At 39.5% G+C, this 144,179-nt stretch overlaps 3 protein-coding genes across 11 annotated transcripts in view; all 3 read right to left on the reverse strand.

Moving 5' to 3' along the window:
• Positions 1 to 26,205: 26,205 nt before the first annotated feature.
• On the reverse strand, positions 26,206 to 84,081 carry TRMT11 (tRNA methyltransferase 11 homolog). 3 transcript variants are annotated; one of them, XM_043439345.1, is made up of 13 exons: positions 83,931 to 84,081; positions 75,301 to 75,366; positions 73,673 to 73,746; positions 68,852 to 68,933; positions 68,656 to 68,748; positions 68,227 to 68,361; positions 67,348 to 67,504; positions 58,667 to 58,747; positions 55,874 to 56,038; positions 53,943 to 54,015; positions 53,673 to 53,804; positions 46,462 to 46,582; positions 26,206 to 26,489 (listed from the first exon to the last, which is right to left on the reverse strand). In XM_043439345.1, exons 1-13 carry the CDS (start codon positions 84,000 to 84,002, stop codon positions 26,358 to 26,360), a joined length of 1,383 nt encoding a protein of 460 aa, XP_043295280.1. In that variant the 5' UTR covers positions 84,003 to 84,081; the 3' UTR covers positions 26,206 to 26,357. The 3 variants fall into 3 exon arrangements, with proteins under 3 accessions (XP_043295280.1, XP_043295282.1, XP_043295281.1); XM_043439347.1 differs by having other exon boundaries at positions 83,977 to 84,031; XM_043439346.1 differs by lacking the exon at positions 73,673 to 73,746 and having other exon boundaries at positions 83,931 to 83,984.
• Positions 84,082 to 91,971: 7,890 nt separating this feature from the next.
• On the reverse strand, positions 91,972 to 106,569 carry HINT3 (histidine triad nucleotide binding protein 3). Its single transcript, XM_043439545.1, has 5 exons — positions 106,060 to 106,569; positions 101,588 to 101,705; positions 98,109 to 98,178; positions 97,178 to 97,304; positions 91,972 to 94,290 (listed from the first exon to the last, which is right to left on the reverse strand). Exons 1-5 carry the CDS (start codon positions 106,258 to 106,260, stop codon positions 94,258 to 94,260), a joined length of 549 nt encoding a protein of 182 aa, XP_043295480.1. The 5' UTR covers positions 106,261 to 106,569; the 3' UTR covers positions 91,972 to 94,257.
• A 17,129-nt stretch (positions 106,570 to 123,698) lies between these two features.
• NCOA7 (nuclear receptor coactivator 7) overlaps positions 123,699 to 144,179 on the reverse strand; it is a 158,545-nt gene continuing 138,064 nt past the window's right edge. For 6 of the 7 annotated variants that reach the window (XM_043439015.1, XM_043439019.1, XM_043439018.1 and 3 more), the window contains 6 exons: positions 140,340 to 140,487; positions 132,607 to 132,732; positions 130,948 to 131,100; positions 126,686 to 126,781; positions 126,198 to 126,271; positions 123,699 to 125,838 (listed from right to left, as the gene is read on the reverse strand). In XM_043439015.1, the coding sequence (XP_043294950.1) occupies positions 125,703 to 125,838; positions 126,198 to 126,271; positions 126,686 to 126,781; positions 130,948 to 131,100; positions 132,607 to 132,732; positions 140,340 to 140,487 (733 nt within the window). In that variant the 3' untranslated portion in view covers positions 123,699 to 125,702. Of the gene's footprint in view, positions 125,839 to 126,197; positions 126,272 to 126,685; positions 126,782 to 130,947; positions 131,101 to 132,606; positions 132,733 to 134,045; positions 136,921 to 140,339; positions 140,488 to 144,179 lie in introns of those variants that run through there. The other variant, XM_043439021.1, reaches the window with a different exon arrangement.

Below are 144,179 nucleotides of genomic sequence, written 5' to 3' on the forward strand. Positions count from 1 at the left end.
TCAAAGATATTTAATATCCCACCAACATATGGGAAAATAAACCACTGACGATGTGTCAATGCTTTCTTTTGCTTTGCTTTTCCGTGATTGAGTTACTTAAGACAATGCAATTACTTTTGCAATCCTGAGCTCTGTGGACTTACAGAGGATCTACTAAAAATGTCATAAATTCAAAGCAATTTGGTAAAGGAAAACAAGAAAGCTATCACACGAATGGCAATGGCTCAACTGGCTTATGATTAAAACACAACATCTACTTTTCATGATTTTTACAGCTAATTAGAAAGATTTTTCAGTATCTACGAGAAGCCCCCAAAGAAACAGAGCTGCATGCAGTGATTAATGATAACCAGTTTTTCCTTCAAGGGCAAACTACTACACTCCAAACGCTCACGACTGGCAATGAGAATGACAATTGATTCTGAAGGGAAAGAACTGATCAGAACTGATGGCATAATAAGGCCATAAACGACATTCACTTCCCCCACATATTCTTCACTAACTCAAGCCCCATCAACTCCACAAAGATTGACTCACTGGCCAGTAAGGCACAGTGTAGGCTTCCCTCGTGGCTCAGCAGTAAAGAATTCGCCTGCAGTGCAGGAGACCTGGGTTCAATCTCTGGGTCAGGAAGATCCCCTGGAGAAGGAAATGGCAACCCACTCCAGTATTCTTGCCTGGGAGATCCCATGGACAGATGGGCCTGGCGGGCTGTAGTCCATGGGGTTGCAAAAAGCACTGGATATGACTTAGCTTCTTAAGAAGTTAGATTCTTTTAAGAAAAAGAAACTATGCGGGAATCGGAGAAACCCAAATGATGTTTGCTTCAGGGATGTTTTCAGAATTCTCCCACAAATGGTAAAGGCGCAGTCACTAACAATTTGGCATTTTAGTGGTTGCTCACACTTTGTCTCTTTGACATCACAGACAACACATCTGCTCAAAGGAATCCCCTATCTCTGACACAATCTACCAAACCACGGGTTTACTGATGCTTTAGCTTGCTGCCTAACACTTGTAGCCTAGCTGCCTAGTCCTGCCATGTGTTCATTCAAGCACAAGCTCACAGGTAGTTGGGTCAAAGGAAGAGAACAGAGGAACAGTAACTCATTTACCAAACATCATCTGTGACCTGGCATTGTTTTATGCTCATGGATCACTCTTTCAATTATCAAGGAATCAGAATGATTGGATTTCACCAGCTTTCAAGCCCATACCTTCGTACCTTAACTTACAGGGACTCCACGCTCTCCCTCTCCAAACCGGCAAACTATTCCTTTCCTGTGATTCCCTGCTCAGGTGTCCAAGAATCCCCAGGTAGGTTGACTCATCTCCTAAGTGAGTCCTGTCTCTTTCCATTGGTCAGGAACTCCAGTGGCTCTCGATTCTGGATAACTCCAAAGCTTCTAGTCTGGAAGTTGGTTCCTACAGAAATCAGTGCTAGACCACAGTCTCGACCAACATATTAACAGCTGTAGTGCCTGGAATATTGTCACTCACAAAGTGAGAGGAAACAATTTTTAGGGGATACACTTTCTAAAAATGGGGGGAAAAGGAGAATGAAGAAAGTCTTCCAGTCAAAATTCTAATACACACCTTTGTGGGATGTGACAAGATGATTTTTAAACTGATAAGAAAATACAAAAAAAACCTAGATGCCCATCAGCAAACGAATGGATAAAGAAGCTGTGGTACATATACACCATGGAATATTACTCAGCCGTTAAAAAGAATTCATTTGAACCAGTTCTAATGAGATGGATGAAACTGGAGCCCATTATACAGAGTGAAGTAAGCCAGAAAGATAAAGAACATTACAGCATACTAACACATATATATGGAATTTAGAAAGATGGTAACGACAACCCTATATGCAAAACAGAAAAAGAGACACAGAAGTACAGAACAGACTTTTGAACTCTGTGGGAGAAGGTGAGGGTGGGATGTTGCGAAAGAACAGCATGTATATTATCTATGGTGAAACAGGTCACCAGCCCAGGTGGGATGCATGAGACAAGTGCTCGAACCTGGTGCACTGGGAAGACCCAGAGGAATCGGGTGGAGAGGGAGGTGGGAGGGGGGATCGGGATGGGGAATACGTGTAAATCTATTGCTGATTCATGTCAATGTATGACAAAACCCACTAAAAAAAATGAATAAATAAATTAAAAAAACAAAAAAAAAAAGAAAAGAAAATACAAAAAGGCGAAAGTCACCACAATACTGTAAAGTAACTAGCCTCCAATTAAAATAAATATATTAATTTACCAAAAAAAAAAAAAAGAAATAGTCAAAATGCTCCTTTGAATAAAAGTAAAAAAGGAAAGAGATGATGATTTGGCTATTCTAGATATCAAACATCAAATCATATTCTAAAGTTACAGAGATTAAGACAAAGCGGTATAGGCCCAAACATGTACAACCCTATCAATGGAGTATTTAATAGAAAAAACCCTAAACAGATCTGTGCATAAATGGATACTTGATTTATGTCAAATGTTGCTCTACAGAGCAGTGGGGAATGGATGATGCTTTGAATAAACAGTGCTAGAAAACTGGTATTTTAACAGAATAAAAATAAAATTTTCTCCTTAACTCACATCATACACTAAAGTTATATGTGAGTGAATCAAAGATCTAAAGGTGAAAGGCAAAACAACAGGTTTTCTAGAAGATAATATAGAAGACTAACTATGACTTAGGAAATTCAGTATTTCTTAAACAGAACACATAAAGTCGTTGCCATAAACAAAAAAGTTGTTGGATTTATATGCAACAAAATTGAAATTATCTGTGTATGAGATAACAATATTAAACAAGTAAAAAGCCACAAACAGAAGAAGGGTTTAGACACAGAATATTTTAAGAACTCCAGTGGAACAATTGAAAAAAAAGGATGGGCAATCCCCTCAAATGAGGCAGAGACCTAGACCCATCACAGCTGAAATCCAAATGACCTATAAACATGTGAAGAAGTGCTCATCTACAGTACTAGAAATCAGGAAAATAAAAATTACAAACAAGTGATGTTTACACAATTCTGTGAATAGTCTAAAAAACCACTGGATTGTTCATTCAAGAAACGAGTAAATTATGTGCCATGTGAATTCTATCTCAGGAAAACCATTATGAAAAGTAATATATAGCACAATTAGTACATACTTACCAAAATGACTAAAATTAAAAGGATTGTACTGGTGAGAATGCAGAACAATTGAGCCGTCAATCACTTCTAGTGGGAAAGTGAATTGATATAACCACTTGGGAAAATAATCTGACATAATCTGTTAAAGTTGAAAACATGCATACAGTGTAACTAGCACATTAACTCCAAGGTACATGTGCATTCTAAGTCACTTCAGTCATGTCTGATTCTATGCGACCATATGGACTAGAGCCTGCCAGGCATCTCTGTCCATGGAATTCTCCAGGCAAGAATACTGGTGTGAGTTGCTACGCCCTCCTCCAGGGGATCCTCCCAACCCAGGGATCAAACCCATGCTTCTTATATCTCCTGCATTTGCAGGAGGATTGGGAAGCCCAAGCTCCAAGGTATCAGTTCAGTTCAATCACTCAGTCGTGCTCGACTTTTTGTGACCCCATGAACTGCAGCACGCCAGGCCTCCCTGTCCATCACGAACTCCTGCAGTTTACTCAAACTCATGTCCATTGAGTCAGTGATGCCATCCAACCATCTCATCCTCTGTTGTCCCCCTCTCCTCTCACCTTCAATCTTTCCCAGCATCAGGGTCTTTTGAAGACTCAGTTCTTCACATCAGGTGGCCAAAGTATTGGAGTTTCAGCTTCAGCATCAGTCCTTCCAATGAATATTCAGGACTGATTTCGTTTAAGATGGACTGGTTGGATCTCCTTGCAGTCCAAGGGACTCTAAAGAGCCTTCTGCAACACCACATTTCAAAAGCATCAATTCTTTGGCACTCAGTTTTCTTTACAGTCCAACTCTCAAATCCATACTTGACTACTGGAAAAACCATAGCTTTGACTAGATGGACCTTTGTTGGCAAAGTAATGTCTCTGCTTTTTAATATGCTGTCTAGGTTGGTCATAACTTTTCCTCCAAGGAGTAAGCATCTTTTAATTTCATGGCTGCAGTTACCATCTGCAGTGATTTTAGAGCCCCCCAAAATTAAGTCTCTGTTTCCCCGTCTATTTGACATGAAGTGATGAGGCCAGATGCCATGATCTTAGTTTCCTGAATGTTGAGCTTTAAGCCAACTTTTTCCACTCTCCTCCTTCACTTTCATCATCAAGAGGCTCTTCAGTTCTTTGCTTTCTGCCATAAGGGTGGTGTTATCTGCGTCTATCTGAGGTTATTGATATTTCCCCCCGATATCTTGATTCCACCTTATGCTTCCTCCAGCCCAGCATTTCTCATGATGTACTCTGCATATAAGTTAAATGAGAAGGGTGACAATATACAGCCTTGACGTACTCCTGTCCCAAATTGGAACCAGTCTGTTGTTCCATGTCCCGTTCTAACTGTTGCTTCTTGTCCTGCATACAGATTTCTCAAGAGGCAGGTCTGGTGGTCTGGTATTCCCATCTCTTTCAGAATTTTCCAGAGTTTGTTGTGGTCCACACAGTCAAAGGCTTTGGCATAGTCCATAAAACAGAAGTAGATGTTTTTCTGGAACTCTCTTGCTTTTTTGATGATCCAGTGGATGTTGGCAACTTGTTGTCTTGTTTCTCTGCCTTTTGTAAACCCAGCTTGAACATTTAGAATGTCATGGTTCACGTACTATTGAAACCTGGCTAGGAGAATTTTCAGCATTACTTTACTAGCGTGTGAGATGAGTGCAAGTGTGCAGTAGTTTGAGCACTCTTTGGTATTGCCTTTCTTAGGGATTGGAATGAAAACTGACTTTTTCCAGTCCTGTGACCACTGCTGAGTTTTCCAGATTTGCTGGCATATTGACTGCAGCACTTTCACAGCATCATCTTTAAGGATTTGAAATAGCTCAACTGGAATCCCATCACCTCCACTAGCTTTGTTCATAGTGATGCTTCCTAAGGCCCACTTGACTTCGCATTCCAGGATATCTGGCTCTAGGTTGGTGATCATACCATTGTGATTATCTAGGTCGTGAAGATCTTTTTTGTATAGTTCTTCTGTGTATTCTTGCCACCTCTTCTTAATATCTTCTGCTTCTGTTAGGTCCATACCATTTCAACCAAATGCATGTATGTGTTTACCAGGAGACACATAAGTGTGTCTCCTGGTACACACACCATATTTTGGTACCAGCATTATCCATGAATGCCAAAATCTGTAAATAACCCAAATGTCCACTATTGCTAGAACTGATAAATACTGTAAACTATAATATATTCACACAGCAAAGAACAAACTTTGAACAAACTTCATGAACATGAACAAACTTCAGCTAGATATAACAATATATATTTTAGATGAATCTCACAAAAGTGTTGAGCAAAAAAAGCTACTAAACTATGATGTCTGAAGATGAACTCTTATGTGGTAAAACTCTAAGGTAAGCAATAAAGTGCTTATCTGAAAGTCAGGATTCCGTTTAGCAGACACCAGAGTGGCTGTGTTGGGAAAGTAACACACAGCTGCCTTCCTGTTTGGGTAATATTCTCTTTCTTGATTTAAGTGATGGTTACATGAGTCACAAGTGTTAGTGATAATTTGTTGAGCAATATATTTATGTCTTACGTATCTTACTGTATTTGATATATTTTACAAAACAGCGTTTATTTTAAAAATTAAGTTTTTCTCCTGTTTCTCCTGTTTTAACCTTTTTGGCCACACCCCGTGGCATATGGGATCTTAGTTCCCCAACCAGGGATTGAACTCACACCCCCTGAATGAGAAGGCGGGGTCTTAACTACTGGACTGCCAAGAAAGTCTAAAAAATAAAACTTTGAATGGAGTTGCTCAGGCCTCTCAACATTCTGCATCACCTCATCCTTCACTCCTACTCCTAGACCTCTGATCTCAGTTCCACTATGATGAAACCTTCCAGTCCCAGACCCAGAAGGCTCAAATCCTCCCAGCCTCCTGCTCTGGACTGCAAAAGCTTTTGCTCAGCGACTGTTTATTTTTCCTTGGCTTGGAGTGATTTCCAACATCATTAAGAATAACAACTTTGGGGAATTCCCTGGTGGTCCAGTGGTTAGGATCCCACACTTACATTGCCCAGGCACAGGTTCAATCCCTGGTCAGGGAACTAAGACCCCACAAGCTGGATGGTGGGGCCAAAAAAAAAAAAAAGAATGGCCTTTGGTCTAGAGAGTCTTGCCACTTGAAGCACAGCCCACGCACAGACTGCCAACACTGGACTCCACCTGGACGCAAGATGGAAAATACAGAATCTCTGGCCTTACCACAGGCCATCTGCATTTTCACAAGATCCCCAGGGGATTCACATTAGCATTTGAGACGCTGTGGTCTAGAAAATAGAAATGTCTGTTCTAACACAAATTTATCCCCTTTTTTTTATCCTCAATAGCAGGATGTTTTTGCAAAATCTGAACAGTTGCAGAAATATTTTAAGCTCTACTGAATTTAGTTAACTAAAAATAAAAACTAAAGTAAGATTTTCCCCACATTCTCAGGGAAATTTAGTATTTTTATATAATTCCAATATAGTTGAAGGTTTAGTCTAGATATCTAATCCTTGTCATATTTCCCTATATTAATTTACACACAAAGTCCACTGAGTCTCTAATTTATTTTTAACTAAAAATAACCTTTCCAATGTTCATGCTATAAAAGCAAAACATGTTTGTATAAAAAATCTGAAAAAAAAAAAGAAAGAAAAATCTGAAAATACACCTAATTGAAGAAACATAAATCAATAAAATAATAAAACTACTCAGAGATAACCACTGTAAAACACTCTTATGACAAATAATAGATTATATAAAATGCAATCACAAAGTATATACCCTCTTATTATTTCTCTATTATGAACACAAGTCCAATAAATATTAATCTAAAATATTTATCAATGGCTGAAGAGTATAGATGATTTATTAAGGACATTAAATTAACAAACGATTCACCAGGATCTGTTTCCATTTTTTTCTAAAGGCATTCAAAAAATAAGTAACTGCATGTTAGTTATCCTCTAGACTTGAGTCAATTGATTTTTTATAAACTAGTTTCATTTATTCAATTGATTCACCTATATCACCTTCAGTTCTTTGTATTCACTAATAAAATTTAGAAATATATTTGTACCCCCCCTTGCAATGTTCATTGCAGCACTATTTACAATAGCCAAGACATGGAAGCTGTTTAAATGTACACTGACAGAGGAGTGCATAAATAAAATACGGTGTATATATACAATGAAATAATACTCTACAATTAAAAAGAATGAAATAGTGCCATTTGCAGCAACATGGATTGACCTAGAGATTGTCATACTGAGTGAAGTCAGTCAGACAGAGAAAGAAATACCATATGATATCACTTACATACAGTATCTACAAAGAAATTGTATAAATGAAATTGCTTACAAAATAGAAACATTCACAGTCTTAGAAAACAAACATGGTTACTGGGGAGGGGGGCGGGAGGGATAATTAGGGAGTTTGGGAATGACAGGTACACACTGCTATATTTAAAATGGATACCAAACAAGGACCTACTGTACAGCACAGGGAACTTTGCTCAATATTATCAAGTTCAGTTCAGTTTAGTCACTCAGTCGTGTTCAACTCCTCATGACCCCATGGAATGCAGCACGCCAGGCTTCCCTGTCCATCACCAGCTCCCAGAGTCTACTCAAACTTATGCCCATTGAGTCAGTGATGCCATCCAACCATCTCATCCTCTGTCGTCCCGTTCTCCTCTCGCCTTCAATCTTTCCCAGCATCAGGGTCTTTTCAAATGAGTCAGTTCGCCTCAGGTGGCCAAAGTATTGGAGTTTCAGCTTCAGCATCAGTCCTTCCAATGAATATTCAGGACTGATTTCGTTTAAGATGGACTGGTTGGATCTCCTTGCAGTCCAAGGGACTCTAAAGAGCCTTCTGCAACACCACATTTCAAAAGCATCAATTCTTTGGCACTCAGTTTTCTTTACAGTCCAACTCTCATATCCATATAGGACTACTGGAAAAGCCATAGCTTTGACTAGATGGACCTTTGTTGGCAAAGTAATGTCTCTGCTTTTTAATATGCTGTCTAGGTTGGTCATAACTTTTCTTCCAAAGAGTAAGCGTCTTTTAATTTCATGGCTGCAGTCACCATTTGCAGTGATTTTGAGCCCCCTTAAATAAAGTCTGCCACTGTTTCCACTGTTTCCCCATCTATGTGACATGAAGTGATGAGGCCAGAGACTATGATCTTAGTTTTCTGAATGCTGAGCTTTAAGCCAACTTTTTCCACTCTCCTCTTTCACTTTTATCAAAAGGCTCTTCAGTTCTCCTTCACTTTCTGCCATAAGGGTGGTGTCATCTGCGTATCAGAGGTTATTGATATTTCCCCCCGATATCTTGATTCCACCTTATGCTTCCTCCAGCCCAGCATTTCTCATGATGTACTCTGCATATAAGTTAAATGAGAAGGGTGACAATATACAGCCTTGACGTACTCCTGTCCCAAATTGGAACCAGTCTGTTGTTCCATGTCCCGTTCTAACTGTTGCTTCTTGTCCTGCATACAGATTTCTCAAGAGGCAGGTCTGGTGGTCTGGTATTCCCATCTCTTTCAGAATTTTCCAGAGTTTGTTGTGGTCCACACAGTCAAAGGCTTTGGCATAGTCCATAAAACAGAAGTAGATGTTTTTCTGGAACTCTCTTGCTTTTTTGATGATCCAGTGGATGTTGGCAACTTGTTGTCTTGTTTCTCTGCCTTTTGTAAACCCAGCTTGAACATTTAGAATGTCATGGTTCACGTACTATTGAAACCTGGCTAGGAGAATTTTCAGCATTACTTTACTAGCGTGTGAGATGAGTGCAAGTGTGCAGTAGTTTGAGCACTCTTTGGTATTGCCTTTCTTAGGGATTGGAATGAAAACTGACTTTTTCCAGTCCTGTGACCACTGCTGAGTTTTCCAGATTTGCTGGCATATTGACTGCAGCACTTTCACAGCATCATCTTTAAGGATTTGAAATAGCTCAACTGGAATCCCATCACCTCCACTAGCTTTGTTCATAGTGGTGCTTCCTAAGGCCCACTTGACTTCACATTCCAGGATGTCTGGCTCTCAATATTATCTAACAATTCAAATGGGAAAGAATTTGAAGAACAGATGCATGTATATGTATAGCTGAATCCCTTTACTGTATACCTGGAACTATCACAACATTGTTAGTCAATTTTATTCCTTTTTAAAAAAGGAATACATTTGTGGGGAAAATGTGTGAATTTTTATGCAGCTCTATGAATAGATAAAACCGAAATGTGTCCACTAATTTACATCCTTTGAATGGTCGTTAAGTGGATGGGTCTATACTAATATTATTTTCTATACAATAGATTAATAAGTTAAACATGTGTTCTTTCTTTTCCTGGGGTTATTTTTAACTCACTTAGGATGTACTAAGAGCACCTGAAGACCAAAGATATAAGAGCTGGGAGAAAGGTTCAAAAGGGAGGGGATATATGTATACCTATGGCTGATTCATGTTGAGGTTTGACAGAAAACAACAAAATTCTGTAAAGCAATTATCCTTCAATAAAAAATAAATTCTTAAAAAAGTTTGAAAACTAAAAACCACATTGCACTTAAGGTTGAAGTCACCACGAATGTATCAAGTAGCTGTATCCTAGTGGTTATTTATCAGTATTAGACTTTGCAAAGACATACTAATATATAATAAATACAACACAGTACAGGATAAAAGTTATAAATAACATTTTAACAACCTTAAAATCTTTTACATCTGGCTAGAGAACACAATCCAGTCAATGAAACAAAGTGGAAAGTTGTGATTCATAAGAGCCTTCCCTCCTTATTAAAAATGAAATTAAGTTTTTCACAATGTGAACCATATTTAGACTCCTTTGCTCAGCCAGTGTTATTTGACTTGAATCAACAGAAAGGAACTCTGGCTATCTTGGGCAAATAAAAATGGACTGTATTGTAAGAGCATGAAATAACAACAGAATAGAAAGTCAAACAGCCAGTCTCAGACAGGATGGTAATTCTGAAGTCCCAGAATGTAGACAGTAATGGTCCTTTCAGCTGTTAGAATAAATAAGCTTCAGCCTCACAATCAGAGGGTGTCTGATTGGTTCCTTCAGTCAGCTGCCAACCCACTGGGCCGCTGGGGAGAGGGGAGGGGACCTTGTTTGACAGACCCACCCACCTAGAGGCCTCTGATGAGAAGATGCTATTATGAAATTAAGGGAAAATGGGCACCTGGGCAGGCAAGACCAATAGCTGTCCATACTGTTGTTCACTGTAATCTTCTCACAGTGTGATGGCTATACACTGGCTATTGGTGGCAAAGAAGGACACCAACAAATTCAAACATCACACTGAACTGGTTATAAGCATCAGTGACTGAAAGAACTGACTGACCCTTGGTTCATTGTGAGGACTGTGAAGCATGTGGGTGAAAAAAAAAGAAGGCTGTGATTTACTGGTGCACAATGAATGGTTTTGGAAAGAGTCAACCATTTTAGTTTAAAGAAACAAACAATTAACCTTCATAACAAAAGTTTAAGAACTATGTGAATGACTTTAGTCATTTTTCTTCTCTGCTTTTAGATGACAGTTGTAACTTATGTGATATTACTGGAACTTGTTTTGAGTTCAGAAAGTACTTATCCAACTTTACTGTCCATATAAATCACTTGGAGATATTGTTAAGATGCAGATTCTGGTTCGGCAAGTCTGACTTGGGGCCTGACTTTCTAACAAGCTCTGGTAGGATAACTGCAAAGTACCAGAGAGCTGAGCCTCTCCTGCGGCCATGATTCTCCTCTCACATCCCATAGTCCCTCATGCAGGGGCTGCACGATTCACCAGCACTTTCAGATCACAAGAGACTTACCTTCTGGCAACTTTTAAAAAGATATGGTGGGGAAGGAGATTGAAACTACCCATGAACATAAGACTTATGGATTTTATTTACACAAGTGCAATGGGCTGAATGTCTGTGTCCCTCCCAAATTCATTCATTGAAATCCTAGCCCCCAAAGAGATAGTATTAGGAGGTGGGGCCTTTGGGAGGTGCTTAGGTCATGAGGATGGAGCCTCACAAATGGAATTAGCGCCCTTACAAAAGAGAGACCCCAGGGAGTTCCCTTGCCCCTTCCACCATGTGAGTTCACAGTGAGAATATCACAACTCAAGAACCAAGAAGCAGGCTCTCACCAGACACCGAATCTGCCAGAACTTTGATCTTGGACTCCCCACCCTCCTGAACTGTGAGAAATCAATTTCTGTTGTTTATAAGCTCCCCAGTTGATGGTATTCTGTTACAGGAACCCAAACAGACTAAGACACCAAATAACCCTCTTTCTACGAGCACAGAAACTGCACAGGGCTTTTGTCCTCTGACCCAAAAGCAGATCACAAGTGGTTTATGTTGCATTCTCACAATGCTGCTCGACCCAGAAATCTAATATGCTGACTTACCACCAGCCCCTAAAATGGGGGCATTGTCTGTCAACAGAGTTGGGGGATTCATTTCTCCATCAAAAGACAAAAAGGGCAACTTTGAAATGAATCTCTTGTGTGCCTGCTGGACAGAGCCCAGGCCCTGTCCTCACCTCTGGCAGTGACTGGCCACATCCTGTGAGCAGGGCCAGCCCAGACCCTCTGGATGCAGTGAGGGGCTTTTATCTGCACCTTGTCACAGACCCACTGAGTGACAGAACAAGGACTGAATAGCCCATTCTCTCTGTCGAGACAGAGTCAACAGTGTTCTTGTAGCACACTTGGCCTTCCTTGCCTGAAGGAGACTGAGGGCCCCGAACACACCCCCTCTGGCAGCTCACTTCCCTCGGTGGACAGCCTGAGCTGGAGAGCCGGAGATAAGATAAAAGTAGAACAGAAAGAGCAGATGTCAGGTTCAGAGGCGAGGCATTATTTTTAGAGCTTGTAGGTAACAGAGTGGAGACAATTCCTAAATTTTTAAATTTGTGTTCTTGGCCTAAGGTTCTGAATTTAAGAAATATAATAATTAAAAAAAAAAAATCATGCAACCCAGTCTAGGTTGGTTCTAAAGCATGAAGACAGGAAATTAAAAACAGAACCTGCTCACAAAGAGTAAAAGTGACAATACACTTGAAATAAATCCACAGAGTTTATATAATCTTTCTCTGGGTCTTGATGGTCTTTGTCCATTCATTTTCACTAGAATGCTGGTGAGCAAAGGGCTTGTGAAAACATCATGGCCAACAGGAGCAGTTCTCACCCACATCTCCACTGACCATGACTTTTTTCCTTCCTTTCCTCCAGATGGATTTTCTGAATATCTTTCCAGAGCCGTCTTTGGACATGGCAATGTGCAGTTTTGTCAATGAAGGCCTTAACGCTTCCTTGAGAAAAAGATACAATTCTGTATAACCACACTAGGATTAGGATTTCTGAATAGAAATCCAAGAGAAATGGGCCAGAGGCCTTATCCTGGAGAAATCTACAGTCTAGAGGAGACAAGCCATTGGTAGACTGCAATGGTCAAAAGTACAGACCTCATCAGTCAGATGCAGGTTCAAATCCCACCTCTAACATCATTCACCATTAAACCACTCACTTCATTTAGTCTCTGTGAATTTCAGTTTCCTCATCCATAAAATAGATATAATTCCAATGGCATAGAATGACCATGAAGATGAAATATTCCATAAAAAGCACTTATCACAATGTCCACCTATTTAATATTTGGTATATACTTGTAATTAATCATCTGAGCTGCAGCTCACTGAATTTCCTCATGCCAATCCTCTGCCTTCCACGCATTGTTTTTCCTACTACTCATGTTTTGGGTCTGTTTACAAGACCTCGTTTTAGCCACATGATCTTTAGTCCAAAATACATTGAGAGAATAGGGAGGAACATCCTGAATGGTGTGATATACAATTAGCTTGGATTAATACCACCTCTGGGATCGTTCTGGGTCCAGAATCTTAGAAGTGAAGAGAAACTTAGAAATCCAGTAACTAACCCAACTTATAGAGGAGCTTTTACCTGCCACGTCTTTGGCCATCAATAGTGAGATAGAGTGGGGCTGATAGAGACCAGAGATACAAGGACCCAGTACCTCCAGAGGTACATAACGGAATAATCTCAAGACCCAACATAGGCTTCTATATCCATCTGAGGTGCCAATGACAAAAATCTATCCAGCTCCATCATCTGCATTGACTTTATCCTTTTGAAATACTATTGGGGAGATGGAGCTGCGCTGCTAAGCCTCTCAGTCACCACCTGCCTTTTAGCAAAGATGCTCTAGTAGAGACTTTGAAGACAACCAGAGCCACAAGGGGGTAATCTCTTAGGCCACTAGGGCTTGACCTATGTGTCTTGAGTTCCACTGCTGTCAAAAAGCTAAAACTATCTCAGATACAGATGGTGGGCTTGACTGACTGAAGACAATGGGGTAAATGAAACATTGTCTGTGGTTTTCCTAAAGACCAAATGCTGCCTGGATAGAAGCATTTTAACTATTCTAATTATTATCAAACCCATTACAAAGCTCCTTTAAGCAACTTGTTAACCAAGCCTATTTGTTTCTATGGTGGCTATGACTTCTCCTAGAATTACAATGTTCAGAGTTCTGATTCAACACTGACCACCAAACCCTTCCAGTCAGCAGGGACTCTAAACTTTTCCAGGGATCCCCTAATAGAGTAGGAATAGAAAGTGTCTCCAGCCAGACATATAATTTACAGCAACTTCAAAGAAAACTTAATGTTTAAGACTTCAACTCCCAGCATCAGAAAATCAAGACACAGGCCATTGAGACCAGCAGACAGTTGCCTGTGGAGTATCATTTATTTCCCGCCACAGAGGAATGGAGAGGAGGAAGAAGGAGCGAGGAGGCAGTAAAGGCTTGCAACCTCAGACATTCTCCCAGGCAACCTGGGCTTTGTTTAGGCTGCTTCCTAATGGAAAATGAATGTTCAAAACGAGTTTATCATCTATTGAGTCTGTAATAGTCTCTTAAAAGAAGAAGAAGTCTAGGAAGGGCATAAGATGAGGGCTCTTGTGATAATATTGCGCCAGAGTTCACTGACCAGAGGACATGGGTCTTGTGTGCTTAACCGAGGGCTCTTTGTCACCACACAAGACTCAGTGGACCGCCGACCAGAGCTGCTATCTGCCCTAGACACGGCCTTTCTGGGGTCTGGTGCAGGCATACACATGTCAAAGCTTACTTTATCTCCCTCCCTGTTTCCTATCTCCTGTCGATAAACAAGGGCTCCAGCCCTCAGCTATCAGGCCAGGTCCTCTTCACACATGCATATTCAACTGCACAGAGAGTCCTCATTCCTTCCCAAAGTACAACTTCCTCCCCAGTGCAGTACATGGCATGCTTTGCCTCAGGGAGGATGGTGATGTCCATCCTGAAGACACAGCCCTCCAGCAGTCTGTCTTGTTTCCCAGACTCACATGGTTTTCCAGGTAACCTTGACTAGATCTTTTCTTTATTGGAAACCACATGACCAGTCAGAAAGTAATCAAGCAGCTCAGGAAATAAGCCTCAGCTGACCCCAAAGGCGGCCAATCAGGCAGCTAACAAATTCATGTTGATGTATGACAGAAATCAAACCAATATTGTAATGCAATCACCAATCAATTAAAAATAAATAAGTATAACTGTAAAAAAAAAAAAAAAAAGGAGTTGCATTCTTTGCTTAGTCACGCACCCATGAGAGGACACTGCCTCCGCTAGGTCACAGGAGGACTCAAGAAAGGATCTAAAAATGGACAGGAAGTAAATCCATCCTTTACCTTCCCCTACTGAGCCCAAAAACCCCTCTAAGCTCTTCATTGCAAGTTTTGAAATCACGTGAAAACTTTCTTGGACGACAGCCTGGAGGATTCGACCCTTTCTTGTGACAAACACGCCTGATGGGTTTAGCGTTAGGCTCTGGGTTTTCTCTTCCTTAGGGAACAACCTTTCAAAATGCATTCATACATATCATCTCAATATACCTTCATTCCAAGGGAGGTAGAGAAGAAAACATTATTATTTTTAGGTTAACAGTGAGAGAAACAGACACAGATGAAGTCAGAGCTGTCCTGACGGGGCTGGGACAGACCAGATAACTTCGGGTCCTTTTGTTACCAGCAAAGCCCAGTAAACATAGAATCCGGGTAATAAAGCCTAACCTTTCGTTTTTCCTTTTCCTTTGTGCTTCGTCTAGTTTCACTTACTCGCAAGATGCTGCAGGCAGAGGCCTTGCCCTGGTGTTCCTGGTGAAAATCTGCTGGGCCAACACGCCAGCTCTGAAGGAGGGCAGAATTCAAGATGGTGGTGGACTGGTGGAATTCAAGATGGCGGCGGGCTGCGTGCAGAGACCACGCCCACCCCACGCCCCGCTCGGATCTGGCGCCCCGGCAACCTGGCTGCACCTGCTCACGTGCCCACCCGTGAGAGCTTTGCTCCAGCTCTGCCCTGTGAAGACCCTAGAAAGCAGCTGGGAGCATAATCTGTCAGGGAGGGCATGGACCCACAGAGTGTGAACTCTCACCTCTCCATTCTCCGATCAAAGACTAAAACTGTCCTCGGTTTTAGGAAATCGGTCTCATTCTATAGGCCCAAACAACACCCAGCTGGTAGAGCCTTCCTGGAGCCTGACCAGAAAGCGTCAGTCACACTTGGCTCTCGCCATTCATTGTTCCACCTGTGTGATGCAATGATGGCCTCACATTTAGACTCTCCTAGCTTGTCTGATGTTCTTGCCTGGAGAATCCCAGGGACAGGGGAGCCTGGTGGGCTACAGTCTACGGGGTCGCAAAGAGTCGGACACGACTGAGCGACTTCACTTCACTAGCTTGTTTGACAGGGACTTCCCAGGTGGCGCTGGTGGTAAAGAACCCGGCTGCCAATGCAGGATACATAAGAGACATGGGTTCCAACCCTTGGTTGGGAGGATCCCCTCGAAAAGGGTACGGAACCCACCCCAGTATTCTTCTTGTCTGAGGAATTCCAGGGACAGAGGAGCCTGGCAGGTAATATTTTTGCTTGTTTTTTTAAGTACCAGACTTTGAAACTCAGAATATGATTTTTAATAGTTTAACAAAAATCACCTGAACCAAAGACTATGGGTATACTTCTTAGCCTGAGAAACACACTTTTTATCATCTTACCCCAAGGTGGTTGGTATACATTGTGTATGCAGTAAATGCTGAAGGACAAGCAAGAAGGGAATGATGGAGGGAACTGGAGAGGAAAGAAGGATGATAAACAAGGGCTATGAGGATTTCATCCTGCCTTCCTTCTCATCCTCATTATTTATGGGCTTTTAAAGAGTCATCAGAATATGATCACACACACACACACACACACACACACACAAAAGAAAGAAGAAAACTGGATGTTCTTGGTAGCCTACTTCAAGAAAAAGTGCTCAGGGTTCTGAGATGTAAGAACAATGAATCCCAAGGCAAATCTCTGAAACAAGCAACAGTATTTGAATCACAAACTGTTTTTTATTTATGACAGCTTTCTTGAGGTTGATCAGTAAAATATCCTTTTGAAATCTATTTGCTAGGATTTCAAAATCATGACACTTCAACAGCTCATTTGTCTTGGAGTAGAGATGCAGCTCCTGGAGACAGGGTTTGTGTTTGTCCTTGGAAATAAGGACAAACGAGCTGGCAACTCAGTCTTTATTTTCGTCAGCTTGCTCTTCTGCAAGCTTACACCGTCAGCACTGTGTGAAGAGTGAAACCAATAAAAATCATCTCCCTCAATGCAGGAGGCCAACTCAAGACTGTTTCTTGGCTCTGGAGCAAGTATCTGTCAGTCAAGGTCAGGGAGGTTTCTGCTGCATTCAGCCAGAAAATCTCTCACACGGTGTAACTGGGAGCCTGAGAAAGGAGCCTAAATGGAAGAAACGGAGGCTCCCAGGTGATAACGCGTTGCTTCAGTGAGGCTCGCCCTGCTCAGAGGTCATTAACTGAGATCCAGAACCAAGAACAGAACAGACCCTAGAGCAGTGGCAAAGTCACCAAACTCCATCACATGGGACGTTTGTCAAGAAGTCAAGAATCTCAGCCACAGGGAGCCATTTAGCAAGAAGCTACAACTTCCTAAAGAGCCTTGATAATGGCATTAAGGGAACGATCTTCATGGGGAGGGAGCATCTCCCAGTTCAAGCCTCAAGCTTAGACTTTGTAGCAAGGCTTGGAAGTCCTTCATGATCTGGCCTTCGTTTCCTCTCCAGCTTCATTTCTTCTATTCATCCAACACTTGTAGTGGCTCCAAGTATCCAAGCTACTTGAACTGCTGTCCAAGTGTGCTTTTCCAGATGCTTGGAATCCCCCGCCTGCCCTCACACAACCTGACGTCAGCTGGCAAGTTCCACAGCTGCTTCTTCAGGAGTCTACTTAGATGTCAGTCTCTCTAAAAAGTCCTCCTGGACCCAAACCTCTCCCACTGTTTGTGTCTGAAAATGTAGATTTCCTGATTATTCAGGTTTGCTGAGACCAACAGGTCAGAATACCATTGCCAATGAAAAGATTGTTCCTCAAAGTTCCCAAAAGAGGGGGTAGGCCTTCCCAAGCCATTGCACACAGATTAGTCAAGAAGCAAGAGGGGAGGTAGGGGGAAATGTGGGTAAGCACCTTTATGGGGGTTCCCACAGGAACAGAGAAGCAGGGTGGAGGCTTGGGATTGGCTAGTCTGAAGTTTCTGTGGGCTCTGGCGTGTCAGGTCTGTCCCTATTGTCTGTGCCTGGCCTTTAAGTGATCATGACGTGGGAACAGGGGCCCAGAGTATGAGAGCCTGAGAGAGGAGGTAGGGGTTTACAGGCTCTGAGCTGCTCCGTGTACATATGAGAGGCGAGTCCTTTACTCCCTCTCAGAATTGGCTGGCCCTGCAAGGAGCAGACTCTCCAAGGTGAGCAAGACCTCGCATGTCATGTCAAAGGATCAGAAATACATGATTAAGACTATACACTGTTCAAAGTGGTTAACTGCTCCTCTTATACTCACCATGGACTTACCTTCTGGAAAAACTGACTCCTTAGCTCTTTATTTGCTACCCCTTGTGGCCCCCTGGACTTGAAGCTCTTTGAGGATGGGGGCTGTATCTTTTTCAATGCCAAGAATGACAACAAAGTATACAGAGATCAACTTGATTGGCTTCGAGGTCTAACCCTTGGTCTGGTGCACTAGGTGACCAATGCAGAATCGAGTCTCATGGAGGGTTGATCCCCTGCTGCAGGATCGAATCTCATGGACCATTCACAGCTCATGGAAACATGTCTTCCACAGCACTATGTTGCCCTTTTTTCCTTAGGAACCCAGTTAGCATCATGCGACCTCTCTTTGGGTTCAGAAAGCCAAACTGAAGGCAAAAACAAAGTTCTGTTGTTTCCAGATTCTTGATCTGTTTTTCCAAAATGAAGAAAACAAGCTAACAAAGGCAAAAATCAAAAAATAAAATTTTACTCATCTATTTTGCTCCAAAAGATAAGACTGTTTGTAGAATTAAATGTCAAGGGATCTTATGACATTTCTTGGCAGAATTTCTGTGTGAAGCTTTCAAATCAGTCAGTTTAATCCAAATTAGTAGGAGCTTCAGAAAAGGCCTTTGGCCCATCCCTAACTGGGAAGAGGTTTTGTCATGGACTCTGCCAAAGGCATAAGTATATATATAAAAAAAGAGATAGAGGGGAAATTGGGATTTTGGCCCAATATTTTTTAATAATGAGCAAACAAAACCCTCAACTTAATTAAAAATTTCCCCACATTCTGGCCTACCCTGTGATTTTTTTTATGTTGCTACCCAAAAGCTATTAATCAGTTACTTAAAAAAGAGAAAGGGGAAGTATTTAAATAATAAAGAGAAGAGGAAAAAATTCAAGGTTTCCTTTTTCTACATCCAGAGTGCAAACCATGGTGGCCTGTTTCTTTAGCAGGTTTGTCTTCGAGGCAACTAACAACAGCTTGTCAGTTTTTAAAGTGATATGATGAGGCTCATGAACATATACAATAAATGGGGTGCATGCATTCATCCAGTTTGGACAGGGGCTCATCACCCCAAAGCCAGGCATATTGCTCTCTGCAGCTTCTAACAGTGCAATGCAGCAATTTCATCTCACTAGATGAATTTCATCTTACTATATCTAACTATATTTGTAATTAAAATATAAATTTCTCATGATAATTTTGGAATTACCTCATTCAGTCTGACAGGTGTTGGGTGGTGCCAGTTCTCTTTGCTAAATATACACATCATGCAAGGGGACAATGCAACAGAATGAATCGGTATGGGGTATCTTCACTCAGTGGCTGTTTGTCTCAGGCAAGGATCTTCTGCTCCTCAAATTTGCAACCACCATCCAGATTTGCTCTTGAATACTCAACAGTCTGTTGTGCAGTTTTCTGTGCCTATTCCATAGGCTTCTCACATTCAGGATGTCTGCCCATCCAAACCTTAACACACAGTCTTTTCTATTTTCTATTCCATTGGTGTCATGCCGTCCACCCAGTCGCCCAACTGGAACTCTGGACATCATCCATTACTCATCTCTGTGTGCAATCAATCAGCAGGACCTGCTCATTTCATCTTCTAAATATTCTCCATTTAATCTTTACTATCACTGCTCTCTAGTTGAGATCCTCACATCTCTCAGCTGGATGGATGACTGCAGCAGCCTTCTGACTAGCATTCCAGCTTCTAATCTATCTCCCTTCATTCCAAACCACTACCACCGGAGTGATGGTGATAGACCAAGCCTGACAATATCACCCACGAAAATCCCAAGGTAGCTTCCCTTCCGCCCCCAGGAGGTGAGGTAGAAAGCCCTCCTGCCATAATTTCTAGCCTTATTCTGTTGCTCCCTTCAGTGATTCCAAACTACATGCAGCTCCCCTACACACCTTGGTCTTTCTATGCCTTTTGTCAACCAATCAGCAGCAAGCAAGCAAGCCTTAGAACATGTATAACAGGAAAAGCAGGGAGCTTCCCTGGTGGTCTGATGGTTAAGAATCCACCTTGCAATGCGAGGGATACCGGTTTGATCCCTGGTCCAGAAAGATCCCACATTCTGCAGAGAAACTAAGCCTGTTCTCCGCAACAAGAGAAGCCACCGCAAAGCCCAGCCCACGTACCACAAAGAAGAGAAGCCCCACTCTCTGCAACTAGAGAAAGCCTGTATGCAGCAATGATGATCCACCCCAGCCAACAAATAAAATTAGTCCTTAAAATAAAAGGAAAAAGTAAAGTAACACACATAACTGGTACATGGCAAAGCAGTTATCATTAAAATAGAAAAGAATGTTTTTATGTATTTTGGGCTCTAGAGGAAAACATAAAGAGAACAAAATTAAAGATAATAAATCAGCTGAAATATTGATTTTCCAGCTTCAACATCAATAATAAAGCATACCACATAGAGGGCTCCTTTTGGACCAGATTGTCACAGCTCCCTCTCTGGGTCTCGTTCTGGAAACCTTCTCAGTCTGAGGCTCAAGCTGTTAATCAACAATTGTCTCTGAGCTGAAACCCAACAATTAAAAGACTTAGGTGTCTGACAAAGAACGAAACACTGTACTATTCAGAGCTAACTCTAGAGCAATGTATTACTAAGCCTTTCTGAGAAGGCTTGGTAAATGACTGCCAGAGAAAACATAGAACAATGCAGAGAAAATTTCCAAAGCTCAAAAATTGCAGATGCCTGTGGATGGTAGGGGGCATGGAAAGTCTATCAAATACCTTGACTATCAGCCCATGGTTGAGTGGCTTTTGCAATGAAAGGTATAATACCATTGTCATACCAATGGTTCAGAAAGCCAAACACGTGACACCACTTAGTTTCAAAGGCCAAAGTGATGTGGCTGGAGTCAACTGATCACACTGGAACAGCAACGCTGTAACCGAAGAAAGTGCCAACAGCAGTGACACAGAACCAACAGCTCTGAGCGTGGGGGCAAAGATCCGAAACAATCAATCTGCCAGGAGCAGGCTGGACAACACTCCATGCAATGTGGCCTCCTTCACCACAAGGCAATCAGGTCTGCTTTTGGCAGGAGTCATAAGTCTGGCACCAAACAGTAGCTCTGCGTCAGAAACACAGTCCATTACTTGGTGTCCTGTCTACATATTGGCGGGTGTGCAGTCACATGTGGGACAACGATGGATCCAGGCCACAGTGATGGCAATCTGGGCGGTGTCGGCCCAACCAACAGCTTTCTTTTAGCTGGCTTCATCAGAGAATGACCCAGACAGCTCTGCCAGCAGCCAGTCTGTTTCCACTGTTGGTAGCCCCCAAGGAAGGGTATCTTTAGTCAACCAATCTATAGTTTTCCAAGCGATGGAACAAACCATAGGTCATCAGCAACAGCCTAAAAGTCAGTAAAAATATAACAAGTCTCAGCAAAGAGGGTACTGGCTGGAGCTATAACAGCTTTGAGATTTGCCCATGGACCAGGTCAGCCACATCCATTTTCGGGTCTGAGTACCTGGCACTGAAAGGGAGCGGCCATGGCAGCCCATTGAACTCCTGGGTTTCAGTCTGGCCAACCCATCAGTGAAAGAGGCAGAAGGCATTTAGAGGAATCTCCTAACTGTAACGTTAAAGTATTTTTAACCCCCCATAAATGTAACCTTTAAGAATCGAGGAGACCATTGAGCCACTCCCTTTGTTTCAGGCAATGTGGAATGGGGGATAAAATTTTCCCCAAACGGATAGCTGCTACCTTTTCATCTAAATCCAAGATGCAACTAGGGCTATGCCAGCTGCATTCTTGAGTATAGCAATTCCATGTGACAAATGAGGTTTGCTGGGCCCTTCTCATCTCGTTGAGTTTGTTTGATTCACTCCACATTGGAAGTATCAGGTTGGCTGGCTCAGATATTCAGTTTTGACAAGAGCCCAGTAGTTTGCTGTTTTTTAGAAGGGGGAGCAGGCAGGAGGAGACACTACATCTCTCTCTTTCAAGGGTGCTCATATATCTACCAAAAGAGTCTAGAATGTAGGGAGTCATTGCCTCCTTAGTAAGATATATAGAAACGCAAGACATCTATGAAGAATTGTCTCCCAACAGGTAAAAACTGTAGAAAAATGCAAAAAAAAAATAATAATAAATAGTTTTGCTGTTAGTGCTGGAAGCACTCAGACTTGTGAGATACTCTAGTCCATGATTTATAAACAAACCAATATCAAAGTAGACTTCACTTACTCTATGGATACAATCCTTCTAAGAGAAAAAGATTCTTACAAGTGTTTAAAGAGGTTTTACAGATTTTTAAAGGTTCACCAATACCAGCTCTGACCATCCTGATTCACTTCACAAATGCACAACATATTAGATACAATACTTAGGCAGACCATCGAAGCCCAACCCAAGTACCATTCCACTTCCAATTTTAATTTTCTCCTCAGCCATTTCTAAAATTTGACTAACTTCACACATAAGCCCAGCTAATCTCCACTGCTGGATGTTAGACAAAATAGAGTTCTTCTGATAAGCCCTCAGGAGAGAGATGGGAAGGCTTGATTAAAGGAGAGATTTTAAAGTCATAGAGGTCAAAGCAGATTCCTTTTTGGGTGATTCAGTTTGGCATCACTGTGATATAATTATCTTAGAAAGAACATTCAAATGCTACAACAAAAATATACTAAGAACATCCTAATATTCCAAGAAATAGGGCTAGCAGTTACATAAAGTGAAGTGGGCTTAACATTCATCTCTTAAGCCTATTTTGTTCTGTGACCCAGGCTTCTTAGGAAACTGCCATGAGAATTTAGCCTCCATCCCCCTAAAAGCCTGTCTACAATAGCTTATGTAGGAAGGGATAGGAGCCAAATTCCAGGTTGGGCTTGGTTATGCCTAAATGTCAACTTGCTTATCCCACATAGTGAAACATATGAACATCCTGAGGCAGACCTCTATTGAGGGAAGAGGGTCAGGTTCCCTAGTGAGCTTTGCTAGGAATGTGCTGTCTCTATGATTCTATGGCTAGATAGAATCACAGATATGTTTATCATTCCATTACAATTCTTTACACTCTAGACCTTATGTTCTCAAACCACTCTGTTTTACAGACGCTCTCAATGTTTTAGTAAAGTACAAACATCATCAGTCTAGTATTATTGTGTCCATGTGTATGTTCTGGATTAAGGCACTTTTTTTGTTTGTTTGGATTATAAACCACATTACTTGATAAATATCTGAGAAAAATGGGATTGAGCGAGTTGGAAATAAAAGTAGGTTTTGCTTATTCTATGAATACAATTCTTCTAAGAAAAAAATATCCTTACACGTGTTTAGTTTTCTAAATAACTTCATAATGGAGAAAAACCATGCTCTTGTAAGAGGTTGTCAAAGTCCTTATTCTGGTATAATTTACTCCCTTTGGTCAAACAGAAAATTCAACAATAAGATCATCAAGGTTCTTAGCCACAATTACCTCCCATTTCTATCCCTATGCTCCATATTAATTAATTAATTTATGCCCTGCTTTATCTACAATGGATTTCCCCCCCATTAGAACTATTAACATCACCTTAGTTCCATGGTGCTTTTACAAGGGAGATTAGAATGGGGTAGAAAGATCATCTTCCCCAAAACATGTCACCTTCACTCTTTAAAACATAAACATTATACCTTATTACATATCTCCTGGGATTAGCAATACCTGATAATACTTCCAGCATGGGTTATTTCTTTTTATCCAAAATGACTAAGGCCTCTGATTCAAGAGTTAGATTTGCTTATACTGGTATCTAAATAACCACCTTAACATCTAATTTCCCGATGTTAAAAAAAGTCATCCCTGATTATAAGAGTATAATAAAACATATTACCTAAACAGTTGTTTCTGTCCCAAACTTTTAAAGCACCTCTTTCATTCGATAACATAAACACATTCACTATAATCCGTCCGTTTTAACTCATACTCTACCTTTCCCTACCAAACTTGAAATAAATTTCTTTAGTTGTAATCATCATTCTCCTTAAATGTGTAAGCAATATCAAATTTTAAGTGAATTTTCACCATAAGGAAATAGTTGTAACACTGACTTACCTTCCAGAGTTTAAACAGCTTGAAAATGTGTTATTGCTCAATCTCTGTATTTAAAGAATTAGTCATAAGGAAGTTAGCAGTGAACAGGCCTAAACCTGGGTTACCCTGGGCAGGAGGCGGCTAGAAATTTATAGGAGATTTGAAACTTTTTTTTTTAATCTGCTGGCCACTTTGTCTAAATACCCCAAAGACCACCCACTCCACTATTCCCTCCCAGCTATCACAGAAAAAAAGAAAAAAAAATCCACCAGAATGGATGGGAAGGAGGTTACTTATGATGAAACACCACCAAGGTAACCATCTGGCTTTTATAGATGTTTTAATATATGCCAGAAGCAAAATTATAGAGTCTGTTATATTATGAACATTAACTAGGCCAGTCCACAGACCACCTAAGGTTCACTCACAGATTATACTGTAAATTCATACTACAGGACTACCTAAAACCTAACATGCAGGCATTATGCTAGGTGATATTCTTGCTAGTAAAGTGCATGAGGAATATACATGAAACTCAAGCAATCCTGGAAATGATCTTCTCCAACTTATACAGGAAGTAGTAAGATCCTGATGCCAGAAAATAAAGTTGTTCTTTCTAGAATAAGAGGGCTTGTGACCTCTAAAATCGAAATCGGTTGAGAGTGATCAGCTTTCTTTTTCACTTTTGGGTACCAACCTTACAATCTCACAACAATGAATAATTAAAGAGTAGAAGACCTCCACCAGAGGCAATAAGAAATAATTTGAAGTTTTTTTAAATGTAGAGTCATTTTTTTTTTTAGAACAAAGTGATTAAAATTAACATTGCAACTTTTCCAGATCTAATTTGGACCTAATTTGGACTAATTTTTGTGAAAACCAAAAAAACGGGGCAAGGCTAAAATTTCATATTCCAAATTTAGTCAGCTACAAACTTTCAAACTCACTCCCCATACAACCTCAAAAAAATTTAAATAAGATGGTTTACAACAGAAATACTGAAAATAAATCATCCTTGAATACTTTTAGATTTTCCCCAGTGTACCACAAATCACATCCAGAAACCCAAACAAAGTAATCACTGAACTGTTTGAGATCTGCTGAAATTCAGAGCTGCAGAACAAGAAAAAGAGGGAGAATGTAGCAGACGGCCTGCTCCCTTTCTGCTTGGGCAGCACCGGTCTTCTGGAGGTCTTACGCTATGCACATTCAAATTGTGAGTCCATAAAAGCCAGCAGTAACACTAAAATAATAATAACAGCATAAATAAAAATAGGCTCTGGTTAGAGAGAAAGGATTCATTTACTGCCGCCCTGCTGAGGTACTTTGGCCACCGAAAGCAGGAAAGCTATTAGCATCCTGAATTAATGGGTATAGTGGTTTCCAAACAAGATATTTTCATGATGGACACAATGTGGACTCAGCAAAGTTTCTCCTTCAAGAAAAATATAGCTTCTATTTCAAAGGGCTCTGATTAGACTTAATACCATTAGGGAACCATCAAGGATTTGTGTTGTTGTTACTGCTTTAACTATCAGTTACTTTCTAAACCAAAAATTGTGGGTAGTTAACTTGACCGACAGTCAAGGTTTAGGAATGCAGGAGCAAATCCAAGGTACAGACGAACTTCAGATGGGAACAGGGCTCAAGGAGTTTGGAATCTTTTTAGGTTGTCAGGTCCTAGCCTTCCTCATTATCACCATGATCACTGTTACTACTTATTTGTCTGGGATTTATAAACAAAAATTCATTTCCATCATCACACCCCCCTCTCTATACTACATGATTTTAGAAATCCTCAGTAAGCTTTATTAGTGACAGTGACAATGTAAAACAATTACAATCAAAAACAAAATAAACAAGTCTACCTAATGAATAAATTCTCAACCACTATTAATTGCCTATAACATATCCAGCAGATTATCTGTTTAAAAAGTCAACATGATTAGTTCCCTTTATATATTAATTACCAAAAATATAACTGTTTTCAATTTCCATAATACTTGAAAGTACAAATATAAATTAAAGTTCAAAAGACCACATACAACAAAATAGTCTATAAAACAAAGCTAAAGTTAAAAGAATTGTACTGACTTTGTACCATTTTATTATATAAAGCTATTTAAAACAGTACATTTTCTGTATTATACATGAAATTTCATATCCAGATGTCTTTTCTATCAAATCCTTATTCTTTCTCCGTTGTCAAAAATCTTAAATTTTCATTCCTGGCCAGATTTTTCTTCCTTGGCAATTCTTTTTGTTACCCCACTGAAATATTTCTCACGGAAGGAATTATGACCTTGGTACAGCAGAAAGTGATCACTCAGCAGATGTGAATACTGGTCCCGGTTCTGGTTGGTTAGAAGATACAAAAAATAAAGATGTTTGAGTTACTTCTTTTGTTAGCCTGCAAGCAAAGCAGTTAAACAAAATCTCACTTTCGGGTACCCAGTTGTTTTCCTTTATTACATCTGAATTGGAAATATACCACCATTTTATATCTGGGTCATGCGTGTGTATCCAAAGTACTTTCACCTACTTCACCTCACCCAATCCACACAACGGTCCTCTGCACAAAGAGGACAAATACTCTTACTGGGGAAGAGGGAAAGCAGGGAGAACCATCTCCTGCAACTCTAGTCTGGACGGCCACCAGCGTCTTCCAATTCCTCGCTCAGCACAAACTGAAGCCGTCTTTAGTTTTTGGTTTTTTTTTTCATTTATTTTTATTAGTTGGAGGCTAATTACTTTACAATATTGTAGTGGGTTTTGTCATACACTGACATGAATCAGCCATGGTTTTACATGTATTCCCCATCCTGATCCCCCCTCGCACCTCCCTCTCTACCCGCTCCCTCTGGGTCTTCCCAGTGCACCAGGCCCAAGCACTTGTCTCATGCATCCAACCTGGGCTGGTGATCTGTTTCACCCTAGATAATATATATGTTTCGATGCTGTTCGTCTTTGACTGTAAGAATTAAAGAGCGAAGAAGCTTCTATTCCAACCAATTACTTCATCTGCATGATGTCATACAGGTCAGTAAAACTGTCTGGGGATATGTCCACATTCGGTTAATGACATCAACTACTCCTGGCAACTTTAACCTCAGTAGATGAAGATACAGGCTAAACATGTGGTCTTCATACTCTGAGACTTCAAAGACAGGTGAGGACTAGTGCTCAGAGAGATCTTTAGGAAACTAGAAATACGAAACTGGGATAGACTGTCATGCTTCAGTTTAGAAAACCAAGGGATAAGACTGACAGAAAACATTGAAACATCAGCTTTTGGTCAATTCCACTAGTCACCTCAAAATGGGAAAAAAAACTGAATTAGAAATAAAACCTCATATCCCATGCCCTTTTGCAAGTTCATATTCAACTGCACAAGGATTAATGTGATTTGGAGAACAGACATGGAGACACAATTAGAAAATATGAAGCCTAATTTATTACCCTGGTTTCAGTATCAAAACAATATCTACAAATATATCTAGAATATAACAATCCTCAAAATATTCTTGTATTTTTCCTCATTCCTGTATGAGATGAATATCTTCATTCTTTCCCTCATCTCTAATATTAATAATAGCCCAGGTTTAGCCAAAATAAAGTTATTTTGGCTGATTTGTTTATTCAAAACTATTTTGCCCCAGAATGTTTTAAAAATCACACACAAAAAAACAAATTATTAAACATGCTGAGATTTCCTGATTCATTTTATTTAAAAAAAAAAAAAAAGTGGCTACTTAAATTCTATGGCACTAGGAATACTATACTTCCAAATTCTTGCAAGCACATGAAAACATGATGGTGGTTACTAACTTCAGGCTATATAAATGTCAAAAGTTTAAAAATAAATTTTACCTATCTACAGGTAAAAAATTAAAGAATACCAAATGAAAGATAGTATTTATGTAGTATTTATTATGGGCCAAAAAGACAACCCACTCCAGTATTCTTGCCTGGGAAATCCCATGGACAGAGGAGCCTGGTGGGCTGCAGACCAAGGAGTCGCAGAGTCAGACACACATACACACACACACCACCCTAAATGCTTCATAGAAGTGGAAATGTTTGTTGCTTAGTCACGTCCAACTCTTTGCAACCCCATGGACTGTAGCCTGCCAGGCTCCTCTGTCCACTGGATTCTCCAGGCAAGAATACTGGAGTAGGTTGCCATGCCCTCCTCCAGGGGATCTTCTCAACTCAGGGATGGAACCTGGGTGCCTTGCATTGCAGGTAGATTCTTTACCATTTGAGCCACCACGGAAGCTCAAATGCTTCATAAGCACTATCTAATATAAACTCATCAGCTCTAAGAGATAAGTACATTACTATCATATCTAGAGATGAATTACTTAAGAGTACAGGCCCAAGATAATACAGCTAGTAAGTGACACAGGATTTGAACACAGGTCTATCAGACCCAGGGACTACACTCTTTAAATGTAACATAATAAGGCTTTTTTTTTTTTGGTCCCCTAAAGAGCTAACTTTTTCCTCAACTCGAGAAGCAGGAGTATCTCCGAGAACAAAGCATGTGATGAACAAAGGCGTCCCAGAAAGGAAGAGAACTGGATCAGAAATGCTATTAACTTAGTTCTAATACCTAAAAGAATTACTTCAATGACACAAAATTTTCCTACTAGGAGATGTAAGGAGCCACAGATGCCCTAACCCCGGGAGGACAGTTGACTTGAAGGGAGGACTCCAGGTGCACATCTCAGAACTGGACAGGGGAGAGCACAGTACAGAACAATGGTCCAGCACTGGGCCTCTGCGCATGCCAACTCTGATCAAACGTCTGCCTGAGGAGTCACAGGAAAGGACGGGACATGCCTTCATCTAGTCCTCCAGGTGTTCTGCATTCTGTCCACACATCAAATAGGATCATTAGGAAACTTGTCTACTTGCTGAACCACATGTGCTTAATCCTGGTAGAAACACCTTTACTTGGTTACAAATAGAGCTATGTCCACAAGTGACATCTCTCCTGCTATTACTTCTCACAACTCTTTGCGTCCTTCTCCACCCAGTCATCAAAATCAGAAACCTGGGTCAAACTGCTCTCTCTTTCTTTCTCACGTTAAGTCAGTCCTACAACCTCAGGTTCTGCATCCTAAATATTTCGCATCCACTCCTCCTCTTTATAACTCCAGTACTACAGTTTAAGCCTTCCTCATCCCTCCTTGCTTTTTTCCTGAAAAGCCAGTTGCCCTGGCTTTGTGGTCCCTCTCTAGTCTATTTTCCACAGTGGGATTAAATACAACTTACTAAAATGCAAATCTACTACACCAGCATTCTGGTTGAATCCAAAGAAGTCCCAACTCTCCCCAATGCTGAGGCTTTTCCTTTAACGTTTGGGAGTGACATTCAATTTCACATCAGTTTGCTGAATGTCCTCTCACTTTCCCCTTCTGCACAAGAGGGATCAGAACACTGTCAGGCAGTGAGATCCTTCAGGTCTGCCTTCTGTCCATTATTCTCCCTGTGACTCTTCTAAGCCATGCAAGATCACCTCTACACCAAAATGCGCTGCAGACTAGTTCAGCAAATGTTCTAGGGCTGCAGGGTATACAGGTCAGAAATGTGTGATCCGAGTGTGCAAGCTTAAAAGGCAGAGGTGTGGTAAGACAGCTGAAGACCAGGATGGGCCAGGAACTAACTGAGGCTCAGCTGCTCATGCGTCTAACCTACCTAAACTGCCAACTATGCAGCTCACAAGGGGAAGCAGGAGAGAAAGTCAGAGCACAATGGAAGATAGGTGTCCTCAGAAGACAAACTGAGAGCTTAACAAGATAGCTTGCCTTTGATTTCAAGGATATACACAGGGCAAACTGATGATAATAAAGAAAAGACTATAAAAATCAGAGGCAGACACTAGGAATACACAGCAGAAGCCTGGAAAACTCCAAGTGGTGATTACAACCTATACCAATGAATGATGACCAAGAAAACATGTACTAGCTATGGCATTCTTTATCTTACTAGTTTAGACCTCAAGATTTACTCAAAATACAGTAAAAGCAAACTAAGCCTCTTAACAGATCGTACGCTCAGTGATATAGCGACCCGGTAACAGAGGAATACATGGTGTTAGAAAAGTGGGGAAAGACTACTATTAGAAATGCAACCTCTTCAGGGGGGGTGGGGGGGCGCACAGCAGTGAAGTGAGTCACTCAGTCGTGTCCAATTCTTTGCGACCCCATGGAATAGTCCATGGAATTCTCCAGGCCAGAATACTGGAGTGGGTAGCCGTTCCCTTCTCCAGGGGATCTTCCCAACCCAGGGATCGAACCCAGGTCTTCCACATTGCAGGCGGATTATTTACCAGCTGAGCCACCAGGGAAGCCTTGGGTGGAGAGGGGTCCTATTCATCTCCCAGGGAGTAGAGAAGAATTTATGTGAGTCCTATACTGGAACACCTCCTTCTACAAGGACTGATTGCCCCCTGATTGCAAATTCAGACATTCATAACAAAAACTCCTGGAGAACCCAAAAGCTCCAAATCCCTTGTTCAGTCAGGGACCTGGCAAGCGCTGTTCTATTACTAGCAGCTTAAGTCTGCTTCAGGGAAAGCCAGATACTCCAGGACTTTTGACTACCATTTTCATCTAAGTGGAAAAGACATGGTTCACAAAATGTTTCACATAAAAGATTCAGTACGTTTATGGTCCACATATATATGTAAATATCACACCTATGAATAGTACACTCTGGTCCTTATGAAAAATACCATTTGCAGCATTCAGAACTTATGTTACCTTGATGCTGAATAAAATAGCAAAGTCTATGTTTTTCTTCTCATTTCTCTCTCTCTTTCAACCTATCTTTAGTTCAGTTAACCAGGGATCACACTTGAGATGATGATATTCAACTCCACATATTTTTCATCACCTTTTGATAACTCTTCTCTATTCACATTCCCTGCCCATCTCAACCAAGAATATCTGCAGATTTTTTTTTTCAACTCAGTATCTCAAAGGCCAAGAGTTTACTTAAAAGGGAGAAGAGTATCCTCAAGCAACACAACCCTTGAAGTCCTTCACTAACTCCAGCTTGCCCCAGTGTTTGATTTCTGGTTTCTCTGACACTTCCAAATCTGTCTATCACTATCAGTCATGATATCATCCACGTATCATAAAACCTGAGTTCTGCCATTTTTAGTAAGCAAGATATACTTCATGGAAAATAAACATACACAAAGAATCAGGAAATGCCAAGAAAAAAAACTATGGCAATGAAAGATTACAGACCACCTTTCCCAAATATCATGACTACTGGTTAAATTTTGGCACATGTAAGATTGTTGATTATACTATCTACTGTTTATCATTTTTATAACCAGAAATCAAGAATTTCTGTAGGAAAATTCTGGCTACATAATGGGAATACACAGCTTTCAGATCTATCACTTAACTTTGTAAGACAAACAGCAATTATGACAAGAAACATACAAATTCTGATTTAAGAAAGCAACTGATATACATTTATAGCTATGTGTTAGACAGAAGTGAATTATTTAATTTCCTGCATCTTTTCACAGCAGATTATTACCTAAATTTCCCACATACGGAGACTTCAAGAGTTTAAATAATCTGCACAAGTCACACAGCTAGCATGTAATGCCAGAATTGTAGACTAGATCAGGCTTTAAAACTCATACTTTTTCTGTCACACAGTTTTTTTTCAGTAGACATTACATCAAAACAAAGGTTAAAGAGTTAACTTCCTGCATGGTAGATTAGTGGGTTGTTCAAAATGGAGTGTGACATTTAGAGGCCGGTTTTCACCAAACAGCAACATCATGGTAGCACATGTTTCGGCTCTAAACTTCTAGACAGAACCCCTTTAACCACTGTCCCACCCAGCCAACTTCTGGTCCTATCACTACTACTAATTCTACATAAACTCCTCGAGGAATTTTAACACAATTGTCAATGGGAAAAAAAAATCAAAGGAAGCTTTACAATTGGCCGTGTACTTTTATGTGTACAGTGCCCCCTGCTGGCTGGAGCAGATAAATTCTTCTTTATAGTATTTCCTGATGTGGGTAAAGAGCATCTGAAGCCCAGCTGACCACGATGCATTGGACAGTCAGGAGCACTCCACTTCCCTCACTGTCTGAGTCCTGATTGCTGTAAACATATAGAGGCACAGAGCAGCAACAGGACAGTCGTTTTCCTTCAGAGAGCACTGGCATTTATTCACATCATTTCATTTTTAGAAGAATGATGTGGAAATATACCAATACGTATTTACCTTAGTGATTCTAAAGTGTCTTATCACTGTCATTTATGTCCAATCTAGAATTGAAAATTATTCTCTAGAAAAATAAATAAAAAGTACACAAACCAGGCCTTATTCAAGTTAACCTTTATTTTTACAACTAACTCTACATCAGCCCTGGGTGTTCATTGGAAGGACTGATGCTGAAGCTGAAACTCCAGTACTTTGGCCACCTCATGTGAAGAGCTGACTCATTGGAAAAAGCCCTGATGCTGGGAGGGATTGGGGGCAGGAGGAGAAGGGGACGACAGAGGATGAGATGGCTGGATGGCATCACCAACTCGATGGGCATGGGTTTAAGTAAACTCCGGGAGTTGGTGATGGACAGGGAGGCCTGGCATGCTGCGATTCATGGGGTCTCAGAGTCGGACACAACTGAGCGACTGAACTGAACTACATTAAAAGTTGCTTAGTTGTTCAGTTGTGTCCAACTCCTTTGCAACCCCATGGACTTCAGCCTGCCAGGCTCCTCTGTCCACAAGATTTCTCAGGCAAGAATACTGGAGTGGGTTGCCATTTCCTCCTCCAGGGGATCTTCCCTACCCAGGGACTGAACCTGCGTCTTCTGCATTGGCAGGCAGATTCTTTACCACTGAGCCATCTGGGAAAAAAGTAGAGCATCAAAAAGAACAAGAGACTTTAAAAGGGAAGTACTTTGGCTACTTATAATTTAATAAATGTTAATTTTTTAAAGGGGAACAAATTCTCAAGAAAAAAAAAACAAACTATGTTTTATAGTAACATCTGAAGCTGCCACTTTAAGTGGAACTAATGACACTCTGGATTAATCTGGGAGAATAGATATATGCAAGAGTGTCCTCAAACTGAACGTCATAAAACTGCTCACTTTAAAGAAAATAAAGCTGAGAACTGCACTTACGTAAAACTATCCTTCTAACCACTGTCTTCTCCCGGAGATCTGCCATTCTCTGTCATTTCCACCTTAATTAGAAGGAAGGTGTTCTGATTTCCACAGTATAGAGATCCACCTGTTCTTTGTTTCCTTCTCATAAGAATAAGGCCTAGGTATCATAGGATTAAACTAATTCTAAATCACTGACTTTTCAGGAGTGACATCAGGGTAATGACAAAATTCAGTGTATTTTCAAACAGAAAATAGCTCTAACTAGCTGTTCTTACTCTTCCTTCAAATGAATGATTTAAATACTGTTGAATTTTATTGCTTTTATTCTAGAGGGGCCCCAAACAATCACCGAACGGTTACTATTTATTTCATAAATATTTACTGAGTAGTGAGCAGAACAGTCAAACTCCATTAATTCACAGAGTTACAGACATTAAACAATATACACCCTAACATATACTTACAAACTGTGATGAAATACTGGGAAGAAAAGGGTACCATAAAAATATAAGGAGATACCTAGTTAGATGGGAGAGAAGAAAATGAACAAGAAAGGCTTCCCAAAGGAAGTGACATTTACCTGAGACCCAAAAGGTGAATCAAATTTACTCATAAAAAGAGACAGGAAGAAAGCATTCTAGGAGCACAGTGAGGGAGGAAACACAGTGTGAAAAGATTCAGACTAGAAGGAGCTAAGCACATCCTGGGACTGAGCGCAGGCCAGTGTGGCTCAGGCTTGAAGAACGAAAGGAAAGGTGGCTGAAAAGCAAAGGGGAGAGAAGGATTCTGAACTTTAGTCTAAATTTCCGAGCAAGTTACTGATGAACTTTAAGCAGGGGAGTTTCATTATCTGCTTCCATTCTGAAAGATACTCTGGCTACTGTACACGCTATGTGATGGGAGGAGAAGCTTCAGAAGCAGGAAAGCCAGCAGGAAGACTGCCGCAGTAGCCCGGGGGAGCAGTACTGCAACCTGGCCTTTGGGACGGAGGGGCAAGGATAACAATACCTGCACCTACTCAGTCACCCCAAGCCAGATCTCTAAGTTAGCCTTCAACTTGTCTCCCTCCCCCAATTATTCAGTCAGTCTTCAGGTCCCGCCACATCTACCTACCCAGAAACTCTCAATATCCCTGTCTCTCCCACAATCTCTATGTTCTATCTTTCTTAGCTGACAGCCTCATTGTCTTCACAAGATCATGCCAGAAGCCTCCAGGCTGGTGTCACAGACATCTTTCCACAACAAAAACTTGCCTGCATATTGAAGTCTGGGTGACCTTCCTAAAGAAGAACTTCTGTTAGTCTCCTAACTCACATCCCTCAGGATTCACCATCACCAATAGGATAAACTTGAAACTCTTCGGTAGGTAACGACCTTCAACACTTGGCAGGCCCCTGGTTTTCCACTTTATCTCCAACCACCTCTCCCCAAATACTTAGTATCTCAGTCATGCTTCAATGTCGAGAATCTCCTGAATGCACCCGCTCATGTCTCTGTACCTTTGCTGAGAATGTGGGCCTCCTGACTCTAGCACCATCTCCTCGGGTGGGCGCCCGCCGGTATTCACATAGCAACGTGCACAGATCACTACAGAACCAAAGCTTCTCTCACATCAAGTTCTCTAAGGATAAGGACTATGCTTCATTAGTCTGTTGTATCTCAGCATATGACAGAAGTGGTTCTATAAACACAAGCTGAGTGAAGAAAGCCATGGCTTTCCCCTCAGGGAGCACACAATCAAGTCAGAAAAGAAAACACAACAAAAATACCTGAATGTAAAGATCAGTAAAAGACAGTTTTCTTTCTCATTTCGCACAGTACTTTTTCCATTCGCTCTCAACAAAAACTTATATCCATCTTTACAGAGAAAAAAGAGGAGTCAGCAGGTTTGAACTTCCTCAACTTCCTTGCCTGCAGCCCACCCTCTACTACAAATTGGATCCCCTTGCTTAATTCTACAGTCTCATCTCTCACACCACTCCCTACCCACATTCTAACTGAAGCCAAAATTCTCTCACAGCAACCCCTTACTGCCAAAAGTGACTTTTAAAGAATCCCCCAATAATATATCTAAGGATAATCATCAATTTATAATTAATTTACTGTTTAAAAACAAGAGCTTTCCCCTAGAAAGGTATCACTTTGGGGATGAAGTTGAAAACCATTTATAAGAAAACCAAATGCCTTTTATTTTAATTATAGGTCAGGTTTAAGTTGTCCTTTTACTTACTTAACTGAGAATTCCTGATAATGAGATAACGATTTTTTCTACCTCACTAGTATTAACCTAAAGTCATTTATATTCTCAAAGTGGCAGCAGTTTATATAACATAGCAGTTTCACTGCAAACACTTGAATACAAATGGCTTATGAAACTTATTCTGTGATAAGTGGAAACCAATGATGCTGTCATGGTAATAAAAGCCAAACTGGTGATGCTCACCTAATTTTGTCAAGACCAACTTCTGGATTCAGGCAACAGATTAAAGGTATAATAATACATTCTTTAATAAGGTGAGAGGAAGAAGGCAAAGAGATGGAAGAGGAAAAGAGTCAGTAGATTTTCCTTCTTATAATTAGCAGAGAGTGAAATGAAAAGTAAATGATAGTGCTGGATATAATGGAACTCAGTTCAGCTTCAGGGTAATTACCCATGTCCGGCTTTTGTTTAAAAATCCTTGCTCCCCTTATCAAAGCTTCCCACTGTTCTACATCTGGTACTGGACAGTAGCTATAGAAACCACTTGTGCTAAAGTTACACAACTATAAACAGCACTAGGCCATTTCCAAACCAAGGACAAGCAGGTCAAAAGTCTGGCATCCAATACTATTAAGGGAAACTTTTAGCATTACTCTTAATGGGAACAAGGTAAGGGTTGGAAATCTTCCTCCCTAAATTAGGTATTCACATACAATCTATACTTGTAAAAAAAATTACTCTGTAAGGCATTAAGTTACCTAAAATCTAGTAAAATATTTTAATATATTAAAAAATCTTTATAGCTAGTGTTCTGAAAATGAGTGACATTCAGTGACTGAACTTTGACATCTGGCACTCAACACATAATGTCTAACTGTAAAAAACAAACAAACAAAAAAACCAAAAAAACCCATCATGGATATCTGTGCTATCATGATATATTCCACATGCTCACCACTAAAATCTATAACTTCATAAAATTCAAAACTTAACCCTAAACATTAAAATACAGGCCAACGCACAGGATAAAAATGTAATGACAACTTATTAGTTACTCTATCTAATAGTTAATTACAGTTAAGAAGAATCTTACTTACCCTAAGCAGCAAAGGATGAGTCATAGACCAAAGCATGCACAGACAAGCACATACAAACTCTCCTGTTTTAATGTGGAGACACTTCGTCTCCTAGGTGACTTTTTAAAATCATCACAACCCATTAAAAGGAAAATTAATAAAAATACACATGCATTTATATATATAAAGATCAAAAACAAAGAATTATTTTGCTTAGCAATGAACTGGCTAGCGATAATATTACAAAGGAAAGCAAGCAAGTGAAAGGAAGTGATTTCCACAAGAGTCAGATTAGTGCTTATACCTGCAGGAGGAGGTGTTTATAATCAAAAAGAGCCACAAAAGTGGGGTGCTCCAATACTCCATAATTTTGACCTTGGTGGTCACTGCAGAAATGTTTACTTTGTAATTATTCATTAAACTGTACCCTTAGGATTTGGGCAAAAAAATACATATTAAATTTCAGGGTTGGGTTCTTGGTGGGTCATACGGTGAGAAGACAGGTTTGTATTTCAATTTGAAAAATACTAAAAAGACAATTCTAAATTAAATAACCATATGATAAACAAAAATACAAAAAATAGAAAATGTGTCATTTGAGAGTTATTAAAAAAAAAAGCTCCAGAGGATTATGCTGACTCTGAACTTCTCATTTCCCTAAATCATTCATGCCTTGGACTCCCAGATCACACTTTATATTTTGCAAATGACCTCTGCCTAAGACTCTGTAAGAGCAATACATTAACGACTGTTTTACTGTCATGGTTTGAAAATATGAACATTAGAGCTGGAACATTAAGACGAATGCTCCCTCTGCCATCAGAGAACTGCTTTTTCCTGCAAATAAGAGAGTTATATCCAAGTAGCATCATAAGTAGAAAGACCCAGGTATCTTAAATGATTCCTTCTTGGAGCTAGTAGGGGACAGAGTTTTTTTTTACCTGGTTTACCAGGAACAGTAGCTTCAAAATATTGTGATAGCATTAATTTAACAAAAAATCCAGTCTGGCGAAGTCATTTAGTTGCAGAAATATGAAAGAAAAAGTCAAATGATGACTCTCTAAAATTTAAATTCATGGGAAAGTACCATTAATAGCAAAAGTAATTCACTTGGTAAGTAGATGGCATGATCCTTAAACTTGAATTAATACAATACGATATATAACATCATCAGGCTTCTATCTGTGGTTATAAGCCTTTTATAAACACCTCAAGTTGAAATATAATTGAAAAATAATGCAAATAGCTTCCTTTTGATTTCTAATGCAAAATAATTTAGAAGATTCTCTCTCCATCTCTGTTCCTCGACCTCTCTCTCACACACACACACATATTTTGATGTTAATGAATACTGTACTAAGACACAGACTGAGCTCATATCCAACTATCACGTTCTTAGTGTCATTTTGTCTTATTTTTGTCACTGATAAACTAGCATCTATTTCCCACTAGGCTTAAGATCGAAATACTTCATACCTAATTTTTAATCTTTCCTCTCTGATTGAAAGGAAAATACCCATTCACTCTGGCAAGGGATAGGCGAAAAACAAAGTATTTCAGAAAGAAAGGTCAACAGGAAGAGACAACCTTTAATTCAAATGGCTGCCAAAGGAAAAACAGCTAACAACGCCGATCCTAGGAGAGGGTAATGCATAATGGAAACAGGCACAGCATGAAGTCAGCAGAACACCAGGGTTTATGATCAGCAACACTGCTATCATTCTCATATGTCAACTACTCAGACGAAGTCAAATTTCTTCCACTTCAAGCCATCCATAAGACATTTTCTCAAACAAGTGACCTCAGTTTCTCTTCTCTCTCTTCCTCATTTGAAACACTGTTGTTGCTAGTGGTATGTTAATGGCTCTTTTCTCCCTCCACAGCTTTAAAATCTTTCAGTCCTTTAGTCAAGTCTTTCAGTTTTGGCCACCTTCCATTATGATTAATGAAGCATTCATAGGCTTCATGTTACGGGACTCTTTCATTTGGTCCAAAATAAAAAATTACATTAACTTTCATCACCTGCCACTATGACCTCCCAATATTCTGTTTTAAGTCATGTGAACTATACTGCCTAGCTACTAAAAAAAAAAATAATGACAAATGACTCATACTATAACTTTAGTCTAAATTAATGTCCTTGATATCTAAAATTAATTTACCCATACTTCGGTACTTCTCAAATCACCAGCAGAGTAACTAGGCAGAAGTCAAGTAAATAAGCCACAAAGAAATAGGGCACATGATGGCCTATTTAGTGCAATGGCAATTTAAGATAATTTTCTTATATTTAACGAAGTACTTTTATAGCATATAAAAGTTGTATGAATGTTTAAAAAAAAATTTCAAGGAGATCTTGAAAATGGCTGCCTTGGGTATACATTCGTCTGTCCAAGTATACTGGTAGAGAACACAGAGGATTATTTTGGGTAATTTTCACTGAAGACAAACTACTGCACTTGTATTCTTCTCCATAACTCTAGAGATCAGCATTTTTCTCCTATGAATTTTATATGAGAAAAATGTTTTATATGAGTAACCACTGTGACCACAACTATATATGGCAGCATTGACTACACATTGTATCAGCAGGAAAAATAAGTTCTAGTACAACAAATCCCATTCTACCATGGCTTCATGAGGCATGAGAAAAGACCATCTTAAAAAGAAACTTGTAACATGCCACTCAAGAATGTCTGCCTTTTAATCTCGGCATATTCTAAAGGATTTTGTTTTGGTAAAGAGGCAACACGATGTTGAAAAAAGGATATAGAATTTCAGGTACAAAGAGGAGTTTTGGTCTCAAACTGGCCACTTCCTAGTTAAGCAGACTGGGCTAGCCCTTGGGCACTTCCTCATCTCTAACCATATGCACAATAATGTCAAATCGATGTGAAACTTCTGCAAAAAATAAAGCCTTATAAAGGGCTATTTGTCATTCATTTAGCTTTCAGATTATATCAACAGGGAATATTGACAAAAAACTGGCTTTTCTTAGCGTGCATTTTCACATTTTAACACAGTCAGCAAAAATTTTCTTCCTTACTACAAATGTTCAGTAAGTCTAAAAACCATAGCCAATAAAGATACAAAATTTTATGAACTATCCACACGCTTTAGATATTTTTTTACATTTATAACTTATGTTTACGTTTTAAAAGGGGGGAGAGGGAGAACACTTTATAACAACGTATCAGCTGGGCCAAAAGTTATACTGAAGTTAATCCTAACAAATGACAAATCAAAAATGAAGAGACAGAGTATACAAAAGTGTAAAAATCTAAAATTAATAGTCTTCCACTGCCAACGTCAACAACACTGAACAAGGTCAAGAATAATTTGTTAGATGTACATGAGAACTGTTTGACAATTTTATGTCATCACTTTCATTATAAAGGACTGGGATCTTGCTGCAATTATATACACTCCTCTCCATACAAACAGAAGGTAGAAATGAAGCAATTAATTAAAAGCCAAACATGACTAATTCAACATGACAAAGTATTTTCAGTTATAATAAACTCCATGCAAATTAAAACTCAGAGTAAATTTGATCTTATAAAGGGAAGGCCGTTTCAAAAACTTACTCGAGCAACAGATTTCCTTACTTTGTAAGTTAATTTGAAAGGACAAAAGTATAAGCATATCTTAGAAGAGAGTGCCTTTATTATTAGATAGCAAAAATATTCTTGGAAGCATCCTTAGATCATCTTCTATTTCCTCTTCTGTGTATTAAATTTGCTTGGGAAAATATAAATCTATCAAAAAAATACCAGACTTTCTTAAACAAATCAAACTCGGAGGAGAGCAAACATTAAATGGTCCACAATGGGTCTTAATTCTGTCATTAAAACAGAAATGACTGGTTAATCATGGGGCTCCAGTAATTATTAAAGCCTTTTCTCTAGACTGTTATCCTTCCAATTCTTTAGAATAGTGCTTCAAGCCTTCATAAACACCATATGGTGCACTTTTTATGGAGGCCACAGAGTAACGACTGCTGATGTCATTCACTGTAGTTTCTAATATCAAGACTTAAAACTGAAAAATCTGTTGGTAATATTAATTTTTCAAATGTATTAAAATAAGCATTAAATAAACAACCTAACTTTATACCTCAACAAACCAGAAAAAGAGCAACAAAGTCCAGAGTAGAAGGAAATATCGGTCAGAGCAGAAATAAATGAAATAGAGACGAAAATGATAATAGAAAAGATAAATGACACTACGAGCTGGTTCCTTGAAAAGACAAACTGGTAAGCCTTCAGCCAGACTCATTAAGTATAAAAAAGGCTCAAATAAGTAAAATCAGAATTGAAAGAAGAGACTTTGACACTACAGGGGAAAAAGGACAAGAGACCACTGTTAACATTTACATGCCAACAAATTATACAATCTAGAAGAAATGGGATAAATTCCTAGAAAGACTGCTAAAGAATTCTAATAAATTCCTAGAAATTCCTTCTAAGACCGAGTCATGAGGACACAAAAAAATCTGAACAGACCAATTACTAACAGAGCCTGAAAAAGTGACAGTGACGTGTTAGTCGCTCAGTCCTGTCTGACTCTGCAACCCCATAAACTGTAGACACCAGGCTCCTCCGTCTATGGAATTCTCCAGGCAAGAATACTGGACTGGGGAGCCATTCCCTGGGCTTCGCTGGTGGCTCAGACAGTAAAGAATCCACCTGCAATGTGGGAGACCTACGTTCGATCACTGGGTTGCGATGTTCCCCTGGAGGAGGGCATGGCAACCCACTCCAATATTCTTGCCTGGAGAATCCCCATGGACAGAGGAGCCTGGCGGGCTATAGTCCATGGGGTTGCAAAGAGTCAGACACAACTGAGCGACTAACCATAGCACAGCATAGCCATCCCCTCTCCAGGGGATCTTCCTTACCCAGGGATCAAACCCCGGTCTTCTGTACTGCAGGGGGATTCTTTACCATCTGAGCCAGCAGGGAAATCAGTAGAGTGCATTAGTAATCAGAAGCTTCTAAACATACAAAAGCAAGGGACCAGAGAGCTTCATTCAGTGATTTCTACCAAGCATTCGAAGAAGAATTAATACCAACTTTTTCAAACTATTCAAAATATAGAAGATGAGGGAACAATTCCAAACTCATTCTATAAGCCCAGCTGTACCCAAAACCAGACAAGGATACCACAACAAAAGAAATTACAGGCTAATATCCTTGATGAATACAGATATACAACTCCTAAACAAACTATTACTGAACCAAACTCAACAATACATTAAAAGAATTATAAACCATGATCAAGTGGGATTGATGCAACAGTTCCAGGGATGCAACAGTTTAATACTCACAGATCAATCAACATGATACATCACATCAACAAAAGGAAGAATAAAAATCATATGATCATCTCAATAGATACAGAAAAAGCACCTGACAAAATTCAACATCCATTTATGATTAAAAAAAAAAAAAAAAACCTGTCAACAAAGCAGGTATATAAGGAATGTACCTCAACATAATAAAGGCCACGTATGATAAGTCTACAGATAACATACTCAAGAGTGAAAAAGCTTAAAGCTTTTCTTCTAAGATCAAGACAAGGATGCCCACTCTTGACAATTTTATTCAATACAGTATTGAAAGTGCTAACCAAAGCAATTCGGCAAGAACAAGAAATGAAAGGCATCCAAAATGGAAAGGAAAAGGTAAAACTGTCACTATTTGCAGATGATGTGATAATATATATATATAGAAAACCCTAAAGACTCCACTAAAAACTGTTAGAAATAATAAACTGTGAAGTTTCAGATGCAGTAAAGCTGCAGAATACAAAAATCAATATACAGAAATAAGTTGTATTTCTATAAACTAACAAATTATCAGAAACAGAAATTAAGAAAACAATCCCATTTATAATTACATCAAAAAGAAGAAAACACCTAGGAATAAATTTAACCAAGGAGGTAAAAGATCTGAAAACTATGACACTGATGAAAGAAACTAAAGACAACACAAATAAATAGAAAGGTATTTCATACTCAGGGACTGTAAAATTTAATATTGTTATAATGTCCATACTACAGGTTCGGTGCAATCCCTACAAAAATTCCAATGGTATTTTTCAAAGAAATGGAACAATTCTAAAATTTGTATGGAATTGCCAAAAAACAAAAACAAAAACCCAAACAGCTGAAAGACACATAGATAATGCATACCTGAAAAGATGCGCAACGTGACTAATCAGGGAAATGCAAACCAAAGCCACAATCAGTTAACACCTCACACCTGTTAGAACAGCCATTCTCCAAAGGAAATAACAAGTGTTGGTGAGGATACAAACGGAAGGGAACCTGTGTGCTTTGTTGGAAGGAAGGTAAATCTGTGCAGCCACAATGGAAAACAGTATGCTGTTGCTGCTGCTAAGTCGCTTCAGTCGTGTCCGACTCTGTGCGACCCCACAGACGGCAGCCCACCAGGCTCCTCCGTCCCTGGGATTCTCCAGGCAAGAATATTGGAGAAGGTTGCCAGTTCCTTCTCCAACGCATGCATGCATGCAAAGTCGCTTCAGTCGTGTCTGACTCTGTGCAACCCCACGGACAGCAGCCCACTAGGCTCCTCTGTCCACTGGATTCTCTAGGCAAGAGTTCTGGAGTGGGTTGCCATTTCCTTCTCCAATGGAAAACAGTATGAAGATCCTGCAAATTAAAAACAGAACCACCATGTGAACCAGCAATTCCACTTCTGGGAATTACTCTTAAGAAAATGAAAACACTAATCTGAAATGCTATACACAACTCCACATTCAAGGCAGTATTATTTACATAGCCAACATATAGAAGTAACCTATCACTGATGGATGAATAGATAAAGATGTAATAAATACATGCAAAGATGGGGTCAATAAAGCACAGAAATGGCACAGACCTAACAGAAACAGAAGATACTAAGAAGAGGTGGCAAGAATTCACAGAACTATACAAAAAAAGATCTTCATGAAACAGATAATCACATTGGTGTGATCACTAACCTAGAGCCAGACATCCTGGAATGTGAAGTCAAATGGGCCTTGGGAAGAATCACTACGAACAAAGCTAGTGGAGGTGATGGAATTCCAGTTGAGCTATTTCAAATCCTAAAAGATGACTGTGAAAGTGCTGCACTCAATATGTCAGCAAATTTGGAAAACTCAGCAGTGACCATACGACTGGAAAAGGTCAGTTTTCATTTCAATCCCAAAGAAAGGCAATGCCAAAGAATGCTCAAACTACCACACAATTGCACTCATCTCACACGCTAGTAAAGTAATGCTTAAAATTCTCCAAGTCAGGCTTCAGCAATATGTGAACTGTGAACTTCCAGATGTTCAAGCTGGATTTAGAAAAGGCAGAGGAACCAGAGATCAAATTTGCCAACATCCGCTGGATCATCAAAAAAGCAAGAGGGTTCCAGAAAAACATCTACTTCTGCATAATTGACTAAGCCAAAGCCTTTGACTGTGTGGACCACAACAAACTCTGGAAAATTCTGAAAGAGATGGGAATACCAGACCACCTGACCTGCCTCTTGAGAAACCTGTATGCAGGTCAGGAAGCAACAGTTAGAACTGGACATGGAACAGACTGCTTCCAAATCGGGAAAGGAGTTAAGTCAAGGCTGTATATTGTCACCCTTATTTAACTTGTATGCAGAGTACATCATGAGAAACACTGGGCTGGATGAAGCACAAACTGGAATCAAGACTGCTGGGAGCAATACCAATAACCTCAGAAATGCAGATGACACCATCCTTATGACAGAAAGCAAAGAAGAACTGAAGAACTTGATGAAAGTGAAAGAGGACAGCGAAAAAGTTGGCTTAAAGCTCAACATTCTGAAAACTAAGATCATGGCATCTGGTGCCATCACTTCATGGCAAATTGATGGGGAAACAGTGGAAACAGTGACAGACTTTATTTCTGGGGGCTCTAAAGTCACTGCAGATGGTGACTGCAGCCGTGAAATAAAAAGACGCTTGTTCCTTGGAAGAAAAGTTATGACCAACCTAGACAGCATATTAAAAAGCAGAGACATTACTTTGCCAACAAAGGTCCGTCTAGTCAAAGCTATGGTTTTTCCAGTGGTCATGTATGGATGTGAGAGTTGGACTATAAGGAAAGTTGAGCGCCGAAGAACTGATGCTTTTGAACTGTGGTGTTGGAGAAGACTCTTGAGAGTCCCTTGGACGTCAAGGAGATCCAACCAGTCCATCCTAAAGGAAATCAATCCTGAATATTCATTGGAAGGACTGATGCTGAAGCTGACACTCCAATCCTTTGGCCACCTGATGCGAAGAGCTGACTCGTTTGAAAAGACCCTGATTCTGGGAAAGATTGAAGGCGGGAGGAGAAGGGGACAACAGAGGATGAGATAGTTGGATGGCATACTGACTCAGTGGACATGAGTTTGAGTAAACTGTGGGAGTTGGTGATGGACAGGGAGGCCTGGCATGCTGCAGTCCATGGGGTCACAAGGAGTTGGACACGATTGAGCAAGTGAACTGAACTGATACACATATATATATGTGTGTATATACACACATCTTAGCTTTCAGAAATGCCCTGCTACTAAAGCCCAATTATTGAGAAAAATGTCATACTGAAGATTCTGAACCTTACTCTGTAATAAAAATGAGTCACTAAAATTCTTGCATAAAGAAGTGACCTAACCAACGCAGTGTTTTAGGAAGATTTATTTAACATATAGGGCTTCACAGGTGGCACTAGTGGTAAAGAAGCTGCCTATCAATGCAGGAGATTTAAGAGACGCAGGTTCAATACCTAGGTTGGGAAGACTCCCCTGGAGGAAGGCATGGCAACCAACTCCAGTATTCTTGCCTGGAGAATCTCATGGACAGAAGAGGCCTGGCAGGCTACAGTCCATAGGTTCACAAAAAGTTGGACACAACTGAAGAGTCTTAGCACGCATGCACATTTAACATATAAGAACTAGAGGTGTGAAAAGTAGGAGGAGAGGTAATTTAGGAGCTTATCAGCATAAACCAGGTATATGGTAACAAGGGCCTGTATTAGCGATAGATAGGAAATAGAAATTAAAAGCAAAAAAACAAGAACTATGTAGAATAACAAACATTAGTCTTTATTATTGTGAAAGAATCCATAAGCTGTGAAGCACATGAAAAGAATGAAATGCAGATTTAAGGACGAGTAAGACAAAATCCTCAGGCAGTAACATTCTATTCTTTTCTGCTTGCCCTCCAGATCCAAAGCACTCATGGGGCTTACCCAAGTTCTAGTGAATATGGAAGGGCTTCCATTGTTAATCAAGGATCTGTACAGACCAAGATGAATTCTGCAGATTTAATTAAGCTCTATGAGGAGGCATTATTCATATCAATTCTGATCTTGGTATGAAATAACAGATGTTTTGTTCTTTCTTTTCAACCTGAAATGAATTGTGTGTGGGAGAGAAAGAACAAAAGAAGGGTAACACATGTTGGACCCCAACAGATGGGTCCTTCTCCCTTAAATAAAGTGACATTTTCTCTTCAGTAGAGTCTGCAGTCAAGCAGGTTCTGCTTTTGAAGAAAAAGGGTAACTAGTACATTGCTAATTACACCTTGGTTGTTTAATTAACAGTGCTCTATTCTACAACTAAGTTAGCCCAAGGATAACAAACATAGCCCAAAAAATAAAGGTCAACCATTCTTTCTATTCTTCAGTTTCTATATTCTATTGTACCCCACCAAATGCCACAAACCTGTTCAACTTTTGCCTCCTCCTGAATTCATTAAAAACTTAAAAAAAAATCTAGGACTAACATTAACCAAACTTCATGAGAGGAAATTAGAAAAATCTATGTCTAATTCTTCCGGAATTTATCTGGAAAAAAAAACAAACTTGGATAATTTACCTCAAATTCCTTCACCTTTTCCATTGTTATCAAGCGCCTTGATGTGTGACTGGAAAGCTTCTGCTCACAGTTGCTGATGAGTTTCAAGCAGGGGTGCCAGGGTACCATCTCCTCGGTGTATCTGAAGAAAGAAGAGCTGACTGTTATGAACCCTCACAGGTGTATCCCGCATAGGACCATCAAGGGGGTTGATCCAGCGTGGAATGGGACCTCCTCCCCCTACAGGCTGCACCATTTCATTTCACATATGTTAACTGTCCACATAATCCATAAACCATCTGCATTTTTAAAAAGCAGCAGTTTAATTTTTTACCTGTATAATATGAGAGAATACCGATACGTTTTATTGAAGAATGCCAAGCATTTAAACCACAAAAATACAAGATGACAATCTGACCCTAAAGGATCCCGCAAGAGCACAAGAAGACAAATACAGTACACAACAACTCTCTGACATTCCTGACAGACTGATTCAGCTAGGGATTTTTATAAATTCCCCAAATATAAAGTCCACTACACCATATGTTTTCCCCTTTAAAATGAAATGTCCATGCAAAATTTTAATGACATCTTGAGACCTCTAATAACTTTGTTATGTAAAGATAATTGAGACAAACTACCGCTAGAACATGACAGAGGACATCAATCCTCTGCCATGAAACAGAACCAGTCACGATAGAGAGCGGCTGTGCCGCACATGTACTGTACTTGGCGAATGAAGAGGACACCAAAAAGCACAGCAGTCCAGCTGCAGTTCACAGCCTGACATCTGATAGGCTTTTGGCATCAATCCTGGTAGAAGCAGCAGGTAACAAATGTGGGGGAAACAGTTATGGAGCAGAATTCAGAAGAACAGTAGGAAAGAGGGCTCCCTAGGTATGTGCACCTTTAAGAACACCGGGATTGCCAGTTTTTGTTTTCTTTTTTTAAATCTTCATACATTTCTAGATACACAGTTTCTGCAAACATTTCTTATATGGGAAATCTTAAAGCTCTGATCCCCCTTATCCCCCTCTGATCCCTTAAAGACTGTCTCCCCCACCCCTCTAACTGATTTATCTAGGTCCCCGTGACCTTCAACAAGCTCTCCCTCACTACCTTGACCACTTGCTCAGAACCTTCACCACCCACTTACCAAACGACATTCATAATGCACCTCACTTCATTATCAGTGGAAGGAATTCTCTTGAAGTCATTCTCTGCCTCCTTCCCCAGGGCTTTCCAACAAGTAATGACCATTTTGGATTTCATCTCACCCCACAATCCTCTAATGCTAACTGCACAATCAGAAATGTGCTCTTATAACATCAGCTGATGTCAAATTTGGAGACTTCATACAAGGCATTTATGATATGAAAGAATACATTCTATATCACAATTGACAGACTAAAATAATGATAAGAGAAAGAAAATATAGTTCTGACCTTAGGCTTGCAAGCAGCAGGGCTTCTAGATGTCTGAAACTGTCAAATTTAGTAATGTACCCTTTTTTAAAGAAAAGAATCTTATTTTCTGGCAAAGTGACAAGGTATTATTGTTAAAATGCCATTTAAATGTATACAAATATAAATTCCTCATGCTTATATAATCTGTATAATTATAAAACCCAAGATAAATCTATAAATCAAAGGACAAAACCCATACATTTATGACATGAATAAAATATGCTGGGAGGGATTGGGGGCAGGTGGAGAAGGGGGCGACAGAGGATGAGATGGCTGGATGGCATCACCAACTCAATGGACATGAGTTTGAGCAAACTCCGGGAGTTGGTGATGGACAGGAAGGCCTGGCGTGCTGCGATTCATGGGGTCGCAAAGAGTCAGACACGACTGAGCAACTGAACTGAACTGAACTGAACTGAATATTAAACTGGTAAAACTAAGTCACTGGCATTTGGCTTAACAGCAGAAAAACATATTTACATATTCTAGATTATTTTTTTTATTTGATCTTTGAGTTTGAGCATGAAAGGACATCATTTAGGTTATCATTATCATTAACAAACTTGTTTTTAACTTACTAGTCTTGAATGAGCCAATAAATTTAATCACGTACTTCCAAAATGTACTAAAAAATTAAAAAACAGCATTTAAAATCATCTACTATATATTTATTAATATACTTCATACCAATGGATTGTCTGCAATCTGTTAAGTAGGAGCTATAAATCTGTACTATGCCCAGATTATGATGATGGAATGGTACCTTATCTTAATTCTGTTTTTACTACTATCCCCCTATGATATAAGCAACTATTTAAAAATCCACATAGTTAATAGTCAGCTAGAATAGGTAAATCCACAGAGACAGATAAATGGTTGGAAAGGAAAACAGCAGGAGAGATTGTTTGTGTGAATGGGGTTTCTTTAGGGGATGATAAAAACATTGTGGCATTAGACAGCAACTATGGTTAAATAACCTTCTGGCTATGCTAAAAATCACTTAAAACCTGTGATTTTTCTGGACTTCCTTGGCAGTCCAGTGGATAAGACTTTGCTTCCCAATGTTAGGGGTGTGGGTTCGATCCCTGGTTGGGGGAGCTATGATTCCACATGCCTCGTGGCCAAAAAAACCAAAATATGAAACAGAAACAATATTATAACAAATTCAATCTTATTTTAAAATAAAATAAAATTGTGATTTTCATGGTACACAAATTAAATTTCAACTTTTTTTAAAAAAGGGAAAAAAAAAAACCCTATATTTATACATAGGTTTTCCATCAATCAGTTCTGACAGTCATTTATCTTCCTGTGAATCTTCACGCCTCAGACTATTTCCAAATGTCATTAGAGTTGCACTTCCCATTTGAGACACAGATTTTGTGATTGGAGCACTTACTGAAAACAATTTAAAGAATCATTTTTTTCTGTTTCCCAGATGAAAAATGAAAAATATGTTCTGTTCACTGCTCTGAGCCACCACAAAAATTCATTTCTATCACAATTAAAATTTACCCCCAAATCCTACTCTGGAGTCCTTTATCAGACTTCTTCACTTTGTCATCATTTTTATCACAAGCTTAGCAGTTGGATTTCTATGAAAGGACATCTTTCACAAAGAAACACAGTTCCTAATCGTTTCGTGTGGTTATGTGGAACCTGGACAAGAAGCTACAGTCACTCAACAGCTGAGCAACTCCTATTAACATCAAACACACAAGTTGAATGTATGCCCTGACCAAATGAATGTTACACAGATCTTCAGGGTCATTTGCAAACAGTTGAAATTGTGAATAAACTCACAAATACCAAGAGTCAACAGTAACTTTATGTGATAAGTTTCTACGAGTAATAGGAGTAAACTACTAGAAGAACACAGATGCTAGACTGATGTATTCTGCTGGGAAGGGTTGGGAAAGTGTCAGAGGTCATAACAATTAAGCCTGTCTTAAAAGATTACCAGAATTTTACAGCTGAGGAAAGAAGAAAGAGTATATCAAGCAAAAGGGACAAAATAAAAAAGGTAAAAGGATATAAAGAGTACAGAGTGTCTTGATGCAGGCCCCAAATCCAATATACTAGAGCAGGAAGAATCTGGTCTAGACGAAGCAGAATTTGTTGAGCAGCAGTTTCTTCACCACAATTTAAATTGTCAAACAGTGAAAAAATCCTTTTTCAATCATCAGTTTTGACAATTCTTCACAAATAACTAAGCTGCGATGTTTTTATTATGCCTTACAACTTTCAAAATGTCCCGGGTTTAAAAAACATAAAAATGTTCTGGGTTTAATGAATAATACCTTAACTTGATTATAATGTGCAATTCTTATTTTTAAACTTCAATCATATTAACAGGATTTGGTTGAGTAAATGAATTCAACAGTAGGACTAAAAGCCAACATCACTATACCAAAAATACAAAAGTTTTCCAATTAAGCTGTGCCAAGGCACAGTTTTAAAATGAATTCTTTATTCCCAGTCTAATAAAAAACTATATCTGCAATACAACATAACCAAACTAATTCTAGGTTGTTTAATTCACAAGCAAGAACAATATTTCAAACTTTCACAGATGACTTTAGTTTTAAGTACATCTAATCGAAACAGTAAAGATTTGGGGTCATGTTTGCTGCAAAGGTGAAAACAGTTCATTCACTAATATAAACTCATGACAAATTAAGTTCATTAATAAGATCACTTCGGGTTAAGACACAATGGAAGGAGGAGGAGAAGGCACAATGGAAGTCTAGTAATGAACATCAGAAGATCTGGAAATAACTCTCTCAGACAAGTTAAGTCAGGGAAGAAAATGCCACAGAAGTCTTCCTATTTGTCTCCTAGCCTGGATGAAATTTGCCCTTTGATAAAACATCTAAAGCTTAAAAAAGAAAAAAGAAGTGATAAAAAACCTGCCTCCTTTTTACTTCTAAAAAAATCCCTTTGGTTTTATGAACTTGGAAATTTCCGCTTGTCAAAAACTAGTAAAAGAGAAGTCCCTGAAGAAATACCCTAGCCATTTTTTAAGATCTTCACAAATAGTCAAATAGTTAAGTGCCTCCAATTTGACTTTTCATAACAACAACATAAAAAGAATTATAAAACATACTCATAACCACATTTAATTTCAATTATAATTAAATAATAAACTACAAAATAGTGGAAAGTCAAAAAATGCCAGAAAATAAGAAACACGAAAACTAATGAGGATATTTCAAAAGGACAGAGCAGCCACCTCAAAGGGACTCCCATAGTTTCAAATCTAGGACGATTTGAGTAACAAAATCATGATAGAATTAAATTATAACCCAATGAATAATACTGGAATCTCTGAATCCATACCAATATAAATCAACAAATTAATGGGAAGGAAGGGGAAATTAATCCTTATAGAATGCCAATTTACAAATGCAGAAGGAATGATGGAATAGCAAACTCATCATTATGGTGGCTGTCAACAATAAAACAAGATATTGGTGCATCCTGGGTTACCATCCCCTGGAACATACTAGTTGAAAAGAAAATGGTAAATCACTTTCTTTATCAGAGTTCTGATATTTCTTTATCAGAAATGATAGTTTCTCCACTTGACGGAACAACATGACCAGATGATTAAGATCTCCAGGAGGGGCCGCTTCTATGTGACCCATAATGCAATGCACTACACGGTATCATCTCTGTGGTATTCCTCCCAAGAGCATTACCAGAGTCTGGTCACGGAAGGAACATTGGATGGACCTGGTTAAGGGTCAACCTTCAGAATATAAGCCATGTACTGTACAACTCTTAAGGACACAGAAGATAAGGAAAAGACTGAGGAAGTATTCCAGACTGGAGGAGAATGACATGATGGATCAACGCAGTACATTTTCCTGGAGAGGCTATAATCAGTAAAATCTGAAGGGGTCCAAGATCGGACAGAAGCACTATCAGTGCTGTTTCCAGACTTTGGGGCTTGATGGTGATTTGACAAGAATGCTCTTGCTACTGAGAAATGCAATGAAATATGTAGGGGTGATGGGAAATCATATCTGCAACTTCTCAAACAGTTCCGAAAAAGATTAATGACTGTGGGCATTAATGTAACATGTGAGAAAAACAAGGGTAGAGGAGGTTATGTGAACAGTTGGAAAATGTAGATGAGGGGAGGAATTAGAGCTTTTTGTACTGTATTTGAAACTTTTCTATAAATTTTAAGTTTACTTCAAAATAAATTATTAAAAACTTCAGTCCTGAAACTTGAATTAAAACAAAAAGACAAGGAAGCTTGCTGCTGGAATTTAGCTTGTCTAAGGCAGAAGACCCTGATGCTGGGAGGGATTGGGGGCAGGAGGAGAAGGGGACGACAGAGGATGAGATGGCTGGATGGCATCACCGACTCAATGGACATGAATTTGAGTAAACTCCGGGAGTTGGTGATAGACAGGGAGGCCTGGCGTGCTGCGATTCATGGGGTGGCACAGAGTTGGACACGACTGAGTGACTGAACTGAACTGAAGGCAAAACCACTTTTGCATAGAAATAAGCAAACATGCTCTTTTCTGAAAATATTAATAAAACCTCATCTATCATTTCACATACCAGGTACCCGAGATCTTGGCAGGATGCTGAATTAAGTGAACACAGCACAAGGAATGAAATCAATGAACTAGTCAGCTTTTAACTTTAAACAAGTCATTTCACTCCTGAGAATTAACTTCTCACATTTCTAAAATTAAGAAACGATTAATTTCTTAACAGAACATAAGCTCAGTGTTAAGGGGTTCAGATACAAATGTGCACAGTCTTATTGCCAATAAACAAAATGCAAGACTAAAGTTAGCGCATGTAGCTCCCAATGTGACATTTATAAAAAAACAAGAAAGCATAGCTTCCAACTGCTGAAAGACCATCCACCATTACAAAAACACAAACAAGATAAAACTGTTCTAAAATTCTCTTTGTATAATTATGTATAGGAAATATAAACATTAAAATAATTTTTAAGAAAGATTTCTATAGCAGATTGAATAGCCAAATCTTGAGCTTGATACTGCTTTTCAACTCTAAAGATTCTATTTTGTTCAACACATCTTGTCTTTCATTGTTGGTGTACATAGCTCTGTTTGAAATTAATAATTACTGAATAATAAAACCCAAACCACTAATGTTGAACATAATCAGGGCTTTAAATATATGCAAAGCTCTTATTTTGGTTTTAGTTTTTTAAGATGATCACAAGAGCCAACATATATTAAAGCTAACAGGCAGTAAATAGATTAATTACTCAGCTAAGTTGTTAAAAATTACCTAGGTTTGTGGCCTGGCAAAAGAGCTAATGAACAGCTGACACATAGGCCCTGAACTAAGAGTGATAAACAACAAGGGCAAACTTTTGCACTTACAGGTCAGACAGTAAATATTTTAGCCTGATGGACCACGTGTGCTTCTGACACACATTCTTTTTCATTGCCTTTTTCCCCTCTAACAGCCCTTGAAAAAGGTAAAAACCAGTCTTAACTGCCTTACAAAAACAGGCTAAAGATCATATCATGCTCACAGGCTGTAATTTGCCAACCCCTGATGTAAAATAAAAAGTTCAAAGCAATTCAATCAATAAGAGGAAGGGGCCTGTCTTATACAACGTGTTGGTAAATAAAGGCTATTGTACCCATTAAACACAAAGATATTCACTCTGAATATGATTAGAGACAGGGGAAAAAAGCATGTTAGATACACAAACACCAAAATAAAAACGAAATTAAAAGTAAAATTATTATTATTACATACTCTGGTGTGTATACTGGTAACCAATAGACCAGTCTTCCACCTAATACGAGGGCCTCTGCTGAGAAGTTTAACAGGTCAAAAAACATATCACTCAGATGATAACTCAAGGAAACAGGAACGTGGCTTTCTGGACTAGACAAAACAAAATTTCAGAATCAGTGAAAAACTTAAAAACCAGTGAAAAACTAACACTATTAAACTCAGTTAATTAAAAAGAAGCAATACGCTTCTTCCCAAGGTGGTAATATATCATATTTAATATTCACTTACCATTTTTCTATTCCCTTTGGTATTTCCTTCTGGGAACCTGTTCTTCTTGTAGATTCTCTAATACCATACGGAGCTAGAGAGAAAGCGCAGGGAACACGGACAGTCAAAGGTCACCCCATCACCACTGCCAAGCAGGTGGACACCACGTGCCTCCAGATGTGACATCCAGGAAGAACACAGCCCCTGTGCACCATTCCAGCGGAGAAGGCAACGAGAGGGACACTCTCGCTGACACTGGCAGGCAGGCAGGCAGGCGGCTGTGTTCTTCAAAATGTCAGCGTCACGCAAGACAGAGGAAGGCTGTGGAAATGCTACAGATTAAAGGAGGCCCTAAAGATATGACTACTAAAAGCAATGCCTGACATTAGACTGGATACTGTACTTCAGGGGAAAACATGCTATAAAGGAGTATTACTGGGTCAACTGACAAAACGGGATGAGAAACTACAGGTTAAAGCACTGCACTGACTCAATGAAATTGATAACTACTCTGGCTATCTAGGGCTCCCCAGGCTCAGTCGCAAAGAATCCGCCTGCCAATGCAGGAGCACAGGTTCGATCTGTGGGTTGAGACGGTCCCCTAGAGGAGGAAATGGTGACCTGCGCCAGTTATTCTCGCTAGGATAATCCCATGGACAGAGAAGCATGGCAGCCTGCAGTCCATGGGATTGCAAAGAGTTGGACAGGACTGAGCATGCATGCTCTCTGGCTATCTGAGAGCCTACCCTATTCTTGGGAAATACACACTGGAGTGTAGGAAGGTAAAGGGCCAGGATGGACACAACTTACTCTCAACTGATCAGGAACAAAACTACATATTTTTATAAATACATATAGAGTGACAGCAAGTAATACCGTAGGTTATAAATAAAAAGCCACCCAATTTCCATGAGTATATTCATAGTGACTTTACAACGTGTCCAATTCTTTGAGAACTCATGGACTGTATGTAGTCCATGGAATTTTCCAGGTCAGAATACTGGAGGGGATAGATTGTCCCTTCTCCAGGGGATCTTCCCAACCCAGGGATCAAACCCAGGTCTCCTGCATTGTGGGCAGATTCTTTACCAGCTGAGCCACAAGGGAAGCCCAAGAATACTGGAGTGGGTAGCCTATCCCTTCTCCAGTGGATCTTCCCAACCCCAGAAATCAAACCAGGGTATCCTGCATTGCAGGCGGATTCTTTACCAACTGAGCTATCATTGTAATGCCTTGGTAATTTTCCTTTTGGTAGATCTGAAACCACCTAAGTTACCAAAGAACTGAAGAGGTCTGAGATGGAAGGGGTGAGATACAGCTTGCCACTATGTACGGATTTACAGTCAGAGACTACAGAAAGGGCAGATCTATTCTTAGACGGGATGCCTGAAAAGCCCAAGAACTCAGAAGGCAAGAGAAACAAGTTCCTATGCACATTCCTGAAGCTCAGTGGGTTCACAATCCCAGTGGTTCACACAACTCCAGATTTCTCATAACTCGAGGAAGAAGATGCCAGTTACAATGGGCGTAACAACAACAACAAACACAAAAAGTCAGACACAGAAAATCTGAGATACCTGAAACTTTCTTCTCCAAAATCTGATCCCATAATTGCAAATGATATTTTGGCTCTAGTTGGTATAGTAACAACCAACTACAGTTAAACATAAAACAAATATAAAAACAAATTTATGTCTTGAAAATAAGCTGAAGAGAAAAAAGGGGTGACAAGTTAATATACATAGTTTAGAAAAACAAAACCATGTAGTTAAATTGGTGTCCTGCCCTACATTTATCATTTTTTCCCTTCTCATGATGTGAAGAAGTCAGGAGTGGGGGGAATGCTAGTACAAGTTGGCTCTTTTCTGTTGTACTTACACACTTTGTACATTAAATGTAAAAGACCTTAGGAACCCAATGCTACTCTTACTTTGGTATAAAAACATACTTACGATCAGTGATGATTGCATCAAAATATGTGCCCTTCCTCCACGAAGGTTTAGATGCATCTGAAACCAGGACATCAAGGTAATACTTCTCTAAACCATACTGACGAAGATTTGCCCTAATGTTTTCATCAGGTCCTCTCCATTTCTGGTTTTTCCTACTAGCCTTTCCTAAAGGGAAAGAAAAAGGAAAACAGAACTAACAAACAACATTCTTAACTCTTGTCACTTAGCTAAAAGCAATGCTTAGCTCATCCAAACCTACATTAACTCAAATAGAACCTGCTTTTGTTTAAAATTTTAACTTTATTTATAAAAATGAACAATTATTTTTATTTTAACTTATTATAAAAAATATTCTGAACAGTAAATTGTAGTGTTGTCTAATTATCCTTTCATGTAAAACGGTCTTAAAACACTCACTCAATAATTAATGCATTCAAAGCACACTAATAAAGATACAGGGCTGGTTTGGCAGAAACCAACACAATACTGTAACGCAACTATCCTTCAATTAAAAATAAATAAATGAAAAAAATAGATATAGGGCTGAATAGAACATGGTCCTTTTCCTCTAGCAATGAAGAAATACTGATGAACCAGGTAAATGGAGCAGAAATGAAGAGAGCTAACTTCGGAAATGCAGTAGCAGTGACCATGGAGAGAGGAAGTAAAAGGGAGACACGAGATATGAAAGGTTAAAGTGGGGGCTCAAGGGAAGTTCAAAAGTTTTAGTTCGGAGACATGAGGAGATGATGATATCATCAATTAAGATCTGAGAAAGCAAGAAGAAAAACAAGCCTAGGAAAAAAGATGAAATTCATTTGAGATACATCAATCTCGATATACCTGAGGTCCTATAGAAGATTCAGAAAGAGATATTCAGCAGGGAGTTAGAGGCCAGAATATATATACACTGGGAGGTATCAGTAAATAAACTTAAGCTAAATGTATAAGAATGAATGATATTTTTTATTAATGTAAGTGGCAGTTATATGTTTGTTCTATAATTTCTCTATTTTTATAAGCTCCTCTGTATTACGATCTACTTCACAATAAAAACGAAACCTAAAAATTAAAAGAAGATGAATGACATGACTCTGCACAGTATGTAACGCGATAGAAGGGGCCAACAAAGATGCCTAGAGAAAAGCAACATGTAAATAGACACTGAAGAAAACAGCAGGGCCTTCAGGAAACTGAGAAAGAAACAGACAAAGAAATCAAAGTACCATCCAGTGAAGTCACTGAAGGAAACCAAGGGAGGCATTGTGAAGGTCAACACTGCCAAATACTGCAGACCTGAGTTTTCAGTAAGCATGGAAGCTGGAGAAGAACAGGCAGAAGACAGTTAGGAGATGAAAAAGAGGAAATAACAAGTAAATACTAGTCTTTTTAAGAAGCACTTTGGCAAAAAGAAGAGGAAAACAAAGTAGTAGCTAGGAGGAGGGCCTCTATAGGGCTGACAGAAAAAGTTTTGCATTTTTAAAATAGAAGAAATTTGGAAGTATTTGAGAGTATAGTAAGAGATGAGAAGCACAGGAAACAGGGCAAATCTAACAGCACCTTGGATAAGCTCTGAGGAAATTCTACCTCAATCAGAATTCTACCCAAGCAGACTGAGAGGTTATCACATAACTTTTAAACATAACTCATTAGAGTTATAAAGAGAAAATTTAAAATGAAGCACATAGGACAATATCCTTAAAGCAAACATACTGTTTGTACTAAAAGCAAACAGGAATAATTCTTGGCATTCTGTCTATGCTAAAATACTACAAACAGAGACTATCTTTTTCTAGTTAGCCCATTTAGGTGAACTTTATAAAATGTTATTCATTCTCATTATAGTACTAAATTCCTTACAGTCAAGGTAGGAAAAAAGGCAGTTCATCAAATACAATATATTAAATTATCTCAAGAAAAGGAAGTCTAATAAATTCTCACCTATAGAGCAATTTACACTGGGTGAGAAAAATAAAAAGCATGTTTTACAGGCTGATTCTAGCTACAACGATGAAACAATAACATAAATACAATTTCAAAATCAAAGAAACTTTACATTTTTGTTAGGTATCAAGAAATATTTTTAGATTGATTCAATTTCATGCAATCACACTTCATTAGCGTAGCTTCCAGATTTTAAAAGTGTTTTCCAAAACTGCCTCAAAAGCAAGCCAATGTTTATTTCACACTGCTCTCAGTCTAATGCAGAATCTTTAAAGTTACTGTCACCTTAACTGCTTTGAAGATGTTTTGGTCAATTATGAAATCAAAAACATATACGGTACTCAAGGACTAGAATACTTCATCAAGTATACACGTAACAAATGACTGCTAAACCAAAGAATGGTGCTAATTTTTAAATAGAAACTATGTTTTACTAAGGTGAATACACTAATTACAAAAGGCTTAGTTAGTCCCTCTCCTACTTTTTTCCCAGCCCTGAAGTTTTACAACCTTATTGATTGCCTACTTTTTAAAAATCTAAGACCAAAAATAGCTCTGAAAGAAGGGCTTTTTGTTATTCATCTTTAGTTCCCCTGGGAGGTCATTTTGCTCACTGGATAACTTCATGAAAAGCAGATACCCAATGAAACGTCTTACTGTTGTAAAAGTAACTAAAACTATATTATATCGCAACTCTATATTTTCTATATTTTAACATTAAAAACAGATGTATAACGCCATACATAATTATTTAAGTATTTTAAAGGCACATTTGGTACAAGAGCAAAGACTCATTTGCTCATTTGTTATAGAGGAAAGACTATAACACTGTCTAGAACCACTACTCACCCAAGCCATGAACAGTATTGTAGTCTATATCTGTCCCATATACGTATGCACCAAAATGAGCAGAAGCTATCAGAAGGCCACCTGAAAAAAATCACACAATTGTGATCTGTTAACCAGAAAGTCCCAGACTCTTATTTCTTCCTCTATTTAATCTGATCCAGATTCTTACAAACTAGCTGTAGGCAGAGTACCCTGGAATGACCTTGGTTCTGGCCATATTTAACAGGCTTCAGGATGAAAAAAACTCCTAACCTGGGCTCATCACCCTGGTTAGAAAGTAAGAAATTAATATATGTCCTGGCATTACTACTTGAAAATTCCCAGCATTACTTTGGGAAAATTATTCATTTTTTTGGTGAAAATAAGGTGTTTAGACAGTTTCCTTTTATTTTTGAGAAGTCTATGTAAAAGCATCTTGCTCCCTTCTTACAAATAAACATATAAGGCTGCTACACAAAGAGCTGGCAATAAGTAAGTTCTGACAATTGAGCTTAATTCTCACTGAAGTCAGAGTTTCAGATAAAACTTAGAGGGCATAATTAATATATAAGAGATTCATTGTTACAAAAATTAAAATATGAGGACAAGTAACAGTTACTCCTATAATCAGTGAGGTAATTATCTCATTTTAAACTGTAAATACAAATTTCTGAATAACTATTATCAGACATAAACAAAAATAGTTAATACAACAGATCTTTTTACCTAGTGCTATAAACAAAGAAAAAACAAATGTCCTAATCCAATCTGAGGGGACTAAGTAACTTGGTAGGTACGACCAGTTTATATGGAAAAAAATCCTAATAGAAATTAAAAATTAATGAAACCCTTAATGAAAAACGAAAGGTAATAATATTTTTAAATTGTTTAAGAACAAGAATTCACAAAGTTAATACCTGTTCTTTTCAGTGAACTTCACCTTTTAAATTACCCAAACTAAAAATGTTCTTAGTGGTTGGGTAAATCCTAATAGCTTTACTGCAGAAAGATCTGCCAGTCAATATGAAATCAGAAATATACAGAAACATATACTTAAGACAATGGACGAACTTGGATACGAGGAAATAACTAGGGCTCTTTCCATTCTATCCTTTTGAAATGCAATCTCTAAAATTAAGATGGGTAGTGCCTCCAGAGGGTCAAGATCTATAAATCTTGTTTTAGGATTTATAGATAGATATAGATCTATGTATCTATAGAGATATAGATCTATAAATCTATAAATCGTGTTCCTTCCATAGTCATTTAAAACATAGTTTAGTAACATGTACTTAAAACTACTTTGCTCGGTGAAAAATAACTGACTACTTCCTAGTGGAGCCATGAGTAAGAGAGATGGAAGCCTAACAGCACAGCAGAAATCAAAACTAGGTTCCCCCATACGAACTACAAAAAGCATTTGTTTGAGGAGGTAAAGTAAGACCTCCTAATTCTTAGCCTATAAATGGAACAGTCAAAATTTAGGAAAGACACTGTATGTAATGACTTGAAATACTCATTAAAAAAAAAAAATCACTTCATCCAAATTATGAGGCATTACTACAATTCTGCCAGTTAAGGCAGATACTCACCTAGAAGAACTAGTTGTCAAGGGGACCAGAAAAGCTTTCCTGCGCTTCCTTAAACAGAGCCTTATCCATCTGGCTAGAGTGAGCTTTGAGAAGACCCAATTTATAGCACACTGCTGAAAGGAGATGAATACTGTTAGACTGCATCTGTTAGTCAACGCTGTACTCTTTAAATTTTTTCAAGTTTTAAATAAAATCACTGTAAGTTAGCTTCTCTGGTCACTGGGTAATCATTGTTAATCATCTCATTTTATTTCAATTAAATTGAAGCATTTTTGCATTTAGTTATACCTCAGATGGAGTTTCCTTGGAAGCTTTTTGGTGGAAGAAGGGGTAATAAAAAAAGGAGGGGTGAAGTGTTGAGGGGGCAGATAATGCAATTCACCCAATTTCTTATTATGGTATCAAGTGTAAAAATACCACAGTGTGATCTAGACCAGTAAACCAGTGTTTTAATTTCTTATTACTTAAACAGTAACCAGTTTAAGGTTTGGGCAGTATCTTATAGGCAAACGGACACATAACTGAACTTTATAATGGAGAAACTAATTTATGATTTTCACCTGTAAAGATTTAAGTGGAAAGCTATATAAAATGTGAAAATCAGAACTGGGCTTTGGTTTTGCTGAAAGAAAAGGAGGAAAAATTGTGATACTACTTCACCTATGTTACCCTAAAAGAAGAAAACAAAATACAAAGAACTCTAATAAACTGGCAGCTTATGCAAAAGGATACTGCCAGAAAACAGAAATTCTACCAAAAATGGGACTACAGAGTGGTGAATCAAATGGGAAGCAGAAACTATTGAAAGACCCACAGAGATCCATTGTCTCTCTCCTAACTTCCTCTTCTTTTCACAGTCTCTTCCCAGAGCTAGGACAGTGGGTATCTCAACACCTTAATCTCACATCTATCATTCTGCAAAGATAAAATTTTAAAATTTTACTCTTTTCCTTACACCTATGGGCCATCTGAAGGTAGAAGAAGCCAAGGAATACACAACCAGTCTCCTGGGTATATTCTCCACTAAAGGAGTTGATTCATTTGAGAAAGGAGAAAGGGAAAGGAATCTGAGCTATGGCTGCAGAGCTATGTCACTGCACCTGCAGACACTGGCAGACACTTATGCCAATTATTTTCATTATAAACAGGGAAACAGAAGTTTACAATTTTAACCCTCAATTACTTTTTTTGCTGCCATAATTTGCAAATAGTTGCAAATTATGAATATCTTGGAAATCAGTCAAAGAAAGAACTAGGAAATGAACTCATAGCCAAATTGTTCATTGTAACAATTCAATATTGGCTATATCTAACATCTTTCACCAAAAAGGATCTCAGTGCTTAACAAAATAACTAAAAAATGATAAACAGTACAGTTCACTGTCTACCATGCATCACACAATTTCCTAAGAAGTTCATATACATATCTTACCTCATCTACCCTCACAATGTATTACTTACTACAATTTTACAAATGATGAAATTGAGGCCCAGACCAGTTAAGGATTTTACTCAAAGTCACAAAGTAACTGATAAGAGTAAGGACTTAAAACTCACTCTCTCTGCTGTTATGGTGGCCTATAAGCAGGCAACCTCCTCTAGATCAGCAGCAACTGAAGTAAATGTTTATCAGGCTGCTACTTAGATACACAAAAGTAAAACTCTGTTATTTAACAAATTAGATTAAGTAAGGCTACACACTCAGTTAAGAGTTGTATGCCATTCACAAGTCTTATATCACCTCACAGGTCAGCCTGTGGTAGGTATTCAACTGATGCATCCTCATCACTCCTTTAGTGATGTTCATATTAGAATAGCAGTACTTTCTAATTACTGAGAGCTGATCCAGGATATGTATCTTCTCCCTTGGAAAAATGGAGATGCAAAACTTTAAAAAAAAACAACAACAAAAAACCCTTACTACAATGAGAATCAATGTATTTGCTGAAACAGAAATGAACAGTGTGCTTCTGCAGCTTATAATGTCATGCTAGACAAGACAGCAGACTGTCTAAAAGAAAAAGGAAAAGGTATTTAGGTAGGAAAAGATTACATCTCTCCTTTCAACTTCCCAGAAGTTCTCTAACCTACTCTATAAGCTTGAAAATATCCCAGGTCATAAGTAGTCTGTGGGGAAAGCATTTAGGAAACTAATAAATATCAATTTTATATCTTTAAAACAGAAAAGGGATTGCACACTTAAATTTAAAAACAAACAAAGACTAAAAAGGAAAAAGGACAAAAATAGCCAATAGTGTGTGAAAAACTATGACCATGGAGGAAAGCACTGGGCTGCTTATTTCTCCAATCCTTCAGAAGGTACTACCCATCAAAGAGGGAAAAGGCCCAGGAAAGAGGACAAACTGCTTAAAAAACTCTTGCCTGTTTACAATTACTGGCCATTATCAGTTTTAAAGGTGGAGCCAGTGGTAAAAAAAAATCCACTTGCTAATGCAGGAGATGTGAATTTGACCCCTGGGTGAGGAATATTCCCTGGAGAAGGAAATGGCAACCCACTCCAGTATTCTTGCCTGGAAAATTCCATGGACAGAGGAGCCTGGTGGGCTACAGTCCATGGGGTTGCAAACAGTAAGACTAACTGAGCACCAGTTTTAAAACAAAAGCACTAAAAGCTAAAGTCTTAAAGCTACACTTAAACAACAAACACAAATTATGAAATGTATTTTAGCAACGTCTTTGGAAAGATCCTCCTGCAATTTTTCATTAACTGTCCTGCATAGTGCAATTAATTCTCCATTAATTGTCCTTATGTTGTCATTGTTCAGTTGCCAAATCATGTTCGACTCTTCGAGACCCTATAGACTGCAGCACACCAGGCTTCCCTGTCCCCTGTCCCTCACCATTTCCCAGAGTTTGGGCAAGTTCATGTCCATTGAATCGGTGATGCCATCCAAGCATCTTATCCTCTAACTGTCCTATACAAATACTCAAATGACCAAGATATACCCCTCACTCTAAAGAGCTGCCCTAAAGCAAATTAGGGACAGATCTCTCACGCCTTACTACACTAAAGGTAGTCAACATCTTGACTGCTATGGAAGTTAGCATTTCATAATATGCCCAGCCTCATCCATGTCAAGGAAAGAAAATTTTACCCATACTAGTAACTATTTTTATACTTGTTGATAGTGCCTATGTGTGTGTGTGCACATGCATATTAAACATGTACATGTATGTATCTCATAAAAAAAAAAAAATCACTCCCCAGAAAAAGGTTTTAGAAATCCAAGAACAAGATAATTAACAGAGGGTCAGCATTTGGAAAAAGACAAATTAGATTTATTCCTCACAGCAAACAAGAAAATAAACTCCAAATGCATCAGAAATCTAAAAGGAAAAAAATCAAAACTACTGAAGAAACCATAGCTGAATTCCCCTATAACTTGGATGTAGGGAAAGCTATTGCCTGGTTTAAAAAAAAAATTTTTTTTAAAAGACAGTTATATGCAAAGTCAAAAGAAAAATGGCAAACTGAGATAAAATATTTTATGTATTTATATACATTAAAACAGGAAAAAAAAGAGGGACTAAAATACAAAGTATTTTTAAAAATAAGGGGGGAAACCACAATATCTACAGAACAATAGGGAAATGACTTTAAGAAAATTCAAAAAAAGTTTCATAGCTAGTCCTTAAAATAGAAAGTTATTAGACTTCACTCATAATAAGAAAAATATAAATTAAGATTACACTGAGATAACATTTTCACCCAATGGACTGGCAAATTTCAAAAGCCTAATACACTCTGCTGGTGAGGCTGTGGGGGAACAGGGACTCCTATACATTGCTGGCAAGCAAGCAAAATGCCATAATGGAGAGTAACGTCGCCACATTTAACAAAATTACACACACATATACACTTCAACCTGATTTCCTAATTCTAGGAATTTACCCTAGAGCTATATTTCCAACACTATAAAAGTATATATATAAAGATTATTCATTGTAAGCATTATTTATAACTGTGAATGTGGGAAACTACCTACATCCAAGCTTAGGAGATTGTCTGAATAAATTACAATATGTAAGAATCTGCCTGAAACGCAGAAGACTGAGTTCAATCCCTACGTTGGGAAGATCCCCTGGAGAAGGGAACAGCTGGCTACCCAGTTTTCTGGCCTGGAGAATTCCATAGACTGTATAGTCCATGGGGTCACAAAGAGTTATTAGGCACAACTAAGCGACTTTCATTTCATTTCAAACCCATGGAGTACGCTATAAGATACATGAAAACAATCTCTATGAACTAAAGGAAGTGATTTCTAGGAAATATTGTTAAGTGAAAAAAGAAACCTATAAGGATAGAGTAGAATTTGTAGTATATGTGAGAACTCACAAGTTCTAAACTATGCATATATGTTTAGTTATGTATACATACAGTATGTATGCATGAATATGTGTATTTGCATATGCATTTATATACATATTATATATATACATATGTATATATATACACACATGCATTTCCAAGTTGTCTGCTGAAAGGGTATAGAAGCAAAAATACTTAGTACCTAGATCTTGGTTTCTAATATTAATACCATTCCCCACTAAAAGAAATAAGAATTTCTAAGAGAAATGACTGATTCCAGGGTCTGGGGAGGTAGGAAATGAGCCAGAAAGAAGGAGGTGCTTTAAAAACAAAAAAAGACTACAGGAACATATCACAAAGACAGATCCAATATGAAAGGGCTCGCACATGGCAAATCTGGGACAATTTGAGCAATAAAATAGTTAAGAAAAAAATGGATTAAAGGCCACTTGGGAAAAGGAAGGGAAATCCATTAATTCTTATTATCAATAGATAAATGAATACAAAGAAAAAGAAAGAGATTTTGCTTATAATAAGACAGGTGTCCACTGGAGGGAGTGCTGAAGACAGAAAATCATCCCTTTGTAGCTGAAGTCAAGACTGGTGTGGGCGAGAACTGTCAATCAGCGCTAAACCTGACAACCAGAGGGGTGGGGGTGATTCAGATGTGTAGAATAGAACCTTTACAAGACCCTGGTGTGTCTCCGTACAGACTGCCTATTAACTGCAAGGAAAAAAAATAGTAACCAGTGCAGGGGGGTGGGGGGGGTGGAATCAAACACCATCTTAACCAGTTGATCAAAATTAACATTACCAATGGGTAGAGATGGGTACTATGTGGATGCCCTGAGAAGGACACAAAATTACGAATGCAGTGGTCGAGCCAGGAAAGTATGACCCCTTAATCTAACCATAAGGAAACATCAAATTACCCAAAATAAGGAATATTCTGGATAAAAAATAAAGAGAGGAGGGATGATATCCCAAGTTTCATAAAAGAAAAAGACTTCAGATATATTCCATATCAAGGGATCAAAGAAATGCTGACAACAAAATATAGTACCTGATGCTAGAATGAAAAAGAAAAAAAGATGGTCTAAAGGACATTCATAAGTCAACCAACAAAAATGGAACACTAAATACCAACACTAAAGTGCTATATGAAAAGTATGTTTACTAACAGTGAAAACTATACTGTGATTATGTAAGAGAATATACTTATCATCAAGAAACATATGTTAAAATGTTTGAGAAGTAAAGGAGTATAATGGATGCAACTTACTTTCAAATGGTACAGAAAGAAAAATACTGTGTATATAAAACATAATGAGAAAGTAAGTGATAAAGCAAATAATGCCAAATTTTAACAGCAGTCCACTCTGGGTCAAAAATATGTAGGTTTTCTTTCTCTTATTTTTATTCTTGTTAACATTTCCATAAGTTTGGTATTATTTCCTGTCAAGTTCAAAGAGTTGGGGAGGCACTTAGGATGATCAGGATAGGAATGAAAGGAATGGGTAATGTGTTGGGGGTAGGATATAGACAGACAACGGAGGAGTGGAGCAGAGACGCACCAAGACTGATCTAACAACTCAGGAAATTATTCCATCACTCAGAAACCTCTTGACCGTGATTCTATTTGCTCCTCATGTGCTGTATTCCTCACGTTAGTTTATGGTACAGTAGCTGGCTGGCAGACCCTAATGCTGAGAGAGGCAGTGCTATGACAGAAAGGGCACTGAGCTCTGGGGTCAGTCTGCTTGAGTTTGAAACCCATGAGATTTATACAACGCACAACTTTGGGCAAGTCATTTACTCTCTCTCTGTGCCATAATCTCAGGAAGGTTTTGTAGAGTATCTCAATTTCAGCAGCTTTAAAGAGTTAAACTAGATAGTAACCTTAGAGTTCTCAGCTAGTACCTGACATGCTTCCTATTCAACAAATGGGAGCTCCTGCATCATCACTGCTTACAGTTTCTGATGAGTTTCTGACAGGGAAAGACCGCTACAGTGAGAAAGTCCAATCACACACAATTTATTCCTACACAATCTGAATATAGTGAATTTAGTAAGGTGAACCTAATTGCGAGTACTCCATAAACATAGGCAAGATGGAAGAAAAATGGGTTAAAGCAGGAAAATGTCCTCAGACTGAGCTGAAACATCCTTGGACTTCCACACAAAGTTAACTACAAGGACACCCAATCAAGTGCGGACAAAATCCAGGTCATGGCCTCAGCAGTCACGCTCTAGGCCACTGATACTCAGTCACTTTTCTTATTTTCAAACTCCACATGTGAACCTCCACAAGCCAAAGATAAGGCACATTAACCACTTTTTATGTAAGTATATGATTGCCAATTTTAAAAGATGAATATTTTTTAAAATCATGTCACTCAAGTCTTTCTTCCTCAAGTTTTCCTGATTTTTTAATCAAGTACAACAAGAAATTTCCTATATAAAGAAACTGTAAAGCTTTACAACATTTCTATAATGAATGGTATGCTCCCCTTAGTGGTCTACTTAGGGGGAAAAACCCCACAAAATTCTAAGAAATTTAATAAAAATAAAAACAGAGCCCATAGAATTCTTTCAGCATTATCTTTAGAAGTAGCAAAAATGTCAAATACTAGCTATTATACAAATATGTGGTTGTCTCTTATTTAGTGATAAATAAAAAATTATTATATTTAATCTTTTAGCAAAAATAATACTATGCCCTTGACTAATATAAACAAGTAACATCACTACATTAGTTAAAAACAATTAAATAAAAATACCTGTTCCAACAAATGGATCAAATACAACATCATTTTTTTTCACTTTTCCATGGTTGGCCATGATGAATGATAAACCAGCATCCATGCTTGTATTTCCAATAAAGTGTCTCTTTTTGACACTGTATGACTCAATAAGCTCTCTCTGCCCATCTGCAATCTAGATCAGAGATATTTTTCAATAAGTATAAATCTACAAAATAGATTTAAAATAATTATTCAAATTAAACCCACAGTATCTTGATGACAATAACTTCTTTCCACTTAATCACTGCTTCATGTAAAAATGTGACTGAGGCAGTTACGGACATACACTTTTTATTTCTTAGTGTGTTCCCATTTACTTCTGCTTTTCAAAGTAAATTTGAATTGAATTTGAATGCAATTATTCCAGGAGCTGGTAGGGAGCTCTAGCCACCTGTTATTCTCCTAAATAGCAATATCCCGTAGCATAAACCACAGATTCCATTTGCCCACTCAGTGACTTAGGGAAGTGAGCAGAACTGTTCTGCAGTAATTTCATTTAAGAATGGAAACTTCAATCACAGAGCTCCACAAATGAGGAGCCTGCTGTCACAGCACTCTGCCTTTTCTCTGCTTTTATTTAAAAGTAGTTCACGCTTTCCGACAAGTTTTGGGTTAAGGTTTCCAGGTACGTAACCTCCTACCTAGGCCCCACATCTTATAATAATCCTCTTGCATTTCATCAGAATCTCTGGAAAAGACAAAACACACAACCACATATTTTCCACCGATTTTAATTCACACAGTAGTTCTGACTCTTCAGCTCCTTTCAAGTTTTACATATAAAGAGTCCAATTCAAAGGACTAACATTTCAGTTTTAAAGAAAAATAAAACAGGCAAAAAGAACACTTGCTTACCCATCTACCAAAATAAATATTATGTGGATTTTCAGGGATGTGGTTTGGGTCCAAACCATAATCCTCCAAAATAGAAAATACATGTTGTGGCTTCTTTAAATTTACTTTCCCTTCAAATGGCAGAAATTCAAGTGCCTAAAAAATAAAAGTAACTCTAAATAATATAAATATATAAAAGGAAAAATAGTGCTTATATAATAATTCCTATCTTGTAAGTCTGGTATCAGCATTAAATAAGACAAAACATGAAAAGTGCTTAGCATATAATGTGGTACAAAAGCACTTAGTAGACACTGGGGATTCTTACGCATCAACGGTGGCTATTTTACATTAATCTCATAGGTCCTTTTAGCTTTGCTTTTGGGTGTGTGCTCAGTCGTGTCCAGCTCTTTGCGACCACAGGTTTTGGTTTTTGCTAAATTCACTTACATCTATCCGTTTGACTTTTTCTTCTTGTGTCAATGTTTTATTAAATGTGTGAATCTTTATTTTATATGTAGAACCTGAATGTAGAAATGGAACCTAAAATAAAAGCAGATAAATTCTTTAAGTTTTGTACATAGTACACATGTAGATAGTACAGTATCTACAGATATGCTTATATAAAACCATATTTGCTACGTACCATCTTCTCTACAGGGTAGTTTTTAAGAGAGCTGTACAGCTCCTCTGGACACTTTCCATGACCCCACAGTTCAAATATAGACCTAGGAAATAAATGATTGGCACTAACCTCAGTAAAAAAAATTAGTTCATACAGTAATATGTAACAATTATTTCATTAGTTCTTCATGCTCGCTCCACCAAAACAATTACTGCCTATGTTTCTAAGCTATTAAATGAGAAATACGTATCCTGAAAACAAATATAGCTTAAGTCTACATTACAAACACAAGTTGAACTTTACACAGAAGAAGAATTTATAAGTCAAGATCTTTTTTGAAGTCTTCTTCATTATCATTTCATTTTTTTAAAAAACTAGAACACAAATGATGCCATAAAAATCACTTCTTTTAATGAAACAAAGTGCAAGAAACTCAATCTTTCCCAATATCTTCTACATAAAAGGAAAAATGACTGGATAAAAATGTTACCATTGATATCTAGCCATATTTGATAACACTTAGTAACTGTTACTTTTAAATACAAAATTCTTACTATGAAAAAAGTCTCAAGCTTATATCTATTTTAAGGAATTAAAAAATTAAGCAAAATTTTATTGCAATCAACAAAACCGTTTTTAGAATCAGTTGTAATGAAACTTGATCTATATATTACAGTTTTGTGCATCTAAAATCAACTACTTTATGATTAGAAAAAATGCTGCTCTCAGGACTGCAAATATTATCCTTTGAAAATGAATTCCTCCTTTCCCTTGTACTGAATTTATAGAAATAGGGCCTCTACAATTACACTGCTCTTACTTAGCTAAGTTAGAGCTAACACTCAATATAACTCAAAGTACCAGGGACTGTTTTAAGGCCATTTAATATTAATTCAGGCACTCCTCATAGGAATCCTGAGGTAGCTGCCAGTATCATCATCCATTTAACCAGTGAGGAAACTGAGGCACAAAAAGATTACATGACTCTCTCAAGATATACAGCAATTTGTAAGGTAGGATTCAAACCCCAATCCATCTGACTCCAGAATCCATACACCACTTCTCTATGAAAAAAGACAAGAACTCCAGGCCATTCAGGAAAGGCACAGACGATGCCACAATTCATAATTATCCCCAATGAACTATTATACAGTAACAATAAAGGAACTAATGCCTGGAGTGATAACCCAGATTCAGTAAGAATAATACTCCATATCCTCTTTCAGAAAGAATTTATATAACGACAAATTTATATGTAAATGGAAAAATAAAAATATTCAATATATAACGTCATAAGCTTCCATTATAACTGGCACACTGGAGTAACACCTTTTATGATTTAGATTTTCAGAGTAAAATGTTTCCATATATATGACTGCACTATTATGATTCCTATTTTAGAGATTAGAAAACTTACATGGATTGCTACATTTCCCATGGGTGCTATATAAATAAGCATGGGTGTCAACTTATTAATATCAGTATGATCAAAAATATTTCACTGATTATAGCAATAATAATGAAACCTTTCTGACAGATGATGCTTTAAGAAACTATCCTTCAAAGGAAGGAGGGTTAGAACTGGGAAATGTACACAGGCAGCACCAATCATTTCTGTAATGGTTTATTTTTTTTTTTAATTGTGGCAAATTACCCCAAAATGTTGAGATTTAACAAGGTAGGTACCTAGGTATTTGTTATATTTTTCACTCTGTAAAATGCTAAAAAAACGGTGCATGTTAAAAATAAGTCAAACAAAATCAACTTTCAATCCCTATTCTACCACAAAAAAATCTGAATTTGTTAGTTTTGAATACACACTTCTAATGTCCACTATTCAAGAATAATTAATGCTACAATTAGAATTGTGAATTTTATCCTCTGAAAATGAATTCCCCTTTATCTATTAATTATAGACAGAAGGCCTCCACAGTGATACTACTTTTACTTAGTTATCATTTAAGATATAACCTCAGCTATGCAAAATATACACAGACTAAAAAGCAAAATCAAGTGGGCCTTAGGAAGCATCACTATGATGAACAAAGCTAGTGGAGGTGATAGAATTCCAGCTGAGCTATTTCAAATTCTAAAAGATAATGCTGTGAAGTGCTGCACTCAATATGCCAACAAATCTGGAAAACTCAACACTGACCAAAGGACTGAAAAGGGTCAATTTTCATTTCAATCCCAAAGAAAGGCAACGCCAAAGAATGTTCAAAGTACTGCACAATTGCACTCATCTCACACGCTAGCAAAGTAATGCTCAAAATTCTCCAAGCTAGGCTTCAACAGTATGTGAACTGAGAACTTCCAGATGTTCAAGCTGGATTTAGAAAAGGCAGAGGAACCAAAGATCAAACTGCCAACATCCGCTGGAGCAACAAAATAGCAAGAGAATTCCAGAAAAACATCTACTTCTGCTTCATTGACTATGCTAAAGCCTTTGACTGTGTGGATCACAACTGTAGAAAATTCTTAAAGAGGTGGGAATACCGGACCACCTTACCTGCCTCCTGAGAAATCTGTATGCAGGTGAAGAAGGAACTGCTAGAACCAGACATGTAACAATACTGGCTCAAAATTGGGAAAGGAGTATGTCAAGGCTGTATACTGTCACCTTGCTTACTTAACTTATATGCAGAGTACATCATGAGAAATACCAGGCTGGATGAAGCAGAGCTGGAATCAAGACTGCTGGGAGAAATATCAATAACCTCAGATATGGTGATGACACCACCCTTATGGCAGAAAGCGAAGAGGAACTAAAAAGCCCCTTAATGAAAGTGAACGAGGAGAGTGAAAAAGCTGGCTTAAAACTCAAAAAACTAAGATCATGGTATGCAGTCCCATCACTTCATGGCAAATAGATGAGAAACAATGGAAACAGTGAGAGACTTTCTTTTCTTGGGCTTCATTATCACTGTAGATGGTGACTGCAGCCATGAAATTAAAAGGTGCTTACTCCTTGGAAGAAAAGCTATGACCAGCCTAGACAGCATACTTTGCCAACAAAGGTCCATCTAGTCAAAGCTACAGTTTTTCCAGTAGTCAAGTATGGATGTGAGAGTTGGACCATAAAGAAAGCTAAGCACCAAAGAATTGATGCTTTTGAACTGTGGTGTTGGAGAAGACTCTTGAGAGTCCCTTGGACTGCAAGGAGATTCAACCAGTCCATCCTAAAGGAAATCAGTCCTGAATATTCACCGGAAGGACTGATGCTAAAGCTGAAGCTCCAATATTTTGACCACCTGATGCGAAGAACTGACTCTCTAGAAAAGACCCTGATGCTGGGAAAGACTGAAGGCAGGAGGAGAAGGGGATGACAGAAGATGAGATGGTTGAATGGCATCACTGACTCAGTGCACATGAGTCTGAGCAACCTCCAAGAGTTGGTGATGGACCGGGAAGGCTGGCAAGCTGCAGTCCATGGGGTCACAGTCAGACACGACTGAGCAACTGAACTGAACTGAAAAAGCAGCCAGGGATATTATTTCATAATGTTGCACAAGTATTACACAACTGTTTATTGTGCCATTACTCAAATGCATTCATCAAAGATATGAGCTTTGAAGGAAGCATATAAATCTGGTTCTCAATAAGCTATTTTAAGCCTATAAGATTTATCTTTGGAATTCAAACATCTCTCAGAGTCATAAATTTTAATATGCTAATATACAGTGATAATTATTCAAATGACATGTTTTTTAGTTTTGTTTCCATTTTCTGGTCATTTTTGTTGACTAAGTAAAACTCATTAACAAGCTTCAATTTATGAGATTAGATTTAGCAATGCAGCTAGTTTTCAATTGTTGTTGTTAAGTCACCAAGTCGTGTCCTTCTCTTGGGACCGGATGGATTGCAGCACGCCAGGCTTTCCTGTCCATCTCCGGGAGTTTGCTCAAACTCATGTCCATTGACTTGGTGATGCCATCCAACCAGCTCATCCTCTGTTGCCCCCTTCTCCTCCTGCCCTCAATTATATGGGGGTTGTAATCTACTCAATAATAAAGCATTGCTAACCGTATTAACAAAACTAGATATATGTAAAATCTTATTTGCACTGCAATATTAAATATAATTTCCAAGCAAAAAGAAGGGAGTTCTCAGAAATCTGTCAAAATGTTCAGGGGGCTAGAGGGGAGTGTTAAAAAAAATAAAGCAAGGATAGCATAAGTTTTTCAATTTTAAAATGCTAGTTGAAAATGCAGTTTAATTTCCAAACCCAAAGACAGATTTTTCCAACAATGAAAAAAGAAGAAAGGAAAAAAGAATAGATACTAATGATGAAAGCCAGAAAACACTCATGCAGGATAAATAAGAATGACATCATTATATTAATTCACATCAAGATATTACAATCAGAATTACACTAGCAAATAAAACAGTAAAACATATTTTATGGCAGGCTTCATTTTTTGTCATCTTACACTTCACCAATCTGTTCATCTAATTAAAAACCATCTATAAGAAAAACTAAAAAAATTTTAGGCTTTCAATACTTTGGTTATAATTAAATATGGCATTTTTCCTATGTAATAACACAGCATTTATATCTTAAACCATACGCTTGCTTAATATAGAAGTTTAAAAAAATTATTCTAAAGCACATGTTTCTGCATTTCATCATTGAGATTCTCTCATCCACAGTTTGAGTAGGTAACTCTCCTCTGTTCTCTCGTCACCATCCAGTGGCAAATACACGTAACTACAAGCTAAACTGAGCTCCCCGCAACAATCAACCCCTTCTACTTTCTGCCAATATAGCAAAAAAAAAGGACAGAGTGGTTATAAGAAGTCCAGCTTACACTCATGCAGGAGAACATAATAAGTTGTTCTTACTTGGCACACACTGTCCGTTTCATTAAGTTTCTGGCAATATCCTCAGAGGGAATGCTAAGAATCCAAAAAGGAGACTGAAAGAAATAATAATATACAACTTACTTTTAAGTGGTTTTATGACCTTATTTAAGAAGTCAATGAGAAGAAATTCCTATTTGCTACTTTTATCTGAGAATATATAATCTGACACTAACCAAAATAAAAAACTACTCCAATAGTGGAAAAAAATTAATTAACAGATAACCTGTTAGGATAATACAGTACAAAATCAGAATACTTTTAAAAATGACCATATAAATGAAAACATTTTGTACTGCAAATTTAAGGTTATTTAAACTTAAGGTTAATTTCATGTATTACGACCAAGAATTAATGCACATTTTACCCTTAAGTATAATCTCAAAATTTTTTATTTTTGCTAATATTTTCTTATAATATAGCTATTTTGTTTTGAATTACTAAGTAATATATGTCTGAATCATCCCCCTTTTTTTTTGTAGCTAGCTTTGGCCACCTAAGAGGGTGGAGTCTCTGCAATAACTATGATGAAAAATTATATGGAGTATATTATTCAATTATCACTTATTATTTTATCCAAGGAAAAAAGTTCAAGTGCATCCCGAGGGTTTTAATACCCAAGATTATAGGCATCTTTGTGCTCCACCCAGATAACCTCTCGCCAGAATGCAGCAATATATAGTAGGACCCCAACCTCAGTTCATCGCCCTCACCCAATTATATCCACATGCTCTCTCTTTTCCTCCTCCATCAACAACTGAAGTTCAATCAGGAGTAAAAGTCCAGCACCAGGGGACTTTCAATTTAATTAGTTCTCTCGCTTTTTATGAGAAGTCCTCCCTGCCAGACCCAGTCTTGATTCCAATTTTTATACTATCCTACAAAAAAATTCAAAATAACCCAAATAGGGGAAAGGACAGTAACCTTAGTATTATTTTTATTAGGAAAAATTTAAAAGCCTGCTGAATGAAGTGAAATCATTAGATAAATTATGATTGAGTTAATTGATGGAAAATATACAGCCCTGTTAGTAGTGAATGCTAAGCAGAGGTATGTGACTGTACTAATGCTATCAAATGAAAAAGAGATGCAGAAGTTCACTGCTAGTATTACAACTAAGGGGGGAAAACATATAACAAAAGACTAGAAGGCAGTATTGCCAAATTATAAGTCACGTCAAAGAAGAATTGTGAATGATTATTTTTCTATGTTTTAAACTTCCCCAATACACAGAACTGTCAAACACAAAATACATGGCTCATAAACTCACAATTTCACACATGCATAATTAATTTCAAATTATAAAATGAGTATCAAAAGTAAGTCTGAAATCCAGCCAAATTCTAATTATACCTCATTAACATAAGACAGACCTCTTTTCAATAAAGGGACAGATACAAATTATGGTAAACTACTGAAGTAAAATGTAAAAACTAATAAAGTAAATGTTGGAGATAAATCTAACTTTCCAAAACAAAAAAATTTCCAAAATATCCTTTTTATTCAACTGCCCTTAAAAACAGACACAAGTAACTATAAAGATATAAATTTAAGATTTCTAAGGATACCATATATATATAGGTCTAATAAAAAATACAAATTCAACTTACCTTTCCATAAGTTTCCTGACTACTGGTGAACTGACCTCCAAAAAGTGAAAGCAAAGACTTTATCTCCTATATTGAAAATATTAGAGAATACATTTTTAACACATGGAACTTAGAAGTATAATAAAATACAGTTATTAACATAGTTTTTAAAAAAAAGAGAGAGGGGGTTTATTATCTACCTAAAGGGCTTAAATGTCAATACCAGACAAATTATAACTCTGGGTTCTGAAAATATTTAACAGTCACAACCATGGGAAGCAATTTCTGAGAAATTCTAGAATAAAAAAAAAAGTTGTCAAAAGATTTTGAGAAAATGCCCTGATTTCTGAAAAGGAAAAAGCAGATTGCAAAAATGATATCTGACAATGGATCAATAAAAATAAAACCATTAGATGATTTGAGGATGTTCAGAAAGGAAATAACATGTTTGTAATGAGGTTTAGGGCTCTTACTAGTTCCCTTTAAATATTAATTTCATAAACATTTTTCTCCTTGGCTTTAGGATTACAAATTTTCAATAGGAAACAATATACTTTATGTTGAACACCTAGGTGTTTTAAAATTTTATCAGTTTAAAACAAGGCTAAATATTCATTTTCATAAATATCTGGCTTTTTCCAAATTTCAGATTGTTTCTTTAAGATAGAGATGCAATAAACAATATTATACCCAGAGATGTGGAAAATTGTATGGCTCCTTAAAGTACATATGGTCAAAATACTTTCTTAAAGAACTGTTCTAAGTTATAAGGTGAGAGTATCAATTTGCCTTCACCACTGTTCAACTGGATGCTGTACTGTTTTTAATTAATTAAATATATGAAAAATAGCACTTCTGTTGTTTTAATCTTTTGATTACTTGGATAGAAAATTATTTTTAATGTATGTTTAAAAGCTGTATTTGGAACCATTCTTTCTCTAGAAAATAAAATCATTAGTTATGTATTAACTTATGATTAATGAAGGCCAATAATAGAATTTTACTAAATGTCAGAAGAGAATCCTTTACAGATTAAATTTGCTGTCTTGTCCAGTTAATTAGATGAATAAATATATGTTGAATTAAAAAACAGACAAGTGATTGGGGAGCATCACTATGGATTAATTGAATAAGTACAAGTTATGGTAAGTTAACCTCCTTTCTGGATAAAATTACAGAACAAGAAAGAGAATACAACAGTTACTTTAAAAACATCAAGAATGCAAAGTTGAAATCTGTTCAGACAGTTCATATAGCCTATGAAGCAAATACTCTGTATTGGTAAACACGAGATGAGGATATAAACCTTATAATTTATACTGCTAACAAATTTTATCTCCTCAAATAACATAAAGCAGGTAGACTCCCACTCTGCTGGGTGGGTCTTACACAGGATGAAACCTACTGAGAGGGTGCCTACGATCCCCTTTCCCCTCAGGCAGGAGAAGGAACAATTAACATCAAGCCCACCGCCAGCCCTGGTCACCACAGGAGAAAGTCCACCCAGACTATGAAAGCCCTCTACCTCAAAACCAAGGAGAACGGGAGGTTTGTGCAACTAGTGCCTTATCTGTTTTTTCTTTTGTCTGTGCAACAAATCTTTTTTTTAATCCCAGGTACTAGAAGGTGCTGCATTCACTTGAATCATATGGACAGACCAAGAACTAGCAGAGACTATCAGGAAATCACTGAAGGTAGTCCAGTAGTTGGAGAAGGCGATGGCACCCCACTCCAGTCCTCTTGCCTGGACAATCCCATGGGCGGAGGAGCCTGGTGGGCTGCAGTCCGTGGGGTCACGAAGAGTCAGGCACGACTGAGCGACTTCCCTTTCACTCTTCACTTTCACGCATTGGAGAAGGAAATGGCAACCCACTCCAGGGTTCTTGCCTGGAGATTCCCAGGGATGGGGGAGCCTAGTGGGCTGCCGTCTACGGGGTCACACAGAGCCGGACACGAGGGAAGTGACTTGAAGCAGCAGTCCAATAGTTATTTTGCAACACAGGTGACACAGATTTAAACAGGAGGCGGCATTCGACCTCGGAGGCAGGCCACAATTTGGTGGCCAGTTCTTCCAAAGAGCAGCTCTGTGATTATATACAAGAAACTTAACTCCCTCAACTCCCAGTTCCCTCATCGATAAAACAGGACTCAGTTACCTCAAAAGGTTAAGGAGATCTATAACAAAAAGAGCAAAGAACCTAGGCTGTAATTGAAGGAGTCAAGATAGTGATCACCACAACACTGTCTTTGAAGTTCAGTGAGTCAAGAAAGCAAATAAGACTGACAATTATATTACTTAAAAGAAAAAATGAAGTTATAGATTAAGTTTCTTGGCCAAGAATGATTATTGTTCACTCCTTATTAAAGCATATTATGAATTCATAACATGAATTCATACATTCATAACATTTTCAAAATTCTGCTCTTGGAATACAGTTAGAAATGAGCAACAGCTTAAAGCATAAAGGTTCCAAGCATTAAAAAAAAAAAAAGAGGATTATTCGAAATTTTATGGCATAGGATTAGCACTATTACCCAAAATCTAAGAAATGACTCAAAAGTCAGAGTAAATGTGATAATCCATGTTTCAAACTGAAAAGCAAAACATGTATTAAAACTACCACATCAACCTACTTGGAAAAAAGCAAAGCAAAAATTTTATTCATCACATGGCAAATTTACTTTTCAGTTGAGAATCTTTTTACATCAGGAACAAAGAATTTAGACATTGGATACAAAAATATGGCATGATCTGGTACATACCTGATGCATTAATTCACATGAGCTTTGCAGTTCTTTTAGCCACTCACTTTTTCATCCACTTAGTTCACTTCAGAACCAGCAGTAAAATCCAGGTGTCTGAACTTTACTTTTAGTACAATAAGGCGGCTGCCAACTAAAACTGGCCCTGATTAACTGCACAGAGGCAAAACCAGAACCATATTTGCACTCTTAATCTTTCACTTTAAATCACATAGGCAGCTACTCATTACAGCTTTCCTGTCTGGCAGTTCTAATAATGTGTGTGTGTGTGCGCGCGCATGCATGCACGCACGCACACACACACGCATGCACACTCAGTCAAATCCAACTCTTTGCCACCCCATGGACTGTAGCCCGCCAGGCTCCTCTGTCCATAGAATTCTTCAGGCAAGAATACTTGAGTGGGTAGCCATTGCCTTCTCCAGGGGATCTTTGCCATCCAGGGATCAAACTCACATCTCTTGTGCCTCCTGCATTGGTAGGCAGGTTCTTTACCATGGTGCCATCTGGGAAGCCCTCTAACATTAGATGGGTCCAAAAGCATCCTTTTGATTGCCTTCCCCAAAGAGATCCTATTTCACTCAATTCAATATTTATTAAATGACTAATATATGCAAGGCATTGAGCTGTGTAAAGATACATAGTTACCCTGAGGGAGCTAGGGTCTAGTAGAACTAACATTTACCCTAGTAACTGAAATGTGAAGTGTACAACAGTGAATGCCCTTTAAGAAGCAGATAATAATAATAATATACTAGAGTACAAAGGAAGAAAAGATTGCTTCAGTTTTAGAAGAAAAGTTTCAATGGAAACTCACTTTAAGCCCTGAAACACAGGGAGAATCTATACAGAAAGAGAACTTTCACTTTCAGTGATGGCAATTCAATTCAAATCTAATTCAGGTAATTCAGATTAAGCCTCCTGTTGAGAAGAATTTTTAAAAAAAAAAAGACCTCTACTTGAAGGCATGAGAGATGACAAGAATTACCAAATCAAGATCCAGGACGGGGCAGAAATCACAAGGTAAAGTCACTCTCTCCCTGGGAAATATATGGAATCCAAGAGTAGCGGTGAAGGTGGACAGCTTAACGGAGCCAGAAGAACAAAAAAGAGAACAGGGCCAACAATGGGAAGGAAAGAAAGTTTGATAAAACCACCCAGTTTAGACTGGAATCCCCCAAAACTATGCACATTATCAAGTATGTTCAAATCAGAGCAGAAACAGACTCAAGGCCTGAAAACAGGTTCAGTGATCCTGGAGTGTTAATGCTCCTATCATCAAGAGCATTCGCATCATCCCAGCCTTCATGTATTTCTAAAAATAAATTTAAATAGAACTATATTAAACTTTACTAAATAAATTTAAATAAAACTATATCTGGCATGTATTTTAAAAACACCCAGCACACATATGAAAAAGAAGCAAGAGAAACTGACCCACAGGACCCCTTTTATCAATTACATGCTTTAACATAACAGTGCTTTCTATATTGAAGAGGATAAAAGACAAAATTAAAAATTTGGGCAGAGGACTGAAAAAAAAAAAAAAAGAAATTGCACATCTGAAAAAGAATCAAGGAAAAAAATGATAAACCTAAAATAAACAAGTGTGTGGGCAAATCTAAATGAACACTGACTATACAAAATCAATAGACTGAACAGTGGCAGAGGAAAGACCCAGACAAGACGGTGGGAATGACAGGGAAGGGTATCTGGCTGCACCGTTGGTGGCGGGAGGTCTGGGAGGGCGCAGAGGAGAAAATCATGCAATGGCAGGCTTTAGATGCCAGACTCGAGTTTCAGCCTTAGGACAATGGAGACAGAAGAGAGGACCGAGCTCTGCGGAGATGAAACTGGCATGAGGGAAATACACTAAGAAGAATTTAAGAAAGAAGAAACGGGTTAAAAATCAGCAAATACTAGGGACGCTATTTTCAAGACTGCAGCCTAACCACTCCATTCTCCCTGCATTACCTGACTACAGGTTCTCACCCTCCTTGGCTTCTCTCTACTTCCACCCTGGTGGATTAGAATTCTACAGGATTCTCAGTGGTATCCCTTCTCTGGTACTCCAGCATTATCTTTTTAAAACACAAATGATTGTGAGTCACTTCATGATTTAAAAAGGAAAAATGTTTGCTACTTCTTGGCTTAAAAAGGCAGGGGTGGGGGGGAAAGCCAGTGGTTCTCCATAAACTAAAATAAAATCTAAATTACTTCCAACAGTTTCAAAACGCTCCAGAATCTGGATCCTAGCCACCTCTCCAGCCTCACTATCTGTTACTTCATCCTCCTTCCCCACACAAGTCACAGCCAAACCACCATAAACAACCACCCCTCTGGGCCTCTACACTTGCTTTTCTCTCTCAATGAAGGGGGCTCTCCAGTCCTCTTCATCCCCAGAGTATCTTCCTTATCAATTAAGATCTAACTAAAATGTTACTTCCTCCATGAGACTCTATGTCCTTGCACCTCATCTTGCCAGCGCACCTCCTCAGCAACACGTTAGTCCTGAATCAAAGCAGCAGTCCTCCTCGCAAACTCGTAAGGCCGGTGAACTGAACACAACTGAAGAGAATCACAGAATCCTGGCACAATCACAAATACATGCTCTTCACCCCAGTTGAGTTTTCAGCATCACTCTAACACCCGAGTTCTTCTCTACTCAATTGTTTAGTTCATCAGCTCCCTCTTTGCTTTCAATGATTATTTCAAATTTTTCTCAATTTCTCCATTCAACTGCTTGGTCCTCTATCTTTCAAGAAAGTACCTTGACTCATTCATTACCTAGAAAATAGCCCTGTAGGCAACTACCCACACCTGCCCTAAGTCTCCTCTGCCCAAGCTCCCATCTATGGAAAGGCCAACACCTCCCACTGTTGGCCTTATACCCACTTTCCCCTTCCCTCCAGCCTAAAAACACACCAATTTCTCCAACAGGGAAAGGGATTCTCCCTCGACTCTAGGTCTCCCGCAAACTGTTAACCAATCTCTTACTTTCCTTTCTTTTGTTAAGAGCAGTCTCTCTCTGCTTTCTCATTTTCTAGTGATCACTAAACCAAATAATCTGTTTCTCCCCTAAAACTATACAACCACTCTAGAAAAATCCTAAAGCTTTACCCACTTGATTTCTTTGGTCTCATATTAAAAAACAGAGACATCAATTCGCCAACAAAAGTCCATACAGACAAAGCTATGGTTTTTCCAGTAGTCATCTATGGATGTGAGAGTTGGACCACCAAGGCTAATCACTGAAGAATTGATGCTTTCAAACTGTGGTGCTGGAGAAGACCCTTGAGAGTCCCTTGGACTGCAAGGAGAGCAAAACAGTCAATCCTAAAGGAGATCAGTCCTGAATATTCACTGGAAGGACTGACGGTGAAGCTCCAATACTTTGACCACCTGATACGAAGAGTCGACTCACTGGAAAAGACCCTGATGCTGCAAATATTGAGGGAAAGAAGAGAAAAGAGGTGACAAGAGGATGAGATGGTTGGAGGGCATCACTGGCTCAATGGATATGAGTCTGAGCAAATTCCAGGAAATAGTGAAGGACAGAGAAGCCTAGTGTGCTGCAGTTAATGGGGTCGCAAAGAGTCGGACACAACTTGGTGACTGAACAACAACAAGAACAACTCTTCCTATTCTGACGCTTGCCTATCTTCCTCATCACCTTCTTTTCCCACTTCCCCTTAATATCAATCCTTCCAATGCTGTACTTGGCCCACTACTCTTTTTGATGCTATGCTTTCTCTGAATAATTTTGTTCTCTCTCCTAGAGTTCATATACAAAAGACTTCTAAATATCAGTTACCAGCCCAGGCAGCTCTATTAAGATCTGTGCATACTCATATTCACTGCCTCCTCGTCATCTCTGTTTGATGTGACACAAACATATCAAATTCAGCATAACCACAATTTAAATCTTACTTCTGCCTGTGCTATTTTAAATGGAAACACCTTGATAACCATCCGAGGAGTTATCCTTGATTGATCCCTCTCCCCACCACCTTCAACCAATCATCTAACCTTCAATCCCCATCATCAAGCCCTGATGATTTTATCACCGAAACATTGTCCCAATGTATACAGCCATCTTATTCCTTGCCCTAATTCAGGCTTTCTAATTTATTAACAAGACTATTCCAACAGACTCACCTCCTAGCTCCTGATTACCCTCAAATCCACCCTCTGTACTGCTTCCAAAGTGACTTTTAAAAAATCTGATTTTGTCACGTCTTTACTTAAAATTCTTCAATAAAATCTCGTTCTAAGTTCCAGAGTACTTAAGGCTTTGCATTTTACGAACCCTACCCTTCTCTCCAATATTCTGGCCACCTGATGTGAAGAACTGACTCATTGGAAAAGACCCTGATGCTGGTCAAGACTGAAGGCAGAAGAAGGGGATGACAGCGGATGAGATGATTGGATGGCATCACTCAAACAGGAGTTTGAGCAAGCTCCAGGAGTTTGTGATGGAGAGGGAAGCCTGATGTGCTGCAGTCCATAGGGTCGCAAAGAGTTGGACACTACTGAGTGACTGAACTGAACTGACCCTTCTCTCCCAGGCTTCGCTGGTGGCTCAGTGATAAAGAATTCGCTGCCAATGCAGGAGACACGGGTTCAATCCCTGGGTTGGGAAGATTCCATGGAGAAGGAAATGGCTACCCACTCCAGTATTCTTGCCTGGGAAATCACGTGGACAGAGAAGCCTGGTGGGCTAGAGTCCCTGGGATTGCTAAAGAGTTGGACACAACTTGAGACACTACAACAACAATCCTTGTCTCCCGCTCTCTTGTCATTCTTTGCTACCTATTTGGTAATTCAGTAATAATGAATAGCTTGTAATTCTAATTTACTTGTGTCTCTCCCTGGCCTGGCTAACTTCTACTCATCTTTTAAGTTACAGTTCAAGTGTCATACCCTCCTGAAAGCCATTTCAATGGGAACATCCCCCACCCCTCAGATTTCCCTTCCATATGCTGGTATTTCACTGCGTTTCTATCACTGCACTTACCAAAATGATTTCATAATGCTCTGTTTATGCATCTGGTCACCCTTTAGCCTAAACGGTAAACTCCGTGAAGACAGAAAGTCTGTCATTGTTATATCCCCAGCGCCCAGCACATTCTATTACATGTATTCTGAAAATCTTTCTTGAATAAACAAAAATTTCCCCAACTTTTCATCATTCAACCCTAGCACCCACATTCACCACCACTACTCCAACCCCCATGAAATTTGAGCCGCATATTCGATACTTAAAATACTACCCTAAGCATTTCTGTCCGCTGTCTCTATTTTCCCATAGACGAAGAGCTTCAGCAGGAAGAGGACGGGTCATATTCACCTACCTGCTGCTGTTGCTAAGTCGCCTCAGTCGAGTCCGACTCTGTGCGACCCCATAGGCGGCAGCCCACCAGGCTCCTCTGTCCCTGGGATTCTCCAGGCAAGAACACTGGAGTGGGTTGCCATTTCCTTCTCCAGTGCATGCATGCATGCTAAGCCGCTTCAGTCGTGTCCGACTCTGTGCGACCCTATGGACAGCAGCCCACCAGGCTCCTCTGTCCACAGGATTCCCTAGGCAAGAATACTCGAGTGGGTTGCCATTTCACCTACCTAACTCCGGTTAACTGGCACAAGGACAGAAGAATGAATAAATATGCTTAGCGAAGCTGAGAAGCTGTTTCGGACTTCTCTCTCACATCCTCCCGGGGCTCAGAGCCGTCCCAGGGGCCGAAGGACTGGGGGGGACGAGTGATCTCCCCGACAAGCACAGACCCCCAGTCCCCGCGGGCTCCGACTGGGAGGGTCGCCTCCACCCGCACATCAACCCCCACCGCGCCGTCCTCTCCCGCCAGAAGCAGTGGACGGCCCTGCGGGCTCACCGGAAGGCGGAACTCCAGGTGCTCCTGTGCCATGAGCAGAAGATACCTGTTCAAGATACCCGGCGGCGCCATCGCAGCAGCCCACAACACGCCTGCGCGGTCCAGAGTGTCTCACCGTTTTCTTCCCCCACAGACCACTTCCGCTGGGGCGGAGTCTGAGCCGGAAGCGGAAGTACGGCGAGCCGGGCTCTGACCGGAGTTTCCCAGCTGTTGAAATTTGAACCCTGCGGCTCCCGGGGAGGCTTCCTCCGGTGCTAGGTGCTTGCTAGTTGAGGCCACCTTGTACCAGGAGCTTGTGTGAGATGCTGCGTTGTGTTCCAGAGCAGGTTGCGATGGGACAGTGTAGTTCCCAGTGATCCTCCATCTGAAATGTACTTTTAACTTTCCCTGCTACTGCTAAGTCACTTCAGTCGTGTCCGACTCTGTGCGACCCCATAGACGGCAGCCCACCAGGCTCCCCCGTCCATGGGATTTTCCAGGCAAGAGTACTGGAGTGGGGTGCCATTAACTTTCCCTACAACTCTTCAAATCCGAGTTCTTCAAACTGAACTGAAATTTCACTTATTTCCGTGCAGACTTATCCAACCACTTTAGGCTTGGGGACTTATTTAGCTGGACCACAGACTCAAGATTTAGTATGCTTTTTATATTTTCAGTAACTTTCAAAGATACATGCCCTGTAAGCCAATTAGAGTCAGCTCTTGAGGAAGGTCATCTCTTAAAGATCCATTCTGTACCTCACAGAAAACAATGTCCTCCTCAAAGTAAGTACAGTTGATCTTTGAACAAGATGGATTTGTACTGCTCGGGGTCCAGTTATATGTGGTTGTTGTTGTTTTTCCACTGAGTACTACTAAAGTACTACAAGATTAGAGGTTGAAAGGGCTTGGGGTCCAGTTATATGTGGTTGTTGTTTTTCCACTGAGTACTACTAAAGTACTACAAGATTAGAGGTTGAAAGGCCAACTATAAATTTTTACACAGATTTTCAACTTTGCAGGGATTCGATACCCCTAATCCTTCCCCAAGACCCCACCCACCCCATCTTGTTCAAAGGTCAACTGTACTTGAGTTGTGTTGTTACTCACGTGACAAGTCCACAGCCAATTGTATATTAAAACAGTGATGTTCAGTTCCGTTGCTCAGTCGTGTCTGACTCTTTGCGACCCCGTGAACCTGCAGCACGCCAGGCCTCCCTGTCTATCACCAACTCCTGGACTCCACCCAAACCCATGTCCATCAAGTTGGTGATGCCATCCAACCATCTCATCCTCTGTCATCCCCTTCTCGTCCTGCCCTCAATCTTTCCCAGCATCAGGGTCTTTTCAAAGAGTCAGCTCTTTGCATCAGGTGGCCCAAGAATTGCAGTTTCAGCTTCAACATCAGTCCTTCCAATGAACACCCAGGACTGATCTGCTTTAGGATGGACTGGTTGGATCTCCTTGCAGTCCAAGGGACTCTCAAGAGTCTTCTCCAACACCACAGTTCAAAAGCATCAATTCTTTGCCCCTCAGCTTTCTTTATAGTCCAACTCTCAAATCCATACTTGACTACTGGAAAAACCATAGCTTTGACTAGACAGACCTTTGTTGACAAAGTAATGTCTCTGCTTTTTAATATGCTATGTAGATTGATCATAACTTTCCTCCCAAGGAGTAAGCATCTTAATTTCATGGCTGCAATCACCATCTGCAGTGATTTTGGAGTCCAGAAAAATAAAGTCAGCCACTGTTTCCACTGTTTCCCTGTCTATTTGCCATGAAGTGATGGGACCGGATGCCATGATCTTAATTTTCTGAATGTTGAGCTTTAAGCCAATGATGTAAGTTGCTTCTAACTATTCACACTGGCACAGATTTGATAGCAGATAGTTCGTAAGTTCTAATAATTTATATATTCTATGTATATGTTGTTGCTTTTGAGGATACTGAGTCTATCATGCTTTTGAGACCTGTTTTACATTCTACATAATATTGTGCAAAGTACAAAAGGGTTGGTATTCTGCATATCCCCACCATCAAGTGACAAGATCATAGTTGATGCTTAGTGGAAACGATTAAGAGCATAGGCTGTTGTCAGTCTTAGGGTCAAACTTCAGTTCCACTATTTACCATCTATATGCTCTTAAGCAAATTTCTTTGCCTCTTTACGTTCAGTTTTATCAGAAATGGAATAATACTGCCTCCCTTAAGGGATTGTTCTGATTGAGATAATGTACATAAAGAGTTTAATAAATTGTATGGGGCAAAGGGGCTTCCCAGGTGGTGCTAGTGGTAAAGAACCCACCTGCCATCACAGGAGATGTAAGAGAAGTGTATTCGATCTCTGGGTTAGGGAGAGGGCATAGCAAACCACTCCAGTATTCTTGCCTGAAAAATCCCATGGACAGAGAAGCCTGGTGGGCTACCATCCATAGGGTTTCAAAGAATTGGACATGACTGAAGCGACTTAGTACGTGTAGGGCAAAAAAAAAAAATTTAAGGAGGATATTTTTCTTCTCATAAAAACAACTGTATGAGAATTCCTCTTAACAAGCCATCTACTTTTTTTAGGTAAAATGTCTTGATAAGCCCACTTGAAGTAAGTGAGCCTCTGAATGTCTCTTGGCCAAGGCTTCAGAGGAGGATAAAACTACTAAATGTGAAAAGGGAGTTGTTGACTCCTTTGAGAAAAGAGGCCAAGGTAGACACAGAACTGATGAAATGTTATGGCAAGGATGTGCAGTGCTTGATAAACCCCCATCCCTCAAGTTTCTCAGAATGATTAAATACTACACATGAGGTTTTGATAGAACAGCTTTTTAAGTTTTAAAGAAATGCTGATTTTCACAGCTGGGTTGATTTGGTGCTGTGCAGAAACAGCAGGTGAGAATACTGGCCCTAAGAGAACCCAGATGAATTCAAGTTTCCCAGATTTTTCACGTTGAGATCCTTTGAGCTAAGGTTTAATAACTAAATCACCACTAATTCTTCACTCCAGAAATGAGCAGGAGAGCATCTGCATCATGAATCCCAAAGCGTTGGCTACATGGTCTGGGGAGATAGAAATTAACCCTGCATAGGCCATTAGGGTTAGTGTGGAACTACTCTGAGATCAATTAAACTGCCTTTGGAGGAATCACAGCTAGGACTCTTCAACATTTTGTGGCTTTCTAGAGTAGTTAAGCAGCAGCAGAAAGGTATGGACTTGGGAACTTGGTGTTCAAACTAGCATCTAGAGACTTGCAATTAAAAAAAAAATCATTTTGTTGAAGTAAGTTCATTTACAGTATTGTGATAGTTTCTTGTGTACAACAAAGTGATTCCGTTATACACATATATATTCTTTTTCATATCCTTTTCCATGGCTTATTATCAGATATTGAATATAGTTCCCTGTGCTATTCAGTAGGACCTTGCTGTTTATCCATTCTATATATCATAGTTTGCATCTGCAACTAAAAAAAAAAAAAAAGAGTACTGGAAGGAGTTAAGAGGTTCAAATTCTGTCTTCTGGGAGCTGATCCAAAGCTCCATTTTTGTTTCATCTATCCAGGCAGATCTCTTAGAGACCTGGCTCCTCTTGTGAGATTGGAGCCTCTGGGATAGGCTGCTCATATTAAAAACCCAGAGGTATTCCTGGGAAGTCAGGAGAGGAGATTTTGAGTTCAGGTCATAATAGGTCACTACAGTGTTGAGACTAGTAGGACATAGTGAAGCTAGGAAATGAGAGGTAACAGGCCCAGCAGCAGAAGTGGGACCGTACAGCTAACTGAACGTCTAACACTTGAAAAGTGTTTAGGTGTCACAAAGAACCACAGGGATATGTGAATCAGTGAGAAGGAGAAAAGTATTAAGACTAAATTTTTGCAACAAATTATAAGCAAGGGGATTCTGAGCAGTTCAAAGAGTACAGATTTGTTGTAACAAATCATAGAAGAACTATGAAAAACGTCACTATAGTGAAGCAATCCTGAGGGAGTTCTGTTTCACAGGATTTCAAAAGAATACTCAGCATCTTCAGTCTTAATGAAGATAATTCAGGAAGAAAAGGAAAAAGAAAAAAAACAACAACAACTGGCTGCTTTCAGGAAACAAAACTGAACAAAGTGGGACACTCAGAGTTCAAACTCAGCTCCTGGAGGTTAAATTTCCAACAAGCAAGATCTCCAGATGAGGATAAAAGTAGATCCCATCTTCCAGTCGAAAGACTCCCCAGAACAAACCTGAAGTCCCAGTTGCAAACTAGACCAACTAATTTGCTTCCTGTGAAGCACAATCTGTGCATAGAGAAAAGTGTGAAGGGAAACAGGCTGGAGATTCAGCCTTCTCTCTTGGTCATCCTGCCACTTTCAAATAATCTAGGGCCATACACTTCCAGGCAGATGTAAGATGGCAGCATGATTGAGTTAGGCTGGAAACCAACTCTCCCCAACTGAGCAACTGCATGAAATCGAAACAATTTTTCCAAAAGGAGCCTAGGGCCTGCTGCCAAAATTAGGGATGCCTTTCTTCTTTGGGCCTGTCCTTAATTTCTTTCTCAATCTCAATGAGATTGAGATTGCACGATACCAAAAAATGGTTTCAGTCTTTTACTCTACTTCAGATACAAGGCCATGCAGGACCTGGGTGTCGTCTACACTGCTCCAGGCTTCAGTTTTGTAGCTTTGGTGGCTCTGTACATCTTTGAACAAATGCCATTTATTACTTCTCTTGGGCAGAACTAGTGTACTAGGCCTAAGTTCACAGTGCATTTGCTTTATCTGAGCCAGATCTTTCATCTTTCTTTTTTTTCCTCCTCATTTTCCTTCTCTCGCTTCCTTCTCTCCTTCCTAAAATATAAGAAGCAAAATATGATATCTAAATAAAGGCTTTTGACAAGTGTACATGCTAAGTTGCTTCAGTCATGTCTGACTCTTTGCAACCCTGTGGACGGTAGCCCACCAGGCTCCTTTGTCCCTGGGATTCTCCAGGTTAGAATACTGGAGGGGGTTACCATGTCCTGCTCCAGAGGATCTTTCCAACTCAGGATCAAACTTTTGTCTCTTACATCTCCTGCATTGGGAGGCAGGTTCTTTACCACTAGGGCCAACATTTGTTTGCAGATATTAAGTAGGTGTGCAGCTTTCCCAGGGGAAAAAAAACACAGAGATTCTTATTTAGGCACAACTCCCAGTAATCACCATCTCTTGATCCTAGTTGCTTTCCATGAATAGGAAAATAATCATATATAGTGTAGTTAGCTTCAGGTCCTAGAGGAAGATTTTCTTGAACATGTACTGTAACAGGGCCCAGAGAAGTTTTATTCAGTCCCATAGGACACAGGTTCTCCAATTTAACTGCACACTGGAATTACCTGAAGACTTTTTAAAACTACAAGGCCTGGAATCTATCTCCAGAGACTCTAATTTGTCTGGCATGTGGCCTGAACAGAGTTATTTTTTAAAAACTCCTCAGCTTTTATTTAATGTGCAGCCACCAGCATATCACCTGGGAACTACTCAGAAATGCAAAGTCCTGTCCCACCCTACATCAGACACTCCAGTGTAGGGCCCAGTAGTCTGTTTTCAGTGAGCCCACGAGGTGATTCGAATGCACACTGGGGTTTGAGAATCACTGCCCAGGAGAGAGTGGCACGGATGATGGGTGGGCTTTGGGTCCCAGGTGCCAGAGATAATAGCATGTTTTGCCTTCTTCGCACCCACCTTTGGGAAGAGAATGTATGTGATAAATTTGCAAAACACTGCAAATATTTTCTCAGAAGATATAACAAGAAAATATTCCTCTCTTACTAGCCAGAATGAGAATCAAAGACAAATCTCCTTAGCTGAGAAAGTACCTAGTATAGCCTCCTGTGCTAAGTCACTTCAGTGGTGTCCGACTCTTTGTGACCCTATAGACTGTGGCCCGCCAGGCTCCTCTGGCCATGGTGATTTTCCAGTATAACCTCCTAAAGTAGGTGATGTCTTGTGGCCCAGGCATGGTGATTAGAACTGAGGCTTCAGAGCAAGTTTTAAAATTCCAGAGTGAAAGTGAGATAAATGTGTCCCCAAGGCAAGGAGAGAAGTAAAGTGAGTCAAGATGGCAGGAGCTAGATAGCACTTTCCCCTTGCCCTGCAAATGTTTGGTTGGTAGCTGCATGAAATGCTTGGTGGGGGTGGATTCTTTGGAATCACAGAGGTTTCACACCTGAGTGATATTGGTCATGGACACTGCCATAATGCCAGGAAGGTCCTGACATCTAGGTTGTACTCTTGATTTTGGGATTGAAAGCTGCCTGAAATCATTATCATGGTGCTTGACCAGAGTTTGCTTTGTTATGGTAATGTTTTAAGAGATGCAGAAATTAAAATACGGTATTTCCTGACTGGTATTATGCATCAGTCACTGGGTTAAGGCAGTGGGAATACAAGGTTAAAAAATCATCCAACTAAGAGTTTTAAATCCAATGGCAAGAAATACACTATATTTCCTGGCTGGACTGTGTAAGGTCTATGCTAGGAAAATAAAATGTCATGGACCACAGCTGATGGTACATTTAATGATGCTGTGGTTGAGGATGGGAAGTATCAGACATGACTCCCCTAAGGAGGTAACATTTTAACCTGGCCTTTAGAAGTGAACAGATTTTCAAAGGTGTGCTCAGTTTAGTTGAAATAGTAAAAAAAAAAAAGTCTGGCATGTGGACTATGAGTACAGGAGATAAAGCTGAAAAGGTTGATGAATAATCTTGAGAGGAAATAGGACATTTTCATAAGAAAGAAAATTGCATAATCAGGTCAGTAATTTAGAATGAACTCTGATGGAGGCTGTGTTAGAGAAGAACCAATAATGGAGGCAGAAAGCCCAGTCAACAGATTCTAGTAACATTCAAGGCAAGACAGGATGAGTGTCTGGAAAGGCAGAGACTCTGGACACTTACAGGAATGAACTGATTTTTGTTTCAGGGTCCTTCAAAATACACAGTCTGTATGATACCATAATGATACATGTCATCAGGGAGTGTCTGTGTGTGCTCAGTCGTGTCTGACTCTGCAACCCTAATGGACTGCAGCCCACCAGGCGAGAATCCTGGTCTGGGTTGCCATGCCCTCCAGGGGATCTTCCTGACCCAGGGATTGAACCAGTCTCTTGCATTGCAGGTGGATTCTTTACCCACTGAGCCACCTGGGAAGCTCCTACATGTCATTCATTATATATTTGCCCAAACCCATAGAATGCACAACACCAAGAGTAAACTTGTTTTTAAGATAAACTATGAACTTTGGATAGTGACTGCAACCGTGAAATAAAAAGACGCTTACTCCTTGGAAGGAAAGTTATGACCAACCTAGACAGCATATTAAAAAGCAGAGATATTACTTTGCCAACAACGGTCCGTCTAGTCAAGGCTATGGTTTTTCCAGTAGTCATGTATGGATGTGAGAGTTGGACTATAAAGGAAGCTGAGGGGCGAAGAATTGATGCTTTTGAACTGTGGTGTTGGAGAAGACTCTTGAGAGTCCCTTGGACTGCAAGGAGATCCAACCAGTCCATCCTAAAGGAGATCAGTCCTGGGTGTTCCTTGGAAGGACTGATGTTGAAGCTGAAACTTCAATACTTTGGCCACCTGATGCGAAGAGCTGACTATTTGAAAAGACCCTGATGCTGGGAAAGATTGAAGGCAGGAGGAGAAGGGGATGACAGAGGATGAGATGGTAGGATGGCATCACCGACTCAATGGACATGAGTTTGAGTAAACTCCAGGAGTTGGTGATGGACAGGGAGGCCTGGTGTGTTGCAGTCCCTAGGGTTGAAAAGAGTCAGACACGACTGAGTGACTGAACTGAACTGATGAACTTTGGGGTGATTTTGATGTGTCAATGAAAGCTAATCAGTTGTATTAATAACAAATGCACCACTCTGGTGGAGAACCTTGATAATGGGAGAGGCCTTGCATGTGTGGGGCAGAAAGTATAAGAAATCTATGTACCTTTCTCCCAGTTCCACCATCAACCTAAAACAACTCTTAAAAAGTAAAGTCTTTTAAAAACAATTTTTTTTTAAAGTCCAGAGAGACAAAATTTCACACAGTATTTTTCCGTATTTATTTAGCAGAAATTTAGCTAAGTAAACACAGTTTGAAATAGTTCATTATTAATAATTTTATCATTCTGCAGTTACCAAAAATAGTATCACAACATGCATAAATAATGCTCTTGATACTACTTTAAACATTTTTAAGACAGGTTATGAATTAGCATTTGTACTGAGCTGATGTTATAACTTTAGTAGCTAGAGTTACCAAATATTAATAATTAAATAAATAAACATAATTAAACTATATACTTAAACATAATAATTAAACTACGGCAAAAGCTGAGTGAATTTCAATTGTTATAATTTGATTATTAATCTTGACAGGAGAAGAGCCACTAAAAATTTAAGGCTCCAAGGGTTTTCCAGAAAAGGAGAAAAGCTTACTATGAGAAGGTATAATCCCATATAAATTAAATCAAATGGCTAATCAGTATTTTTTAAGAAGCCCACAAGGCGTCTGAGAATTCTGAGAACTCCTTAGATACCTTACATGTTATTATCATAATACTGTCCATTATGTCACTACAAGGTCACACAGTACAACATGTTGCACATGTTGAAAACTCCTTTCCTGAAGAAGCTGCTCACGGCTGAACTGATTTACAGGAACATGTAACTGAGAATCTGCGTAGGTGCTCACCAAGCTACTTAATACAGCAGTGCTGAAAAACTTGTAAATATGATTTTGAGAGCCCATAACCCCTCTCTCCACCTCCAGTGAACACAATGGAATCTGGATATTCAATTGTAAAGTCAATAATAATGGAGGCAAAACCCAAGGAAAGTACACGTTGGTCTCTGGGCCTTAACTTCCACTATCTACCTGCCTAACACTGAGTCACAAATACTTAGCTCTACTGCCGCCTGTCTCCAGTGTTTCCTTCTTCACAGACTCTGCTATGGACATTTTGATACTTAACATACAAACTTGTACTCACTGGTTTTGTCTGATCTTTGTATTAGCAATTAAAGGCAGATGGTCCTTTCTCACTTCTATATTTCCTGATCCTGGCAGTGCCTGATACAAGTTAAATGCTCAGCAAATGTTTATTGAATGAATAAATGAACTAGACAATATTGATTCTAGAGATTGTAACTAAACATTGTAATTGTAGTATTTCATTACTTAAAACTATGTTTAATATAATGCCCCCCAAAAAGGAAGGAAAAAAAAAACTAGTCTTCTCAGATTATTTCTAAGATCAATACTTTAATATACTTTAAACCTTATGTTCATTTATATTCATGTACATGGTACAATTATACACTGGCACAACGTAAGATTAGCTTTCAGTGCTTATTTTTCATTCACATTCCCTGCTATTAGTATAGATTAGCACCAAAAGACAATTCTTAAAGAAATATGTCTCATGAAATGATTTATTAGTAACATTAATATATTATTAAAGTAAATTTTCTCATCCAAGCCTATCCATCTCTACTTTCAAGTCAGGGCTTGTTCATGATAAAAGACAGGTCTAATCACTTTTTAATTCTAATTTTCCTTTGGTATAGTAAACAAGCTATCAAGCAGCAGGTTCCTCCAGTTTTTAATATTTTAATAAAACCACTTCATGCTTCTTCCCCATTTATATACTTACAGGTAAAATTCTATTACAATGAATTCTCTTGGATAGCCAAATTGATTTGTTGTAGCAAATTCACTGTTAGAGAAAAATTATTTTATATATACTATATAGCTTTCAGTATCAATTTATTACAAAGATGCTAGGTTTCAGGAAGTGAAAACCAGCATCTGAAATCTGTAAGTGACAGCATATACAATTCTTTCCATCAAGATCAGAGATCACTGTGTGGTATGGTACTCTTTATTTTGAAATTAATTACAGAACAATCAATAAGTAATTTCTTTCTCTCCTTAACAAAGGTTCCAACAAAGTACTTTTATACCAGTTTATTCTTCATAAATAAATCACTATTATAACTGACTACTTACTGAGAAATAAAAATATTTGAATTTCTTAAAAAAATACAGAGCCCTTCTTGATTAACAGAATTTGTTTTCATGGGATTTTATCTATAGTATCTTATACCTTAGACAAGGAACCATTAAAACAAAGTCAATGACAAAGAATTTATATGACTATATCACACATTTCAGGAAACAAACATGAAGAAACAATTTAAGGCTACCCAGTATAGCTTCTCATAAAACCCAGTGATCCTTACAATTGTAATTAGACTTCAAAGAGACCAAAATATTAGTCTATGTTAAGCCAAGATTAGGAAATCTTCCACTGTTGACATTTTCATGTTCTTAGTTTTTCAATCAAATAATCAGCCTGTAATTAAAAAAATAACATATCTTTAATCTAATTATCATAGCCTATATGAAATAATTTTACTGGCACTCCTATTATAATAAGCCACAACAGAAGAGCTGGATACTACATATTCTTTTCCTAAAAATCTTACCAAAAACTCTCAATTGTTTTTAAACTATAGTAAAGGTGTTCATTTAATATTTTGTACATAAATAGGCAGATTTTTATCCACATTGCCTATTTGTCAGAAAGTCTCAAAAAGAAAAAGAAATATAACACTAAAGTTTTAAAAAGTAAACTAGGGGGGGCTTCTCTAGTGGCTCAGCAGTAAAAGAATCTGCCTGCGGATGCAGGGGACAAGGGTTCAATCCCTGGCCAGGGAGGATCCCACAGGCTGTAGAGCAACTGAGCCTGTGTACCACAACCATTGAGCCTGCTTTCCAGAGCCCAGGAGCTGCAATTCCCGAGCCCACGTGCCACAACTGCTGAAGCCCGTGCACCCTGGAGCCTGTGCTCCACAAAGAGAAGCCACCGCAAGGAGCAAAAAGAGTGCCTCCCACTCGCCACGTCTAGAGAAAAGCCCGTGTAGCAACCAAGACCCAGCACAGCCAAAGCTCAATAAGAATTATTTTTTTAAAAATCAAGAAGTAAACTATATATGGAGGAACTTGAAACCCATTTTAGTAAGTGGAAGAAGTGAAAAGGCTACATACAATACAATTCTAACTATATGATATTCTGGAAAAGGCAAAACTGGAGACTTTAAAAAAAAAAAAATCAGTGGTTACCAGAGGTTAAGCAGCAGGGAGAAATGAATGATCAGAGCACAGAGGATTTTTAGGGCACTTTAACTACTCTGCATGGTACTACATGGATATATGGATACATATATGGATATATGTCATGATACATTTGTCCAAAGCCACAGTATATACTACACAAAGAATGAACCCTAATAAAAACTATGGACTTTGAGTGATAATGATGTATCAATGTAGTTCCACGGATTATAACAAATTTATCACTGTGGGGTAGGATGCTGATAGTGGGAGAGATTGAGTATGTGGGGACACAGGATATATGGGAACTCTCTGAACTTTCCATTCAATTTTGCTGTGAACCTAAAATCCTTTTTTTAAAAATCTATTTAAAAAAGAATAAAAACTAAGGTCTTTTAGTTATATTATTTCAGATATTTTACTCAATCATCTTATATATCTGGAATACTATATAAGATTTCAGAATAAATGTTAATATCTTTATTTTGATTTTTTCAAAGTCTCATAATATATACTTAATATATATATATTTAAGAAGGGTTTGGATTCCCAGGATGAGCCATTAACAGATATCATAATTTTGTTCATTTGTTTTTTTCCCAACTAAAAAATCTTATAAGGAATACAGTTTAGAAGTTATAAAACATGTATTTAAATTATTTTTATTATAAAACATAGTATAGAAAATTAGAAATACAGATTTAAAAAAATACCTCTTTTTTATCATACCAATCTTTTAAAGAGACCACACCAGCTTCCTACAAAATGTCCCATTTTTTAATCTGAAGTACATATACATCTTGGCTTCCCAAGTGGCACTAGTGGTAAGGAACTCATCTGCCAATGTAGGAGATGTAACAGACGGGTGTTCGATTCCTAGGTCAGGAAGATCCACTGGAGGAGGGCATGGCAATCCACTCCAGTATTCCTGCCTGGAAAATTCCATGGACAGAGGAGCCTGGCAGGTTACAGTCCATGGGGTCACACAGAGTCGGACATGACTGAGGCACACACGTACATCTTAAATATATTTTTAATTAAATAAAATAATCTGGACAAGCTGAAGAAAGAGATAATAAGTCTGAAATGTGAATTTTCTAAAAATCAAATGTTTTTTCATTTCTCCTGTAATATGACTATAATAATAATATATATTAACTAATGGTAATCACTTAATTTGTAATTTGATGGTTTTTCAGATATAGCTGCTACAGGTCACCTTATCATCATGGACATATAAGAAACCAGTAAATTACTAGTCAAGTGGCCCTGGAAAGACAGAGTCATTTAATAACAAAGCTTGACTGTCAGATTACAAGCTTATAATCAGTAGAATTCTATCATACTATTGCTCTAGCAAAGCAGAATTTTCCAATTTTCGAGACTCCCAGCTTCAACTTCAGGTTTAGTAGCTGATGCTACTTGCCTCTGTTTCTACAAAGAGGCTAATGATGATAGAGGCTGCATTTACTGAGCCCTTACTATCTGCAAGGTACAGTTTTAAGCACTTGTGTACATGTATGTGTTTGTGTGTGCTCAGTCACTCAGTGGTGTCCAATTCTTTGCAACCCCATGGACTATAGCCCACCTAGCTCCTCTGTCAACCGAATTTTCCAGGCGAGAATACTGGAGCGGCTTGTCTTTTCCTTCTCCGCGGGATCTTCCTGACCCAGGGATTGAACCTGCATTGGCAGGCGGACTCCTTACCACTGCACCATGTTAATTAAATCATCAATCCTCTTCTGAACCCTGGAGGCAAGCATGATTCCCCGTTAAGTCAGTAGTAGACAAAATATTTGGGCCTTAAAAAGTTTAAGTAACTTGCACATGGTCACTTGAATAACTAATGGAGCCAGAATTCAGAACTATTAATGCCACGAACTTCTATATCATCTCCTCTGCTTACAATTCAGAGACTTCACCACGGTGTCACTTCCTACAGATTTGATGACCTGGAAAGTCCCCCAAATTAAAAGGATTATTTTGGATATGTGCAAATAGTATGTTAAAACAGATGACCAAATCTAAGAGGTGTAAGTGTCTACTGTTGCCAAGAAAAGAAAAACTACAACCAAAAGGACAAATGTTTTTGTATGCTGCTAGCGTAACATAACATTAACACTCACTGTGATAAACCAATAGGAATTCACTCTATAAACCAATCTTGACATGAAGCTCAGCTGATCAGCTGGTGCCAGAACATGAAGGTGCAAGTGGGAAATGGAACAGAAGGGGGACACATGGAAACCCATTCTGAAACACAAAAGTACGAGATAACTGACAGATTAGTTCTACCATGGTTTACAACTATATTTTCAGGTTAAAACACATAAATATTAAAGATACCCAAAACAGGTTACCTAAGGTAGACAGATTACCACTCAAACAACTCTTCCACTGTTTTTCTACATGAACTTCAGAGTATTCACCCAGTTCTTTCTCATGTTGAAGTTCACAGTAAGATAAACTCTTCATCAAGAAAAGCTTTCACAGAATATTATGGCACTGTGTAACTCATGATTTCTGAGCTGGCATTACGTCTTACTTCAGTTCTTATCATATCTTTAATTCTCCTAAAAACTGCAGAGTCACTGGACACTGATTAAAGTAGGAGGTCCTTAGTTCTAAGACATGACCAGTAGATGGCATGCTTTCTCCTGAATAACGTGGTCATTTCCTTACCATCACTAAAAAAACTTTCTCATCACTTTAAGTTTCTTGAATACTAAAAGTTAGATTTTTTTCCCTAAGGAAATTCAATTTATACACAATTTTATAGGAATGCACATACTGAACAAAGGAGACTAAGTAACTTAACTCTACCTGCCCACTGCTTGAATATACTTGTCTGTCCAAACTGTAAGTGGTGATTATTACACGATGTTGAGATGTGAAAAGAAGTTTTGTTTATTAAATTTACCAATGAACAATATGTTCACGTTCAGGAAAACTGCATTTAAACCATGAACTCTGCATCTCTACTTTCATTTTCCGGAGGAAATAACATTTGAATAAAACCAACTGTATGTATTGGTTTCCATCTGCAAGTATACATACCTTGTATTTTCAAAGTCAGTGAAATTATTCCTTTCTAGAATGGCTTTTCCAGCAGTTACCATGTTCTCAACTGCAAAACAGGAAAGAAACTACATTATGCTATAGGAGACATTAAGTTCATTACCTAGTTATTAACCCGAACTTTTAGATCCTAGTAAAAAGTCGTATCAAATGGATACACATTTAAAGACTTCTTCAACAGCTCTAAGTTACTGAGACGTTTGCTGATCAACACTTGAATGAAGGTTCAACCTATCACAAACTATCACACGTGAGCTGACTCTAAACAGCTCTTGAGGGATATTATCAAGCGATACTATTTAGGACATCTGATCCTACTGTGGTCTAATTCTAATCATAAGGAAATCAAGTATCTACACAAAAACTGTCTGAGTTAAGAAGACAAGAAAATTTTGAGCTTGTCTTTGAACTCAAATTAGGGATATGACACCCCTTTATACTAGCCCAGCTGTGCATAAAGGTTTGTTTTGGCTTCCAAACTCTCATCTGCCTTAGCATCTTAGTCTCAGTGATTAAGGGTCTTCAGATGGGATACGCTTTCCCATTAAAACATTTTTGGCAACCTAGTATCTTCAGAGCACAATGCCAAACTTTAGATCCCTTCTGTTTCTGAATGGTGTAATCAAGCATTTAAAAAGGGAAAAAGTGAGAGAATCTGCAGAGGATAGTTGTTACAATGAGGCTTATAAAATCATTGCTATCAGTTTGGTTCTCTTAAGTCAGGCTTGAGTGGGAAGGCTTCCATGACAAGGTCAGTACCACTCTGTCAAAAAAAAAAAAAAGCTCAAGCCAGACTGTATCTTGTTTTCTTTCAAAAGACTCCCAAGATTCGAGGGGGTGGGGTAAGGTTAAATTAGGAGGCTGGGATTAACATACATACATTACGATACGTAAAACAGATAACCAACAGGGACCTACTGTATAACAATAGGGAACTATACTCAGTATTTTGTTGTAACCTGTAAGGAAAAAGAACTTGAAAAAGAATATATATACATACATGTATAACTGAATCGCTATGCTGTATTCCTGAAACTAACACAATATTGAAAATCAACTACACTTCAATGAAAAGAATTTAAAATAAGAGAGAGATGGTAGAAGCATGCTACAGTCCATATAACAAGATAGAGAAGGATTTTCAGCACCATAAATCTAGTTCCGAGATTTTAATTGGATGACAAATTAAACTGAAAATATTCAGAAGAGTGTTGCCTAGTTCCTGGTTCAATATGGAGACCTGTGTGATTATTCAACTTGCTTTTGCTTTCAACATAAAACCATTCTTGAAAGTATAATTTGAGGGAAAAAAAATACCCCCAAGATGCCAAACATTTGAATAAATAAAAAAGACTGTTTTTTCTTTTAGTTTCTTTAAAGGACACATGACTATTTAATCATTTTAACAGTCACATGGCTTTATAAAGTATATAGATGAAATATAAATGACAACAATAACACAACAAAGTGTTGCAAAGTTTCTCATATTTTGAATTGATACAATGCTAACAGCTAAGTAGGCTGTTATAATTGCAGGATGTGTATTTTAATTTCTCTATAGTGACTACTTTAAAAAAATACAAAGAAAAATGGCAAAAATGAGAGGAGATAAATTAAAGTGGAATATTAAAAGTACGTTTGAAAAAAAAGTATGTTTGATCAACCACAGAAAGGCAGGAAAGAAACAGGGCAACAAAAAGCAAGTGGGACAAATAGAAAACAAATGGCAAGATGGTGGACCTAAATCCAACTATGTCAATAGTTATATTAAATGTTTCTGAACTAAATGCTCCAATTAAAAGACAGAGATTTCCCATTACATTGTTTTTTTAAAATGCCAATGCAATAACAATGCTATCGTCACATCTTTAAATATACATATTCAATTTATTGTAAGTGAAGGATAGAAGGGGCTTCCCTGGCGGCTCAGTGGTAAAGAATCCGCCTGCCAGTGCAGGGGACACAGCTTCCATCCTTGGGTCGGAAAACTCCTGTAGAAAAGAAAATGGCAACCCACTCCAGTATTCTTGCCCAGGAAATCCCACAAACAAAGAAGCCTGACAGGCTACAGTCCGTGGGGTCTCAAAAGAGGTGGATACAACTTAATGACTCAACAACAACAACACAAGGATAGAAAAAGATACCCAAGGCAAACAGTAAGTAAGAAAGTTGGGAGTATCTAAATCAATATCATACAAAATAGACACAAGAAGTATTTCCAGAGATTAAAATGGAACATTTTATAATGATAAAAATAGATCATTGAGAAGACAATGCAATCATGTTATACATTCACTTAAAATCAGATCCAAACTACATTAAGCAAAACCAATTGTCTCTTTCCTATTTCATTGATATCTACTCTATTATTTCCTTCTTTATACTTATTTTGATCTGATTTTGCTTGCCTCTTTCTAGTGTCCTAAACTGAAAACAGGTCATTGGTTTTATACCTCCCTTTCTAACATAAGCACTTAAAGCTATAAATTTTACTCTATGCACTTTAGCTACATTCTATAATCCTTTGATAAATATTTTTATTACTAATCAATTCAAAATATTGTCCTTTTTGAACTATTTAGAAGTTACTTAAAAGTGTGTTAATTTAAAAATATTCAGTACTATTCTAGATTTTATTATTTCTTCAATTTAATTCCATTGTCATCAGACAACATATAAGATTTTGATCATTTGAAAATGTATTGAGACTTATTGTCCAGAATATATCTTGGTGAACATGTGCTCATAACAAACTATGTATTCTATAGTTAGGTGAAGTTCTATTAAAGTCAATTATAGTCACAGGGCTTGACACTGCTACTAAGTTCTTCCATATGCTTATTATTTTCCAAACTTTAAAGACTAAAAAAAATTAATTGCAAGGACTTTTAAAGGTTTATTATGAAGATATTCAAATATACACAAGATCAGTGAAAATAGTATTATATAATGAAATCCCAAACATCTACTATGCTGCTTCAAAATTAGTAACATTTGATTTGCAACAGCTATAAAAGCTTTTAAGAAGAAAAGAAATATTAGAAAAAGAAAAGCAAGCATAAACACATTTCTCCCTCTTAAAAAAAAAACAATAGTAAATACTTAAGGGGCTTCCCTGATGGCTCAGCGGTAAAGAGTTTGCCTGCCAGCGCAGGAGAAATAGGTTCGATCCATGATCTGGGAAGATCCCCCATGCCACAGAGCATCAAGGCCCGTGTGCCACAACTGCTGAGCCTGGCTTCAAGTTAATAAATGTTGAGGTTGGATGATAAGTACATAAATATTATACTAAATATTTTCTTTAATTTTGCATATATTGGAAATTTTTCATAATGAAAGTTTAAAAAGCCACAATGCTCCTTTATCACAATACCTGGCTAAACTGTTTCAATTGTCACTGCCATCACTGATGCCCGTTCAAGATGATATGACCATGAAGAATACCACCATTCACTTACTGAGTTCTATTTGATCTTTCTTTAGATATTTGCAGTTTTCAAAATGCTTCTTTGGCACCACAAGATAATGATGAGGTGCTGCTGGCTTGATATCTTTGAAGCAAACTAGGTCTTCATTCTAAAGGAAAAAAATGTGTCATTTGTTAGTGAATTTTAAAAAAGAATTTCCTAATGCGGTTGAGGCATATGTTAAACATCATAAATCTCAGTCTGATATGGAAATGGTACTTACGTTACAACTAATCTCCATTGGGCAATTTTGTGATTATGCATTACGTCCATAAAGACAAGCTTTAGCTTCCTTCATGAGACACTCATTTATCCCAGAGAAGAAAAAGACTTATATAAAGTCAATTTCAAGGAAACAATTATGAATGAAGTTATTAAATCCATTACTATAATCCCAGAATTTTAAAAATTTCATTATACATTTCTCCATCTCTACCCTAAGGTTTTTCTCCTCCTAATATGTACTTTTAAAGGTTTGACTACAGAATCATAGCAAGTTTGGTAAATTCTTTTTTAAATTTAGTTTTTTTCCAAAGTCACGTTTTCTTCAATTACAGCATCATCTAGCAACTACATGGGATTACATTTTAAAACTTTTTCTACAAAAAAATTTTTTATTTGCCACTTTATAGCATTAAAAAAGACTCAAAATATTGAAAACAAACTCCAGTATATTGTGCTAAGATATGTATGGCATCAGTTTTCTGTTTTATAAACTCTACACAGTAATGTAAGGAAAAAAGGAAACAAAACAGTGAGTCTTTAAACCTATTAACATTTGAGTTTCAGGCTTTTCCAAGAGAAAAATCTATATTCCCTAAATAAGCTTATTCAATTTCTTATACCTAAAAATTAAGTAAAAACTAAACAAAATCAGTATCAATAATCATAGTTTCCCTCAGAAACACTGACAGAATGCACTGTTGCTTATTAGTTCTCCAATCCAAGAACTAAAATTCAACTGGGACAAGAGCCTCATATGCATCCTAATAATCTTGATTTCAACAAGAATGATGATGAAAGGCAATACAGACATCATGAACTTCCTTATCAGTGTCCATCAGTTCAGTTCAGTTCAGCCGCTCAGTCGTGTCCGACTCTTTGCGACCCCATGGACTGCAGCACGCCAGGCCTCCCTGTCCATCACCAACTCCTGGAGTTTACCCAGCTCATGTCCACTGAATTGGTGATGCCATCCAACTATTGCATCCTCTGTCGTCCCCTTTTCCTCCCGCCTTCAATCTTTCCCAGCATCAGGGTCTTTTCAAATGAGTCAGTTCCTCGCATCAGATGGCCAAAGTACTGGAGTTTCAGCTTCAGCATCAGTCCTTCCAATGAATATTCAGGACTGATCTCCTTTAGGATGGACTGGTTGGATCTCCTTGCAGTCCAAGGGACTCTTAAGAGTTTTCTCCAACACCACAGTTCAAAAGCATCAATTCTTCAGTGCTCAGCCTTCTTCACAGTCCAACTCTCACATCCATACATGACCACTGGAAAAACCATAGCTTTGACTAGATGGACCTTTGTTGGCAAAGTAATGTCTCTGCTTTTTAATATGCTGTCTAGGTTGGTCATAACTTTCCTTCCAAGGAGTAAACGTCTTTTAATTTCATGGCTGCAGTCACCATCTGCAGTGATTTTGGAGTCCCCAAAAATAAAGTCTGTCACTGTTTCCCCATCTATTTGCCATGAAGTGATCAGTATCCATACTGCTCATCTAAGCTTTAGGTGACTGACAAACTGGTCTCCAGTGACACCACATGATACTTTAATATCATAAATATACTGTGGATCTGTCATTCTATATGACATTGCTATACTTTATAAAGAATAAACCATATACTTTGCTCCTTTTCCTTCTTCAGAGCTTTATTCAAATGACACCTTCTTTTTTTAAAATTTTTTTTAAAAATTGATTTGGCTGCCTCAGATCTTAGCTGTGGCACACAGGATCCCGGCTGTGTTATATGGAATCTCCCGTTGCGGCATGCAGACATGGGCTCCAGCTAGTAGTTGTGGAGCATGGGCCCGGTTGTTCCAGGGCACGTGAGATCTCAGTTCCCGACCAGGGACCAAACCTGTGTGCCCTGCATTGGCAGGCGGATTCTTAACCACTGGACTACCAGGGAAGTCCTCAAATGCCACCTTCTTAGTGAAGCACTTCCTTACTAAAAGTTTAAAACTGCATCCCTTTTCTCTTTCGTTGTTCCCCATCTAAGAAACTATGCATTTTATTTATTATGTTGCTTACTGTCTATTTCCTGTGAGTAGAATGTAAGGGCCACGAGGACGGGGGTTTTTGCTCCTTTTATTTGTTTCTGTATCCCAATGCCTCCGGCAGTGTCTGGCACAGAGAAAGCACCCATGTAAATACTGAGTAATGGACGGGTGACTGAGTTTCCTCTTTCCCAGGGACAAAGCTCTACCTCTTGAGGCCAGTTTAAACCTCTGTCCATTGGCACCTGCCCATCAGCATTTAAGCACACCAAAGACTTCCTTGTTTCAAAAAACTTTCTCTTAACTCCACCTCCTCCCGTAGTTACCACTCGCCCTTCTCCCCAAAACTGCCAAACTTCCTTCAGAAGTATTTGCTGTCTTCAATGTTTTAGATTGACTCTCGGGGTTTTTATCAACCATCTGCCCTCTGCCCCATCACTGCACTGCAGCTGTTCTCCTGAAGGTCAATGGTCATCACCCTGGGGACAAAACCAGTTCTAATCTAAGTTGGCCTCTCTGCATGCATACAGGAGAGTCATCCAACCCAGATATGAGGATGAGGGAAGGTGGATATTGCTACCAATCCCTATCTTCTCAACAAATTCTTTTCTCTTCGCTTTCCTAGTTTCCCCTCTGTATCTCTGTCCCCTTTCCAGGTCTTCATCCTCCACCTCTCTTACGGTGGCAGTGTTCTTTAGAGTTCTGTGCAGGGATCCCTTCCCTACTCCACAAATATGTCCTAGGTGATCTTGTTAATTTCCCTCTTTTCAATTTCCACCTGGCAGTTCCTATCATCTGGGTTAGAGATGCAGACTTCAGCATTGTCAGACTCTTAATTATTCCTAAATTGATCTGCTTTTCTTCATCTCCATTACTACATCTTATGTCAGGCCATCATCAGGCTGGATTACCTCAACAGCAATCTCCATGCCTTCAGCCTGGTCCTCTCCAAATCATTCTTCCCCAGGGTACCAGATGATCTTTCAAAGATCAAACGTTTTCATGGAATTCCTCAACCCCTTTCTTCCAACCCAGCATGAACAGTAGCAATAAACGGTGGCGTTTCCTTCCCTTCACTCTGCAAATAAAGCCCAAACTGCTTAACATGAAGTGCAACAGCCTTAATAACTTGGCCCTCGCTTACCTCTCCACCCTCATCTTGTACCACTCACCCCTTCAAACTCTATGCTCCAGTTAGATTGAATTTCTATTTGCCTGTGGCAGAGACCAAACCGCGGAAAGTTCTCTTGACCGAAGACATTCTTCTCTCCTCCTCCTCACCTGACCATACTTATTTTTTCATGTCTCACTTCCTCTGGAAGGTCTTCCCTAACCCTTCAGATCTGGTCAGGTGCCCCTCCCACGGGCCTTGCAAAATACTGCAGGCGGTCAAACCATCTCACCGTAGCACGGAGTACTATCAGCTGCCTCTTCGGTCTGTACTGACTCCACCCTTTAGATTATAAAATGTAAACAGGGACTACTAGCTTTTATTTACCTTGTTCACCACTGAATCTCCAACAGTGCTTAGAAGGAATTCAATTAACTTTTAACAAATGAATGATTACTACAAAACAAAAACACCGCCCAGAATCTTTGGAGATGACTCTTTCAAATGACTGTTTCTCTAAAGGCGAGTCAAGCTGGTAGACGAAAGTGCCTACCCGATATCTGTTTTAAAATATCTAAGCAGAGTCTAAATGCTCTGAAAATTTCCACATATCCCACCTGATAATAACACTTCTAAGGAACTGGACTCTTTAGTGGAAATCGGAATCTATTAACTAATAGCGTGACCAAGGACCAGTTCTGCCAACCTATTTTCAGTCGATCTAACAAATGCGGCTTTTCACAATCACCATTATCTATTTTCTACTAGTTTGTTTTCAGCATCAGTATTTAAAGAATGTAAAGGCAGTGTCTAGAAAAGTGGGGTGGGGAGGCGGGGTAGGGGGAGGTTCCTTTAATAAAATCAGAGGTCACTATTGTCTACCGACCACCTCGGCAGCTGCGGAGAGAGGTTTTCTCTCTGCCTTTTCTCCCCTTAGAACAGTAAACGAGGCTGGCGGCACTCCCGGCGCCTAGAGAAACAAGCCTGTCTGTATCTCTAGGACACCCAGCTTCCCCCAGCTCCATTTACGCAGGACCGTCCCCACCCGATCCACGCCGGCGAGGCCCCTCTAAGCGGAGCCCCCCGGGGCGCTCCGGATCCCACCCCCGCCCGGGCGCGCGTCGCAGCCCACCTCACAGTGTAGGAGTTCGGTGCCGGGTTCCTGGTGCGCCGCGATCCGGCAGAACACGCACTTGCTACTGTAGTTCGCGAGCTCCGGGGACTCTGCGGCGACCGCGGGGGTCTCCCCTGGGGACCCCGCGGGTTGGGCAGCCGCCGCTGCCTCAGAGCGGGCACACGACTTCCCTAAATCGCATTCCTGCCCCTCCATCATCGCACCCGCTCTTCTGCGCCGCCGAGAGGCTTCTCCGGGACGACAGGGCCTCTTGCAGAGTTAGCCTCCTGCACCTCCTAGATTTTACCTCGAGGTGTCGCCCCTCGTCTGGCGCTGGGCCGGGCAGGGAGCTGGGCACAGCGCGGATCCAGGGCGACCGGAGCCGCAAGGCAACTCGCCGCGGAGCCGCAAAAGCCAGAGGCTGGCCTTCACGCTGACTGCCACGCGGGGGCGCGCAAGGACGCGACACGGAAGAGCAGCCGGCGGCGGCGGCAGTCGCCCGTCCCCGTGCGTCTCGGTGGTAACGACGCAGGACTTCCGCCACAACGCCGGCTCGCGGCCCACGTCGCGATGACATCACGTTCGCGCTCTCCCCGGGAGGCCGAATGAATTTGTTGACAGATTCTGAACGTCTTCTCCCTGAAGCCAGTAACATAAAGTGCATCGAGTGTATAATGATGTCTTTGAAAAAAAAAGTTTTAAAAAATTCGTAGGTTTTACGAGAAGGAACATTTCTAGAGCTGTTTTCTACACAGACTATATTTGATGCTTTGGGTATGCATTTTCAACCATGATCATTTTAGGCGATAAGGCTCAAAATATCAACCAGAACTTCACACCTGTTTTTACCTTTTGTTGTTATTATTGACAGCGCCAGCTAGATCAAAATAGTGGGCTTTATCTCATTCTTCACACACAGGTAAATGCGGGATCCTGTAGTTTATAGTCTGACATTCCAGAACTTCATAGAAATTCACGAGGAATTGACCTAGAAACTTCAAGAAATTGACAAGAAATTCAGGCAGGGCTTTCTTGGGAGTTGTGCTTCGGGAAAGAGTGAACAATGAGTAACACATTCCCTTGCTGGCTCCCTGGGTTGGGAGCGGCGCACAGGTTGGTCCCTTGGATGAGGGTCGGGGCAGATCTGTGGGTCTATCAGGAAAGGTGGCTTAGGAGGCCTGCCCACCCATCCCCACCCTCTTGAGGGTGCTGTGTGCAGGGATCATGAGTAATACCCTCTTATTGCTCAGGACATGGCAGAAGTGGCATTTGGGTTTTTGGTTTTTATGTACCTTGTTGTTTATAATTTGCCCAGGCTGTACTTCAATTCAGTTCAGTCCCTGAGTCCTGTCCAACTCTTTGTGATCCCCATGGACTGCAGCATGCCAGGCTTCCTGGTCCATCACCAACTCTCTGGAGCTTGCTCAAAACCTGCAGGCAGTTATTTTTAGTCCTTTAGTTTCCTTATATTCTGTTGCTCAAGGAGACATTTGTCCACGTGCAACGGGTCCCAAGTCCACAGTCTGTCTCATTCCTCTGCTGTGAGTTTTTGCACCCCTTATTTTTAAGGGTTAAAGGGCTGAAGTTTTCCTCTTCTGAAGCATCTTCCTGCTGGACAGGGGTCTCAGACCCTAGCTTACACTAGAGGCATAGAAGTCCCTTGCTGACTGTTTCAAGCACATGTAGGGACTTGGGCCACCCTCTGCTGGAATGGAGTGAAACCCTTGAGCCATAATGAGCCTTACTTGAAAGTGCTGGAGCCTAGAAGATACAAAGTTAACCAAAAGATTAACCAGACAAGTGCCAAAAAGAGCAATAATAGCCACTAAGGGGCCTAGAAATGGAAGGAACCAAGTTAACTTTGGGAGTAGGGTTTCTGTAACTGTTGACCAGACAGTGAGATTGTGTTGCTCTTGCCAAAATTGTGAAGCCTTTCTGCATGGGTGAGTATTTCTTTAATATTAACACCCACCTGTCCTGTTGCATTGATCCAGGCACAGCAGGAAGTATTGGTTACCAAACGAACTCTGCCTTGTACTGCCAGAAAGTAACAAAGAGCAAGGTGATTATGAACAACTATATTAGCCAAAAGAAACAAGAGTGGTCTTATGTCCCTTTAAGGCTTGTTCTATCAGTTTCATCACATAAGCACACTGTCCGGGTGAAATTTCTCAGTGTTACTTCATGATAAGTTAAGTTTCCACATAGAGCCACCAGTCCTGTTGCTAGCCCTGCCCTATGCTAAGATTATTCCTCTTGCTCTCTAGGTTCAAGGGTGAGCCAGCCTGGTCCTGTTACAGATAAAATCCCTCTTATCCCTATAGACCATACAGGACACTCTCACACAAAGTGGACATCATCAGTGCATTTACAGGCCATAGGATGAAGGCCTTGGAAAAAGGGCAGGTCCTGGCCATAACTCCATAACATGATGTTTTGGGTGTCTGCAGAGGAAAAGAAACCCTTCAGGGGGGCAGACCTGAATGTCTCGTGGTTGTTCAGAGCTGATAGTCCTTGAAGGACATAGCTGTTGCTAGTACCTATGCAACTAGGAGACCACAAATCGTTATGTTGGTGATTTAGATTATATTATGTTATAAGGGTCTTCATGAAATGCTCGAGTGTGATCTGGTTGGTTTTGTCAGAGTTGACAACTTTAGGCCATCTCATTTGCTCGGTGTCCCACGGGTGGGTTGAATTGGATTGACGAGGTGGATGAGATGTTTCTTTGAACGGTTCACACTCCCCTTCCATGTTGTTTAGGAAGACGGAGCCATAGTCTGAAACAGGACACTGGTTGGGGGAGGTTGTAAGTACAGTTTCTCCCTACATAAGAGGCAGAATATCTGGTGTAATTCTGTTCCCAATTGCAGGGGGGCGGAGGGGGCAGGCATATGAAACAAGTGCCATTTGTGCAGTTTAACCTAGCATGCGCGGTGCCTTGGGTTGTTGTATAGGGGATTCAGATTAAAGCATTGTAATAGCCCCCTGGAAAGTGCAAGCGTGACTAGCAGAGAGGAAAGGGTGGCAGTTGCCCCTAATTTAGTTTGTTAATCAATGTTGGAACCGACAGGATCAGGGGAAATGTAAGAGGAGGGCCAGTAGCCAGCCGGGAGGAGGGGGGAGCAGTGGGAGGGTATTGATGGCATATCCAGCATTATTGTAAATGTTCCCTTTTGGACATGATTTTTGGAAAGTTTGGAAATGTTGCTAAGTGAGTGTTCTTGCTATTGTTCCCTGGCTACAAGGACTAGTAAGGCGCACACGGTCAATAGCAGAACATTTCTGGGGTGGAGAATTTTCCCTTAAATTAAACCCAGCATGGACAAGGGGGTTACTTCTCTGGTGAGGGTGGCCAAGCTAACCAGTAGGATGCAATCAACAGCACAAGAGCAAAAATGGCAAATAGGAGACCAACTCACCACACCGGTTTACTTATCTGTGGATCGTGCCTATGCTTGCAATAGGCATCTCAGGTTTTCCACTGGCTCACAGATGGATTGCTCTTCTCTAGTGACTCGTGGGGTTTTTGGAGGTAATAGTTTTAGTCTAGACAAATGTACCCAACCAACTTTCCCTTGCAGTCTGACAGCAGTCAGGATGGCTAAAATTACCTCACAAGGGGCCTTTCCATTTTGGTAATAGTTGGTCTTTGGGGGAACTTCTTTCCAGGTTTTAAGAAGAACCTGGTTCCCAGGGTTTATTTGTGAAGGAACTGCCCCTTCCCATGTGTTTTTAGTGGGGGCTGGCAGTGCCTTGTGGGCATAGTCATAGATTGCCTTGTGAACTGTCCTAGATTAGTAATATACCAGACTGTCCAGCTCACTTCCTCATCTAGTACAATGTCAGTAGTAAGAAAAGACCTCCCACTGGTCATTTCTGAGCTAAGCCTCAGACCACTCCTGGGGGCTACATGGACCCCCAGGACTACAAGAGGAAGCAAGTGTCATGAGTCTCTTGGCAGAGCTTTGCTGAAGTATGGTTCATTTTCTCCACCTTCCCTGAAGACTGGAGGTCTTCAAGTATGGAGGCCAAGAATTACATAGCTTGTAATCAATCCCTAGGGCCCTTGTGAGCCCCTGTGTGATTTTGGCTATAAAAGGGGGCCTGCTATTGCCCTGAAGGGGAAGTTCAAACTAAGGAACTGTTTCTTTTAAAAAGGACTTAGACTTCAGTAGCCTTTTCAGGTAGAGTGGGGAAGGCTTCAACCCATCCTGTGAAAATATCAACAAATAGCTTCTTGTGTAAAAAGATGCAGCCTCACCATGGGGGCATTTGGGTGAAATCTAACTGGCAGCCAGTCTTCCCTGTGTGTGTCCCTTGATGTTGAACTGGCCTGAGTAGCAAAGGGTGGATTGGATGGATTTGCGGGTTACTACAGGCACACAAATCGTAGGCAAGGGTTACTTGTTTTACTGTCTTTCGAGCCCCTTCCCTGGAAGAGCCTTTTACATCAAGCCCCATAGTGCATCCCTTCCTCAGTGGGTGGCATCAGGCAACCTCTTAGCAAGTTTCCATTGTTGAACCTTAGGGATTAGAGCCTTCATACCAGCCTGTGCTTCCTTTCTTTTCCTTTCCCATTTCTCAGCATTTCCTTCTTCCTGTGGGGAATACTGGGGAAACCCAGGACATTGAGGAGGGCCAGTCACTAGGGTCATAACTTGATCAGGTTCTTGTGGTCAAGCTGCCTGTTTTTGCAGTTTGATCACTTTGCTATTCCCCTGGCTCACAGAAGATCTATCCTTCAGTGGATTACTGCTACCTGGCTTGGGAACTGCTCTGTTTCTAGAAAGCCAGAATTAAAGCTTTGTGATTTTAAAGAGGACTTCTAGCAGTTAACATTCCCCTTTGCTAAGTATTGGGGCAAATATACAGTTAACAAAATAAGTCTCAATTTTTTAACAGAGCCTGGTCACAGGTCATGGAGCATCTGATCTTTATTTAAGCATAGATTGCAGCAATAAGCTTCAGAAAAAAACCTTGTCTTTTTAATAACTCAAACTACAGGAAAGGGCTGTCTGGGAGATGAGTTTTAGGCAGTAAATACAGATTACTTACATAAGTGTAATTGATCATACAGTTTCTTTTAAATTGGCTATGCTGGACTTTTCATAAGGAGGTCTCAGACTAAACTTTTAAAAGACCTCTCAGGACCCAGGAAAGCCATGCCACGTGTTTATCACAAATTTTGCCTAATAGATATAAAGAAATTCCTCCCTTTCTGTGGTCTTCCCCAAACTACCTTGAAATTCTTGCATTTGTTTGGAGGTTGGCTTCCTTATTTACTGGATAAAGTTCCTGGGAAACTCTGAGTTTCCAGTTTCTGGAGGGATCAGGTAGAGAGAAAATATAAATGCTTCAATTCTACTTAGCGTTGTAATTTACCAAACTGCTGTAAATCATAATTAGCTTTAGGGGAAGGGTTTCCTTATATATGGTGAACACAGAATAATAAGCTAATAATATCTCAGACAAAACAAAAAAATTATAACCATATCCATCAGTTTACTCAGTCCTATGTAATTAACAGTTTTATAGAGCCATCAAGTTTACTCAATTCAGCAGAACAATATGAAAGTTATCAGAAGCCTGTATTTGTCAAAAAACCCTTTCTATGAATCTTCCTGAAATGAAACATTTTTGATTTTTTAAAATTTACATTATTGAAGTATAGTTGATTTACAATGTTGTGTTAATTTCTACTGTACTGCACAGTGATTCAGTTACATATACGTATATATATATATACACACACACACACGCACATTCTTTTTCATATTCTTGCCCATTATACTTTTTCACAGAATATTGTATATAGTTTCCTGTGCTATATACAGTAGGGCCTTTTGTTTACCTTTTGTTCAACATACAATAGTTTATTCCTGTTAAACTATTAATTCTGTTAATCCTGAACTCCCAATCCTGAATGCCCTGGCTTGGCAACCACAGGTGTGTTCCCTATGTCTGTAAGTCTGTTTCTGTTTTGTGGATAATTTCTTTGTGATATATGGTATTTGTCTTTCTCTTTCTGAACTACTTCACTGAGTATGATAACTTTAGTTGCATCCATGTTGCTGCAAAAGAATTTCATTCTTTTCATGGCTGAGTAGTATTCCATTGTATATATGTACCATGTCTTCTTTATCCATTCGTTTATAGATGAACATTTAGGTTATTTCCATACCTTGGCTATTGTGAATAGTGCTGGTGTGAACATAGGTGGAGTGGCAGCTGTCCTGCTTATATCCCTAGTGATACCTACAATTGCTTTTCTCACTTACCTGGTATTTTCAAAAAGCTGCTTCCCGTTTCCAAACCCTGGACTTGATACAGGTCCCTGCCATGGAAGTGGGAGGAGCAGAACAAGGTATTTGAAAATTTTCTAGAGTATGTGTCCTAGTGTGGGAGCAGGCAAAAATATAGGCACTGTGTGTGTACAGGCAGAGCTGATACCAGCTGGTATTCTGGATAGCTGCCCTGGGAAACAGCAATTTGAGTTGTGTGACAGTAAATGAACTTTAAATTTTATTTGCAAAATGGAGTGCTGTTTTCTAATTTCGAAAGGGCACCATATGGGGCAGTAGCAGCCCTGCTTCAGAGTAGGCTCTGGAGTTAGACAGCTGTGCAGCTTACCATCTGTGAAGACATGGGCTCAGTTTCTCTCTCTCTCTCTCTGAGAGATATATATATATATATATATATATCTGAAATACTTTGCTGTATACCCGAAACTAATACATTGTAAAATTAGCTAGAATTTAATAAAAAAAAAACTGGTATCAAAAATAATATACAACATGGAGTAAGTCACATTACTGTTATCAGCAGCAAACATTTATTAAGAGCCAACTTTGAACATCATATCACAATAAAACAAGCCTTCATTTGTCCATGCTTTCTCCATCACTGACTGATCCCTTTCTCGGCTCTCCTTTGCAACCAAACTCCCCCTCAAGAGTTGGCCATGCTCTTCCCAATCCCTCCCCGCCGCCCCGCTCACCCTGTCCCCCATCAGGCTTTCATGGCCATCATTCCATCCAAACTATTCTGCCGAGAGGACCAGTGACCTCCATGTCACCAAATCTAATGGTTCAGTGCTCATCTTTTCAGCAAAAGTTATTACCTTCCTCTTAATGAACTTCTCTTGTTTCCAGGACACCACACTTGCTCAGCATTCCTCCTTCTTGGTTGGTGTTCCTTCTCAAGTCTCTTTGGCTGCTTCCTCTTCTTCCAGACCTCTCTCATCACTGATGGGCTTTGGTCCTAGGTTTTCTTCTCTCTCTGCCTCCCGCCTTCTCTCTCTCATTCCCTCCCTCTCACACATAGAAAGCTGTACATATTTAACATGTACAACTGGATGATACTCTTCCCTCTAGCTGTACTCACTCCCTTGGTGATCTCCTGCAGCCTAATGTCATCACATTAGTCAGTGACAGAGCTGAGACCCAAACCCAAGCAGTCTAACGGGAACGTGTGCTCTTAAACCATAGTCCTTTGACATAGACATGTGTTCAGTAGATTACAAGATGATACACCTAGTATGAGTCCATGTTTATCAGATATACATATGAATTTATAAGAAAGCTGCCTGAAAGAATATATACCAAATATATTTGCACTGTGATCTCTGGATGGATAAATTATGACTCGATGGTTTATCTATATATTTTACATCTTCAGGAATGAAAATATAGTATTTTTGTCATAAGGAAAACATTTTGACAGATTTAAAATTCAGGATTCCAGATAAACTTCGTCATCCTCTGTTTCATAATCTCATTTCATACATTTTTTTTGAGTTGTTCAACCATGATGGCAAAAATCAGAAGGCATTTTTAGGGCAGATTTTTTGGTGTTTCTGGCAGAGACAGAGGCGCTGCTACAGCCCTATGTCTGACACAGCACAGTGCTGAGTCCATTTACAGTGAGGATACAGACAGTGTGTTGGTGAGTCTGTCTTAATCTCATAAAATACCATCTCAACAGCAGCCACCCCTTTTCCACATCCTAAATAGAAATTTCCTGAATATAAATACAAAAACCTTCTCTGGCTTACATTGAGGAAACAGGAATAACTTTTTACTGCTTCACCAGTGTCTCAAGAATTGTAGATTATTCTGGAGATAAAATTTAAGCATGGGCACATTTCCCTCTCCCTAAGAAAACCAGTGTAAAAGCAAGTGTATGGGTAGGTGCAAAGTCACGTCTGACTCTTTTGAGACCCCCATGGACTGTAGCCCGTCAGGCTCCTCTGTCCATGGGATTTTCCAGGCAAGAATATTGGAGCGGGTTGCCATTTCCTTCTCCAGGGGATCTTCCTGACCCAGGGATTGAACCCATATCTCCTGCATTGGCAAGCGGATTCTTTACCACTGAGCCACCTGGTATGCCCATAAAAGGAAATACTTAAAGCTAAAGTGGCCATTGCTTGGTACTAAGTATTGCATGATGCTGGCCTCCAACTGTTGGAGTGAGTGAAATGTCTAACAGGCAAAAGAAGGGGAGGAAGGAGTGCTTGTGTGTGGGAAAGGAGAGAAGTTTCCAGTTTCTGATTACTAAACTGCCTTATTTAGAGCTCTCTTTGAGCAAATATTGGCATGTGGCCCAGGATCCTAACTTGTGACTGTTTGAGCTCTGCTGAAGGACTTTAAGGGAAGTCCTGATCTGCTGTTCTGAAGTAGAAACTTGGTAAATTGTTTGTAATGGATATGATGACAAAAGAAAAAAAAAAAAACCATCTCTTTATAGCAACTTTCCCATTCCTTCTATTTCCCTGATATTTTGTTTACTTGTCTACAGAATATAATGCAGACACTTCTGCTTTTTGCTATAATCCTTTCCTGAAAGCCATGTCATCAAAGCATTGACAGTAACTTCTACTTTTATCAGAAACAACATTATAAGTTAGACTTTGCATTTCTGATAGAGAATGCAGAATAAACAAAGTTTGATGTGACTAACACCACAATAGCACTCCCTTACCTTTGTCTGGCATTTTGCAGTTTTCTAAGGCACTTCCATGCCTGCAACGCAGGAGACTTGGGTTCAATCCCTGGGTTGGGAAGATCCCCTGGGGAAGGGAATGGCTACCCACTTCAGTATTCTTGCCTGGAGAATTTCATGGACAGAGGAGTGTTGTGGGCTACAGTCCACTGGGGTCTCAAAGAATTAGACACGGCTGAGCAACTAACACTTTCACTTTTTCACTTGTTTCACATATGTAAATTAATTTGATTCTCTTGACAAATCAGAGAAGAAGATATTACTTCTATTGTGGAAATGGAGAAAATGGGACAGAGGAAGATGAATCAGCCTATTCAGGATCACTTAGGTGGTAGATAATAGAGGGGTCCATCTTTCAGACCTTTTAGTAGAACCAGAAACTTTCTTTCTTCCTCAAATCAACAGAAAACAACTACCATGTAAATCGGCACACTCCCATCATCTTGAAGTTAACGTCAATTTTCTTGTCAAATCACCTGTATTTTTTCATAATCTCAAGGCCAATTAATCTCATCTTTACCGTTCATTCCTTTTCTTATTAATTTTTTTTTGTCTTTACTCATACCCAAACTGTCTCATGCTTCCTTTCCCCTTTTTTTCCCCCTCTGGCTTCTTTGAATCTTTTTCCACTCTAATAGCCACAATTTCTAAGCACCCTAATCTATATCCACAACTTCCTCACAGAACCATACTTTCACCTTCTCGCCTTGACTGAAACCTGGCATTCCCCTAAGGACATCACTCCCCTTGAGCCCTGACAAACAAAAACTGCCTTTTCTGCCTCCCTTCCAACATTCCGAGAGAGATCTGGAAGCCATGTCGGCATTCTCTAGCTTCTCACTGCCAGTCCAGGTGATCCCATCCCTACCTGTATGCACCTCCCCACCCTCTGCGCCCTTTTGAGGATCATGTTGTAGCACGAAGCGCAGCCACGTCGTGCATCAGCTTCTTGGACACTCCCTCAGATAAACAGAGTGTTCAGCCCCTAGCCCACAAATGCTGCCAACCCCCTGTTATCTCAGACAACCCGGCACCCGTGATTCATAGCTTCTCCGTCACACAAAGGGACTGCGTTTGCCTCCATCCCTCTTTAACACAGCTCATTCCTGTGGCAAAATCCCAACCTGACATCTTCAGATGCCCTGAAAAACCTAAACTTTAATGACTCTTCACAACCGTGAAAGCACCCGTCCTAGCAACTTTCACTCTCTCCTGACTTCTTAGTGATTTCTGTTCTTGATCTCCCTTCAACGCTTTCTGTTGGATTCCCATCTTCACTGCTCTCCCTTCCCAGCATAAACCCTCAAAGCCCATCATTTCCCAGAATTGCTTCTGGGCACCCACCATGCCCTCCCTCTTATTTTTGCTGTACTGCCGACTAACTTGCTATTGCCTGTGGTTATCTCAGTGGTTAAAGGCACGAGCTGGGGAGTCAGACTTCCTCAATTTCTACCATTTAGTAGTGATTCCATCTGAGACAAATCATTAATTTTTCAGGGCTTTCATTTCCTCAGTTGGGAAATAATAATAGAGTACTTATGACCATCACTAGTTATAATGAAGATTAACTGAGATAATATACGTGAAGTGCTTACAACAGTATTATGCCTCACACATAAGTGCTCAAAAATCTCTACTGTTATTACAAATAAACTGCTTGATGCTGCTTCTTAAAAGAATCACATAATCAAATTAATAAGTGCCAATATATGCCCACATCTGCAAAGCAAAACACAAATCAACAAACATCCCCCTTTTTCACCCCTCTTCCTAGATATTGCCCACTGAAAGGAGACACTTGAGAAAATACCTTTGTAGGGCCTGAGGACTTCTGAGGTGTGCGTTTGTGCTTAGTCACGCAGTCATGTCTGACTCTTTGCGACCCCATGGACCATAGCCCACCAGGCTCCTCTGTCCATGGGATTTCCCAGGTAAGAATACTGGTGTGGGTTGCCATTTACCTCCTCCAGGGCATATTCCTGACCCAGGGATCGAACCCATGTCTCCTGCATTGGCAGGCAAATTCTTTACCACCTGGGAAGCCCAAGGACCTCTGATATCATCCTGTTAACTATTTGTCCTCCTAATCAAAGGTAGATGGGATTAACAGACTGACTAATTTCTTTTATTCTTAAGGCAATAACAGCAAGGATTTCAGGTGACTACTTCCCAGAAGACAGACTAGAAGAAACAGGCATTGACATGAATAGACATCTCACAAAGGAGAAAACATACATGGCTAAGGAATGTGTTAAAAGATGCATATGCTCATTAATAGTCAGGAAAATGCAAGTTGGAACTACGATGAAATAACATTGCATGTTCCTGAAATTGGCAAAAACTAAGAAATTTAACAATGTCAGGTGTTGGACAGGATATTCTAATAGGCATATAAATGGCACAGTCACTTTGTGAAACGTTGAGAGATTATCTTGTAAAGCCAAATACTTACTCCATAGACTAGCCATTCCATCCCCATGAACCTCTTTCTTGTGGGCGTCAGGACAATTTTCAGAACCAGACAAAACTGCCAGCAACTCTATCCACTGATAGAATGGATTAAATAGTGATACAGTGGTACATTCACAGCAAAGAATATTAAACACATACAGAAATGAAATAGAGAAGCAATAACAACATGAGAGAATCTTAGAAACAATGATGAAAGGAAAAGAAAAAAGCACATGTCTAAGAAGTAAATAGTATAATGACATTTTACATATATCAGTCCACTTAATTCTTCCAACATTGCTCTCATTTGACAAGTGAGGAACTGGAGGCACAGAGAGTTTAAATAACTTGCTGGCAAGGGGAAGGTTCCAGGATCTAGCTAACATTTACTTCATGCTTACCATACCATGTACTTTCCTAGGTTATTATTTCATGAGAAATGCTCCACATAAAATGTCCTTGATTTTTTTTTACCTGACTAATCTTTCTTCCAAAATCAACACCTTGAGTTAGGAGTGAATTACTCAGTTTATCATATGCCTTTGCACTCTTCCCCTACCCCTATCACCAAACTGCAAACTCACTGGATAGTTGGATCTTTACTTAAATGGTCTTCTGAACTGTTTTCTAGATTTCTCACTTGGAAACAGTGTGACTCACTGTTAACACCCTAAAACCCTGAAGCCTTGAACTTCCCTTTAATCTACACTTTTCCGAAGGCCAGTAACTAAGAGGTCTGAAAACTAAGGAATTTTATTCCCAGGAAGCATTCACACACCACCCTAGACTTTACATGACACTCCTGAGACCCAAAGGACGGAACTTGAGCAGCTAGAGGAAGGTCATTTCTTCTTGCTTCACAACCTTAAGAATGATGCTTGTAAACCTGTGACTAAGCACTATATCGCAGGAAGGGGAGGAGAGCCAGGAATCCAAAACCTGTATTTTAATCTCAAGTTCTACTACTTAGCTGTACAACATTGGGCAAGTTCAAATTCTCTGCTGTTCATTTACTTTAGTTACGCACTTAGTTCAGTCAGCCTTGACAGGCATTTATCGAATGCCTCCTAGGTGCCACGCATCCTGCCAAGCATGACACCCTGACAAGCGCTGGGAATACAGGGATGCATAAGACCTTTAGCTACAGACGGCTGCCCAACCATTAAGGAGCTTTCTTTCCAGAGTGAGAAACTATGTTATCTTGGAGCCTGGGACGGTTAAGCAGAGTGTGGGTAACCTTGTGGTGGAGATGTAAAGACTGGACAATGGTCAGCATACTCTTGTAGTTAAGAGCTTAGCTCTGGGGTCAGCTATAACTAAATGTATCCTGGCTTTAACTGATGAACTCTGTGATTTCTGGCAAGTTACCTAACCTCTTGAAGAATCAGTTTACTCATCTCTAAAACAGATAATACTGTATATACTGTATTATACTGAATAGCTGTTTAAACAATGACAGATCCATGCAATGAATAATGAGGTTAAGTCTACATATATTGATTAAAAAATGCTATTCATAGTATATTGTTAAATTAAAAAGACAAAGAACTGTGCGCATAGTATGGTTCTGTTTAAAAAAAGAAGATATAAACAAAGATATATGCATAGACATGCTCCAGAAGGAAACACAAGGAATTTCTGTGGTGGTTACTTCTAGGGATATAGGAAGGAAATGTTTGCCTCTTACTGAATTCCCTCTGTACTGTTTGAAAACTTTACCACGAATATGTTTTACTTTTTTTTTTTTTACTTGTTATTTCTTGTCTTTTTGATAATAGCCTTTCTAACAAGTGTGAAGCTGTTTTTTTTTTTTTATATTAGTTGGAGGCTAATTACTTTACAATATTGTAGTGGTTTTTGTCATATATTGACATGAATCAGCCATAGATTTACACGAATTTCCCTTCCCAATCTCCCCTCCCACCTCCCTCTCTACCCGATCCCTCTGGGTGTTCCCAGCGCACCAGGCCCGAGCACTTGTCTCATGCATCCAACCTGGGCTGGTGATCTGTTTCACCCTAGATAATATACATGTTTCGATGCTGTTCTCTCCAAACATTCCACCCTCGCCTTCTCCCACAGAGTCCAAAAGTCTGTTCTGTACATCTGTGTCTCTTTTTCTGTTTTGCATATAGGGTTATCATTACCATCTTTCTAAATTCCATATGTATGTGTTAGTATATTGTAATGGTCTTTATCTTTCTGGCTTACTTCACTCTGTATAATGGGCTCCAGTTTCACCCATATCATTAGAACTGATTCAAATGAATTCTTTTTAATGGCTGAGTAATATTCCATGGTGTATATGTACCACAGCTTCCTTATCCATTCGTCTGCTGATGGGCATCTAGGTTGCTTCCATGTCCTGGCTATTATAAACAGTGCTGCGATGAACATTGGGGTGCACGTGTCTCTTTCAGATCTGGTTTCCTCGGTGTGTATGCCCAGGAGTGGGATTGCTGGGTCATATGGCAGTTCTATTTCCAGTTTTTTAAGAAATCTCCACACTGTTCTCCATAGTGGCTGTACTAGTTTGCATTCCCACCAACAGTGTAAGAGGGTTCCCTTTTTTCCACACCCTCTCCAGCATTTATTGCTTGTAGACTTTTGGATAGCAGCCATCCTGACTGGCGTGTAATGGTACCTCTTTGTGGTTTTGATTTGCATTTCTCTGATAATGAGTGATGTTGAGCATCTTTTCATGTGTTTGTTAGCCATCTGTATGGCTTCTTTGGAGAAATGTCTGTTTAGTTCTTTGGCCCATTTTTTGATTGGGTCATTTATTTTTCTGGAATTGAGCTTCAGGAGTTGCTTGTATACTTTTGAGATTAATCCTTTGTCTGTTGCTTCGTTTGCTATTATTTTCTCCCAATCTGAGGGCTGTCTTTTCACCTTGCTTATAGTTTCCTTTGTTGTGCAAAAGCTTTTAAGTTTCATTAGGTCCCATCTGAATATGTTTTACTTTTATAATTAAAGAAAGAAACAAAACCTCAGCTTAAAAATTCGAAATAGCAAATGGGAACCATTGCAATATGTCTGAAAGTAGTTTTCATTACTAAATAAGTTCCTGCCTTAAAGATGAACTTTCCTGTGCAACTCTCACATTAGTTGAATCCTCCACCCGAGGGAAGTATTTCTTCATTTACTTATCTAACCCTTAGCTGTGCTTGCTTTATGTCAGACACTATTTTAAGTGCTCTCATCATGATACAATCATGAGGTGGTTGTTATTATCCCCATAGTGGGGATCAGGAAGATGAGGCACATAGAGGTTAAATTACTTAACCAGGGTAATGTTGCTAGTAAGCTCTAGAACTAAGATTCAAACCCAGACTGTCTGGCTCTAGAGAAGCCATGCTTTAATCCCTGCTTTTGTTGCCTTTGGAAGTCTAGAAGCTTTGAGTTCTCGCCAGGTAATCTGGTCGTATGATCTGCTGAAAGGAATTTATGCCATGCATACCCCCCAGCTCTCCCCACATTTCTGGGGTCCAACCTACCCACATTTCTGACCCTTTGTAGGATCTAAGAGGCAAACAAATGCTATAGGAGAACAAGACTAAGCCCTGCTGGGCATGGAGTAATAACAGGACCTTTTAGCAGCTCTCAAGGTCAACACAATACCTTAACACAGCGTATCTTTGTAGAAATATTCTTACTGTTAATTGGCATCTTCAAAGATGAAAGGGTTGGTCTCAGTCAGCTGTTAGGTAAAATGTGGCTGATCCATTACCCGGTAGAGACTGTTGAACCAAGAAGGACTGCTGTGGAGATTAAAGGCTGAACTGATCGGCTGAATTCCAATGTTTTCAACATATGTCAGGGTAAAGAGGATTTTTTTTAGCTGGAGAGACATGAAAACGCATGCCTTATCATCCAAGTTTGTTGAATGTGAATGTTCCCTGTAGGTGTTTCTTGGTTACCATTTTCTTCAGTATAACCTCAGAGTTGTATTAAGCTCTATCAATGCTACTTTTTGTAACCCTAAAAGTGGATTGGTTGATGAAATGATGGGTTCTTGTTGATGGGTAAATAGGACACCAAGATTATCTAACCATCTCTTTTCTTATGCTTTTTGATTGCCCTTCATTCTAGTAGGTTGATGCTGAAAGCGGTCTCCACAGGCAGCAGGTTCTCTGGGTGTGCATGCAGCCACTGGCCATCCCAACTGGGAAGCTCAATGAGGAAGACCAGTCATTGAGCAGAACTGTTTGAGGCATTTTGGGTGGTTCATTGTTCCTTGAGGATTCTGAAACTGGATGCACAACTCTGTGTAAGAAATAAATGCTTTTTCCCTCCTGTGGTTCATTGTGCATTGTGGATATGTGCCTGTGAGGGATATGTCATCCTATAGGACTGCCATGCGCACCAGAATGTCCCGGATAGGAGCAAAACATATACTGATGGCCAAGGAGGAAATTTATTTAAGACAAGGTCCGGGCACTGGGAAAGCTTTGTGTTTTTTTTTTTCCTTAAAGATGAGCATCATTTATCCTATAGAGATCTAGGTTTTCAGTGTGAAAAGACTCTCAAGGAAGTGAACCTTCTGGTTATTTTATTAGCGGACCACCTAAATAATGAGACACACTATTACTTTAGGTGGTACCTAGTTTTGTGAAGATCCATAATGGTAGGGACAAATCAAAGTACTTAGAACTAAAGGTTCCCTTCTGGTGATGGAGTGACAGGCTGAGTTCATTGCTGCTAACATATGATTTGGTTTTGCCAAATCCTGATCCCGAGCTGTGCTGTTCAACATGGCAGTCACTGACCATATGTTTAGTTTTACGTTACTTTTTTTTTTTTTTTTTATTGTTTTTTTTCTTCTTTTTTATTTTGTTTTTTTTTTTTTGACCATATGTTTAAATACTTAAATACTTTAAGATTAATCAAATGAAATTAACAAAAATTAAATCAAAAAAATTCAACTCCTCAGTCATCCACGTCACATTTTAAGTGTTCAACAGTAGTATGGTAGCTAGTGGCTATCATAAAGGACAATGCAAATTCAGGGAACAGTTCTATTAGAGTAGAATGTTCTGTTGAACTTCACTGATCTAGAAAATAAATAGGTCTCAAAGGTAGTCTATCAAAAAACACCATTTAGATGCTTGATTGGCCACACCAGGGAGATTCTATCTAGTTTTTTTTTTTTTCCTATCTAGTTTTTATTTTGAACCTCTAGATATCTGAAGGATTGCTAGAAGGGTGGAGGCAGTATGATTTTAGATTTGGGTGTGGACTGTAAAGCCCAATTTTTTCAGCAAAGATAACCTTCTGTTGGCAGATCACTTTGGACACGGGTCATAGGCAAGTAGGTAAGAAGATGCTGAAAGGTTAGGGCTTACCCTGAATGAGGAGTGTGTGACTGGGCAGGAGGAAGTGTGCAAAGGTACTTTTGATACTTGCACAAGCGCGAGGGTGGCTATTTAGTTTCTGGAACTTCCTTTGGTTTTTGACCTCCTTACCTTTCTTTATCTGATTATATCGCTAAAAATAGGTTAGGCATCTTAAGAAGGTGAATCTCCGCTTTCTTTTCTGGTTTAAAAGATTCTTAATGCCTTCCTCAAAGGCATTAAGGAAAATATTTCTTTTATTAGTCCTGCTTCATATGCCTTTAAAACTTTAAAAGGATTTAAGGAAAGGGAAATCAAATGAAGGCTGATAATACCTCTCACAAGAGTTCAGGATTTCCCTGGCGGCTTGTCACATGAGGGTGTATCTAAGCCACTTTCAACAGTGGTGAGACATTTGGCTGCCCCCTCCCATCTACACCTTTTGATGTAGCCTCATGAACTGAGGAACTGGGAAGGAAAGAACAGTGTCTGAGGTCTTCATCTGCAGGGGCTAGGAGACAGGATGTTAAAGAAAATTGATCAGAGGGTAAGGTGTCTCTCATGGAAGTTAGGAAGTAGGTCAAGAGAGAGATGTTAAAAACTAAGTCACTATTCAAAGAACAACTAGAATTAAGAACAGAGAAACTAGCAACAGAGCCAGGAGTTGTCTCTAGTAACTCTAACAGGAGCAGTTTCCTGAACTGAGTAGAGTGTGGGTACGGGGAACAAAGAGGGAATTTCCAAGGCAGCAATAAAAACATGAGCATTGGACCTTACTTATTTAGTCTTGGTTATTTCATCATCCTCTCATGCAAGTCAAAGCTCCAGCATGCAATAAATACTTGCTAAATGAATCCTCCGGAAAGAAAATCACATTGAATGCATGAATTCCTTTATTGAAAATATTGGGCTAGCACTGCATTACATACACTCAATATCCATAAATGAAGGGCCACACATGTCTGATTGGACAATACTGTTTTAAATAGAGAACACAGCATCTGAATGTGCTCTCACAAGTATAATATCATGGACTAAAGTAGATAAGAGTGAACTATATGCAAAATGACCATTTTGTTAATAGCATATGGTTGCAAATGGCATAAATGGTAAACGTGATTATACTGAGACATTCCTGGAATCTTACACAGGCACATTATGTAACAAGCAGATTAATAAGGTTCAACTGCCAGTAAGTTGTTAATGAAGAGTTCGCAATAGAACTTGGGTGAAAGTACACCCAGGCTACAGATTTAAGATTTTATAGCATTCAAAGAAACTTGTATGGAATGTGAGTGTAGTAAAATAATTGTTGATCTGACAGGAGGCCACATGGCAATTTGTCTGTTCTCTTTTATAAATAGCCTAAAGTAAGAGAATAAGCTAAAGGAAGTATTCTGCCAGCTTAAAGCCAACATTCTAAGCACTGTTTACATTTTTAAAATGCAGGTCTATAAACTACTACTTTCTATTAATTTTTCCTTTCAAAGATCACTGGAAATGTAATTTATGACAGACAACGTTCTCAGCTTTGGCTATTACTTGACTTTTTTTTCCATTAGCAGTCTTTGGCTTTGTAAAAGTTTGACAATAATATTTGTTAACATTTTAACAAGGTTTTATTATTAACTTTCATAAAAGAGTGTTTAATGATGTGAAAGTGAGTTGATATTTAAAAACTGCTCTTTACTTTTTATTCCAATTGTGGTATAAATGCATTTCTTTGCACTGAATTTTTTTCAATTGAAAGTGTAGAAACCAAGACAATTGGGATCACTGACATTTTTCATTTGATATAAAATATACAGAAATTAAAACATTCAATCTCATTTAAAACAGAGGCCTGTCAATGTAAAAACTTGGGGAAGATTATGCAAAAAAATCCAATAAAAATACAATTTTTGTTACTAACACATGAGATTTTATAAGAAGCAAAACATTTCTTTTCAAAAGCAGGGTTCTAAATCCAGGATCATAAAGGTATACATTACTGTAAATATTAACTTATGACTGTGAGAAATGGCTTATTCTTCTTTACACAATTATGTTCAGAGTAAATAACTAAAAATGTACCTTTTCAATGGCAAAATGGGAAGATGGCCTACAACAGGCAAATCAATAAACATTGATAATGAGTTTTTAAAAATTCAGAATTGTCTGTGGGTATATATATGTGTGTGTATATATATATGGACATTAAGCAGCACATACATATACAGATCACCCTAAACAATCAGGGCAAAAAAAATTTAATATAAAACTATATAAATCAAATGGATTTGTTGCCAAAACAGCACAAAACGTATACATTTCTTTACTTCAAGATTTGACACATTAAAAGAAAAAAATTGCCAACACATTTCAAACAATATACTAGAAATAATAAATAAAACAGTTTTAAAAAATCATATATTCCCTTTAAGTGCTGTGCACTTTCAATTTTTCTAAATGAGACTAAACTTTTCAATGGCAAACAATAGTATGCTGTACATTTTGGTAATGAAAATTATGTTGATAAATATACAAGGAATGTATATACTTCTACAGTATTTTCTTTTTCACAGTTACCAAAAATAAAAATTGCATTCAACTCACATCTATAAATATTCTGACTCCTCACTCTATGGGTTTGAAGGAAGTGAGAGGATAAAGTCTTTCAACGATCTGAACTTCAAATTCTTTCTTCATCGTCTGCCTTCCACATGTACCTTTCAGAATCTCTCTGCAATGTAAGTGCGCTCTGAGATGATGGCAGAAAGAAAGCACTATGATGGGATGAGGCAGTCTGGGCTGGGGCTTCGTCTTCCAGCTAGCTTTAGCAGGGCTGACCGAACCCAGCCTTTTTAAATGTTCTATTTTAAGGCAGTCTAAATTTCACTCGAATGTCCATACCTCAAGGTCTTGAACTATGAAGTCTTCCTTTTTGGAAAGAATATCATTATTAAAAGTGCTGCAGGAGTTGCTTCGTCCATGGTATAAATCGGCATCTAACCATAAGCCAAATCGTCCCCTACAAAGGTTAAAAAAGCAAAATGGTGAAAACATCTCAATTTTATGTACACGCTTTCTGTCCTCCCTTGCCCCAACTTCTTTCTTTTATGCTATAGTCAAAACCCTAAACTGCTTATAAAACATTTCCTTTATTTCATTTAAATGACCTGTCTTTCAGGTGGTCCCTCATCTGGACACATAAATAAGTCATTTTATCTTCTATTCTTAGTGTCATGTGTTAGACCACACTGTCCTAAATAATCGACTAACTAAGCATGGACCAACTACAATCAGCTGATACCAAAGTTTCAGTTCCCTGGATTAAAACAGACCCACTCTGGTCAAGTAGTAAATTAATAACAACAACAAAAACCTTACCCTCCACCACCAAGTTCCAAAGAACTTATGTCTCCATTGATAAAGTATGAGTTTTCTCCACTCCACTTAAAGACCTTAGGTAGAAACACAAGACAAAGAGAGATCAGACATTTCAATCTGGAGAATTAGCAAAGAGGGAGGGGACCACCCATAGGCTGAGGAAGCTCCTGACTTCTAGACCTTTCCCACACCAGGATGAGCTCTCTGAAGGGGTGATGAGGCAGGAAAGGTCTCTCGCACACATGTTGACTCTGACCTGCAATTCCACCCTGGATCTCAGAAGTTACATGCGAAAGTTCCCAAGGCCCAGGAAGGGAACCAAGCGGTTTCTATGCTGCGATCATGAAGTGCTGGGCAGGCTAGGGTGAGGCCAAGTGAGGTTATGGGATGGGACGTCTACCGCTCCAACCACAGCCCCCCACATCCAGCCCCACCGACCCTCCTGACACCATGATACGAGGACGTCAGTATTCCTTCCATCTAGGTACCTTGAAATGAGGGCTAAATGTGTAGAGAAAAGTTTCGCCTGTGCCATAATAGTGATCACTGAATTTGAAAGGATGAGTCGCATATGCTCCAAAGATCTGTCAAAAGAAAACAGAAATGTTAGTAGCTTTCAAACACAAATCTCCCAAAGAAAGCCCTTCTGAAATATTTTAGCATAATCCTATTCTGAGGTCTCATTATATCTCTTTCAACAAGATTATTATGAAGAGCATTACTAAGTCAGAGTTTCTAAGTAAAAAAGACCACCAACCAACAAATAAAATGTCCCTGGTTCTTATCAGTACCCAAGGGGCTCAGAGAACTTATCGGTCAAAGGTCAACAACTGTTTCAATTTAAAAAGACTTCCAAAAGTCCACTGTAGAGACAAATGTCTTCCAGTGAATACAGGTCACAGACTGGAACATTAAACAACTACAACATACATCTTGCACACAGAAATGAGTGGTTGGGAGAATGAGGGCCTGTCTCTGATGTGTTTTATAAGTAGAGTCACAGTCAGATATTTCCCCAGAGAAAATAAATTTTCCTCTCCCTTGATTCGTAGAAATGAGTTTTCAATATGCTTAATAGAACTGTATCCTTAACGTGACTGATCCAATATATCTTAGTTCAAAATGACTTTTAAGAAAAAAGTAACAATTCCATAATACTGTGGGCTTTCAAGGTGGTTTAGATGTATCTGAATCAGTGATTTTGTCTATTTTTTCTTGTTGGGGTTGGAAGGAGCAGTGTTCTCAGAATGACCATCCCACTGCTTCAGCCTCCTATCCTCCTCAGGTCCCGACCAGTACTTGCAGGGGTGAAGACTGGTAAAAACAAGTATACATATTCTGGAATTGTCCCTAGGTGATTCTGATATATCTTCTCCAAATCCCACTTGAGAAACAATGCTTCAAATGGAGTCTATCTGGAAAATGTCTTACAATTTTTCAAAATAATTTAAATCTTATTATTATCATCATGGACTCTCTGCTTCAGTTCCTAGCTCTTTAAAATACTAAAAATTAAGCAGAGTAGAAGTCTAGAAACTCTTTCTAACCCATGTTCCTCATACCAAAATCTCTCCCTAGAGCTGCTAAGAGCAAAGAAAAAACAGTAACAAATTTTCTTAGCAATCATAGAAATTTTTTTAAGCACTGGAGATAGGATGATACTAAGAAATGACAGTTAATTTTTTGGATATGCAGCATTATGGTTATGTAAGAAAACATTTTATTTTTTATATTTATTTAGAAAGAAGTTATATAATATGTACACAATTGTATTGTTGGGTCTATAGCATCTAAAAATTTAATATATCTGACAATAATAGAACAAAGGAATCCAGGGAGGGGAAGGAAGATAGCCAGAAGCGGAAAAAGGAAGGTTAATATGACAAAACCTATAAATGCATAATTGCTCTCCTTCTCCTCTCAGCTTTCTTAGTAGATAAAAATCACACAACTATATAAATGACAGTTTATTGTTGACTTTGTAATATATATCAGTGTTATACCACAAAATTACTATAAAAAGTGGAAAGATGTAATAGAACAATATAGGAGTAACATTTCTATACCTCACTGGAACTAAGTTAGTATAAATCAGACTCTGTTACTTGATGATTGCTCTATTATTTTCCATAGTGCCTTGTGGTATAAATTACTCCATGGTAATTCTCATTCAATTATATTTAGGCCCCTCTGCCATGGTAGTTTCCTCGGCCAGTCTATGTAATTTATCCTGACTCCAGGAAGGCTCTCCTCAGCTGTCTCTCGCCCTGGTTCTCTCTGGAAGGTCTATAGCTTAGTCTGCGGCCTTCATTCAGCTACTAGCCTCCTCTTAATTGTTTACCACCAAATTTGTATTGTTTTCTAGACCTCCCTTTAGCTTGAACTTCCCCCACGTTCTTCTAAATAATGTCAGGTCCTTAGGGGAGAGCTTCTGAGCTGTATGTTTTATGGTCTGCCCATTCACCTGGAGCTGGGAGCTAGGGATTCGGCTTGTTTTATGAGCAGAGTGCTGGGTAGGGGCAGTAGCGACTGGTCTTGGCTCCCCTCTCCTGACGTGTAACTTCTGTTCTGTGCTGAAGCAAGGGCAGTAGACACCCCAGCATTCTCAGCCTGCAGTGCTAAAAGTAGACCAACTGTCCTCCGAGAAGGGCCGGAAAGGGGAAGAGCGCCCCCTACTTCCAGGCTGCCCTTGCCTGCAATTCAGCCTCTGAAGCAGAATGGTGGGTAGGGCATAAGAAATGCTTAGGACCTGCCTGGGGGCTGGGCTTGATGGGTCCTCACGTTCTTGTCCACGCGTGCCCAGAACGAAGCCTGTGTCTGAACAGGGACTGGTCGGGGGGCAGGGGGGCCGGGAACAAGCTATACTTCAAGTGCCACAGAATCTCACTGTTATTACCAAGATTCATTAAATATTCTTTAAATGAATTTTCACTTGCCGTATGCCCTTAGGACAATATCCAGAGACTTTAAGTATTATTGTTCTTATATTTCCCATCAGTAATGGCTGTTTCACTAGGGATTGGTTCTGTAGAACTCCTCATGCCTGCCAGTCTGCATGTGTAATGCTTTTATATTAGAATTGTATATGGTTCTTTTCCAGATAAATGTACAGATGTTGTGCTATCATGTTCCCAAACACAGTGGAGCTGCATCCTTGCCTTGGGGGTAGATGGGATGGGGAAAGCAGAGTTAGTGTTCAGCTGCCTTCAAATAACACAAATGCCTTTCAGTAAGATAACACCTCAGAGACAAGTAGTGTAATCTTCAGGAATAGGCAGGCCTCATTTACATACCTCTGATAGGAAGCTGAGTAAAACCATGCATCATCAAAACCTGCTCTGTGAGGCCAACAGATTTCCCAAGTTTGCTACCTATTAGTAACTTAATAGCAGAACTAATCTATACATACAGTGCAGGTTTGTGTGTGGTCTAACACCATCTAGCCCTATCGCATCTAAAACGTAGCACCTAACTTTGCAAACATTTCACTAAATCTCCAAGTAAATTCCATTTTAAATCTTTGTTGTTATTATTTAAATTTTTTTACTTTGCAGCTCTCTACTATTCAGCTTGGACTATGATTAAATAAAGTGTTCTCAATCTGTAAATAACAGTAGTAACAGTGATAATAGCTAAACCATTCCCCACAACTCTTAACCTATAATTATACTGTAACCTACTCACAGGAAAGATCACAGTCGAGACAGACAGTGCCTTTAGTACCGCTCTCTCTCATTTTTCCCAAATTATGACAGCAAAAATCTATTTCCCCTAAATTGATCCTAATTATATGGCATCTCAACAAGCTCCTCAATGTATAATAGTGTCCCACACCTAACAGACACTCGTGCGTTTTCTCAATGGATGCATAAATAAATGGTTGTCAAGTAAACCCTGCTTCCAAATACCAGAAATAGAAAATAATGATAACTACATCTTAAAAAAGCAAAGAAATTTCTTCTTGCTATAACACAGACCAAATTGAAATGGTCTTGAAAGATGAAAAAGCAGACTTGAAAGATTTCTTCCTTTTGTAATGCAGAAGTCACCCTGGATGGTATAGAAAAGAAACCTGGACAGATTCCACTCAAACTCCCAGCTGACTGAGCCAAGAATTATTAGTAAAGGGTAGATGGGAGTAATATCTATTAATAGATTTCATCAGGGCCTCCAAGACCAAGAGAGATGAAACAGAGATGAAAGTGAGAGAGATGAGAGTGTAATAAGCAATGGCCCAGAGCATCTTCTCCTGTTTCGTAACAACTGGGCCCATAAGGTACAACACATCATGTGCCTAACCAGCTCTCCATCTCAGGAGCTACGCAGACAAGGTTGGTGGGCACTACTTCAGCTACCTGAAAAGAATTCTGGGATGGCACTGAAGCCTCTGTCTGCAACTATCTCCAAATCTCGACTTGAATTCTTCCAACTTCTCCAGTTTCAGCTTGCAGGATATCCCTGTAGCTTCCTACTCTATGATGAGAACAGGAAAAAAATGCGACTGTACCAGGAGACATGCTCCATTTTCTTTTTCAGAGATGCATTCTGAAGTAAGTAGGGGTAAAACAACATAATAATTGGGGATTTACTTCAATTCTTCAGGAAAGAAAAGAACCGAGTGTCTGTGGCAAAATCCTGCTAACTGTGCGGTCTGGCTGATGGGAGTTCATTGTATCAGTCCCTCTCCTGTCGCGTAGGTTTGAGAAACTTCAATGAAAAAATGTTTCTCTATAAGAGGAACAAGCCTCACCTGATTATCCATATCTTTGATGACCAACAGGACAGGACTGTCTAGGGCTGCTGACTTCCGGTAGAGAGTTTTCAAGCTGGTCCCATGCTCTAGCGTGCTGTACGCCAGTCTCCATGGATACCCCTGCACCCTTGCGGGAAGGCGTCGGGCCAGCTGTGAATTCAAGGATGGAGATGTAAATATACAGGCTGCCTGAAAATCATCACGCATGACCTTGTAGCACCAAACAGATGCCTGTGGCTCAAACTCAAAAGTCACATGACTTTCCACATTGTTCCCCTTTACTCTAGCAAATACTTGCCACTATAAACTGAGAAGGCAAAACCATTGCTTGACATTGTTTACCTTGGCAGGGATGCTCCCCAGAGCATATATTCCCTCTCGGGGATGATGCTGAAGGGTTACTGCGCCACTATACTTTTGAAGATAGACCACCGAGCTTGATTAAGAGGTATGAATTAGACTCACGTTGTCTTGTGCACACTTCAACCTGACTTTCACTGAGTATTTTACCAGCTGATCTTTCTAAACATGCCAAGGCTCAGAGCTGTTACTGACAACTGAAGTGTCTCACCAAACTGAGCACAAGAAAGCATGGGTATTTTGTGCCAGTAATCAGATGTAGTTTGTCCTCCTTGCACTTGTATTTTTCACTAATTTTAATATTTAATTTGATTTTGGCTGTTATAGGGCTTCCCAGGTGGTACTAGTGATAAAGAACCGGCTTGGAAATGCAGGAGACGTAAGAGATGCAGGTTTGATTCCTGGGTCGGGAAAATCCCCTGGAGGAGGGCATGGCAACCCACTCCAGTATTCTTGCCTAGAGAATCCCATGGACAGAGAAGCCTGGAGGGTTACAGTGCATAGGGTCACACAGAGTCAGACACGACTGAAGTGATTTAGCACAGTAGCTGTCATAAATATCAATAATGCATATCTTTTAAAAAATACAAAGAATGGAGGCTGTAAAATGTTGAAGTCCTCAGAATGCTTGGCATAGTTCTAGAATCAGCATGAACTCTGTCTCTGTAACTGCTTGGTCAAGTCACTTAGCTTTACAGGCCATCACAGATGCTTTTATAAATTGAGGGACTTGAACTTGGTGATTCTCTAAGGTCTCTGAATTTCAGTTTCTAAGCTGATTGATGGGGGAAGTACAAGAGGTCCCTTCCTAAAGTTCAAACTCAAGCACACAGTATTTCAAGAAAACGGAATTAAGAGATGCCCAGGAAATAGAAAGTAAACAAAACAAAATAAAACTAAGAGAAAGAAAAGTTATTCCTAGTAGCGATAGATGGTTTTCACAAAGCAAGTTAAGTGTACTATGTGACGTTTACTGAGCCTGATCAATTAAAACCATGGGAACTCTGAGATAAATGATCGTTTTAAAATGTTAGGACTATAATAGGACACTTTAAACATTATTCTGAAGACAAGAAATGGCTTTTTGCTCGGGCCTCGGGAAATGGATGTAGGTGTCTGGCCAAGTCCTCCTTCTCCCAAGAGGGTGGCAGGGACACTGTCTTTCTGAACCAGGGGGCCTTGGTCAGGCTGCTGGGGTTTTCCTTTAAAACCGGACTCACTCTCCACCCCAAGTGAGAAGAGCAAATGGTCTTAAGGTTTGGAAGGCCCCTACCCTCATCCCCAGGGAGAACCCACCTGCTCAATGTGCATGTTCTCCAGAAGCGAGCTGTGGGGCTGCAGGATCGGCAGGGCGGCCTCGTCCTCGTCTTCATAGTAGCTGCACGTGCTCTTCCGGCGTTTTGCCTCCTCGACCGTGATGATCTGAAACAGAGAAGCCGGGTAAACCAAGAAAAAGGATATTCCAGCTTTTCCTTCACCTGCTATTAACAAAAAGGACCTCAGTTACATGACTGCCTGTAACCAGTAGGGTTTTAGCAGCAGGACATAAATTGAGCCAAGACCCTTGGGGAGAACGGCTAATTACCATCTGGATTTCAGAGAAAATGCAGAATTTAACACAGTGTGGCTGCAACACTTAGTACGTACAAATTAAGTCACAAGTTTTCCAGTTTTGGTGCTCTCGGTAATCAGGTAAGAATTATGTATGATTTCACAAGCAATTCATACCCTTGAAATGCCCAAAATGATTCTCCATTAGCTTGCATCTAAATTTGAATTATTAAGGGGGTAATTAGAGATCATAGTATGAGTAAGTCTTCTATAAATAGGGAAATTGGGAAGATTAAGGATAGCTTTTTAATCAAGACTCCTAATGTTTCCTCTCAAGGCCAAGCACATAGCAACCAACCCGACAGAAACAGCGAATGATAATATCTACGGAAAATAACAAAACAAAGAGGCATCAAGCTTTAGTCTAAATTATAATTATGTTATGATTCCTTATGGGCAGTTCAGAAGCCATCAAAGGAGTATTTCCTTTAAAGCTGAGAACAGAAGCTTGATGTCGGTACACACAGCATTCATTTCACTGTTAAATACACTTATCAAGTACCAGGTTCGAATCTTCTCGCTTTTTGCCTCTCTGAAAATCTGGATAAGTCACCAAATTATTTTGAAATTGAAGGGTATAGAGAGAAGGTAACTAACACACTAAAATACCTGAGTACAAACAGGAATGATTTTTGCATTATAGAGAAAAAGCATTTACGTTACCTCAGTGAAAAGTTGCCAGATAGTGACTACTCAGTTTTCAGAATGCTGTCACCTGAGCCTGATTTATAGGTAAGAAAATTGGCCCTTAAATTTTACCATTTTCTAAGGGGCATTTATGTAAAGAACACACTGTCAAAGAATCACAAATTCAGCATTTTAAATGTGTTAAGTAAAGCACATGTTTCGGGGGACCTCTGCATTTAACACAAGTACAAAATGGGGCTGCAGAATGAAAAAGTAAAGTGTGGAATTTTGACTCCACAGGGAATGGGCAAACCACACCAGTGTCTCTCTCCAAAGTGAATAAAAGAATAAAATCTTTTAATAAAATCTTTGAATAAAATCTCTCTGGCTGAGAGAGCAGCCTGATCCTTTCTAATTAGAAAGCATTTCAAAACGTCTGAGTGGCAGAGCGCAGAGGGTCCGCAGGCACCTGATTAGCTGCCAGGACCCCAACATACCTTCACGAAAGGCTCTTGGTCCGGTCTGGCACAATAGAAAATCTGAGTGTCCGGAGGCAGTCCTCGGATTCGCATGGTGAAGGGGTGGGAGCTGCCTGCTCGCTCTCTGAAGAGGAACAGGTCTTCGCCTGGCTGCCTTACAGCACTGTTACAGCCTCGCGGAGCTACAACTGCTTATGCAGGATCTAGTTTCCTGCATGATTGAGTTTCTGTTTCCCTCAGGAGAGCGTTCAATATTTCTACAGGAACACACCCAAATTAGGATTTCGAGCAAACACACACTTCCTGTTAGGCATAGCTGTGAGGCTGTAAAACGACACTTTCACCTTTGAAACGGTGGTGGTTTCCTAACAGCACAACAAAACCTCATTGTTGCGCGTTTTTTTCTTTTTCCCCCTTCTTCATCTTGAACTTTTCTTCCCAACTGTCCTCAGGCTGCCTGAGCTAGCTTTTTTCTAGCCCTGCCTTCTCAGATTTTTTTTTCCTGCATCTTCTCTGAAGGGAAATCTCCATTTTAAAACTTTGAGTGTGCTCGCTAACATCAGTTTGAATCTCAAAGGAAAGATGAAAAGGAGGCTTTACCGGAGAGAGGTTCATTATATTTAGAACAATGGCATTTCACTTCAAGACCCTGTTATGTTTGCTGGGTATGAGAGACGTCAAAGAAAGGAAGAACATCTGGTTTATATGAGGCTGAGAAAAATGTTACTTTCGATTCGGTTTTCCAAAAGTGTTGGCAAAGTGATATTTACCTTTTAACCTTTCAAAATATTAATCTTAATGACAAATAAGCATGATGAGTCTTCCTCTACTGCCCAGATCAGATTTCTAGGGGTTGGAAAGAAATGCAGATCACCGCTGGATCAATTTTCAAGGATCTTTCTGTGAGTTTTCCAGGTCAAAAATGGCCTTTTGGTCTCCGGTACCCCTGGGGGATTGAGCGCCACTACACAGATCATCCCAGGGGTCATGAGGCTGTGGAGGATATCTGGTGGCCAGTCTCAGGCTGGCCAGAACTTATTCTCAGTGCAAGAGTCTTGACACAATCTAGAGCAGAATCACTTGGACTCTGTGCCAGTGAGCTGGCATGATCTTCTGTGCCTGACGCTTCGTGACAGCTAACATTTGCTGAGGCCTTCTATATGACCCCAAGTGCCAGCTGCTTTGCAAGGCGTGACACAAGCAATTACAATATATCACTTGTCAGCTTTTCAAATTAGCAGAAGTCTTAAGAAAGGAATAATAGTTAATAAGGCTTTCTGTTAGCAGAAGCACAGTGAGAAGGGTATTCCTCACGTTTCTGGCAAATTGTCATTATATACAAAATTAGGAGCCTTAAAAAACTAATATCCTTGTGCTAAGTAATTTCACTTTCGGGAAATTTTAGGAAAAGAGTCAGAGTTATACATCATCTCATCCTTGTGAAAACCTTGAATGAACACGATTTCCACAAGTGGCAGAATTATTAAATTTTGATTGAGGTTTAAAATACGTAACCATTAAAACGAGGCTTCAAAATCTTTAAATATGATACAATTCTCACAAGATGTCAGGTAAGAAAAGCCAGATACCAAACTATACATAAAAATGATCTCATTTTGCAAAAATAAAAAAGACTCACTCTCTCTACCCTTACCCCCTAGAAAAATACTCTATGATAGAAAGAGTTTAAAAAATGTACAAAAGTGTTGTGTGGTTAGATATTATTTTTAAAATATTCTGCATTGTACTTTTCTATAGTTTTCAAATTTGATATAATAAGCAGGTATTACTTTTATAAAATCCGGAAATAAAGCTTATTTAAAGAGCTTCATATGGAGGGTGGACTGGTGGTTGGGTTGGCCGGAGGTGCCCCTGTAAGGGTGCAGACAGCTGCTTAGGGCAGTGGGCCCCACCCCACATAACATCAGAATCAACAAATTTTAACTAGAGATGACTGAGGATAAAAGAGAAGAAGCTGGGATGACATTTAGGTTTCTGACTTGGGGAACCACTAATTAAGATGGGAAGGAGTAAGGACAAGTTTGGGGGAAAGATGACGGGACTTTATGGACAGGCTGAGGATCAGACACCTGTTAGGGCAGTGAAGAAGGTTCCTCTTCCCCACCCACAGAGGAGAAGCAATGGGATGCCAGGGGCCCGGCTTTAAGGTAATGCTAGTAAGCCGAGTCTGCTCCCGCACGCGGGAAGGAGCCTGGCCAGCACTCTTCTTCTCACTGTACTTTTGGACTTTCTTGTCCATGTGGCAAGAAACTGGGATAACAGTCCAGTCACCTCTGTCTCCAGGTATCTTTTCTTTCCATGTGCCCCAAGTGTTAACAAGAGCACTAGGATCTTGGAAGAGGCCACCTCCCCATTTCTTCCTCCTCCTCCATCCCTTCTTCTTTTCTTCCTCTTCCGCCACAGGTCTAGAGACACACCTTCTAGAGGGATGTGCTCTTTCATCCTCCTCAGTGGCTCAGTCCGAGCAACTCACTCAAGCCCACTCGACTCTAGACCCAGAAGCACACCTTTCTCTCTCTGCATGCCTCCTTAGTGCCTTTTCTTCTGTGTTGGTGGGCATGGCCGCTTCTCCCACTGGAGTTGTCAGGAGCTGAGATTCCAGGTTTGGATTAGTGGAAAGAGACAGAATAGGCCTAAACGAGGGCTGCTTCAATTCAAGCTATCCAGACCTAGTCAGGAAAGGTTTGAATTCCCAAAGCAATTGAAACCCTCTCTCCAGGCCTCCATAAATGGGGCAAGAGACCATAGCCTTTGCAAGAAAATACACCTTTCCTAGCTCTGCTGCCTCTCCACACATATCTCATGGGGGCCTCTTGGGCACAGATGGTTAGATGAGGAGGACAGGAATTGATATTCCTTGATACCTTAGCCAGAATGCCCGTGCCACACCATCTCTGCCTTGTGGAGACCCAGGGGTGCCGGTGGGGCATCTATGTGCTCTAGAGCAGCAGCTTGGAAAGAAAGAAGCGTGTGAAACAGACATGTGGGAATCCACAGCATAAATCTCAAAAGCTGATCAGCTCATCCAAGGAAGATGTAATAGATGAGAAGAAAAAAGAGTCAGAGAAAAACCCTTGGGGAAGACCATGAGAAAAGGAACAAGCAAAGTATATCTGAGGGACCTCCCTGGTGGCCTAGTGGTTAAGAATCTGCCTTCCAAGGCAGGGGACGTGGGTTTGATCCCTGGCTGGGGAGCTAGGATCCCACATGCCCCAGGGAAACTAAGCCTATGAGCCACAGTTACTGAGCTGGAAACTACTGAGCTCGCATGCTACAGCTAAGACCTGACGCAGCTAAATATAAATATTTTTTAAAAAGTATACTCAGAAAGACTGGCCTGAGATAGAAATAAAACAAACAAACAAAAAAACCAGAAATGATAAGAAAAGCCAAGGGAAGGAGAGTCTAATAGGCTTGTGCTGTGCCGTGCTAAAGTCGCTTCAGCCGTGTCCGACTCTTTGCAACCACAAGAACCGTAGCCCGCCAGGCTCCTCTGTCCTTGGGATTCTCCAGGCAAGAATACTGGAGTGGGTTCCCATGCCCTCCTCCAGGGCATCTTCCCCACTCAGGAATCGAACTTGAGTTTCTCACATCTCCTGCAGTGGCAGGCAGGTTCTTTACCACTAGTGCCACCTGGGAAACCCTATTTTTAATCAATGGTTTCAAACAAGAAGCTTACGAACAATGTGAAGACAAACATGCAAACGAGTCAAGTGCTGGGCCACAGACCACAGAGCTAGGAACAGGGGGCCGGGGGAGCACAGGAGGAGGAATCGACCGAAAGCCTCACAGCAGTGACCAGTGAGCTGGACCTTTGAAGGATGACAGGAGCCTGCCACAGCAAGCTCTGTGTGTGTGTGCACGCACATTGGTGCGCACTCAGTGGGAGTGAGTGAATGAGAAAGGGATGAGTGAGGGCAAACACACACATGAAGGGACCAGGCATGTCAGAAGGAGTTAGACCCAAGGGGCCGGCTTCATCACCTTTCACCGTCCCAGTCTCACAGAGCTCCAGTCTTGGAAGATCCAACGGCCGCTTGAGGAATCTACATCCAGGCTGGGAGTGTTACTGGAGAAACCTCACCCCCCGCCACCCCCCACTGCAGCCTGATGCCAGACCCCACCAGGGCCTTCCAGGCAGCCGTCCTCCTGCACTGCATCAGCTGGCATCATTCCTAATTTCTATAGCTCCTACTCAGACCTTCTCCGTATTCCTCCAAGTCCTCCCTTCTTTACTTCCAGGAGACGCCCCCTTCTGCTGTTACCAAGAAATCATCAAATGAGCAAAGCTATGATTTATATAATACCACCACTGAATCTGCATTCTATTCACACACATCCTATTCTTTTCTGCTGCCCGAACACCTAAGACAAATCCTATCCCCATCCCCACATTCCCTGCCAATTCTCAGGGATCCAGTCCCCTGCTTAGCCCCTCTCTTAATCTCTTATCTTCTGAACCCTCTACTCCACTGTTCCTGCTGACCTCGTCTGAAAGGTTAAAGTCTCTCTCACGAGAAGGAAAACCTCCCACCCTCACATTCTCGCCCAGCTTTCCATCTCATTTTTATTCTCCAGAACCAAATCTGAGTAGTTGGCCCACAGCCACCAGCTCCATTCACTCATCCTGGATACATTCACTGAATGTTGGAAGCTACGTTTTGAAGCTGCCACTTTAATGAATCTGCTTTTTTTGCCAAAGTCACCGACTACTACCCCTTTGGTTTTAGATCCACAAGACAAACCTTAGTTCTTTCTTGTTGACTGATCCCTGGGATCAGAACACAGAGCATTTTCTACTAAACCTAATCTTCTTGCTATGCTCCTTATCACAATGAAGGGCTGGTACCTTGACCCTTCCAGTTTCCATTCTAAAAACCAAGAGATCAATCTTGACATCTTTCTTACTGTCCACATGTAATTAATTACTCACAAAATCCTGTCTTCCTCCTCCTATCTTTCAAAAGCACTCAGTTTCCGCTGTCGTCACTATCATTCTTTCAGTAACTGCTCGCTCTCAACAGCGACTACTGCAAGAGCTCCCTAGCGTGTCTTCAAGTGTTGTCCAATTCCAGTCAACTGAACATCTGCAGGCAAGAGCAGGCTCTCCAAAATGCGTGTCTCTGTTTACTTCTCCAGGCTCAAAACAGCTCAGTGCCTTCCTACTGCCCTTAGGAAAATAACCAAACTCTTCACAAGCAGTTCATAGGTCCTCTGTGATCTGCCATTTCACTATCTCCAGCTTCGTTCCTTGCCACTCCTTTAGCTTTGTACTCAATGAACCAGCCACGCTGAACTCTGTATTAGTTCATCAAAAGCCCCACACTCTCTGTTCCTCCCTCGGGTTGCTCCTCTGCACAGCAGACTTTTCTCTCTGGCCAGAACACGTTCTGTGTCCCACTTCCACCCCAGCTGCCTGTCCCCCCACTTCTGACCTCAGCTCAGATTACTCCTTCCGGGTCACTTCCTTTGATCCCCTAGCTCCACTCAGGTACCTGGGTACATGCTTCCCTAGCATGTGGCACTTCACCTATAATGGCAATTACCTCATTATATTGTAATGATTCTTTACCAACTATCAGAGCTCAGCTGGTAAAGAATCCTCTTGCAATGCAGGAGACCCTGGTTTGATTCCTGGGTCGGGAAGATCCGCTGGAGAAGGGATAGGCTACCCACTCCAGTATTCTTGGGCTTCCCTTGTGGCTCAGCTGGTAAAGAATCCGCCTGCAATGTGGGAGATCTGGGTTTCATCCCTGGGTTGGGAAGATCCCCTAGACAAGGGAAAGGCTACCCCCTCCAGTATTCTGGCCCAGAGAATTCCATGGACTATACAGTCCATGGGGTCGCAAAGAGCTGGACACGACTAAGCACCTTTCACTTCACTTCATTACTGTAATGATGTATCCATACTCCTTGATGGTAAATTCTACTTAGCCCATCCACTGTGCTCCAAACATAAGAAGGGCTTACTAAGTGCTCAAAAAATAAATTATGAATGGTTTTTCACACCAAATTAAGAAGTTTGACTTTCATCATGTATGTAATGGGGACCCTGAAGCAGTTTCAAAAAAGGGAAGTGAAATTACTGGCTGGTAGGTGTGGTGATAAGTGTCTTTGTGATACACAAAACTAGTTTCAATCAGAGGAATAAGGTTTTTCCTCATAGGATTTCAAAGGTGCACAGGAAATCTTAACTTCTTGCCAGCCATTAGTGCTTGGATTTTGGACACAAGAACATTCTGTTTGTGCCTTGTACTTTAAGGACAACAGTCTAACCCTCCCGAGTCTCACCTCCCAGCTCTTGGTGGTCGGCTCACTGAAGAAGTTGTCAATCATATTCAATTCTTCTTTCTCCACCACCACAAAGCCTTGCTCTTTGGCATCTTTCCCATAGACGTCAGGAGACCACTGGACAAAGAACGTGTACAAGTGATCCACCCTGAAAAACACGTTTGCCATAGAGGTTAACACCAAATCTACAGGCATGAGTAGGAACTTGGGCACGTACAACTATCTTTTTCCTGCTTGGCAAGTCCATGTTGTTACTCGGGAAATCTCCCATGTTGAAGACAATCTCTACCTGTGAATTCCAAATTTGGAAAATAAGTCAATAGATGCAAGCAAAAGTCCAAAGACACTGAGAAAATGTCCTTCAATCTGAGGTAAAGATCAAGAAATGGGACTTAAAGATAGAAACCAAATGAAATATTTACACCAAATGTTTTTTTTCTTCATTGGATCCTCATTTATTGGATGTCTCTATTCACGGGGAAAAAACTGACCTGAAACTTTAGATGGGAACAAAGCAATATTCCAATGGGTCTTTATGTAGACTGAAACATTGTTATATCATAATTTTAATAAAATATCTTTAATAACTAGAAAATATCAGGAATAATACTAGCTATCATTTTAACATTAGAAACAGACTTAATTTTACCACTACTAAGAGTGCAGTCTTGCCTTCAGTATCTCTGTTCTCCTATACATATTTAACATCTGAAGCATCTCTCCAGACTTAATCAACAGACAGGTGGCTAGTTCCCAAGAAAAGACTGGGAGCTCTCAGTCTTAGCACCTAAAATACCCCCCATCCCTCACCCATGTGAAAGAGTCAAAAGCCCTCTGACCTGCAACCATCACAGTGGAGGTGTAAAAAACAGATAGGATCAAATGATTCTTAGAGTCTTTAATAATTACAACATGATAATGTCAATTTGATTCTCCTGTTTGGTACAGTGCTACCTCATTGCTAAGTTTGTAAAAGTTATAACTGTAAAAATATTGTAACACTCTTGCTGTAGACTGAATATTTGAGTCCCCCTAAAATTCGTATGTTGATATCTAACCCCCAATGTGATGGTATTTGGATGTAGGACCTTTCAGAAGTGCTTAGGTTATGAGGCAGAGCTCTCATGACTGGGATTAAAAGACCCCCCGGAGCTGGCCAGCCGCCTGTGCCACGTCAGAACGCGGTGCAAAGACAGCCATCTATGGAACCAGAGCAAGCCCTCACCAGACACTGAATCTGCCAGCACTTTGATCGTGGACTTCCAAGACTCTGGAACTGTCGTGAATAGATCTCTTCTTTAAAAGCCACTCAGTCTATCATATTCTGCTATAGCAACAAACTGAAGGGGTTCCCTGGTGGCTCAGTGGTAAAGAATGCCCCGGCCGCTGCAAGAGACTCAGGTTTGATCCCTGGGTCAGGAAGATCCCCTGGAGAAGAAAATTGCAACCCACTCCAATATTCTTGCCTGGAGAATCTCATGGATAGAGGAGCCTAGTGAGCTACAGTTCCACACAAAAGAGTCAGACACAACTGAGCAACTAAACAACAACAAACTGAGAAATATGAATAGGATTAAAACAAACAGCAAAAATGTCACCATAACTCTAACATTCCAATGGATCAAATTGTCTTTAGGTTTCTATAGTCCTGACCTGTTCTTGATCATATGTACAGGGTTTTCTTTCCATTGTTATCAGGACTAAGACATGATTGTTTGTTATGTGTGACATTAAAGAGTGCCTATCTGCCATTGTTACTAATCTTTGCACTGACTTATAATGGCTACATTTCACAGAAGAAATAAACCATAATTACCCAAATTCCTATGTCCTTGCAATGTTTAGTTTGTTTCCTATTCTTTTTCTTTGATTGTACAAATAACATTGCAATGAATATCCTCATGATCCATGCCTTTTGTCATCTTTTGAATTATCTCCTCAAGATTAGTTCCCAGAAGAGGGATTATTAGGCCAAAGGGCATGGTTTTATAGCTTGTGATCCATCTTAACAAACTGCTCTTGAAAGCCTGACTAATTTACTCTGACAGGAGCATTGCAGTTTGCATCTAAGGTAACAATCTTGCTTATTCTTTTTTTTCCAAATGAATTTAATATATACTTTAAGTTTTATCCCACTGATTCTGTATTTCTTTGAGTGGTAGTGGGTTGAACATTTTTCAAATGTTTTCTTCCTGGCTGCCTTCTATGAATTGGCTCTGTGATTGTGGAGTCATTGTTTTTCTTTTCAATATATGGGAGACTTTATACAATGTAAACATTAACCACTACCAAATGTTTTTCTAAGCTGTGTTTTCCCTTTTAAAATAATTATATCTTTTCTTTCATAATATAAAATTCTAATTTTCATATATTTTAAAGATATAGTTCCTTTGAGACTTCTACTCCTTCAAAACAAGGGAAGTTGGCACCCAAGACAAGGTGTATATCAGTGTGCTATGATATGCTAACCATTTCTATTTTTTTCTAAAAAAAAAAAAAGAAATATAGATATATGTTATAACTGTACATGGCTTTGATAGTTAATTTTATATGTCAACTTGGCTAGGCCATGGCCAGCTTTTGGTCAAACAGGAGTCTAGATGTTGCTGTGAAGGTATTTCTTTTTAAAGATGTGATTAACAAGTAAGCAGCCTTTCAATAAAGCAGATCACTCTCCATAATGTGGGTAGGCCTCAGCCAATCAGTCAAAGGCCTTAAGAGAAAAAGACTAAAGTCCCCAGAGCAAGAAGGAATTGTCTCTAGATGCCCTTCAGGTTTGTGACTACAATATCAACCCCCCCCATTCCTCCAGCCTACCAGCCTACCGTGCACATTTTGAACTTGGTAACCCCCATAGCCATGTAAGCCAATTCTTTAAAGGAAATCTTTCTCTGTATATGTGTGTATCTGCATACAGACATATACACCTACACACATCCTCTCAATTCTCTTTCTCTTGAGATCCTTGACTAAGACAATGGACAACTCTGAAAAGCTATGTAAGAAACTGAGGTGAATGGTTATCTCTGGGGAATGGAATGAGGTAGAAGAAAGATACACTATATATATCTTTCCTTAAGTTATTTAAATTTTTGGACTTGATAGTACATTTTTATAATTTGAAAATTAAAATTACATTTAAAAAAAGCAAATAATGGGAACTTTCCATCTCACTCATATCCCTGTCCGTCACCTTCTGGGTCCACATTTCCCCGATTTAGCTGACCACTTTATTATCTCCTTGTGTGTTCTTGTGGTGCTATTTGTATGTTGTTCATTGTTGTTCAGTCGCTAAGTCGTGTCTGACTCTGCAACCCCATGGACTGCAGCACACCAGACCTCCCTGTCCTTCGCTATCTCCTGGAATTTGCTCAAACTCATGTCCATCGAGCTGGTGATGCCATCTAACCATCTCATCCTCTGTCACCCTCTTCTTTTTCCACCTTCAGTCTTTCCCAGCATCAGGATCTTTTCCAATGAATCAGTTCTTCACATAAGGCGGCCAAAGTACTGAACTTCAGCATCAATCCTTCCAACGACTATTCAGGGTTAATTTCCTTTAGGACTGACTGGTTTGATATTTATATCTATTTTTATAGCTAGAAATAAACATGAATATAGATTCTTTTCCTCTTTCATTTCTATGAAAAATAGTACTATTCTCTAGCTTTTTTTGTTTAACAGTAGAGCCTGGATACCCTTGCACAGCAGTATAGAGATGGCTTCCTCATTCCATCTTTTATAGCTACACAGAACTTTACTGTGTGGATTTACCCTAGTTTATGTAACCATCCTCTCTAACCTGGTCACCTGGCTTGTTTTCAAGACAGTGCTGTCATA

Source organism: Cervus canadensis, chromosome 20 (assembly GCF_019320065.1).
Source record: "Cervus canadensis isolate Bull #8, Minnesota chromosome 20, ASM1932006v1, whole genome shotgun sequence".
Lineage (NCBI taxonomy): Eukaryota > Metazoa > Chordata > Mammalia > Artiodactyla > Cervidae > Cervus > Cervus canadensis.

What these genes read in the sequence shown, in the direction of transcription:
- TRMT11 (XM_043439345.1), bottom strand. Translation starts at nt 84,002, where the DNA reads ATGGCGCCGCCGGGTATCTTGAACAGGTATCTTCTGCTCATGGCACAG. An exon ending in ACTACCCTGTAGAGAAGATG is followed by an intron (nt 68,749 to 68,851) that starts GTACGTAGCAAA and finishes CTTTTATTTTAG; the next exon opens with GTTCCATTTCTACATTCAGG. An exon ending in ATATTTATTTTGGTAGATGG is followed by an intron (nt 67,505 to 68,226) that starts GTAAGCAAGTGT and finishes TCTCTGATCTAG; the next exon opens with ATTGCAGATGGGCAGAGAGA.
- HINT3 (XM_043439545.1), bottom strand. Translation starts at nt 106,260, where the DNA reads ATGATGGAGGGGCAGGAATGCGATTTAGGGAAGTCGTGTGCCCGCTCT. An exon ending in GAAAGATCAAATAGAACTCA is followed by an intron (nt 98,179 to 101,587) that starts GTAAGTGAATGG and finishes CCTGTTTTGCAG; the next exon opens with TTGAGAACATGGTAACTGCT. An exon ending in ACTGACTTTGAAAATACAAG is followed by an intron (nt 97,305 to 98,108) that starts GTATGTATACTT and finishes TTTGTGTTTCAG; the next exon opens with AATGGGTTTCCATGTGTCCC.